Here is a 144179-nt window from a genome sequence, read left to right on the forward strand (position 1 = left end):
CACTTCTAAAATAATTAATGGAGCTGTGGAGAAATGGGGAAAAAAGTATTAAATTTCCAAGAAGTGTCAGGTCAGGGAACCAATCTCTGTGTTCAGTAACAACAACTGGTATTACTGTAAGTGTACCAGGCTTTTAATGGTTAACAAACCTAGAATGAACTCCACAGCCACCTCATATAGCTTTGAAAAGTGCAATTTGCTTGACAAAAACATGGATTTATCATTTTTGAATGTTAAATCAGTTTTCACTTGTGGATGTTGTTTGTCCCATAATAGGAAAATCTTTGAATCCTCCTTCCTACCCCAGGGGCAAGGATTTCAACTGCTTCTACACAATTGTCTGCAAAATTCCTTTTATAACTTGACTAGTTAGCAATAATTGTTGCAAAGCCACTTCAGTTATGGAAATAGTGTTAGGCATAATTCTTCCCCAGGCTACTTTATTAGGTATGAATTTTAAAGAAATGATTCCTGTGCCTGCTTCTGTCTTGAAAGGTAGGGTTCTGACTTGTGTTCAAAAAGCTGTTTTTCCTAAAGAAATCCTGAAACCATTGGAGTTCAAAGTGTTTCTACTGGGGGGGGGGGGGGTGTGTAATTGTAAAGTAGGTATACTTCCATTTCAATGTTGTTATTTCATAATGTGATACAGGTGGTCCTTGCTTAGCTAACACATTTGGGACTGGCAGCTCCATTGCTAAGCGCCACAGATGGAAAATCACATGACCACAATGGGTTTACATCATTTCCCATTCAGTCATTAAGCAAGACAGCATGTAACTGCGACTTACGATTTTACTTCCATGTTCTCCATTAACTCTGCCTGTCACAAGCCAGTTGGGAAGCATGTGAACAATGATCACATGACTGCGGGATGCTGTGACAGTTGTAAATGCGTACTGATTCCAAAGCACCTGAATGGCAATCACATGACTATGGGACACTGCAATGGTCATAAATGTGAGGGTTGGTTGCAAAGCTGTTTTTTTTTTTTTACCCCATCGTAACTTCAAACGGTCACTAAACTAAGCAGTCAAGTAGTGAGGATTACCTGCATGCATATTGGAAAGCTGATAAACTCTGAATGCTAAAAGCCTCTTTAAGCATGCTTATCATGGATAAACATTATGTAAATAAATGTAAAGAGAATAAGTCTTGGCCTATCTGCCAACTGGATAGGAATAATGTAACATATAGCACAAAACATCTGGAGGGAAACTAATTTTCTATTCAAGCCTATGGCTTCTATGTGATATTGATGGACCTGCAAGGTCTCTCTCTCTATCTCTCTCTATCTCTCTCTTTCTCTCTGTCTCTGTGACAGTGACACTGTAATCTGTATAGTGGCAGTGACATCATAAAGATTCTACAAAGGAATGATATTTCTTAGAACTCCCCAAGGGAACAAAAAGGAAGTGGAAAAATGAGCAGGAAGCCAGTAGTCATAAGTGCTGCTCAGTTCATAGACAACTGGTCTGAAGAGTACGGAGGCCACTGTACTGATTATGTCCAGCTGGCCTTTATCACTTCTTGCCTGTCTATTTTTGTGGGAGGTATCATTATCATCTTGATGGTCAGGGTAATCAAATACATATCAGGTTGCTGCTTCCTTAGATATTCCATTCGATTTCAGGTAAGGGTACTCTGTAAGTCATGGAAAAGGGAAGACTATGTGGCTGAAAACTCTACTATGATTATATGTCTGAGTATTGCACAGTTTATACATGAAGTTAAAAATCTGATAGACAGTTACATGTAATAGAAATGAAATATCTTGGGTGCAGGGGATCTTCTGAGAATTCTGATGGAGGATCAGTACTTTGATTACATATTGTTGGTGTATCCATTTGGTATTCATTGCTTATTTACAATATTCCCTAGTTACCTGTGGACCCCCACTCTCTCTCCCCTGAAGAGAACAAACCCTACAATATCACCATTTGAACTTCACCAAACTTGGAAAGAGAAGTAGGATATATACAGTAACTATAAAATGACGGATCAGGATACCCTTCCATTTCCTGATACCTTTTAATTTTCTTTTTGGCAAATAGGTTTCTGATTCTGTTTTCTACTATAACAGTGTGATGGGGTACTGGCATTTTGTTGTGGGTGTTTCTTTAGGGGCATTTCTCTCCATCCCTTTCCAGATGCCCATACTCCATGGTTCATAATCATAAAAAACTCACGAGAAGGGAGTAACTTTGGGATTGAATTGTGGGGTGCAATAGCTAAATCATTAAATAAATCTGTTTGAATGAGAATAGCTTTCAAAAAATTGCAGTTCAGTTTGGCACTGAACCAAAGTCAATTAAATAATACCCTTATATTAACATAGACAAGCAGCATAAAGTCTAACATTTATTTTTATCTTGATAGCTGTTTACCAGTAAAATGCCCTTGCTGAGGTTCTGGAAAGGACGGTTTCAAGACGTGGTGTTAACAATGATCTCAGCCCAGACTTCTGTAGGCCGTATTCTGGTGAGTTATTTTAAAGGTGGCCAAAATATTATAGGTAAACATTCATTATAAGAAGTCATGCTGCTGAATGTTTTAATGATTGTTTCAGTATTTGACGATCAGGCACAAGAGCCAATGCTTAGGTTGCTAAAACAGAGTTTTCCATGCACGAGAGGAAGTCTAAGATGTCCCAAGATTTGTAAAAATGCAGAAAGAAAAGTGATAATAAACCCCTACAAGAGAGGATTCGGAATGATCCACTAAAGATTAAATGGAGTGTCATGGAAAAATATTTGACTGATAAGAAAACAAATGGATCATCCAGAGTTCTCATTGGAGGAACAAATGACCAGGCACAAATTATCATATTTTGGACACATTATGCAACTGATGTCTTGAGAAGTCCATAATGCTGGTGTCAGAACCTGCATCAACCAACAATTGTTAATTTACAAAGCATAGCAGTCAATGGGAGTTTGATTGATTTACTTCTGCCAATTGTGACTAGGGAGGGGGGCTAGTAGTTAATGGTTGTAATTGGAGTAGTACTGGGAGATGGTGAGGAGCTTAACCTTATATGGGCAATGAGGCTGGACCTGATTGCAGGCAAGGCCAGTGGGGGCCTGATGGCCAGGAAGGAGCTATGTATCCCTGGGTGGAAGGAAAGAGGTCACCACCAGGTGAAAAGGAACTGAGGTGCCAGGGCAACAAGGGGAGGGGGGATAAATAGAGGGAAGTTTACCCAAGCTTTAGTTTTAGCAATGTTTTGTTTCAAGCTGCATGTACCACACAATAAAGGAGCGTTTATCTGAACCAGGCCTGGTTTCATGAGAATTATTCTGAATTGGGGTTTGGACTTTGTGGACTTGACAGCTGGGAAAGGTGGAAGAAAAGAGAAGAAGAGGATAACTAGCAGCAAGGTGGATAAACTCAATTAATGGGTGCACCATTAGAAGACCCAAAGGACTAGGTTGTGATCAGACCATCCTTGATGAGGTCTATCTGTCATATCTAAGAGCTGATACGGACTTGATGGTGCATCATCAATTAATCACTTGTAATGGGATTGAATAAGTGAAGTTCATGGAAAGGGATGGAAACACAGAAAGAAATTGAGACCCAGGCTACATCTGATTGTGAAGCCCATGATGAGAAACTTCTGTTGACCTAGGAGTGAATGGGAAACCAGTGAGAAAGATCATCATAAGGTAGAGTTATGAAGGAAAAAAGAAGTCCAGCAAAATATAAACAAATAGAATAAGATGAGACAAGAGAAGGGAAGAAATCATCAAGGAGGAAGCTGAGTTTTGTATGAGCCAGGATTTTGTACAGAAAGGAAGGTAGTATTCTTGTAAGAGAAATAGCAAAATGGCTTTCCAACAGACCAATAGAAATCAACATATTGATTAAGTTGGTGAATGGTGATACTGTTAGTAGATAAAAAAAGGATTTGTCAGGGTCATCAATTCAGGAACTCAATTGCTGCCACCTTCTGAAAGAATCTCATGAAATATCTGAAAGACTAACTTTTAAAGCCAGCCAATTTAGACAATTGATCCACTGTAATTAATAGTGAAGGACATTTGTTATATAAACACCTTCGAACAGTTCTATCTCATTTCCTGTATGTTTTCCTCTGGCTATTCCAAATGTAGCTTTCCTACCTTCAAATCAGTTTTTTTTTTTTTTTTTTTTAACTCCTGGACAAGTCCCTGCAGTTTTCTTGGCAAGGTTTTCCAGAAGTGGTTTGCCATTACCTTCTTCCTAGGGCTGAGAGAGAGGGACTGGCCCAAGGTCACCCAGCTGGCCATGCCTAAGGTGGAACTAGAACTCACGGTCTCCCGCTTTCTAGCCTGGTGCCTTAACCACTACACCACACTGGCTCTCTCTCAAACTCCCTCCTTGCAGGCTGTAACATGTCTGCATTCTTTATGCTCTTTTCCTCAAATGTTGACAAAGCACGTCTTCAACTCCAGTGATCAACTTTCCTAATTCTCAGGCAAGTTTAGCAATTCATAGATTTCCATAAGTTGCCAAATAAGAATGAATATGTGTGTGCTTGTGTGCTTGAAAACAGCAATCTGCACTCACTGCTAGAAATGCAAAGCCATTTTCATATGAAAAAACAAAATGCAGATCTCCACTCACATATTTCAGTGAAATGCCCACACACTGAGGCCTCAGAATACCATGCACCCCTCAAAACCTCGGGCGTAGCCCCTTAAAATTCCACACATTGTTACTTAATTGAAAAGTTTAAGGGTGACCAAAAAGAGAAATTGTTATAAACAACTGGAGATAATCAATGGATTATATTTCATGTTAATTATATTGAAGTGGTAATGGAGGACATCAGCTAGAGTTCTGATACTTATCCCACCCAATAGTTCTTGAATGTGAGATCCAGCATGACATTCAAATGCCAGATGTGGCCCTGAGTTTAGAAAAACTAGAAACCCTAGAAACCTCTGGTTTTGAATTAAGTTGACAAATAAAGGGCAAACTAATTATATGTAGGTTTCTGTTTTAGGTACTACTGGTGTTCCTGTTTAGTATTGGGTCGCTCATAATTTACTTCATCAACTGTTACAGGTAATTAGAACACAGTAATTTATCCTATGTACATCTTTTTTTAAAAAAGAAAATGTATTTCACATTTCTGTATTCATTTTTAGCAAAACATAGGGGTTTTTCCCCCCTCTCTCCCCCTCTCTCCCTCCTTCTTTCCTTTGGTAAAAAAAGTCATTTACTCAGTGGAAGTAATATATAAACATGGTTAGTAAAAAAAAAAAAAAAGTCTCCCTTAAATTGAGTTCAACCCTAGTTACTTCATGTGCATGTTTTCTTGCAAGAATGCAGAAGTGATTTACTGTTGCCTCCTTTTAAGGGATGTGTGTTTGTGTGTGTGTGTGTGTATGTGTGTGTTTATTTTCCAATCTATCCCACAGCCCTGGAATTTTCTGGTGGTTTCCCATTCAGGCATGAACTAGATCTCATGCTACTTACCTTGGCCAGGTGCTGCCATCTGCTGTAGACAACAATAAATTGATAAAGTAATTTATGAAACCATTTGAAAATCTCCATACAAAAATTATGCTGGATAAATGTATAAATAGGTCTGGCACACTTCTGTTAGAAGAAAAGGTAACCTCCTTAAGATTACTAAAAAGAGTTTATTTCTGGTATTTTCTTGCTCAGTTTTGGCATGAAAAAAATCTCTGGTTTTATATCTGATATCATCAGAGAAGATTGGAAAAATATCCTGCCTGAAACTCAAGAGCTACTGACAGTATAGACAAAAAGGATCTAGATAAACTAATAGCCTAACCGTATGTCGATTCATACATTTATTGGATAAACCATTAAACAGAATCATAGATTACACTAAGCATAAACCAAGTCTTACAAACTGACTTCTCATATCATATTAAACCAAATCAAGTAAACCTCATAATACTCAATAGGTGAACTCAAATCATTATAAGATAATTATGTTGTGTATTTCTGATAGGAAAACTGGGAGACTTAAAATGGATTCGGAGACAGATCAAAATACTAGAGGGACATAGGACATAGTGATAGCTAACAGTAGGAATCTCCTCAACCCATTACCCGTTAACTTTGCACATAATGCTAAGTCATGTTTTTAACCATGCTTTGGGATAAGCCACACTTGTCTGAATTCATATGACATGCTAAGCTTCAAGAAACCTACTAATTCTATCTCTGCCTGCCATGGATGGCAACACTTTACTGATGGACTTCTTCCTTATACCTGGAGACATTTCTTATACAGTACCTGGAGATGTCAGGTTTTAAACTTTGGCTATTCTGCATATAAAACTTCTGCTCGTGCATTAAGTTTTTGTGAGAGCTGGTTCTCTGAACCCTTTGCAAACCAATCAACCAGTTCATTCTGTTCTGCCTTCACAAAAGAGACAAGACTCCCTACTTTACATAGAAAGTGTACAAAAAGAATCAGAACTTACTAAACCTACATAGCCTACATAGTGGTTTTGCATTTGAGTTGCAATTGGGTTGTCACACTGATCTTCTTCCTAATCAAAACTGGATTAATTGCTTCCAGTCCAGGCTGATATCTTACTTAGGCAAGTTTGTCTGGTGATAGAGAAGAGTTTTAAAAATGTTAAATTAAAATTTTTGTGTTTTTAATTTCTGGGATCCCAGAAATTAAAAAAAAACAAAAACAAAATGAATGTAGATGAAGTAAAATTGTTGTTGCATATTCTACCATACAGGGTCCCTTGATTATTATAAAATGCATAGATCCATCCAAATTTGGTCTATTTTACCTTCAACTTTATGGGGCAGATTTTGATTCTGCCAGATTTATATCTGGATTTTAATTTTTGTGTTTGTTTTGGGGTTTTTTGTGCCTTCCAAGTCAGTGGACTCCTGGCGACTGCCTGGACTAGTCCCTGCATTTTTCTTGGCAAAGTTTTTCAGAAGTGGTTTGCCATTGCCTTCTTCCTAGGGTTGAGAGATAGTGACTGGCCCAAGGTCACCCAGCTGGCTTTTTGCCTAATATGGGACTAGTTTCTAGCCTGATGCCTCAACCACTATGCCAAACTGGTGTATCCAGAGATCTGGACCTAAAAGCTGTTGTTTGTTTAGGGGCAGGGGAGATTGGAGGCTCATTTCTTTCCTGTTATGCCAGAAGTGCCCTCCACACTCGGAGCAGGAAGGTCTCTGCAGAGGCTATGCAACTCCTTTGCAGCCCTTCCTGGTATAATCATTTGATACAGTGTTGTGTAGTCATGCCATCATTCCAGAAAGCACTGCAAAAGGAATCCAGCATCCAAGGAGAGCCCCACATTGTTATGAGCATCTAGACCTTTTTGTTCTAAAACAAAGAAAAAGTTCAGTTACCTTCCAAGATTTTAAAGATGACAGATGCTAGGTAGATTTTATTCCTGCTTGTATTTATCCCATTATGGTTCAACTGGGAAGAAAGAACTCAGATTCATCCCCAGGAGAATCCATGGTATCATTCTGTTGCATCCCTACTGAAAGCTCTATGGTCTACCTATATCTATCTATCTATCTATCTATCTATCTATCTATCTATCTATCTATCTATCATCTATATCATCTACCTATAATCTATCTCTGTCATCTATCATCTCTATCTGTCTCTATCATCACTATCTAAATAGCAGTGCAATTCATTCTTTTTAGTCTAGTACTTTTGCATTAAACTACAGTATCCATACTCCCCTATGGTACTTTGAAAATTCAAGCACTTAAGTGGTCAGTATCCTAAATTCAGGCTGCACATACACATAAGCTTCTGGAGTACACCTATGCTGTGAAAACAACTACCATATCTGTTAGATACTTACAGCTGGAACATATGCCACTGTTGAAAGCTACAAGCTACATTAAAAAAAAGAAAAGAAAATAGATTTTCCCCCACTTGGTTGGAAGAAGCAGCACCATCATTTTGCAAAGCACAAATCAAACTGGCTTTGGCAATTTCATTCTGTCATTCCTCACTTGTCAACAGCATAAAATGTGGAAACTGTCAAAAATGTCAAATGAAATTTGAAATTCAACTTGTTGATATTATGCAGCGTACAGTGTGAATATGGCTTGGCTCAAAAGCTGCCAGCTTTTGAATCATCCAATTAAATCTACCTTTCATGTTAATGTCACATGCTTTACATTGGGGAAGGAGTCAAGCACTCAGTGTTCTGCTGTGTAGGAGCTAACATGTTTCTCTTTGAAGTGTGTGCGTGTATGAAGGATAATCTGTATTTTTTGTGGCGTTCACAGAGAGGCAAGAAGAGGCAAATGATTACATGCATTTTGTGACATCATCATACAAACAATACCCTTTATGTACTTCCATCAAACTTTGTAATGCCATTACATTGTTGTGTCATTTGCACCATGACATCATGACGCAGGTCTCATTTTACCAGAGTTTTGTTTTGTTAATGACACCTTATAGTATTTCTCATGTCCCTGATTAATAGATAAACCCACAATTCTTCTTTGTAAAATGAAATGGTCTATTTGCATATGCATGAATAACGTTTTGGGGTTGAAATGGTGCCTCTTCCCATTTCTACCCTCCAGGGGCTTCAGAGTCATCAACACATTTCTACGATAGCATCCTTCTGCCTCAGTACCCTATTGTGTCCCTTTAATTCAGTGTTGTCCAAACTTGGCCACTTTAAGATGAGTGGACTTCAACTCCCAGAATTCTGGGAGTTGAAGTCCACTCATCTTAAAGTGGCCAAGTTTGGACAACACTGCTTTAATTCATCTACTTTTTTAAAAAAAAATGCTACTTAGAGAAGATTTTCCCAACCTGGGCAAACTTTGGCTGAGCAGGCAGATGGATTGTGGCAGAGTCCTTTGTAGACAAAGAGATGTGGAGCTGGCTAGCAAGAAACAGAAAGCAAACCCTGGACTCTCCAAGATGTTGAGAACCTGCTGAAGTGTCTTCTCCCCAGTCCCTTGAGCATTCAGGGACAGGGTTGAAAACAAAAACAGACTCTTGGAGCCTCAGCAGTCCAAGCCAGGAACTCAAAGTAACATTCCAAGTAAAAGGTCTAACCAAGGTAGTTAGAGATCTGGCAGCAACAGTTTGAGCCTTGTTCTCCTGCTGTTGCACCAACAGATTCAATAAGCTTTCCAGACTCAGCTGTAGGCATATAAGCAACTCCTTCCTTTCCTGTGAGAAAGGCTTTCCAGCTCTCTTCTCTGCCTGGTCAATGAGCTGAGTTCTGGCCAGGCACCACAGAAGAGCTGTGTGTGTTTTATATAGGCCTGGGTAATGCAACAGGTGCTATCTCTGCAGTCTTCTCTTTGTCACCCTCTGGCATCTACCATGTCCCTCAACTTTCTTCTCCAACTCCCCACCACCTGTTCCTTCATCAGAGTAGGGCTGAACAGGCACTAAGTCTGCAGATACTCATATTCTGCTGCTGGGGTTACTGAAAATGGATTTTTCCTTTGCTCTGAGGAAGGCTTTCCAGCTTGAGGAACCAGGTCTCTTCTCTGCCTGGTCAATGAGCTAAATCCCTGCCAGGCAGCATAGAAGGGTGGAGGAGCTTATATGGAGTCCACACATCTGGGGATGCCCAGGTGGGAAAGGTTAATTTTGAGTCAATCACTCACATATTCATCTCCCAGAAATGAATTTCATGCTGCATGAAGACAATGTATATGACTTACCAATGAACTCAGAGACACGACCCGAAATTCTAATCTCCAATTCCTTTCCTGCTCTGATTTTTAATTATTGTTAAAATGATTTTGAGGAATGCTGTTCTGACCAAAATATGCAACCTGGTTTTTTTAACAAATTGCCACATGCTGATTTCAAAAAAATCATGGAAGTCCTGTCTTAATATGAACAATGATTACTCTTCTCCCCCTTTCTACAGTGTTCAACAGTTTTGCCTCTCCTTTGAAGACCAAACAATTGTGATCGATCTGTTCTTTAATTTATTTTTCCTCTTTTACTTTGGATTGCGGGTAAGAAATATTTGTAATTAAAACATTTTAAAAGTGTCTATTGGGAGAAAGAGAATATGGGCGAGATCTAGGAATGGTTCAGAAATTTGTTTAAATTTGCATTGTAATGTAGACTGTAATACAAACATGCCTACTTCTCATTTCCCTAAACCAACTGAATATCAATGCAATTATTCTGTAATATTCACCCTCTTCCAAATTTTGCCAATTTTCTGAGTATCTTTTAAAATCCATTTGCACAAAAGTGCATACCATGATGTATGTATGTATGTGTATGTATGTATGTGTATATATATATATATATATATATATATATATATATATATCAGTGAAAATGGGCACACAAAATCACATTGCTTTGACAAAAAGGTACCCATAAGTTATAATGAGTACAAAATTGTGTCAGTTAAGAGAAATATACAGAAAAAATGCTTTGAAAGAAATCTTGCAAGCTGGTGAAGATATGGAATAGAATGAGCAGAATGTTGGAAAAATGGGAATATGCACAAAATAATTTTTAATAATTAAAGTATTAAATTATAATAATGAAATAATATCAATTTCCCACATTAAATTTAAGGTAGACCTGGGGAAAAATGACCATATCACTCAGGCTGTGGGACCTCATTTAACATTACCTCTTCTTTTCTGAAGTCCGATCAGATCATGAAGCAAAAGGACCAGACAGGCAGATAAGAGATCTCTGACTTTGTGCAGTGCTGTGGGTTTTTTGTGTGTGTGTGTGTGTTTCTTTCTTAGTTTTTGGCAGCAAGTGACAAGCTAATGTTCTGGGTGGAACTTAATTCCATTGTGGATTTCTTCACCATAACTCCAGTCTGTATGGCCTTCTATTTAGGAAGAAATTGGCTTGGTAAGTACATAGCAAACTCGTACAGGTCTATGAATTGTCATAAACCAGAGAGAGGCAAAGCAGAAATTTGGGACGTGGCTGCCAAGACCCCTTCTGTGGGCCTTGAACTTTCTTTGACAAAGATGGCTGAAAACACATAGAATCTGGAGCCCTTCTGAGATGGGAAATATATGCAAAGGGTAATATAAGCTCTCCAATAAGAATCACACCATTAAAAAACTAAGAGCTTCCTAAACCATCTCCCCAAAAGTATGTGATGTGTAGAACTGCTGTATCTGAGCTTCAATAGCCTAAAAGGTTAGATGGTGCCCCCCCCCCGAAGATTTGGTAGCCTTGGTGATGTGGCCCCACCCACAAAATTAAATGAAGCCTTGATCACCCAAAAATGGCCATTCCTGTTTTGGATCAAAACACGTAATGCCAAATTTAGGTAAGTTTGTAAGCTTAACAAAGCTGTGGTGTGATGGTTAAAGCATTGGACTAGGACCAAGGAAACCTATCTCATGTATGGATGCTGTTGGGGTGACTTTCAGCCAGTGATTCTTTCTCAGCAGGTTTGTTTTTGGGGGGAAAAAATGGAGGAGGGATTGCTACGTATGCTGCTTCCTGAAGGAAAGGTGGAATACGTGTAAAATGTATGCATTTGTAAATGTAAAAAAATGGTAAAAAATGTAAATGTAAAAAATGTATACATTAAAATGTAAAAGTTGTTTAGCATGTTTTTAAAAATACAGTATTGGATTACAGAGCGAATTTTTCTGACCAAAAAAATGAAAGCGTTGTATGCAAGTCAAATGACACAATTTACACAAATAAATAAAGCCGTTACTTCATGGCCTCACTTCTGAGCCAGGTTGTAGTTAGGAGCTGAACTCTTTCTCTATAATGGCTAGCCAGCAGCCAACCAAGTTAGGGAGATCTCAGTCCAAGGACTTAGATGCTACTTGAGTAATAGCACAACGTCGTACCATAAGAATTTCCTTTGAAGCCCTTCTCCAAGGGCTATTATTAGAGATTTAGCTGCTAAAAATTGGAGAGAAAACCATTTTTTCCCACTGATCCTCTAGTAGTGTTGCCTTCTGTATCAATATACAACTAGCACTTATTTAGTTTTTGTCAATGGTAATGTTGGAATTGTGCTAAAAGAGAAAGAGTAGCAAAAAAGTCTGACACCTTGCAGAGGCTGAACTTGCCAACCATCAATGTTGTTGCTCCAGTGGTTGTCAGGAAGGGTTTTAATCAGTGCCATGAAGAAAACACTTCCTGGATTTTTTTCTTATTGCTTCGTAGGTAATTCGATGAAAACATAATTTCCTTTTGAGATTTCTTTCAAAAGAAAATGTTAATGACATCCTCATAGGTGAACTGTGGCATTCTTGAATTACTTTTACTGCAATCAGGTGGACAAAGACAGTGTGCTGGTGTCCTGTTCATTAAATTCCAAGGAAATGGGACCTCCTTCCACTGAACGTTTTCAGGCTGGGTAGTAGTGACAACCAAAGTAAGGGAGAGATAAAATGGAAATATTACCAGAAGCAGAATTCTCTGCCAATGCCAGCAATAAAGCATGCATAGAAACTCCATCAAGAGAAATTTGAAGGAAATTCTAAAACATCGTGAGAATTAGAAAGAAGATCAAAAGTTTATGGGGTTTTTTTTCTAAAACTTCTGAGAAATTAGAAGGAAGATTTTGTTAAGGACAAGTGAATCCCCAGTGAATAAAGGATCCCCTCTTTTAAACTGTCAAAAAATGGGTTGGTCAAGTGGGGGCCATTTTGATTCAACTCAGCAAGTATTTGTGGAATACATTAATTTCAAATTTTCTGTAATACGCCATATTTAATATGGCATTAAATGTGACCAAATATATATTTATGGCAACCATCAAATATCAAATGCACTTGGGTTTTATTTCTTTGTAAAATAATAATAATAATAATAATAATAATAATAATAATAATAATGCCACCTACTGCCCAAGAAATTAGTTAAATAGGTATGCATTATTTCAGCCTAAATGTTGTGGCCATACTGCAATCACCTAAACAGAAACAAAAAACAGAATTTCACCTATTTCTTCCTCTTCATAGGCTTACGCTTCTTAAAAGCACTGAGATTGATGGAACTTCCCAAAATATTACAGTTCCTCCAAATCACCACTAGTGGGTAAGCCAAACTTTCTTTGAGTCATCAGTCCCATCTCTGTCTCTGTCTCTGTCTGTCTGTCTCTTTCTGTTTCCAGCCAGCTCTTGTGCACCGCCTAGCTGGAGCAAAATCAGAGTCTTTCTCTAGCTCAGAGTATGTTGATGTCCTTTGTCCTAATTTCAAGAGAGGGCTGCTGGTCCTTCACAGGTTAGCTGAATTGCATGACCCTGATCATCTAAATAAAATAGTCTTTAAGGCTTCCTATGCAGAAATCTCTTGAAGGTTAATTAATCCCTCCTGCATTTTCCCGTTTAAAAAAAAAATGAATTCAATTTTCTGCTGGGTTGCCTGGTTGTCCAAGCCTTTTGAGCCTCATTCTGCACTCTCCTGCATGTAGTTCCCACTTAGACCACTCAGTTATTAGTCTGAAGTCTGCTCAGAGTTACCTCTTTAACAACTCCCAGCTGTTTTCATGTTTGCCCAACAGTTCAGCATGCAAGTCTGTTTTACTGCTTGCTCATGGCTCTCCATTGATTCTGGCTTGTGGTTAGGCCTCTACCATGCCTTTGTTGATCCCAGCTACTTCTTGGTCAACACAAACTCAGCAAGAGGACTTGGTTTGGCCAGAACAGGCTTATATGGTTTGTAACTCCACCCACAGTGTGTTGTGATAATGCAATGTTATCTGTCCTTACATTATCAAAGAGTAGATCCAATGGCTGATGTGGGTCTTCCGGGCTGTGTGGCCATGTTCTGGAAGTTTTGATTCCTAACATTTCTCCAGCGTCTGTGACCGGCATCTTCAGAGGACAATCCACAGCCCAGAAGACCTACATCAGCCATCATATTCCGGCCATGAAAGCCTTCGATGAAGTAGATACAGCGCTGCATTTTTTTCTGGGTTTAGATGTGGTAGTTGTAAAAGATGTGGGAAGTCTGTAAAAGTTGGGCTATTTAAGGTACTTCACCCTTGGGCTCTGATGGCTTCAGTTAGATTTCAGATTTCCCTTGTGGAATTTTCTCTTGATCCTTGTCAGCAATCCTACTGGGAAAAACACACAAATCTATATACACAATTATACCCTCAAGATTGCTTTGTAGTAGTGTTTCATTAAAAGAGAATGCTTGTGGTAATAGAGGTTGAAAGAATTGAGCTACAAAGAACTGAGTCCTATAACAAACTGCATACTCTACATGAAATGTAGCAATTCAAACACTACCGTAATGGGCTGATAAAAGACCTCTAATGCATTGATTCCATTTTCAGTAGCAGGAAGGGAAGTGAAAACTGTGCGTTTATGATATGATTATTAGTTGTCTCCCTCCATGGGCCATTGTGGGATCTACAGGGCCAGAAACAGGATGGGAAATGTAATGAATGAATGAATCAATGTCCACTTGAGTTAAGAACATTCATTATACAGCACCTCACTTAGAAGACCCTCAAAGGGATACATGGAGGTGAAAGTTGCACCTGTTACTTGGAAACTCATTCATATCATCCTTTTCCTTGCATGTTCAGTACTGCAATCAAACTGTCCAAACTACTAGCTGTATTTCTCAGTACCTGGCTCACCGCTGCAGGATTTCTTCACTGGGTACGTATCATGATCCCTTATGCCAGTGTTTCTCAACCATAACAACTTTAAGAGGTATGGACTTCAACTCCCAGAATTCCCCAGCCAGCAAGCTGGCTGGGGAGTTCTGGGAGTTGAAGTCCACATATCTTAAAGTTGCCAAGAAACACTGCCTTATGCAAATACCAGTGAAAGCAAATGTCTGGTCATTTAGCAGTTAAGGTAGATTTCACACTAAATGTCCTGACTGAATGTTGCTTGACTCAAATAAAACCACAGACTTTGACTCTGAACCTGCTTGCATTCTATCGTTTCAACATGAGATGCTACTCAAACTATCTTTAACTTAAGTTTACATTAACTTAAGCTTACACTGGATCCAAGATTTTTTGCTCTACAGATGCCACAGAGGTCGTGATCAGTGGTTTTTTCTTTCTAACGATAGCATGTGAAGCATCATTGAAAGCTTTTATTGGGTGTTTTTGAGTATCGCATGCCAGATATTTGCATATTCAGGAGAAGCTCTTTTTGACTACACAGCCCTTACTTCAGACTTCTTGCCATTTTGGGCATGGCTGTATTCTCCTGGCATCCATTTGTGGTGATGCCCGCAATATGTTTTCAAAATCCCAAATGTTCTCATGTTCAGCAACCTTGAACTTCTACTGAAATTCATCTGTTGAGGCTCCTCCTGAATTAAAACAATCCTGCTCCTCCTCAAAGTTTTCTATATTACAGCCACTGACTGCATGGTGCATTCTAAACTCTAAATCTGGGTTAATAAAACACAGTTACTCTATTCACATAACATATTATGCTCAAGCAGGTAAACTATATTGTAGTTTAAGGAGATGGTGTAGTTCACACAACATGTTAAATACAATTCCTAGAGTTGTTACATTGCCCAGGTCATTCTGATGAAGTCTGTGTTAACTTTCTTTTATTAGACAAAAAAACTTTATTATATCTAAAGTTGCAAAAGTTTGTACATCAGCAGTTAATATGCATAAACAATTGACCTGGGAGTCATATGCTCAATCTTTATATGGATATTCTTAGATAATTATTATTTTATTGGCATCTAAATGTCATTTATTTTATTTTTAGCTTGTCTATAAGCTATAGTTGTAATAAAATTGGGTCTATCTACAGCATATTGAATCACACACTGCCCCAACCTCATTTTAGCCTAGTCTTGTGAGGTGTGCAAACCCAACTAATGTAAATTAAAAATAATCCACACACGGAAAAAAAATGTCAGTCACAAACACACTAGGATGGTGTCAGTCAGTGAAGATGTCCTGATGTATCTGCCACAGTTCTTATGTTGTATTATTTATTATGTAGATGGAGAATTCTGGAGATCCCTGGGTACATCCAAGAAATTATCAAAGCTTGACTTACTTTGAATGCTTATATCTGATCATGGTAACTATGTCTACAGTTGGATATGGAGATGTAGTGGTCAAAACCACCTTAGGACGTGTGTTCATACTTTTCTTCATTGTTGGCGGTCTGGTAAGGAACTGTATTAGGATTTGGATGAACACAGAACTCTTAAATCAACTTCACTTCATATATTTTTGTTGTCATATAAGGTTCCTGAGAGGTGGAACCTGATAGGATAGAGTGAAAACAGTGAAATTTGTGCAAATATAAAGAACATCAAGGTTCTCACTTGTCAAGAATAATGTACCCAAAGCCATAATAGTGTAATATTTCACTAGGGACAATCAGGAATAACACAGGGCAGGAATAATAGTCTTGTCCTGTGATCAACAGAGTTGATCAGGAATAACAGAAGTCTTCTCCTAGGATGAATAGAGTTAAGTTGATCTTAAATATGTATGGTCACACACAATTTCTACCCTCCCTTTTTTTTAAAGGTACTGAAGAAAAAAAAAATAGAGCAACTGTAAATCAAAACCAATATGATATATTTAAAGGTTCTGAGTTACGCCAGTCTGGATATTCTAGGGATGGCCTAAATATTGTTAAGAAGTCGACAAATGCGTGTACTGTGCCCACTCTCCACCACCTTATGATTTGGGAAAAATTAATATGGTGGGGATTTTTAATGCAAATTTACTGATTTTTTTCCATTTTCAAACCAATATCCAAACCCTGAAACCCAGTAATCTTTCAAAGTTAATATTTCTACAAATGTTGCAGTGCAAATTTCCATTTTAAAAAATGCATCCATGCTATATGCATGAGAGGGAAACTGTGCAGAAAATGTATATTGATGCAAACTTCCTACAAACATTGTAATATGTTAAGGAAACCTGCTGGCAGAAAGAAAGAAAGAAAGAAAGAAAGAAAGAAAGAAAGAAAGAAAGAAAGAAAGAAAGAAAGAGAGAGAGAGAGAGAGAGAGAGAGAGAGAGAGAGAGAGAGAGAGAGAGAATAATATGTATAAAGAAAAGAAATGAGATTAACATGCTTATATTCTCAACCAATGCAAGATTGGAAAAATGAGAAACTGACATTGACAGGTTATCTGTCTGCTAGACTAGTCACTCTTAGGGGTAGAGGGTGGATTTGTTTTCATCTATAGGTATTTGTGCAGTCCTTGGGGTTCTCTGAGCTTGGTTCTTTTCTTGCAAACATTTCATTACCCGGCTAGGTAACATCTTCAGTGCTAGAATGGGATGGGGTTTGCTCTCTGTTTATATACTGTGGCATCCCTGCCAGTGTTGGTAGGGGTGGGGGTTTTGTTTTGTTTTATTTTTTCCCCTCTGGTTGTTCCTTGATTAAGGTATTGTTCACTGCTTGATTGTGTGCCCTGTGGTAACCTCTGCTTATCTGGGTGATGATAACTGGTGAAGCGATGTTCTAGTCTTTTGTTTTCTTTTCTATTGTCTCTTTTGAATAGAGTGTAGATGCTGTTTATCTCTATGTGTCTATTGATTCCTGCCTTGACTGAATACCAAACTTCCAAGAATTCCCTTGCATTTTTGGATTTAGCTTGGTCTAAGGAACTACCAGAGGAACAAAACAAAACCCCCACCCCCCACCAACACTAGCACTGAAGATGTTACCTAGCCTGGTAATGAAACATTTGCAAGAAAAGAACCAAGCTCAAAGAACCCCAAGGACTCCACAGTTCAACCCAGAGCTAGACATATTTGCCTCTGTTGATAGATATTTGTTGTTCCTCCTCTTTCCTATGAATGAATAACAACTGCAATGTAGCAGCAAGAAGAGAGGAGCATATAGTAACAGACTGAGGTCAACACATCCTGTGTTTTGTTACCATAAGAATGAGTTGGTGCAAACCTCAGACTTACATGTTGCTCTTTTCTTCTTGTAAAGGGGAGGGAGATTCAAATCTTCTGTATAATTTGACAGTGAAATGACCTCAAGTTTGTGCATTTTTGCTGTACTTGACCTGGTCTCTTCTGCTCCAATCTGGTGTCCACCAGATTTATTGGGTTACAATTCCAAAAATTCATAGCTATCATGGACAACAGTCAAACTAGAGTCCACTGGATGTGGGTAGCCATTAAATTTAAATAAACAGTCATTCTACATCAGAATTCTGGGAACTTTAGTCTACTCCTCTGGAGAATAGGTTGGGAAAGGCTACTTATATACTGAATTGTTCATTAATTTTTTTAAAAAATGAAGGCATACTTTTCCTGAAATGCAGTTTGAGTTGCTATGGAAAAAATGTATCTTTTGTATGAATTTTGGAAAACTACTGAAACTGGGTTCCCATTACCTAGATCCTTTTTGCAAATTTGGTGCCTGAAATAGCAGATATTGTTGGAAGTAGAAGGCTCTACACGGGTTCCTATGTATTTGTGAAAGGCAGAAAGTAAGTAATTTTTATGTCATCCTCATTGCATTTTTATAGTTCTAAATATGGACATTTACTGCAAATGGCATTACTGGATTATATCTCTGTTGCTAGGATAGATTGAGTTTGTTCACACAATATACTTAATCAAATCAATTTAAGACCTATCATGTTTAGCTTGGTTATTGTTAGATATGGTTGGTGCTTTTGTGTTAACATTGTTGTTTGGGTAGTTTAATGTATTGTACAAACTGAGAAAATAGTTTAATACAGTAATCAGGTTACATAAATTAACTAATTTATTAGATATATATCCCACTTTTTATTTTGGAGCTCAAACTAATAAGCATCATATACCCTCCTCCTATTTTTTCCCCATAACAATAGCCCTGTGAGGTAGGTTGTGTTGAGACAAAGATAGATAGTCATTCAGTGAGTGGAGGGTGGACTTGAACATGGGTTTCAACACTTTAACAATTGTACCACACTGGCTCAAAGTGTACCGTATAAAGACAGCAGAATGTGTCAGTCCAGTGTCAAAATCAAACTTAGTGAGGCCAAAGTGGGAAAGCTGTTTTATAAATAAATGCATGAATATCTATTACATATGACTTCCAAACTGGAAAAAAAATGACTTTATAGAGACAATTATTTTGCAGTAAAGCAGTATAAAAATGTAAAGGTTTGAGTAAGTCAAGCTTGATTCCTGGAAATTACATTGAGGAGAAATGTGTTCCTTCTGGACAAAGATGGTGATAGATAGACAGACAGACACACACACACACACACACAAACGCACACACACACACGGATCTATCTATCTATCTATCTATCTATCTATCTATCTATCTATCTATCTATCTATCTATCTATCAATCAAACATCCCTGTTAGAAAAGAAGGAAAATAAATGATTTAAGAAAGGTGTACACTGAAATGATTGCACATTTTAAGGACTTTTTGATTTCATTTTGTTTTTGAAGATTGCAAAGCTAAGGAAGAAAGCATAACCAGGCTTGACACGTTCATCTATCCCTGAAATGGGGATTATCCAGTTTGGGCTGGAATTCCAGTGTTAATCATTGCATTGTTATGCATTGAAAAAAGGAGGATCTTTATCTTCTTCTTCTTCCCTAGCACATACTTTACAAGTATCAACCCTTCTTGAGAACAGATCTTTTTCTTCCCAACATATATTGCCTGCATCATAAGCACGGGATGTTCAAGAATCACATCCCAACCCTAGACTGTAGGAATAAATGTCAGATACCATTCTCACACCTCTGTCATTGATGATAGGCATGTTATGCCACACTTCATGGGCAGGATTAGCATATCACCATTCTACTGAACGTTTTCTTCTGAATATTGCCATCATGGGAAACCATCTCACCTAATTGGTCCTGTTTCTTAGTTTTTCTTAAAGGCCCACCTGCTGAAAATGTAAACCACTTTTAAAAACTTTTTTGTTAAATGTGGCTTTACCTGCCTGAAAAAGTACAACCACTTTAAAAAGAAATGCCAGAAGACCATAGCCAAAGAAAAATGAAGAGTCGGTATCAGATATTCATATGTACCTTTATATGAGGGCACTTTCTCTGATTCACTGAGTGCACTTTAATGCACTTCTCATTGTCACCTTGCTATTTTGTTGCTTATTTTTATTTCTATACCATGTTTCCTCCCAGAGTAGTTTAGAAAACAAGAAAAAAAAAACATTGTTAAATAAAATCCACTGTCTTCTAAGTGAGATGCCAATCATCATCTTGGTTCTTGAAAACAAGACAGTGAGCTGTGAATGTGTCTTCTTTCTGTAGGTTTATTGTTGTTTGTGGCAATATCACTCTGACTAGTGTAACTGCTTTCTTAAGTGACTTCCTAGCTCAGGACAGAGGAGAAATTGCAACTGAGATTATCTTTCTAGGAGAGTAAGTATTACAGTACTATTACTCTAAGCCCTATAGCCCATTCCTTCTCCAAACCAGGAAAATCTGACAAAAATGCAGTGGATAATTCTACTGTGCAGAATTTTTTTTTAAAAAAATCTGCATTTCTGCATGTCTTCCTACTGTTCTCATTCTATTTGACAAAAGATACTTTGGTTTAAAAATGAAGGAGATACTTTTGGCAAAAGCCTCATGTGCAGAGGGCCACCTAGTTCTAAGGTGGCCAATGGGTGTCTGTGAAGGTCTTGTCTTTCCCTCTACAGCCTTCTTTCCAGTAATCTGTATTACCCTCCCTGGCTTCCTATACTTCAGTTAAATCCAAAGGGAAGACATCAGGAGGGAACCCATCCTATTTGGGCTCTTCCAGACTGGGATGTTTGAACTGAAATAAATGCAGGAATATTTTCCCCCTGAATGGCATAGTTTAAATGCTTTGTCCTTCCTAGGATGTCTTCAAGTATGTGTGAGAGGGTTGGGAAATCATAACAGGTAGTTCTCCCTCCATGATGATTTGCCCCTTCCCAAGGTAAGCCTCTGAGCTGATTAGGTCTCACCTTCATAGGAAGGAGCCTTACACATTTGTGTCAGTACACACAAACAGACAGTTGTCAAACATGCAGCCAACCAAGCCATAGAACATTCTATTGTTATGTTGTTTCTATGTTCACTGCCGTTTAATAGGATTTACTCCTAGGTCAGCGTGCTTTTGGATAGCAGCATTGAATAGGGTTAGACCACGACTGCTGCAGTGCATCTTTAGGCTGCATGACTCAAGTAGTACTTCTTTCAACAAGTTTGCAAAGTCTGTAACACCCATATGTAGGTATATGGAAGGGTAATTGTTTTCTCAAGAATTGATAGTTGCCTTTATTCTCTCTCCAAATATTTTTCTTATCTAGAAATCCCCCTTCCCTGGAACTGGAAACTGTATTCAAATGTTACGCTGCGTATACCACTTTCTTCCAAGGTTCTATCATGAATAGTAAGGATCTTCTGAGAGTTAATGTAAGGACAGCATTTGATGGAACATTACACCCTTGTGTAGACAGAATGGGATAGATGGTGGTATGTCAGGCATAGATGTCGAAGGAGGATATGGTGTGTCATAAGGCCTGTCCTGTGACCCCCTAAACTGGACTCTGCAATGAAATGCTGGAGAAGATCATTCTTCCACTACCAGCATTAAAGAAACATTGTTCTTATTGCTGCATTAAGCACTTGCACATGGAATGTCCGTACCTGTCATTTTATTCTTCACTAAACATATTTGACTGGTGCAAATCAGGCACAATAGTTGTCAATGGAGACTAAATTGCAAAGTCAATGATAACGTTCTGTTGGCTGTTTCTTAACACAGTAACCAAAAGCGGCTTACTATGTAACGATGACTTATAAACTGTAATTTATGGTGTGCAGCTTTGGGGTGGGGGGAGGGCGGGTGCAGATCACATTTAGCCTTTGAGGGTGTGCTCCAAATTGTAGTGTGAAGAATGGGTAGGGACACAACAGACTAAATTTGATGTAATTTAAATGAAATTAAAATTAAACTGGTTAAATGAATATGATTACTTTCCCTGCATTTAAGAATTTGCCCCTGCTGTGAAATTACAAATGAAAATTCAGTTTTGGCAATTTCTTAGTCCACTGTGGCCTCTTCAACCAATAACTGTTAAGCAGATCATGCTTTAGAGTTCTGTATGAACCATGTCAATGTGTTAGATGAGGGATTATCAAGTATATTTTTGCAATATTTAGGATAGAGTTACAGCTGGGCTAAATAATCTTTTGAAATTCTCCACCAAATTTGTAGGAGAGAAAAAGAGTGGCTGGACAGGGAGAATTCCCTCCTAATATCTTCCCTTTGGATTTAATGGAAGTATCAGAAGCCAGGGAATTTGCAAGTTGACATGACATGGTTGCACAAAGAAGAGCAGGACATTCACACACACACTTCTGGCCACCTTGCAATTAAAATAAGTTGAAGAATACCATAAAAATTCATAATTGGAAAGAATTATTTTTCAGAAAATTAAATGAAAACTACCCTCCCCCCCCCAAAAAAAGATAAAGGAGAATATATCTGCCTGGCATTAGATGCAATCCTATTCTGTTTTCTTGGAAAATACAATCTATGTAGTTTAATTAATATTGCTGTTTATTGTATAGGCATCATATTCCAATATTTTCTCCTCTCTCCTTGGAATATAGATGGGTAGTGCTGAAGCGTGCCTCATTTTAGCTGATATATGTTCTGTCCATCCTTATATGGAGGATACCTCCAACATCATGAGGTAAGGCAGGATCTAAAGAGGACCTGTTCTCATTGCTGCTTTTCGTTATTGAATCGGAGATGACCCTCAATGCCCTTTTACCAATTTTTTAAACATTGGAACTGGCAAGGAAGTTTGTCTGGTTCTAGATGATTTCATAACTCTTGTCATGTTATTAATGGCCCTGCAAATGTTGCTCAGCTCTAACTTCCAGTGGTCCTGATTATTAGCCAATACTGGCTGTTGCTACTGGGAGTTGTAGTTAGCAATACCTGGAACTTCACAAGTTCTCCACTTGTACAACCTCCAGATACCTAGATGAATATATATGGAGGTCAACTGTTTGGAGCCCCTCGTTAGGAGAAATAGGAAATTTCTGCAAAGATAGCAATGCAGGGTTAGCATTTTAGAAATAATTTAAAGAACTTCATTGCATTTGTATAAATAAGAGTATGTGTGTGACAGAGAATGTGAGTGAGAGTGCATACAAACCATGAAGAGATATGTCTGAGTAACTGAAAAAGGAAGTAAAAAAAAGTTGTGATAATTTTATATTGTTAGAAATGATTTTTTTTCTTCTGGGATCCAGAACAAACTGTGTTGCATGATGCTTTCACTCATGAACATGCTGGTTTTCTAGTTGTTTCCCTCCTCCCCTAATCAATAAATATGGGGAGGCATTCCATGATATAAGGTCTACTTGCAATCTTAAGTGGCACAATTTAAAGATAGGCTCAACACTTCCATGGAAACTAGGGCTCAATTGTCTGTGAAAGATGGATGCCTCTCCATAGCTAATCCAATCTGAAGTTTCTGATGTTGCTCTTCATCACTTAGGCTGGTGGCAAATTTATTCTCATGGTTCACTTAGTGTAGCTAATATTATTGACTCTTAATACTCTGACAACCCCCCTCCCCACAATGTACACTGACAACAGCTTTATTTTTCATGCAGGGTGCTGTCTATCAAGAATCATTTTCCAAATACCAGAGTTATAATACAAATCATCCAGTCTTCTAATAAGGTTGGGTTTTTCCCCTCCTTCCCTCCCTCCCTCCCTCCCTCCCTCCCTCCCTTCCTTCCTTCCTTCCTTCCTTCCTTCTTGTATCTTCTAGATAGCCCTGGTTTTATATAGCAGCTCATTATGCGTTGGAGAGCTGATACTATCACCCCAAGGTTTTCCAAGCAGAATCTTTTTTCTGTCTTGTAGAATTCATTTTAGCCATACCTACTGCCAAGCCTTCCACCAGCAGGGACTCTAAAGGAAAATTTCCCATCTCCCTCTATGTCAAGTCTTAAGTTAAAGAAACCTAAACTAACTCATTAAAAGGGTCTACACAAAGCCTGGGAGAACAACTAGAATCTCATAAGACTGTGAGCTGCATGAATCTCTGGGGCAGGTGTTATTCTAGGGGGCAGGCACTGTGACCAAGCAGGCGCACCTCCTGGGTCCTGCAAGATGACATTGTTGGATAGGACCTGGAGGACACCCACCCTGGAGGGCAGCCACCCTGCAGAAACAAGTGAAGATAAGTGGTACTTCAGCTTATGCAATCAAGAGGTTTAAATGTGATAACTTCCATCACTGCTTGTGCCTTTGAATTCTGGACCAGCTGTAGCTTCTGGATGGTCTTCAAAGGTACTCCACATACAGTACATTGCAGTAATCCAAACATGAGATAACCAGGGTGTGAGTGACTCTCCAAATAAGAAAAATATAACCTTTAGTTATGTATAGACAAAAATGGCTTTTACTCTCCTACTTGCATTCAGAAACAAAACCCATACAGATCTACAGACAGCATTATACCAGTTCAATGGCAGTAGTTATTAAACTCAATGGGAAGGAATCTCCCAGTTCTGAGAGGCTGGCTCAGAGACAGCAGTCCTTCAGGAAAAGCTCCTTAAAAGGGCACTACAGTTCAAAACCATAGTATCGTTCAACTATTCCCCTCTTACAAACCACCATGGCCTTGGTAAAGTCTCATGGAGCTGTTTCTCCCTCTTTTGCTGGTTATTTATCCTTACTGAACCTTCTCCTTGGTAGTCTAATTGAATCCCATCTGGTTTTCCTCCTCTTTGGCTCAGCCAGACATGAGCCACTGCCAGCCAACTCATACTATAGAAGGACAAACACTTCCCTGATCATGATCTCAGATGACGAGCACTGACCAAAACCAAGACAAGAAAAACCACACAGTTATCCTGGAATAGAAAAATAAATGTTTTTGGAAAAGGGAGAAGCAGCACTTTAGTTACAAAAAAGGCTCATAAGAATGTACACGCTCAGGACTCATGGAATGTTAGTTATCTGTTAGAATAGAAAAATGAAAGTCAGGGATAGAGTTGAGCATTTTGGAGGAAAACAGCTGGCTGGAAGTTGTAAGGAAGACTTCCAGTAGGACAAAAGTGATCAGCCTATGGCACGTGTACTGATGCCACCATTTAAAAGCAATTCCACAACCTTTATTCCTAGTGCTACTACCCTCATCTGCTGCGGACACAGATGGTGTTTATGAATGAGGTCATTATGAAACATTGTATTCCATGTTTTCCAAGTCTTCATCAAACTTTATACTACTTGCATTGCTTTTAGTGTGACTGCCAGATCAAATAATTACAGGTTCATGAGGCTGAGTGATTTAGAAATCTGACCTAATTTTTATAACAAATGTTTTCTTATTAAAAGAACATTTATTTCAGAACCTTGGCACACTCTCTTTCATAATATAATATAATATAATATAATATAATATAATATAATATAATATAATATACAATTATATTATATTAATGGTATAGCATAATATAATTTTAAACTATATATAATCATAATGCCCCAGTCATCCCAAGAACAACACTCTTGACTGTGGACTAGATTTTTTTTCCTCCTCTTATAATGAAAAACTTATGATTTTGCTGTTTCTTATTTTTTTTATATTGCTCTCTGTTTCCTCCTGAATTAGGTTTACTTGCCAAAGCTCCCTGGATGGGACTGGAGAAAAGGAGATAGTATCATCTGCTTTGCTGAGCTCAAACTTGGGTTAATAGCCCAGAGTTGTGTGGTTCCAGGTTTGACCACATTGTTGACCAGTCTATTCATTAGAGAAGATATCCAGGTACATCTCTTCATCCTCTTTAATCCACCTTGACCTAATTGCCATACAGTAGCATTGGGTAAATGCCTGAATAAAATGATTAGCAAATTTTCAAGTAGATTTCATCAAAGCAGCAATCTCTTTTTCTAGGGAATTGGGAAAAGAAACATCTCAGATATTTCCAGCTGAACTCCAAGGTGGATTTTTTTCCCCCCTGATGTTCACCTTGGATGTTAATATTAATCTGGAGCTGTTTTACCATTCTGTTTTACTATTTTGCTTAACAGCTTCAAGGATACTACAATGGTGCTCTATAAAAATGAAATATATGTATGTTTACATATACGTATACAAACACATACACACAGTTTTTCTGGGGAGGTACTACTAGAATTCAGCTATGATTTATCTTTTTCATATTTATGAATTTATGTAAAAGTTGATTCTCCTCCAATAAGACTACAGGTCAGAGGACATTTTGCCACCCACTTTTACCCTTACCAGAACCATGTAATATCTTTCACAATCTTTCTGCCTGATAGTCATGTGTATGAACTGGGATCACTTCCCATCCTCTTCTTTAACCCTTGCACACTGCTCTTCCTTTCACCATCCATGTCTAAGGGGGATAACAACTTGTTTCTCTTATGTCTTCAATTCTCTGTGTAAAGCAAACACCTTTTACTATCAACAAATCACATCCACCTCAAAGGGAATTATATGAAATCTTTTTTCTGATACTCATATTCCAAACCACTGCATTCTTCAAGGATTTCCCTTTGATATTGGTTAAGTTGTACTTTTTAGAACAGATTTCTAAATTTGTCGTGAGAAAGGTCAATACTATTTTAGATTTTAGAGGGTCACAGCGCCACAGATTTCGATAACCTCTTTTATTGGGACTGTCGTGACTTAATGTGCATCTTTTTGTATAATCTTCATTGGAATGATACAGCTTTGTTGGTACATCCTGATTATCAAGTACTTGATATTTCTCATTTGAAGACCTAACAGGATAAATTATTATTAGAACTGATTGTTGCCCAATTTAGATAACAACCCTGCCACAGGGGATCCAATTAATAATTGTTTTTGTTACAGAATATGGATTTTTTGATTAAGTACCAGCATGAAATAGAAGGCCAAAACTATAAAGTGATGACTCAGCTTCTTTCCAATGATTTTGTTGGCATGTCCTTCAAAGAAGTTTGCCGGTAAGTTCTTCACTATCTTGACTCCCTTATCCCAATTCCTTAATTTTCCACTTTAAATTCCACTTTCTTTGCCACTTAAACTTTTCCAGATTTTCACCCCCTGGACAAGTTACTATTCAGACATGTTAATTCTGGACCAAAAGTCCCTCCACCATCCCAATCATCAGAATAAAGTTATTGCTGCACATAGGGACTTGTTTAGTATATTTAGATCCCACAATTTATTCACTGTGAGATTTTGGATTGCATATTTTGGATTCCCAGAACTAAACCAATTCTAGCCCTGCTAAGCTTGATAATTATACCAAGTTTCTGAGATCTGAACATTCATTGGCATGTTAAAGTCATATTTCTTCAAGCCTTATGAGTGTCAATCTTTGGACTTTACGATGTGCGCCATAAGACATAGAAACAAGTCCTCAAAGGAAGATCAGTTGGTTCTACTTTCAGGAACTTTCTAGCCAGAAGACACACCTCTCCATTGCACCCAGATATTCTGCTTCAGGCTCATCCTATATCTTGCCAACCATGGAGACAAAACAATGCAATAGGAGCTCTTTAAAGTTCCTCCGGATAGGATGGAGTTGATCACCATACAGATTCTAGCCTTCTATATATGGTTTCAGAGTATGACAGAGATAACGTACTGATTCTAATAGAGGAGAAACTTAGCCAATAGGACACACATGGAACTATCCAAGGTCCTGTTTTTACAATTCTATGCCTTGCCGGAAACGTGGTCACTGAGGATCCTGGTTGGATGGTTCCCACCATGCTTGAAGAAGCCAGAAAACAAGACCACATCAAAGTTAAAGACTGCTTATTTTTTAATAATGGGGAAATATTCCCAACCTTACCTCTTTGTTTTTTGTTTTTTTCTTGTGTGTGTTTGTGTGCCCCCCCCCTTTTTTTAACCTGAACGTATCTCCTTGTGTTTAAGATTGTGCTTTCTGAAGCTGGATCTCATACTTCTTGCTATTGAGTTTCGATCTGGCAATCAAGGAAACAGGTGATGCTTGAACCTCTCTGTGTATCAGGTTAATAACTCCACCCATTCTTTTGTCTGAATGTGTTTGTGGCCACACTATGTTGCCTAGAATCTGTTGATAATAGTCCAAGCTTGCTTAACTCATTTTTGTTTGCTGCCTGTAGGGACTTTGGAATATATAGCTGAATGGAAAGTATTTCATAGAGCAAAGGTGGTGGCCCTAAAATCTTAGTTCTGGGGTCAAATTTGTGAAAACCTAATCCATCATATCTCTTGGGACTCTGCGATATGCCAGGTTATGGGCTTGGTATATGGTATATGCTACAGACAGTCCTCTACTTACGAATTTTCAAGTTACAAACTTTTGCCAGTATGAACAAACCTGTCCACAACTCCAGCCTATAAGGTCCTGGAAGGCGGGGGAATGTGGGAAAGGGTTAGTTTATGGCATGCCACATGCATATGCTTGACAGCACCATTGCACATTGGGAGGTATGCTTTTTACTTGGTTGGACTTATGAACAAAATGGACTTATGAACAGCCTCTTGGAACGTAACCCGTTTGTAAGTAGAGGACTGTCTGTATATGGTATATGGTAGCAGAAGGAAAAAAATAAGTACTGCTGAAATAGGCTTTATTCCAGGGCTATAAAGCTATTTCAGAGACTCTGGAGATTATCTGGGACCCAAATGGTTTTCAGAAACCAATGAGACCTATGCTGGTGTTTTCTCTACCTCCCCACTGGAATATTATAAAGGGCTGTTAAGGACAGCCTTATTGGGACATATAATGAACAGGGAAAGCAAGTAAATATTCACATTCACTATAAAAATGCAAACCACTATTTAAGGGGGAAAACGCTTCAATATGATAAATGTTTTCTGAATTTTAATATTTTGAATATAGCAAATTAATTGTACTGTTTAAAAATAAATAAGATTGTGTCCAAATAAATTCATGCCTAGGATAGATGTGATGAAATCAATGGATTTAGGACATGTTGACTAGCCCATCCTATTGACTTCAGTTGATAGATCACATCTGATTCTTGCACTAATCTACCCACATGCCCTATACATATTTTTGATTAAGAACTAAATTACCAAGTTTGGAATGTTAAGGATATGTGAATCATGCCAAATCAAAATTGATTTGAAAGCAATCTGACTCATTTAGATCCTTCAACTATAATTTCTCAGTAATTTAAATCTGGAAAGTTAATTTAAGAAAAAGTCTTTCTGTGTATGCACACAAGGCCCTTGAATTGGACTGATTTGAAGGCAACTGATGCCATCCAAATCAAGATTCAGAGAACGGATTTAATCAAATTTTATTGAAAATGAATTTCAAATTGAATTTTCATACAGCTCTAGTAATTTAGTTTGAAAAGACAGAGGCCATGAAGTCAACTGATTGTAATTGGCACTCTGAATACATTTTTATTCTTTTAGACCCAATGGAATGTTGAAAAGAAATTATGTAAAGTAGGTTGGGACTTCGCTGTTCCATCAGCATCATGATTCCCCCAAATCTGAACATAAACCAAATTTATTGGTGGTTGAGAAAAATGGGCAGGATCAATCCAGGAGCTATGGAGAGAATAAAATCTCACAAAGAGTCAGTTGAACAACAGCACACAATGCTGCCAACACCATCTTTTTTTATTGTAAGTTATCCAGAGTCACATTCTGTGAGATGAGTGGCTATATAAATATAAATATATTAATTGATTGATTGATTGATTCCTCCTTCCTGTCCTGATCATGTGTCCCAGAGGAGAGCTATGCTTAAGGGGTTGGAAAGAATGGCAGAAATCATGCTCTGCATATTTTCCCTTCCATGTTAATTCAGCTTTACTTTCTTTTGCATGAATTAGAAGTATGATATTCTGTAGGTAGTAAATTAAGAGAAAAGTGGCAATACTGACCCATATCATTAATATACTATTTAACAATAGCATCCTGATCAACCCATCTTCCATAATTAAAATGCATCACAACACAATGGGCTTTTTCATTGCTGCATCTGTCCAGGAACTCAGAAGGTAATCTCCTTTAATTATTTCCATTCAACTGGGGGCATATCGAAAAGTGGTTTATTACCACTGAACATGAAGAAATGAAATAAAGCTATCTTGTCTGTTTTCTCAGCTGCTCTGCCTAATCTATTTTTTTGTTCCACTTTTATTCTCCAGAGCTTATTATTATTGTACACAATGCCACAGTGGGATTACCAATCCAGAGCTCATTGTGAAGTGTCATTGCAAAGGGAAAAGTGTGAAAAAACCAGTCCTAGATTCTGGTAATTTAATTTTCATTTCAGTAGCTTTAATGTATTGACAGATAATTGCTAGTTCCATGATGCATAAGTCTTCTGCATTTCTTGTTACTATTCCCATGCTATGTTATGAAAAATAAATCATTTCTGATCTTTTTTAAGAAGAAGAAAATGTGGGTGAAATTCTCATGGATGGGTCACTTACTTAGTTACAAAATAGCTGATAAATATATGTGAATGTCATCTCACCCTTTGTGCATTCATATCTCCGGTTGCCTGCATGCTCCCTGATTTTGATGACTCAACTGCACCCCAAGAGAACATCATGAGGAAACTGCTCCCATAGGATTTGTTTTGGATCAGAAGCTATAGTCAGCCAGGATGCTGTTAAGAGAGATGGAGAGATGTGTGTAATTCTAAACAAAGAATATTAACATCATCTGTCTCATCACAACAATAAAGAACACTCAAGAAGTCTAGCGAAATATTCCAAAGCATCCTGAGAATGAGAGGAGGAGGAGGTGGTTGTCTTTGTGGAGGAAAAAATAAATATTTGTTCATTTAGACAGGTTTGTACAGTTCTTGCCTTCATGATGAGCTGAGTTCTAGTCCCACCTTAGGCACAAAGCCAGCTGGGTGATCTTGGGCCAGTCCCTCTCTCTCAGCCCTAGGAAGGAGGTAAGGGCAAGTCACTTCCAAAACCTTGCCGAGAAAACTGCAGGGACTTGTCCAGGCGGTTGCCAAGAGTCAACACTAACTCGAAAGCACCAAAAAAAAGAAAAAGAAAGAAAGAAAGAAAGAAAGAAAGAAAGAAAGAAAGAAAGAAAGAAAGAAAGAAAGAAAGAAAGAAAGAAAGAAAGAAAGCCTTCATGATAAATGGGTCAGATTATTTAGATAACTTTCTTACCATCATCTTTCAAGACAACATTCATTACTGAGGGGACAAATTCTGGAAATGACTCTAACCAAGCATGGCAAAAATAATTCACCACTGTCATGCAGAGACATTCTTGTATTTCAAAGTTTTGCAAGATAGATTGCATTTACAGAGGCACAGACAACACTCTTGCTAAGTAATAAGGTATCAGTTAATAATGGTTTGTTGCATTTTGAAGGGGGTTCTAACTCATTTGAGACTATACCACAGGTATGTAAAGACTTCTATCTACACTGCCCAGTAATTGTTGGAAAATAGTCCTGAAGGCAGAGTGTGCTTCCGTCAGTGTTAGTCAAGCATGCAGTTGCTGACTGGCTAATTCTCTGGAACAGGCTGCAAAGGTCAGAAAGAGTAGCTAGCCAGTCAGCAATCATACACCTATAGGGAATTGATGGAAGTCTCCTGATATTTCATGATAATTTCTTTCTTGGTGATTCTTGGGGGAAAAAAAGAAAGAATTATCTTCTCCCTGTCACTCAGCCCTAAATGGAAGTGACATTACTGAAGCACTTCAGTTGGCCAGTTGTGTCTTACCATTCTCAGACACACAAGCTCAGGTTGAGCTGTTCTACCAGGAATAGCCATCTTCCATATGGTTTGAAGCTCTAAGCAAAGCCAACTTCCCCTGCAATTCAGTACTAGTTAAGCTCTTTTCTAAGAGTTTTTCCAGTAGTAATGTATGGCTGTGAGAGCTGGACCATAAAGATGGCTGAGCGCTGAAGAATTGATGCCTTTGAACTGTGGTGCTGGAGAAGACTCTTAAGAGTCCCCTGGACTGCTAGTCAATCTTAAAGGAAATCAACCCTGACTGCTCATAGGAAGGATTGATAATGAAGCTCAAGCTCAGATACTTTGGTCACCTAATGCAAAGAGAGGACTCTCTGGAAAAGACCCTGATGCTGGGAAAGATTGAAGGCAATAGGAGAAGAGGAAGGCAGAGGATGAGATGGTTAGATAGCATCACGGAAGCAATGAGCATGAAACTGAGCAAACTCAGGGAGGCAGAGAAGGACAGGAAGGCCTGGCACGATAGGGTTCATGGGGTCACGAAGAGTTGGACATGACTTAACGACTGAACAACAACAAGCTCTTTTAGCCATGCTTTTCTTCAAGTGTTTTTTTATAAATAACAATTTATCTCTTAACTGAACAGCAGATGGCAGGCAAGTCTCACTGGTAACTTAGCTATTTCATTTCCTTTGCAAATTGCACAGAATTGCAATAAGAGAAGCTGAGGTTTTGGAACATGTATACCTGTAGGCTTTTTTAAACATCCATTCATGATAAATACTACAGCAATACTTTTCGGAAGTATAGGGCAATTTCTCGAGAATTCACAAGAGAAGTTTGTAATCAACGGCACTGTATGACAGAAACTTCCTACAACTCAGTGTGTTTTCTTATTTATACATGGAACTCAGCAGAAGAATCTGATACTATAGGATACATCAGACATTATATGACAGATTATATTAAAGGTAAAAGGTAAAATTTCTGTGAGTGGATCTTAACTCCTGGTGCCTTCATAAACAAACTCAGGTAATTTCTTGGCAACACTGCAGACGTAGTTTGCTACTGCTTTTTTTCTTGGACAGATTTGGACTTTCCAGACTAGTCAGCAGCCTTGATATGTTCCTTATGGTCTCCCATCCAAGTAGTAACCAGGCCTGAAACCTCTTAGCTTCTGAGCCTAGAGAAGGCCAGTCAGATCCTGCCAGTTCATGACATGTGTTACATTTTTAATTTTAAAATTAAAATTGTACAGGCTTCCCCCCTCCCCATACCCTACCCTAATGGCTTATTTCAGGTGTGGGCAACCTATTATCCACCTGGTATTTCAGATATCAATCTCATCAGTCCTCGATAGCACGTCTAGCACCAAAGGCTCATTAGAGTTGTACTCCAACATCCATTTGCGATGTAGAGTTGCAAATTCGCTGTGGCCATTTGGAAAGTAAGTGGCATGGTTGATTTGTAACAACTCTATGTAACAGTCTTCACTTTTTTACCTGCTCTATCAGATCTAAACAGATATGATTATATACAGTAATCAGCTGTGATATTATTATTGTATTGAACGAAATATTGGGATTATAACCTCAGCCATAGAAATGAAAGGAATTGCTTTATACTAAATCTAGTATAGGAGCCACCTAGCTTGGTGCTATCTATGCAGATAGGCATTGGCTCTTCAAGAGCTGGAGTCTTCTCCATCTCCAGGTGGTGAACTAAAAGCTGAACTAGTGGCTTTTTCTATGCAAAATATGTACTGTACCACTTAGCTAAGGATGCAGTTTTCTTTCACTCAGTTTATCTCTTCCTCATCATTATTATAAACAGTTGCTGCTTCTCTATCACTTACTTTTTATTTCTTTCTGCCATGAAGAAGGCAACAGAGGAATGAGACAGTGACAGCTATCGCTCACTAGCAGCAATATCCATTTACTTTATCAATTTGCAAAGCAAAGATTATTGCTTATTTTTCTTGGTCATCTTCCATTCTCCACTTCTCCACCTGGTATTCTTAATCCTATTTATACAAGGGATTCCCTCATGATGTAGCTATCCTAATCCTTCTTCAGTTGGTTTCTCATCATCAGCCACTTCAAACAGCAGCTTCAGTTGTCTTTCCTCACAATCCCTTCTTGGCAAAGAAGGAGAACTTAACTCTTTAGGACAATTAGCCATTACACAGGTAGATAATCAGGGAGGAGTGGTGATTATGAGAAGGAAAAGCCTTTCAATGGCTTCTTGTCATTGGCTGTATTGATAAATATTCCAGACTTGGGTGGACTAATAGATTGAACAACAGCATTTGATTTGATAATTTACCAAATTAGCATTACTTGAGGAACTTCTCCATGTTCTTGCTATGAGGAGGTAGCCAAAATAGCTTGAGCAGAATAGAGGCTGTTGACCTGATACAAGGAAAAGAAGGAATTCCCTCTTGATAATTTTCATTTCAGGGAAGAAAACAATCATACATAGTGATATGAGCAGTTCAGATGAACAGATAGCACATTCACGGTCCCTTGGGATCCTCTCCTTCCTGGATTTTTACTCAAGCAGTAGCAGGTAAGAGAGTTAGACTGAGTCCTCTTTATGTTACAAATCCATTTCCTGATCTCGATTCCCATATAATTTGGGAATAAAACAGGAGAAATATGATTTTGCTTCTCTTCATGTCTTAAAAGTTGTTTGGGTACTTGCTTTTGATGGTAAAAGAGGGCTAGAGTTGGCTGGTAGTACTAGTAATGGAAATTAATTTGAAAATAGCAGAGTGCTATGCCATGTTTCAAGGAGCATTCCAAATCAAACTGCATTCAAGCCTAACTGATAAGAAGCTTCTTACCCCCTTCCTCCCAGCTCCTCCTCCCTCAGTGGTTTATTTTGTGGGAGTAACTGTCTTAAAACAGAAATTTCCATGCATAGAAACAATGAGGGTACAGATTGAGTTTTGGAACAACCAAATTCATCTTCTGCCATAACTGTACCTTTGTCTACTAATTGGATGTGTGATATATAGCACACACAGCCATGAGAAAGAAAGGATTAGAAGCATGGTATTAGGGGAAATGCAATATTTGTGCAGTTTGGAGCCATGATGAACATTTTTAAGCTGTTGTGGGCTTCAAAGGATAAAGCAATGATTTAAAATGGGTAAAGTTGGCCTCCTCCTCCTCCTCTTTCTTCCCTCCTCCCCCTTCTCCTTCTGTTACCTATTCTTAAAAAGAGAACTCTGTTATAAGCCTCTTTCAGGATTTATACTGCAGTTTCCATATGTTCCTAACTCAAAATTGTGGGAAACTGCACCAATTTTCAACAATTGTATTGCTGACATTCAGCCATAATAACCAGAGAGTGCTATGGGAGCCACACAAACGGGCTGGGGACTACAGTTTGCTCACTCCTGTTTTAGCATCATTTGAAATCCCGCCCCCCTCCAAGCTGCCATTTGACCAAAGGGGAGAAATATGCAGGTTCTCTATAGCTATTTGTTGACAATCAGTTTTGTCTGTGGGACACATTCAGTTAGAAACTTACCCTAATGTATATGGATAAACTTATCCATGCTATTGCATTGTGCCGATTTGACCAAAAGGGGAATCATTAAGTTTATAATGCCCCCTCCCTCTTCTGCCCATAACATAATGTGAAGCAAAAAAGAAGGGAAAAAAACCCTTTCTCAACCTGCTGAAATATCATTATTAAAATGTGCATGAAAAGTCAATTATGCCAGAGGGAGGTATTTAAGAGAAGCGAGTTTCCATACTGTGGGATTACACCTTGGGGATTACAAAGACTGCTGAATTCTTTGCAGCTGTTTAACTTAAAAGTGGAGCAGACTTGCACAAGTCAGATGTTCTATAGCCCTCACAAGATGAGAACAAATATGGTGGGAAATCATTGCTCCTTTGGCCATTGGAAGCTAACCCTTGCCATCAAATGAGGCAGCTCTACAGCAAAGGAGATATCTCCAGGGTTGGGGAACTGTCCCACCAGTATTTACTAGAGATGCCATTAATGATCTGGAACCTTACAGGATTTTAAACTCTGCACAAATGTTGGTTCTATGCTAATTTGTAGAAGATGAGAGAGAGAGAGAGAGAGAGAGAGAGAGAGTGAGAGAGATACCAGGTTTCTAGTCTTTATGAGGCCAAAAACATTGATAAATATATGAGCAACACTGGAATAAGAGAAATAAGTGTAAGAAGTCCAAGTGTAATCAGATGGGATTCATATTACACTTGGACTTCTTACACTGAGGTTGCAGTCTTATAGGTATTTACCTGGAAATGCCACTGAATGGAATGGAACTTCTCAGTAAACACCCATAAGATTCATCATCTCCTCCTCTCTCTTCCTTCTCTTATTCTCCTTGTTTTCTCTTTTTTCCCTAAAGTTCACTGTATTCTAAATCAGCCATTCCTGAGGTTTTCTTTTATGTGGGCTTCTGCACCATCACTGAAAGCTTTTGAAGAGCACCATTTAAGTCAGCATTTGCCTGCATTGTGCCTGAAGGTACTATGGTGTACTTGTCCCTGTTTGTCTTGCAGATGCCAACATTATTATTTTTAATTAAAATGTTCAAAATCTCACAAATTTTATAAGATTTTTGTGCCCCTGCCAAAAATCTTGCAAAACTGTGAAAAGGATGTAGAATGTTCTCGTTTTCTCTCGCTCGCTCGCTTTCTCTCTCTCTCTCTCACACACACACACTTCCTCTTTCTCTTCCTCCTCATACAACAGGGTGATAAAGAAGGATTTGACAAGAGTTTTTGAAATTAGACTAGATCTACCATTGTACCATACTTAGCCTTTGTTTTCCAGAATCACCATGAGAAAACCCAAGAACTGTCTGGGAGACAGAAACGCTACCTGCACAATGATAACATGAGCTTCACATATTTCACTAGAATGTGGCTTGTTTTCAACCATAGTTTGTTCAACAAGCCATAGTGGCCTGGTTCTTACATAACCAAGAGCTGTAATTCTTGTTTTGTTTTATAAGGGTGGGTATTTTCCCCCTAAATTTAGTTAATCTCCTTTTGGTGAAGCCATTAAGCTTTGAGGTTTATTTTGGTCACATTTTCACCTTAAACATTGGAATTGTCATTTCATACACAAAAAAATAAAATGGGTGCAGAAATACATGCTGTTTTTCTCTTTCTAGAGTTCTAAAATCTCCTCATCCAACTTTCACCAATATCAAATTAAATTAAAATGAGTTAGATGAAAGAGAAAAGCTATTTTTTCCTTGGTTTTTTTTTTTTTGGTTTGGTTTTAAAGAACACCACCCAAACTTGTGTTCCTTCTTAATTGAAACTTATCTAACATCTGGATAATTGCTTCTAAGTACCTGTTGATTGCCAAACTGTAGCCAAGGTGTGTCAGACTTTCATAAATCTCCAGCTCTTAAGATCTTGTTCTTTGATGCTATTCATCACATCCAGGTCCAAAGGCAAGTGGGGTGGGGTGTGTGGGTGGGAGTAGAACTGAGCGCTCTGCCTTCACTTAATCCAGCAGAATGCATTGCGCTCTTTATGAACGGGAAGGGAGGCTGTGCAGGAGTCTACAAAAAGGTCACTGATATTTTTGGAGTGATAAATCACAAAAGAGAAGGAAGATTTGCATTTTGGCTGTATAACATTCAGGGATGGATTAGAGAGAGAAGGGGAAGAATTCTTTGAAGTAATATTTCTCTGCTGACTTGTTTTATTAGCTCACTTTTAACATGTTACATTATTGCTTATAGAATTTCATTTACTTGGATTGGCAGTTTGATAAATATGTCTATTGGCAATGATTTGGATTGCTCTGGGCATTAATATTATTAAAACCTGTCACAGGGAAATGTCTGAAAGATGACTTACTGTAAAGATTACAGCACAAAATAAATCACACAGTGGTATTTGTTACCGTTTATGGCCTCTTGGAGCCGAGTCAATCCCTTTTTATGTTGCATTATTTTTCAAGTTTTTATAGCTTTACATTATATATCGCTGTCAGAAATGAACAGATGGGGTGTCAAACATGAGCTTTCTGAATAATTCCCACCCTTGGGTTATTTGTGTGAAGGACAAGTGTAAAACTCTGTTCTCCAGAAAAGGAAGACAGGCAGGGTTAGTTAATGTGTTGTGACATTAAAGAAAGCCCCCCCCCACACACACACACACGTACAGACACTTTTTTTTGTCAGTTTACACAAGGTGGCTTTAACTTCTGACCTCACCTGGTTTTTATCTCACAATGGGGCTTGGGGAAATTCTAGTGCCTGTATTCCTGTGGTGGAAAACCCATGCAAGATGAATAGACTAGAAGGAAGGTAGCCTTTGGAATGTCAGAAATATTCTTTGTGGACTGTTTCTCCCCAGATGAGTCAGGAAAATGTGTCTCCCACATCATGAAGGCCTTTCACAGGACAATTCCATAAGAGTGAAGACATGATTGTTTCCTTTCATGAATGCCTGTAGGAATGTGATTACGTGTGCCTTTTCTTCAACCATTTGTGGGTTTGGGGCTACTTTACCGAGAAATGGATCTGTGAGGGAAAGGAAATTACTTTGATTTTATAAGCAAAAAAGCAAATTAGTAGTGGTCACAAATCTTATTATTTGTGCTGTACCTTGAACCTTGTGAAATTGACATGTGAAGTATGAAGTCAATCCTTCTCTCAGTGCTGCATGATGTTTACAGCATGTGGTAATATAGAATTGATTCAGTGCCTGCCCAAAATGGGACTATAGAATCCACTTCCACTTTGATTCTCTTTAGACCACTGAATCATTTTCCCATCTTTTAAAATGTAGCAACATGAAAAGCCTTCACATTTCTTTCTGGGCTATATCCTGAAACAGGATAGGCAAACCAGAAGCCACATATGGTCTCCAAATTGCTGTTTTGGAACCTCAAGAGCTCCCACTAAGGATGCCTTTGAAATTCAGGCCTATAATTTATCCCTTCTCACCCCTATGGGTAGTATGTGTTTTCCTCAGTCTTGGGTCCTCTACCAGAGGCCTGGGAGTTTGAGGGTTCTGCACAGTATCTGAGCCGTTTCCAGCACTGCACTCTTCTGGACAGAGATCTCTGATGTTGTTCCTGGGATCTGTTGGAGCCATTCCCATCTCCCAGCTTAGGAGTCACAGCCCCGAGTGCTCCTACCGCCACTGGGACCACTTTGGTCTTTACTTTCAACATCCTGTCTAGTTCCTCCTTCAGGCCCTGGTACTTCTCCAGCTTCTTACACTCCTTCTTCCTGATGTTGCTGTCACTTGGCACTGCTACCTCTATCACCACTGCTGCCTTCTGGTCCTTGTCTACTACCACAGTGTCTGGTTGATTGGCCAGTACCTGCTTGTCTGTTTGGATCTGGAAGTCCCACAGGATCTTAGCCCTGTTATTCTCCATGACCTTCTGTGGAATCTCCCATCTGAACTTGGGGGGGTCTAGCCCATACATTGTGCAGATATTCCTGTACACAATGCTGGCTACTTGGTTGTGCCGTTCAGTGTATGCTGCTCCTGCCTGCGTCTTACACCCTGCCGCTATGAGTTGGACTGTCTCAGGCCTCTCTGCACAGTCTGCCCCTTGGGTCTTTTCTAGTGTGGTAGACCCCTCCTTCTATGAATCTGGTTCTTAGTGCCTGTTCTTGTGCTCCTATGACAATGCCTCAGTGCTGCCTTTTAGTCCAGCCTTTTCCAGCCACTGGTAGGATTTCACAGTGTCAGCCACCTCAGCTATCTCTCGATGGTACATCCCATGAAGGACCTTGTCTTGCCATGGCACTTTCTCTGCTTGAACGTCCTCCCAGGTTTGCTGCTGCCTCAGGCATTCTCTCAGCAGCTCTTCTTTGGGTGCCATCTTACTGGTGTACTCCTGGATGCTCTGGGCTTCATCCAGGACAGTGGCTTTGACACTCATTAAGTCCAACACCCAGAGACTGTCCTATATATATATATATAGGCAAAACATGGCTGAAGAGCAGAAATACAATGTATATCCATAAATATAACATATAGAACATTGTTTTGTTTTATTTTCTTCCTGTTTTTCCATCAGAGGATTTTCTTGCACCGTATCCCCATGTACTATGATTTTCTGCAGAGAAAAAAATGAATCCTCCCCTTGGCCACAAAAGAAAAAAGAAAGTCACTCATCTTTGTCTTAGCATACAATGATTTTAGGAAATATAACAGGAGAGAGGAAAAATAGATATCTGTGTCGTGATACATGTGAGGTTCACATGACTTATCTATCAACCACTCTTCCCTAAATCTGTGGCACAGCAAAACCCATATATCCAAGTAGAATTTCCTTGTACACCACTCTGGGGAAAAGCTGATTATCTGAATTTACTCAGTCTAATCCAGATGCATATAGATGTTAGCTAATTATTAGTTCTGCCCAGTTAGCTTGTGCAAACCTGCCTATTTATAATATGGTCAGTTCCTGATTCTGTGTTGAGGATGTGGAAAATGACAGAACCCTCTGGCAATGCTCACTTTATATTTTAATAACCCAGAGTAATTCTAACAATTACACACATATCATAAATCACATCATAATGGCCCTTATTGAATTACTGATTGGGGACTCAAGTTTAAACAGATTGAAAGAGGATTAAGAAGGAAATTGAGGCTCTAAGGAACACAGGCTGGGGCTTAGGTGGAAAAAACAAGATTTCTGTCCCTTTGTAGAAAAATTCTTGAATGTTTTAGCAAGCATAGGTTCTGTTCCATGCATTAACTTTGTGGTAGGCCAGCTGATCATAGCCGCCTTTGTTTTATTTCTCAGTCAGTCAGTTTATTACAGTCTTAGACCAGTACAAGCCATGTGTCCATGAGTGTTCTGTGACTACTTATAAATCTATCTTAAAAGACAGTAAATATAATTTAAGATAAATTAAAATACATCTATAAAACAACCTGACTAGAATCGGTGAGTGCAAAAGGAGCAATCTATGTCTAGATAATAAGGTAGTATCTAAAATTATATAAAATGGGATAACATCTAAAATTACAGAAATGTGATGGTATATCACATTTATGTAAAGTGTGATAATATGTAAAATTATGAAAAAATTGTATTATTTAAAATTATATAAAATAACATCTGTATAGCAGGAACCTGGTCCACCAAGGTCTGGCGGATCTTACACATGCCTTCTTTATTCCCTTATTATGGAAATTCCCTTTATGTTTAGTACCCAAATGACGAAAGTGCTACCTCCCCCATAAAAGACACTTTGGAGTAATGCTATACAGAATTGAGGTCCTGCACACTTATAAACTTATGCGCACGTTCTTGTAAAGTTTTGTATAAAATCAGCAAGTATTAGGGAAAGAGGCATTCCAAAATAGATAGTAGTATCATTTCTTCTTAAAAAGGAACTCAAGGCAATTATGCAAATTGGCTTATTGTAAAAAGATGCATCAACCTTAATATGACAACTCATTTTTCCTGGTCAAGCTTTTTCTGCACCAACCTTTTAATGACTTTCTATGATATTGGGTGGAAGTTATAATATCCGAATTTTTATGGCACTAATATACATTAGATATTCATTGATCCACAACTTCTATAGGTAACCCACCCTATCATCCATTTTCCTCTGACCTTTGCAGTGTGTTTTGTGTAAGGCAATATGCTGGGGTATTATTCATTTATAGGATGGGGTATCAAGCAAAGTAGAATTCTGTTTCTAATCCCAGATGATGCATCCTCTGCTTCCCCAACCCCAGCCATCACTATTAAGCATAATTAAAATCAGTTAAATACATATGCATGAGCAGCTGCTCATATATAAGGAATCCATACAATGAGGATCTATGCAAACTTTATTTTAGCATATGAAAGTCATACATGCAAGTAAACATGTGGATCAGGTGTATATGTGTGTATTGAAAAAAGTATTAATTACCTAAGTTCCAGTATATCTGTTGGTGTATGGATCCCTGGTTCTTCTGGTATACTTTGCATCAGTTATTAAAGCTAAGTTCAGGTATTTATTTACACTGTGGAGGGGTTGAAAGTGGCTAGATGATAAGGCCCTGTCTGCTGGCTGTATCTCTTATACCTGACACCTCCTATATGGAACAAAGAGAATTAAAGGAGAGCTGGGGAGTTTCTTGATGGTCTGGACCAGTATTTCTCAACCTCAGTGACTTTTAACTTCAACTCCCAGAATTGAATTCTGGGAGCTGAAGTTTACACATCTTAAAATTGCCAAGGTTGAGAAACACTGGTCTAGACACATGCTTGAATTGCCAAGAGCTACAGTGGACAGAGTGATGATGTAAGTAATCTCAGCCATGATTATCTGAGTTATTTTCCCCTTGGGATTTGGGGAAAGATTTCAGTTTTTTCCTCCCCTTTGTTTTATAAATTAGGTCCAATGTATTTTAATGTTTAAACTTTATATTGTGTATGTTTCCACCTCAAAATGTCAGAAAACCGTTTAACAATTTTTAGCCGAAAGGGGTCAGAGGTGATTTCACAAGCATTCAAAGTGTCACTTGTAGTCCTGTGGCCTTAGCTTGCCCACCCCTAATCTAAAGAAAAGTGAGCTTTGATGTATATGAAAAATAGCTTTTGGAATGATCCATGACCACACAATTATATAAGTTGAAGTGTGTATGAATACATGTCCCTTTCAAATTTCCCAGATGGGGAAAGCAAAGGATGGGGAGAATGGGTTAGAATATGAGGAATCAGAGAATGGGGACTAACATGCACAATCTCATCCTCTCCCCAGTTTCATGTCCTCTCATTTTCATTGAAATGCTTGAATGAGGCTTTTGAAACTCGTATATTGTTAAAAGTAGGCATGTGTAGAATTGGAGGGTGGAAAGACCTGATTCCAGCCAGCCACAACTCTTGTCCCCAACAAATTATCAGAAAAGAACCATGTGATAGTTAATAAAAATGAGACACCGATCAGTCTCAGAACTTTCCCATGTGGGCATTCATAGGATTTCTTAATCAAGAAAAAATAGAAAGCTTTCTTGCCCTATCCAGATTCCCACCAAACTATAGACAAGCAGTACCCATAATTAAATTAACTTACTAATTAACCGTGTCTATTCAAGCTGATTAGCAGTGGCCAAATACAATGAAGAGTTGTCAGGAATGTCTCATAGCTGACAATGTTGTCAGTGGTGATTACCAGTTGTCACAATCTCCCTTTCTGCTTTGTAAAGGGCATTGAATTTTGTTGTTGTTGATGGTGATATTGTTTTCCTCCTCTGGAGCCTTCAGTTGAAGCTCTCAATGCACCTACTTTATCATACATTTTCAGGGGAGAATCCTACACACTTGACTTCAGTTGGGCAATAAATAGTAGTACATAAAAAAGCAGATGCCAAGTTAGACGGTAAGTGTGCTTTGAGTTTTCATCCCAGGAAATGGGTTAGAATCCACTTGATTGGCTTTTGCCTGCTACAAAGGCTGATCTAAAATGTTTAGAAACAGCAGTGCTTCCAGACCATATAAGCTATGGAAGGCTGGAGATTTTTTTGGGGGGGGGGAGGGGAGAGAAAGAGAGATGGTTGCACTACTAGTTTTCTCATGTCATTTATTTTTGTCCCTCCCTCTAAATGAGGACAAATGTGAGGTCTAGCCCAAAGGCTGGGGAAAATCTGAAATCACCATAGTAAATTTGGGTTAGAATTTGACATGTATCTGTGTACCCACAGTTACAAAGAATAATTATTTTTGTTGGGAATGCATGTTGGAGTCACTGTGTTGGGTGGTGACACCAGAAGTAGAGAAGCTGTGGCATTTCATTTCTTGTTGGATTTTAGTTCCAATCAGCCCTGATCAGCAAGTCCGGGATGATGAGAGCTGTGGCTTCACAATGTCCAGGGACTACAGGGATGTTGTTAAACATCCTAAACATCCTCTTTTCTCTGAGCAATAAATGTTAGAATAATGTTACAGTACTTTATTTGTGGATCATCCTTCTTTTTAGAATAAGAGATTACTACAGATTTATGGTCTGCCCTCTAGAAGATGTTCTGATCAGTAATATTCTGGTTTCACGTTTCATGTTATTGTACCACGTCTTTTCCAGTTCCTTAAACCTGCCTTCTCTTTTAAAAGTCTGTTTGTTTTCCTCATTCTTGAAGTGCTATAAAATATCTTGAGTTAGAATTTGTTTTAGGCTAGGTTTTTGGGGCTTAGTCTATCGCTAATCTGCAACTGAAAGTTGTATGAGGAGGATGTCATCTTATTTCTGCTATTATGTATCTCTGCATCCCTCAGAAAGATGTCCTAATTCTACTGTTTGAAGAAGTCCAAGGAAAGGAGTTTTAGTTGAAATGAGGGTAACCCAGGGGATTGCATTGTTAAAGAGAGGACACTTACAGGAAGCTCTTGATACTTAAGTTCATTCGATAGATTAATTATTGCTGAAATATTGCTCCTTATTTGATTATTGGATTTACCTGTGTGCAAGGGCTTTTTGCTGATTAGCAGTTGAAATGCTATAAATCTTTTTTTTTTTTTTTAAGAAAATCACAAACCGAAGCTCTGCATGTGTCTTAATTTATAAAATTTCAGTTGACAGCAAGCAAAACCCTTCATTATTATAAATCGAGTGGTATTAATTCAGGGTAATGAAGAGTGGGGATGGAGGAAGAGGTGACAGTTTCCCATAAACATAGCATTAAAGTGACATGGGAATACTTTACAGCCTTTGTTAAAGAAGTATTTATGCATTTCATGCCAAGGCTTGCTAGTATGGTGAAATGAAAACCAATATGACATAGCAGTTAAATGAGTTAGGGAGACCCAAATTCAAAGCTCTCTTCAGCTGTGAAGGTCCTTAGTACTGTCATTTTTCTCATTTTAACCTTCCTGGTGGATTCTTTGCACAGATAAATTACAAAGGGCCTCAAAGTGGGGAGGGAATCACATTAAAAGCCAGTATTGTGCATACAATGGGTTTTCTATAGGATAGATGCAAACAGTTCACAGCTTGCTTACAACAAGCAACTTTAGGTCACTCTCTATAGTCTGGATAGGCCTGAAAAAATCTGACCTCTTTTGCCAGCTTCACCTGGAGGGTGGGACAAAGATCCAGCATTACTGCTGATTACTACTCTTGATCACATTCTCTCTTCAACAATCCTGTTGTACAGGAGAGTTTTAACTTACCCCACAGAAATCCCACCTCAAAGTACTTCAGGTTCCTCCCAGCTATTGAAGAGACCTTCAGTAGGCTGAAAAGAGTCAGGCTGGGATCTCTTCTTGCTGGAATGAAGTAGGTTGTACCATTTTCTACCTCAATAGTGAGAATCTGCTTGAAAGTGGGGCAAATAGCAGTTCTCAGTGGCAAAAGGGTTGGTCATTCCTGCTATAAAAATTCGAATAGACCTAATTAAAGTAGGATGGGGAGACAGAGCAATATTTGATCTTTTTTTTTTTTTAAGCTATCTACTAATTTTTGTAGAAGAATTTAACCCTGCATTCTTCCCTCTTGAGCTCTTGAGATGGGATCCAACTTTCATTCTAAATAAGTATATCAAATAGGTTCATCCACTGGGTTTGAAGAGCTGGTCATCCATTCTCAGCTTAGACCCTAGAAAACAGACAATATCAGCCTAGCAAAATAAATTGTCTGATCTGTAATGTGCTTAGTATCCAAGGTACATTAACCCTAACAAAGCAGCCCTGTGACATCTCCTAGAACATCTTAGCTATTGCTACTTATCTGTAAATAATAATAAAAAGGGAACAGAATCCTCTACTTATCTTGCCTTTGTCCTTTAGGCAATCATGGAGACTGCGTTGGGAAAAAGAGAGGGGAAAATGTTGATAGTAGTCAAGAAAAGGTGGGACCTTTCAAAGATGGCATATTTTAGAAAGACACCATTGCTGATTGATAGAAGGCCCTTTTCCAAATTTCAAGTCTGAAAGCTAGATTTTACAGTGGATCTCAACCTTTAGCTTGCTCAGCAGGTTTGAGCAAAATTGTGGCCAGAGTTGTGAAACTTCCTTGGAAGACTGGATCCTTGTCTTGATATGTCTGTTTTGCTCTCCTTCCCATTTCATATTCCCCAAAATCTCCCATCACAGAAGCAATTCTATTCATTAGAATTGTTCATTGACCTTCCTAGGGCAGTAGGTTCTTGACAAGCTCATATTGCTTGTGGAAAATATGGCAGATGGGAAGAGTAGTTAAGGCACCTAGAGATAGATGAGCACCCCCCCCCCAGTTCACTTTCACAATGATATCTGAAGAAAGATGCCTTTATGATGAAGTGTGTTTCAAGCAGCCTTGCCTTTTTATTTCTTAACCCAGGGCTCTGACAGGTGTTCCCTCCAGGGCATAGATGCTTCCTATAACATTTGAGTGAAGGGAGATATCATCTGTGACAGCTTGTGTACATAGATCATGGTTTTATGATGATGGAAAAGAGTGCACTGATTGATTTGCTGAGCTGGGCTGAGTTAAAAAGAGCTTGTAACAAGATAGCTTCCCTCTTGCCAAAACACAATTTAATCAACAGCTGACCAATCCATCATCTGGGCAGAAAGGAGGAGGTTGCAAATGCTGGGGAGGTGCCATATGACTAATGGACAAAAATGTCTATTCTTGGCATAAGTGTACTGAGATACACAGACTAATTTCTTCCCCCACATTATCTACTAATACCAGCTATTCCCTTTAAAGAAGCCTGCACTGAATGGCAAAGAATATGGCCCTAGACTATTTTCCTTCCTGCTGCTTAGACTTGAATCCTGACACTCTTTTTGACACTTATTTACTAGAGGCTGGGATATTATTTGGTGAGAAGGGAGCTGTCACTCATTTCTGGCTTACTAAAATATCAGCCATCTGTGGCAGGTGTAACTTGTGCTGATTTTGTGATGCACGTGTATTTATAAATCCTGGAAATCATCTTTGGCAATAAGGTATTCTGTAGATGTTCATGCACTGCCCTAGAAATGAAATTTGATGGAAGTAAGAAGGGATGTAAAAGAATTCTGCCAAGGATCTTGTTGGGTGGGAATTACGGATTTGCTTTGTTTTCCCCCCTTTTAGCCGACCTATCGCAAGACTGAAGCTAGCAATTAGAAAGTCTGAAGAGATTTATAGTTCCTCAAAAAAAAACCTGATTCACTTTTTGAAAGTGTACAGGATGGCAAGGGAAATGTGCTTTTTTCTTTCTTTTAATTGGAAAAGTCCCAACAATCTCATAGCAGCACAGAGCTTTTCCGGACACGGCTTCCTGGAAAATGTATAGGACCATATCATAATCAGTCGTATCGCAACCTAGCCATTTACTTAGAGATGATCATTTAATTTGGCAAGGATTCTTCTCATTGATCAACTAAGTTGCCTGACATGAATCTTTCATTTTCCTTCAAAGAAAAACCCATTGTGGAGAGATGGTTTTCGGTCTGTACTTGCTTGATAGCTTTTGATTACATACCCTCATTGCCAATGATGTCCTCAGTCTTACCTAAGACAGTCACCTTCTCAAGTCATATGCACAATATGAGAAATGAATGCTATGTACTCTGACACCATGTGTTATTGTCTTTATTGCCCAGAAATAATAAAGAAAGGCTACAAATGACACCACGTCAAAAAGAAAGAAATGTTTTATAATGAATCTAAAGATTGTTGTGATTTTCTATTGGTTTGGGGTTTTGTCCTGTTTTCCAAAGAACATAATATAAATGTTAAATAACATCATTTCCAGCTGGGTAAAATGTATTAATCCATGCATTATATTTGATCCTTTTTAAAATGTAATCTTGGCACTGTCCATTCAACAGTAAACTAAGACATATTGTTATATTAAGGTATACTGGAGAAGCACAGAAATTGTCTTGACTAGACAATCTCATTCAACAAGTTGATTCATAAATGATACCTAAGAATCTCACTCTCCTTTTTCTATCTTCTGACTATGTTCTGTTTTCTTCTGTCTGTATGCCGTCCTTCCTCTGTGGTTTTCTTCATGTCCAGTTCTACACTGTAAGCCTGCTTTGGTAAAGAAAGTTTGAACTTCTGTTATTTTTAACAGCAAAGGACCTAGATGGCCCCATGCTAGTCATCACATGACAATCTATCATTTTGTCCACCTAGACATGCAGAAGAAGAAGAAGAAGAAGGAGCCAGTCATATCTCACTGGATGCTACAGGGATGTTTCACTGGTGTGAAGCTGTGACTTTTGAAAAGGCCCTCTTGGTAGGTGCAATAAATAGATGAAAAGCTAGATTTATTGAGGGCATTAGTTTACTTTTTTTTTTTTTTTTTTAAAACAGCAGGGTAACGTTAACCAACCTATTTCTACATTATGCCATTTTTGCTTGTATTTGCTTATTAGTTTCTTCTGTGCCATTTCCATATTATTTTTAACTACATTTTAAAAAATGAGCTATTTATTGTAAACCTCCCCAGTTTCATTTGTTCTGCCTCCTTCAAGAAGAAAATGAAGAGTTCTGAAGTTGTGTTAGTACTTGTAGCAGGTAGATGAACACAGCTGCTTACAAATCCTATCTTCTACATTCAATGTATTTTGCATAAATATCAGAACTTAGAAGCAATGTGGTGCCATCTCTATCATTAGACAGAAGCCTGCAGCTTGTAAGATAGTCTGCTGTCTACAGGTGCAGTTACACATTCACCAGTGTTGAAGTAAGATCATTCTAGATAGTTTATGCCAGAGTGGGCACCAACTTTTCTTTTGCAACAGATAGCAAAAAGCTTTGGGCCACTGAGTAATGGTACACAAAACGTATGTGTTAATTTGTTGGCCCTTAAGACAGTACATAACTTCTAGCATTGGTGTTGGCAAAAGTATTGATCACCATACTCATTTGGCTGATTGCAAACCTTAACAATGAACACAATAATATAGAAAAATTCAGTTACAGTATTATTTACATTATTCATTGGAGTGCCAAACTCTGAGAAGAAATTTGAAGCATGTTTAGTTTGGGATAAGATATTTATGTTCAAACCTCTCCTATCACACTTAATATGCACATTATTCTTTGCCTTCAATATAGTAAATTCATCTTTTTGTCTTGTGTCCCAATCAGGCTAGCCTCCTTCTGTACCCCCAGCATCTATTAAAAGGTTATAGAATGAATCATTTCCATTGTTTAGCATCACTTGACAGACTAATAATTGGATTTAAGGCACGTTCCACTAAATACAGCTTGAAATTTCATTATTCCATTTAAACTAATCCAATTAGTTAGAGATGATCATTTAATTTGGCAAGGATTCTAATCACTCATCAGCAAAGTTCCCTGACATGAATCTTTTATTTTCCTTCAAAGAAAAACCCATTGTGGAGAAACGGTTTGCTTGACAGCTCTTGATGGGGAATGTGGACACCAACCATGTTCCAATCATGTAAAGATTTCTTCAGTCACACCTAAGAACAGTCACCTTGTCATGTCATATACCCAGTATGACAAATCACCACTGTGTTCTCTGACACAACATGGCATTATTAGGTTCCCAGAAATCTATAACAAAAGACTGTAACAGACAGAACAGATATAAATCTTCTTATAGTGGACCAAAGGATAGTTGTGATTTTTCTAATAGGTTGTGCTGTATTCTTTTGCTTTGCAAAGAGTATGCTATAAATGATAAATCTGTTGGCTGGTAAGAACTAATCCATAGCCTATACTGGATTGTGTGTTTTTTTGTTTTTAATTGGAATGGTGATCTCAGGTTCAATAAATTCCTCATGTTAAGTATTTGGCTAAGTTCTCATTCAACAAGATGAGTCACAAGTGACATATCACTTGATGGGTAAACTGCCAATCTGTTAGGCTTGTAAGAGGTGGGAGATTCTACTTCATACATAAAACCTCCATCAATTAAAGACCTTCCCAATTTCAGATGTCTACTCTCAATACCAGGAAGACTATGAGAATAGGAACAGAACAATGGTAGATATAGCATTCTTAAGCTACATCTCATAAATACAATTCAGAATGTCTGAGCACATTCAAAAGGAACTGAGCACAGGACCTAGATTTCCTGCTTCAGCTATTTAGGGTGTTTAGATTTGTTAGGATTGAAACATTTTCCTTTCTTTACCATTGTTTGTCTTAAACCTGGCTGGTATCAGGTCTGTATCTCCAGCTATGCAGGTTTCTACTGCTCTCTGAAGTTCATGCTTTAGCTTTTCCTTGATGTCATTGCTTTTCCAAGTGAGCAGCAGAGAAACCAGTAGAAACTCTGTAAACCTCTGTAAACCACCCAGGGTCACTTTGCAACCGAGATGGGTGGTGACAAATTGGATGGATGGATGGATGGATGGATCATAATCTTAGCCTTGCTTTGCTTGCTTGCTTGCTTCCTCTTTTCTTTCTTTCTTTCTTTCTTTCTTTCTTTCTTTCTTTCTTTCTTTCTTTCTTTCTTTCTTTCTTTCTTTCTTTCTTTCTTTCTTTCTGATGCCCATTGGGCCTCAGAGGGAAAAGTAAATGGGAAGAAACAGCAATTATGTTGAATGGAAGATAGCTTGCTGACAGATCCCTCCAAATCTGGAACTGCACTAGTGATGAATATATCACCTTGTTGAAAGTTTAACAAAAATCTGAGGCTTGTGAAAGGGCTGTGAGTTACACTCTATGCATTCTCTGTAAAAGACTGTAAATAATCTAAATTTTCCAATATTTTCTGTTCTATTGAAACTTTGCCTAATTCAGTTCTATGGACACTTGCTTTATCTTCTTTAGAAATCCAAAAGGAAGTTATTTGGTGAATTGCGTGATCATATTGTAGTCTGTGTTTTTGGAGATGCCACCTCAACCATGATTGGACTACGCAACTTTGTGATGCCGCTGCGAGCTAGCAACTTTGCATTCAGTGAGCTGAAGGACATTGTCTTCGTTGGGAATCTTGAATACCTCCAGCGGGAATGGGAATTCATCCAGAATTTTCCAAAACTTCACTTACTGAAGGTATAATTGTGTTTTTAGTGGCTAGAAGAGACACTTAATTTTTTGGTGTCAGAGGGAGCATCAATGGATGGGGCAATAATGCAAAATTTTCTTGGCTGTATTACCAGTGTAGATGAAACAAGAATGTTGTGTTCCTCTCCCTCCCTTGCTTTGGTTGGGGTGTGTTTTATGAGCACACTCGCTCTCTCTCTCTCTCTCTCTCTCACTCACACACTCTTTTAAGCCTATTTCAGTCCATATCTATATGTTTGTTTATTTGCATTTGGTTATTTTTATGATCTGGTCTTGGATTGTGATATAATGTTGGTTTGTTCATACTTCCCACCTCACAATATTAGGAAACCGGGCTGGTGATTATTGACAAAGATGGTCAGAGAAGGCTATGGGTGTGCCAAAGGAAAGCATAGGCTATCTTGTTGCCTATCCCATGTAGCATACCTCTTAAAACTCTGCACATTTTCAAAGGAAAAATCTGCCTTTATGAAGCTTCAATTTCAATACAATCCTCAGCGGGGCACCCTGAATTGAAGCTTCCCCACAGGAAGTTCATTTTCCTGAATCCCACTTTCATTTACTGGTGGGATAATAGAGCTGAAGAAAGTATCCTCTTAGCTCTTTTCTGTCTACTTCTTGGGTTTCTGCTTCAAATCAGACGGTCCTTTCGAGGAACATCTGCCATTCTGAAATCTAGGAACCTGTTTTTTTGTTCTGAAGTGCCATTGTTTTTATTTTCTCATTAGATGTTGGATACCTTTATTGTTTGGGGACTATTCTGTACGTTTTGGTCTCAGGAATCCACAGAGGTTGCTTCAAAGTATTGTTAGGAATGTTTACATTAAATGAAAGCTGAGGTTTCAATGCTGTTAGTCCTGCGGTTCTCATATTTCCCACTTTTCTTACCAGGGCAGTGCATTATCTTGTGCAGATCTGAAGGCAGCTGGCATCAAGTATTGCAGCATGTGTGCTGTTCTGTCAGCCAATGCCACAGATGCTGGTAATCAAACACTAGTGGATACCAAATCTATCTTGGCTACTCTGAATATACGTTTCTTGCAGTTCAAGCAAACTCCATCAACAGGTAAAGTGTGGCGATCCCCTGAAGGGTGGAGGTTCAAATGGTGAAGTATGGACAATGCCATTGTCTCCCTTCTAGAGTTGCATCCGATGTTTCAGTCACACAGGGCAGCATTCATGGGATAATGTCACCACCTGTGTGTTGTCATGCTGGCATCATCATGATTTGCTGTAGATGCTACTGGGTGTGACAGAGAAGCAGGCAAAATCACCCCACTGAAATAAATAGAACAAACCTAACTTCTAATATAGAGGGATGATTGATTGATTGATTGATTGATTATGTGCCAACAAATTGTTTCCGACTCCTAGCAACCACACAGATACATTTTCTTCATGATGATCTGTCCCTAACCTGGTCTTTCAGGTCTTCCAACATTGCACCCATTGCCATTGTAACTGGGTCCATTCACCTTGCTGCTGGTTGTCCTCTTCTTCTCTTTCCTTCCACCTTTACCAGCATTACAGACTTTTCCAGAGAGCTGGGTCTTTGCATAATGTGTCTGAAGTAGGATCATTTCAGCCTGGTCATTTGTGCCTCGAGCGAGAACTCTGGGTTGATTTCTTTGATGAGACATCGGTTTGTTTTCTTGGCTGTCCATGGTATTCTGAGAAGTCTTCTCCAATGCCAGAATTCAAAGGTTTCAATACTTTTCCTATCCTGCTTCTTCAAAGTTCAACTTTCACTTCCATAGAGTGTCACAGGGAATATCATGGTTTGCATGATTCTGATCTGTGTAGGTAGAGACACATCACAGCATTTTAATATCTTTTCCAAGGCCTTCATGGCTGCTCTAGTGAGTGCTAGTCTGCAAGCATATTTCTTGACTGCTTGTTCCTTTACTGTTGATGGTTGATCCTAAAAGGCAAAAGCTATCCATTACTTCAATATCTTCATAGCCCATTCTAAGGCTGGTTGTTCTACCTGTTATCATTAGTTTGGTCTTCTTTATATTTAATTTTAGTCCCATTTTTTCACCTTGCTCCTTAACTTTTATTACTAGAGATTGCAGTTCCCTTTGCATTTTCAGCATCAGGGTAGTGTCATCAGCATAGTACAGGTTATTAATGTTTCTTCTTCCAGTTTTAAAACCATACTCAACTTCTTCCAATCCAGTTGTCCTTAATATATATATTTAGCATGCAGGTTGAATAAATAAGGGGAGAGTATGCAGCCTTGTCGCACTCCTTTGCCAACCTGGAGCCAGTCTGTTTCATCATGTTCTGTCCGTACTGTGGCTTCCTGACCTGTATATAAGTTTCTCATGAGGACAATGAGATATTCTGGGATTCCCATTTTTCTGAGCACATTTCACTGCTTGACATAATTGTCACAATCAAAGGCCTTTCTATAATCAATGAAACATATACTGACTTCTTTTTGGTATTCTTTGGCATTCTCAATGATCCAGCATACATCAGCAATAATGTCTCATATTCCTTGGCCTTTTCTAAAGCTAGCTTGAACACCTGGCATCTCTTTTTCTTTTTTCTTCATTTTCAGAACACGATAGAAGGAGAAGGTATGTTATTTATTGATCCTGCCCTCACTCTGATTTGACTTTAACATGACATCTTCATGAGGAAGGTGGGAAGGAACAGCCAGACTCCTTGCCTTTGATGCAACCTTTTCATAGAGGAGGAGGAGGAGAAGCAGCAGCAGCTTATCCATTTTAAATTGTTGCTTTATTCTAGGAAAGAAGGAAGGAAGGAAGGAAGGAAGGAAGGAAGGAAGGAAGGAAGGAAGGAAGGAAGGAAGGAAGGAAGGAAGGAAGGAAGGAAGGAAGGAAAATATTTCAGGACACTTTCCCCTAATTGGTCTCCACTTACTCACCATTTCTTTTTAACATTTGTCACAACTCTAAATTGAATTTGATGAAGGATCTTAATGTGCTTATGAACAAAATCTATGGGCATTTCCACAAAGGATACTATGAATGGTTTTTAATTTCCATCACAGCTGGCCCTTCATTAGAACAAACAATTTTAGCTGTTTTAGGCAGCAAAATACAGGAGTTAGGGGTTCTTCTGTGTCTCCCATCCATTCTCGTCTCTGTAGTTCCCAATCCTGCACCTCCTCTCCAAAGATTCTTAGTTCTTGCAGCAGAAAAAGCGACTCAAGGTTGGATTTCTATCAGTGGGCCAGACACATAATCTAAAAAATTACCTCACTTCCCACAGCATTTTTTTATCATTAGAGCCTCTCTTCTTCTGCCTTTCATTTGCAGAAGAGTGAAGATTTCTCCCCCTCTTGGGAAAGACAATATTAATTAACTGAAAATGAATCGGGGATGGATAGTACACCTAAGTGGTCTGCCCATTTCTTCATTATCCTTCAGGAGGTTTTACAGCACACTGGGCATGCCAAGACAGAGATTAAGAGAGAGAGAGCGCAACACAGAAAATAATTCCATTCAAAGCTAGGAGAGTTGGACAAAAAGAAAAAAAAAAGCCAAAAGAGAAAGCTGGCTTCTCAGGGCAATTATATGCAGGAATGGATTCCATATTCCAGCAGAAATGCCATTTTTCCAAGGATCCTGGCAGCGGCCGAGGTCCACATTGGGGATCTCTGCTGTGTCATTTCTAGCTTCATCCCGTTCTACCTTCATTGTATCATCTGAAGCAAAGACCTCTATTCTGCTACTTGGCAGAGCCAGACCGATTCTTTTTCCTGACAACCTAAAAAAAAAAAAAAAGAACAACTAAGACATAAAAAATGCCTGAGATAAGCACTGTGCAAAAATTCCATTTTATCTGATGGTGGAGGAATGTTACCTAATAGCTACAGCAAGAACTTAGAAGAAGCAGTTTCTGTTCTTAGTAAAGTAAAGGAATTTGTCTCTGAAGGTGCCATCAAATGGTTCTGTGGATAATTTACTAGATTTTTGAAGTACTATTTATATTGTGATTTTTATCTATGCCTATAGATGGATATGGATATGGATACGGATATGGATGGAGGAAAGGGTGGAGGGTGGGAAAACCCTAAAAATACCTTTAATCATGCACAGGCATCAGAGAAAACATGAATTTTTATTTTTATTTTTTTGGGTAAAAAATATTCCATAATGTCTCCCATACAGAAAGTTAAACTATGATAAGAAGGGTAACAAAAGCAGAGAATTCCAATTCTCAGTGTTAAATTCAGCATGCTAGTTTTGGAAGGTAATAGCAAATACAGGCTATGCATACTTTCCAGACAGTAAGTTCCATAAAATACATTAGGACTTTCATATAAATAAACACACACTATTAATATGCTTTTTAAGTTAGAAGGTTCTTCTCTCTTTCTCTCTTTTTTTTAAATATAAAGACAATTAAAAATGTGCCTTTTAAACGCAATGCTTCTCAGTTGCTGACAGACCAGTTTTTGAGTTGTTTTGACGTACTGCCACCCCGCTGTTCCCATTCAGTTGTTATTTTAAACTTTGCAATGGTAGATAAAGTCTCTTTGTTTCATATCAAAAACTTTGCCAAAACTGTGTGTTTTTCTGTCATGAATGTGATGTAGGATTCAGAATTCAACTCCCTTGAATAATTCTAGAGGGAAAAAAAATATATATAGCGGGAAATGTTGGGTTTACATTGAAGATGATAATAATGAAATGGGAATACTTTCCATCTCATAAGTTTAGATTATGTTATACCTGAACTTAGGTAAACTTCTGCATATCTACGGTTTAACCCAGGGGATAGGGAGGGGAGGGGGAATTGCACAATTTTTCACCAGATTTGTATCTAAAGGAGATAGTGGAAAGTAAGTTTAAAATATTAAGGCTACAGGCTGGAAGTTTTGAAACTTTATCCTTCCTCCCTTTTTGACAGTCTTATGCTATACTACAAGAACTGAGTTATTTGGAAAAATAGTACTCACAGGAAGCACTAGAGAGGGAAAGTTAAGGGTAGGACAAAAGGTTTAAGCTAAGATCCCTCTGTCCCAGCATTCCCTGGCCAGATACTGCTGTTTAGTTTACAAGAACAAGATTCAGATAACTACCTCCTGGAACCGATGATCAAACACAAACTGCATCTGAAAATGGAGGGCCCATTTCTAGCTCTTATAAAAACTAAGGGCCACTGATATTGCCAAACTTCTAAAAAAATACTGTACTGAAATCTCATCTCAATTTCCCAAGTTTCTGAAAAGGGACTTTGTTTTTTTCTACCTCATTCTTAGTATGCTTTAGAACAGCACTGGATCTTCTTCTCCTTCCTCTTCTTCTTCTTCTGAGATGGTTGCTTCTGCTGGTACTCATTTCTGATAAGACTTCCATACCTTGCAAGTCACCTTGGCTCTCCTGATTTCTTGATGGAGGAAGGATTGAACTGAAGTATGGGAAGGCAAGGAAGTTTCAGATTCTGCAGAGATGATTGTATGATAAAATACAGGTAGTCCTCAACTTATGGCCACAATTGGGACCGGAACTCCTGTTGCTAAGTGATGTGGTTGTCAAGTGAGTCACACCTGATTTTACTAGCTTTTTTGCCACAATCATTAAGCAAATCACATGGTCATTAAGCAAATCTGGGTTCCCCCATTGACTTTGTTTGTCAGATGCCCCCTAGGAAGGTTGCAAATGGTGATCACATGACCCTGGGATACTGCCTGTCGCAAATACATGCTGGTTGCCAAGTGCTCGAATTTTGATCATGCGACTGCGGGAACGCTGCAACAATTGTAAGTGTGAGAACCGGTCATAAGTCACTTTTTTCAGGGCCATCTTAACTTCAAATGGTCATTAAACAAATGGTTGTAAGTCAAGGACTACCTGTATAAGACACCCTCAAGCACCCTTCAGCCCCCTTGTAATGAAGTTATTACAAGAACTGAATACTCCATCTATTTAAAAGAATGCTTTGATGTTTTTCTCTTTTGAAAAATTAAAACCCCAAGGACTGCAAGAATGGCAATAAATAGAAATAATTTTTCAGCATCGCAATACTATAAACTCTACGCTGTGGGAGTTCAATGAGTGTCTGAAGCCTACCCTTCTCACTTCTTTGCTACCTATTTAAAAGTACAGGAGATTCATGAATGTAAACAAAAATGTGAATAAGGGAACAGTGATACTAATCCCTATCTATGTGTGTCTAAATACATATACAGATAGCATGGGTCACTGTAGCTACCTGACACTGCTGCTTCCTAGAAAAAAGAAAAAAAAAAGATTTTCTCAGTTTTACTCTAATTAGTACCCTGTCATGTTTCATCAAATTCAGATTGGCAAATTTAGGTACTGAACTAAATAATCTTTGGCATAAACTAAACATACAATAGTAATTTAGCTTGACAATTTAATATGATACTGCAATTCAAATGTACAGTAGAAACATGCAATTAACTAATGTTTTGTAATAGCACCCTGCCAAGATGAGAGATTTCAGGTAAAGGGGTTGTATATTGTTTGAGAGCAAAAATATTGACATAAGACAAATGTAACCAGCTATGAGTGGCTGCTTATAAAAACCTCATACATCTTCTTGCTGAGATTCTCATCTACTTCCTCCCTGATTTTAGAATTACTTCCCTATACTTTCCTATTCAGGTGAATTTATTTGCCTACTTGGCCCTATATTATCCAATCTGACCAACAGGAGCTCTCAGAGGTCAACAAGGGGACTTTCCCACTACTCTTACTTGAGGTTTTTCAGTGAAAGGGGCAGGGAACTGAAACTGAAGCCTTCTGTATCCAAAGAAGATGTGTCCTCTTTTCAATATGATATATCTGAACAAACATGCATAACTCTTATGCCAATCCTAGCATTATCCATTTGGAATGCTCTCTTGATTATCAGGTAGAAAAATTCTTTTACATCACATGGTACTTGATCATTTCAATTCATAGGTGCATAACCTGAAGCCGCAAATCTCTATATTGTCTCCTAATCCTGTAGTTGAGATTCCTGGAGCCTCTCTATCCACAATTGCTTCAAATTGACTTTTGGGGTAAGAAATTGTTCCGTCTGGTCAATGGGGAAATAACCAAAAGCCTTTGAAATGGCTTTGATGACATATCAGCAAGGAAAGGTTGAGTCCCCTGCTTCCTCATCTTCCAAACATTATTTTTAATAAACTTTAGAACAACCTTAATCCATGAAATAAACCTTGCAAGAGATGATAGATTTTTCTTTTCTGATGCCAATCCAAACTATGTTGCTCCCTGAGGCAAATTCCATTCCATATACTCAAGCTCTTGGCAGTTGATTCTTACTTCAGCACTGGCAAAGAGATAAGGTCTTCTGCTATATCTGCTAGTTTTTTGAGGAGGGCAGAATTAGTGCCATGGCACATACCGATCTCTCCTGTATGAAAGTCAGCAGGTCAGAAGACTTGGAAATAACACCTGAATCAAGGCACTTGATCTATCTAATGTTAGGGCTGGTACAGTTCTCTTTGGCAAATTTGATCTGTTCTCGTGCCTGAACCATTTTATCATTCAATGGCTAAAAGCCATTTCCGAAAACGTCCCTTCAGAAATGGTAACCTTTCTGGTTGGTGTTTCAAGGAAGATCTTGTGCTGTGGATTCTTGCTTCAGTCTGCTTCCCAGCTTTTGGGCTCCTGTTGTAGCAATTGGAATTGCTAGGGAGAGGGCCTCCTTGAAGAACTTCTGGTAGCTCATTGTTACAGGTTGGTGAGGTTTGAATGGCACTGGAGATTTGCTGCTATGATGGTGATTTTTATTTTTTTTTGTATTTTTTAACAATTAACTCACAAATTATCTTTTGATTTTTTTAAAAAATATAGAAAACTAGAGAAATGTTCACAAATCTATATAAAGAGAGAGAGAGAGAGAGAGAGAGATTAGGAGATGGAGAATACCAGCAGTTTGTTTTATGCTCTTTTTTCTTTAGAGGAGAAAGAATGCTTTCTGAGACATGAACCAAGCAGGCAGGATTAGGCGGCTGTTGACCAGTTTGAAATGATAACAAGTCCTGAGTTTCTGACAGTGCTTTGTACTCATTGGTTAAAATATTCCTCTTGATGTTTAGGAATATGTACAAAATGGATTGCCATAATTGCAAGGCCTTCTTAGATTGTTAAGATATACCTGATGGATATACACATTCTTGCCAATGTGAAGGCATTGACCAGAAAGGGCAATACTGATTGGCTTAGGATTCTCTGTAAGCTGTAGGCCGGTGTTTCTCAACCTTAGCAACTTTAGGTTATGTGGACTTCCACTCCCAGAATTCCCCAGCTAGCATGGCTGGCTGGGGAATTCTGGGAGTTGAAGTCCGTATAACTTAAAGTTGCTAAGGTTGAGAAACACTGCTCTAGGCTGTCACATATATAGATATGACCGTAATCACAGCATCTTAATGTCTCAATAGATCAAAAAAGTAAAAACAGTCTGGTTCAGTCTCAAGTATGTTTTAAAGATTCAGAAGGGCTGGACATCTACAGAACCTCAAAAATCAAACATACAAAACAAAAATTACAAATTGGAGTGACTTAAAAAAAAACAACTATTAAGTTCTATTGCCTAAAAGTCCTCCTCTACATATGTACCAGGTTTTATCTCTGTAATTTGCTTTAAAACAGCCAAAGCAACCTGAAGGATTCTTAATTAGGTTGTCCCAATCAGAGACATTTCAACTTTTTCTGCAAGAGAAGGACACTTTTAATTTACAAAAATTAAATAAAACTAGTGAATAAAACTAATGAAGGTGAATTCCAGTTGCTGAATTCCATGAATTCAGTTTGGAAAACTCATATTTAATTACATACTTGAAATCAATCCTTTCCTGTTTTCAAAACAGTTCCCAATTCAAAAATGTGCACACAAAAATTCTGGAAGAACCACACACCAAAAATATTCCAGTAAGTACAAAAATGTATAATGAATGCACATGAATGTCAAGTAGCCCCTCCCTTCTCCATAATGTGGGGAAAAAAGCCTAAACCAATATTTGCTCACCCCTGAATACTACCCTCAACATTTCTGTTTTGGCCTATCCCACTTCAATGAGACTGTGGTTGATTAGCTGATATTTTGACAAAACTAAAGCAAAATCAGTAAAAAGGTTAAGAGGAGCTAGTGATCACAGTTAACAGACAATGTAGATCTCAGCATGTAACAGCAGGTGGTCAACTGTATCTGGAGTTGGGTCCTGGTTAGTTTTTGGATAGAAGATTATTCCTGGCTCAGGCTAAGCCAGGAAGTTGGATGTAGATAGATAGATAGATAGATAGATAGATAGATAGATAGACAGACAGACAGACAGACAGACAGACAGACATGTCTCCCAAAAGGCAATAACAAACGACTTGCTTTTGTTACCAAGAAAGCTGCATAGACGTGTCTACCTAAGTCAACAGGGGTCAAGTCTTACTTGAAAGAGACTTGACTTAAGCAACGTAGATCCTCTTTCTGAGATGCTGATAATTTCCCTGTCTTTAGGAGCCTCTTATAGCATGTGTGAAATCCTTTTATCTCTTCAAGCTGTTTTTACAATTTGCTGAGTGGCTGCTATAGGGTTCATTGACATATAAACTGGATTAACTACTGCATAAAAGTTCCCCCTGGATTGCATTGTCTATGTGGATGCTCCAGTATCTATTTTTAATTCCTTTAGCTTTTGACAAAACAATCCCACCAACATGTTTAATACTGCCCAAATTCCTGCTTATACAGCCAATTCTACTTTTAATCCAATTTATTACAACCTTGGCAGTATGACCTTGCTTTTGTCATTAACATATTGGAGAGAGAACTAAATGCTGCAAATATTTTTCAGGATTTAAGAAGTAGGGAATTCTTCCCCCCCCCCCCCCAATTTTCAAGGCTTATGAGCAGGGCAGGGTTTGCTTTGTATCAAAACCAACAATTAAAAAAGATGATTAAGCCAGTCAAATGTGTACCTTTTTCCTCCTTTTTTTCATGAATTTAGTCTGTTCCCTTGTGTTGAAACAATTGCAATTGTCCTTTTCCCAATGGAGAAAAACTAACCAAATTTGCCAATGGTGTATATTTTACAGGAAACTTTGAGGCAAATCTGAAGATTCCTATTTGCAGCATCAGGCCAAAAGATGCGAATATAAGGAGAGTGGGGATTTCTGCAAAAGGACATTAAGGCTGTAACATTTAGGACGTGATCTTAGTGTGTTTGGGAATGTGTCCTAGAGGACTTCAGGGTGCTTTGGTCTCTGTTTCAGGAAGAAGACAGAGATTCAGTCTTAACAAGGCTTCTCCAAACTGCCCTAGAAATGTCTACAACCTTTCCCTTTCTGATAACTTTGCTCTGATATTAGTAAAAGCAAAAGGGATATTCTTAAGGTAGATTAGCAAAGATAATGGATTTTCCACATTGATATCTTTCCAATTCATATGATACACCATCAGAATGCAGAATTACAGAATGGAAATATACTGTAATTGTTTCCCACTCCAGCCATTGGAAGGAGAGAATTTTCATGGGATCCTCATGGGAGAAGTGCCTAATTTTTTTGCATTTAATTCAGTTATGTTATGGCTATGAGGTATGTTTCAAGTTTCAGTAAACAATAAGATATTAAAAAAAAATCAAAAAGAAAAAAGAAAAATAGCAGAAAAAATACAGAAAAGAGAAAGCAGCTTCCAACTTTCTTTGGTATAGATATAGATATAAAATACATTCACCTCTTCCTCTACTATTTAAAATAATTACATATTAGATCTATCTCTTACCCTAATATTTAAGAAAAATTACAAATTATACGAGTCTATATCAACAAAAAGTATTAAAAAATCAATACAAAGTATTTCTATAGTTATAGAATAAATCAGTCATCAAATCCCAAGATCAAGATATGTTTGATTATCATGGCTTTCACTTTATTATTGTTTTATTATATAGAAACCTCCCAAAGGTTTCTAAAGATTAAAGGGAACTTCTTTCACTGAGATTCTCAAAATAGGAATTGAGGGTAGACGAGAAAGCTTCAAAATGATGGACAAGCATGTAACAGAAAAGCACCAATAGTAGTCCCTCCACTACCTCCAGAAAAAAAGCTAGCTCCAAAGTAGCCCTGGAAGAAATCTGAAAGAAATTCTCAAGCAGATAGAAGTACAGAAGCAGCTTTTCACCAAAGTTCCTTTTTCTGTTCTTTTGTTTTCCAAGATTTCTGGGCAGATTTAAATATGCAGGTTTGTTGCTACTGTCTACCATGCTGCAGCCAACTTAAGGCATGCTAGCAAAAATAAAAGAAAGCTGTGGCAATTTTTTCCTTCATCTTCCTTTTACGGGGCCAATGAGCAATGCTATTGATTGGGTAAGGCAAGTGTTTGAAACCCCTGTTGAATGATTCCCTATAAGCAAACAGTAAATCAAAGAAATAAATCAAAATAAACTTAAAACGGAAACAAGGTAAAGCAGCAATGAGCAAACTAAGGAGCCAAATTGGTATTGAACATAAAGCATTTGCACCATCTCTGAAAAAGCAGTGAAGAAGCCCCCACACAACTGATCAGAGGTTGTGAAATCTATGCTTACCCAATCCATGTCAGTTTTACGTGTATTTAATTATCAGTCCCTTTCCTTCCTTCCTGTTTTGTTTTTTGTTTATAGATACTTTTATCCCGCCTTTATTCTTTTTATAAATAAATCAAGGCAGAAAATGTACCTAATATTCCTTCCTCCTCCTATTTTCTCCATAATAAAAACCCTGTGAGGGGAGTTGGGCTGAGAGAGAGCGGCTGGCCCAAGGTCACCCAGCCGGCTTTCATGCCTAAAGTGGGACTAGAACTCACCGTCTGCTGCTTTCTAGCCTGGTGCCTTTCCAGCCTGGGGCCTGGTATTTGCACACTTGGGGGCAACGGGGAGAGGTAAAGATAAGAAGCCTTGCACTGAACTGGGTGAGTTTATTTACATTCCCATATGCATCTTACCACCAAAATATGCCTTTCAGTAAGCCCTTTTAAAGCCAAGAACTGTAGCACAACATCTAGAGAACACCTAATCCAAAGGATAGCTGCCTTCCGAACTGCACGTTAATTAAGAAGTGAATTAAATTGGGTTATTCAGGGAAAAAAAGAAAAGCAGCCTGGGCAAAATGAGTTCCATTTGTAATTCTGCAAACCTTCCAAGATAATGAAGTTCTGGAACTGAACTGAGGGCCAGAGATGTCTCTTTGTTTGCATTAAATAACATTTAAGACGTGTTTGTTGGCAGACTGGGAACTTCTTATGTTTATGCCTGACTTTCTTTGTTTCTTTTCTCTCCCCCCCCACCCCCCCCACCCCCATCCACTTACCCTGATATCAAAAGTTTATCCAAAGGGATTCAGTGAAGATTCAATTGGAGTTCAATCACGCATTTTTTCCAAACGGATCCCTGTCATCACTGAGCTTAGTAAGTTCTTCTTTAGGAACAAATTTCACCGAAGCAATATGCCTGCTGCATTATTTATTTACTGCCAGCTCTCTTTAGAATTCACAGATAGAAAGTGACAGCGTGCCGTGTCCAAAGAACAATAAAAGGGTTGACTTAAATGTTAATTCAGCAACTTTAAAGACGTCTTGATGGCTTATCGGGAGAATAAATATAATGAAGTGTTACAAAGACTCAGCTTGAAGCTAAACAAAAGTTTTCCATCTGGAGGGGTTTTCTCCCACTCCTGCCCAAGGGTGGGTACCCCCAAAATGATGATTTTTAAGTGATTTTTATGATGATTTGGTCTTCTATCCCCACCCACTTTTTTTTTTTTTTTTGGGGTGCCTTCAAATCATTGTTGACTCCTGGATTAGTCCCTGCAGTTTTCTTGGTAGATTTTTCAAAAGTGGCTTGCCCTTGCCTTCTTCTTCCTAGGGCTGAGAATGAGGGACTGGCCCAAGGTCATCCAGCTGGCTTTGTGCTAAGACAGGACTACAGCTCACGGTCTCCCAGTTTCTAGCCTGATGCCTTAGCCACTACACCACACTGGCTGTCTATCCCAGTTGGTAGCATTTACCCTAGGAGCTTTTAGGGAAACTGCCATGGTTTAATAGCAGAATAGATCCTTGCTATACGTAAGATTGAAAATCCAACCCCTTGTAATTTCAGAAAGGGCTGAGGAAAACTCTAGTATGAAACCTTGCCAATCAGTGGAAATAATATTGAGATACACCAACCAACATTATGACACTGCATGCATATATTCCCAAATACTATTTTCCTTTGAAAGAATTCTAAAGTAAATTCTTTCATCAAACTGTTCTGGGAGGAGAATTTCTGTAACTGGCACCATATGCATTTTCATGCTGTTGTAGCAACGGGCCTTGTTGAGTTTTTCCCACTGAAAGTTTCCATGTATGATAGGCTGATACCTGCAAGCAGTTGACTTTCTGTTGCTTGTTTGTTTGGGGGGTTTCTCCTCCTACAGAGGTAGCTGCCAATGCACAATTCTTTCAACAGAGTGGAATGGAAAAATCTGACTACTCAGACCGCCTATCCAAAGGGACACTATTTTCTGACAGCTTTTTGGATTCTCTCTTGTGCACAGTAAGTTCCTGAAAGACCACCTAGTTCAGGTTTCTTATTAAACTGTCCTTCTCTGTAGGATGGGTCAATTAACTCCTTGAACTTCTCCAACTTAGTCAGAAATGCAAACTGTTTCTACTAATCGTACTTGTTCAGTTTCATTCATTTTCCTTATTTAAACATATAGGTCTCTAATGTAACCAAGAGAGCCCAAGTCAGAGTACCATGTTATCAGAACACAATACATTAATTTACCATAAAGATAGGTGTATTTATCTGGAAATTCATGACCTATGTCACTGTAGTTCCTGAAGGTACATAATGATTTTTACAGTGGACATGTTCTAGCATCACAAGCAGTGCTCAATTGGCTTAAGGTTGTAGACGTATTCCAGAGTTGTAAATTTAGATCAAGTTTTATATACAGACAAACAACTTCACAGTGAAGAAAGCATCCAGAGGAACAAACCCAAGAAAAATAGAGTTCAAAGATAATGTCAAATGCTGAAGGTCTTTGCAGATAGAAATCCTAGGACAGAAATCAATCTAGGTCTTCACAGATAGGCAACAACCAGGAAGCCCAGGTTATTTCCTAAATACCAGCACTCTCTTACCCTACTAAGCACAGGTAATCCTAACCAGCTCTTCCTTCCTTCAGCAAGTTACTTCTAACTCACCCAGCCAGGTTCAGTTGTTTCTCAGCATAGCTAAATATTGGGTGGATATGAGGTGGATAGATGAGGCTTATGGTCTAGATCAGGAATTGTTAGGTCCAGAGCCAAAATTGTAGGCCTGATTACTGGCTCAGCATCATAGCTGGGGCCTGGCACCACAACATCTACTTTATGGTGTGCCTCCCATGGCCTTCTTTCTCATCTAAAGAGCATTGTCAAGATCAAGCTGTGCCAGGATAGAAGATCCAGTGCATTCCTTGGCTTCTGAGTCTATTCTGAATTATGTAACTTAAGTGTTGACCTTTCCTTCTAAGCTGGAGACCATTTGGGTCATGAGTTGTCACTGAGTTAAGAACTGCCAATTGCTTTGGGGCCCAGGTCAAAAACACACTATAGTGCAGAAAATGTTACACAGTCTGGGACCAAGTACCTGCCTAAGGGAGTAAGCAGGGCTGGCAATCCCCATATTGTTCTCCTTCCATTTTTAGATCACAAATGGTCATTAACAGGGGGTGCTCTGCTGATTCCATAACTGGTGCAATTTAATGTCAACAGTTCTAGTTTTTCACTGGTGAAGCCTACATTATGGAATAAACTGCCACTGGATTTGAGATAGGTCCCTTTCTTACTACAAATTAGAAAGGCTCTCAGAACATATTTCTTCACTTGCGCCATTCAGAGTTTATATACATTATGGATTTTATCACTGCATTATCAGCTACCCAGAACCACTAGAATTGGGTAATGTATAATTTTGCTAGGCCTTCATTAGAAATGTAAATGAAATCTGCCAAATTTCAGGAAAAAGGACATAAGCTGCCAAAATTCTGTCATGGAATAGACAGAAATGAAATCACAGAATCACTAGCATTTTTCTCTCAATATGTCTCGGCTCAAAACATTCAAACAAAAAGGGATCTATTTAGGGGAGTTGCATGCAAAAACTTCTAACTAGGTCCTTACAAAGCAAAACAATATTAAAGATAGTTGTATGTAAAATATATGCAGTAGGGAAAGTTACATATGGCAACAATTGGAATTTTTAAAAAACTCTCAGTATGATGGGTGTCTATTGCTAAAACACTACCTAGCAGTAATTTAGATAAGTTATGTTGAATTTTACACAGGTTTCCTAAGCATTGCTAAAACACGACTCAAAGAGAATGTTGATGTAATTATGATGCAGTGATATAATGGCCAATTTTTGTAGTGTTTAATTAGTGAGTACATGCCCATCAAATGTCTTTTCCTCTTCCCTAACACAACATTATTTTAAGAATGCTATTCCTCATTTTATAATATAGAGACTCTTTTCAATATATCAAAGCAATGATGCCCAACTTTTTGGTCAGGAGCTACAATTATCTTTGAGTGATATGCCACTTTCCAAAAAATGTATACAGGCAGGACAAAAAAATGAATTGGATTTAATTTTAATTTTAATCCAATTAATTTGAACGATATGATTAATCCCCATATGCTTAATAATGTTCCTCTTTGCTCACCAAAATAACAATCGCAATAACAATCAGCAACAACTTTGAAAAAGCCTGATAGTGCTGCAAGTTATGAATTCTGTGTTGAACTTTGAATAAATAAATTGGAGGGATATTCTGATACAAAGCAATCTCTTTCTACTTGTCTTCCTTTTTATTCTGAAAACTCCAGTGGTGTATTTAACTCAGCAAATAAAATACAGAGGGAAACAGGTGACACACAAATCCTTCTATTTTCTCCAAGTCAGAGAATGCAACAATCCTTTTGATGTTAAAAAAAGAAGTGTAACTGAGAAATGTTAAAGAGCTCAGCCCTATCAAGCTAAGTATGTAAAATGCCAATTCCTTTCGAGCAAGATAAACCTGACCTAGTGCTCAGGATAATACTGGATAATTCCATCTTTAAAAATGCTGATATAGCTGTAAAAATAATGGAACACAACTCACCAAAATGGCCTATGTCTTCATAGACAAAGGCAGACAAGTTGTCTGCTCTATTTCTGCCTTGCTTATTCTCCTTATGCTTTCTGTTGATTAGAATAGTAATCACAACCTCATTATAGTATTCTGGATACCTGAAGTTATTGTGTAATGAAACAAATATTTTGCCCAACATGTTAAATTTTGGTGGCTGATCAACCTGAAATCCAATGGCCCAGAGTTGCTCTGCAATGAAATGGGCGGTGACAAATCTGAAATATAAATAAATACAATAAATAAATATACATCTCATCATACCCCAATCTCATTTGCTCTTAGTTGTGGCTAAATATGACATCCAAACCCATATCAGTCATACTTTTTGGCTAGCGCTAACTAAAATTTGAAACCCCAGTTTTTGGTTTGTATTAAATAGAAATGGCAGTCAATTAACCATAGAAAACCCATCAACCATGGCTAAGAAGTTGCATAGTTGAGGGTAAAGAGGCATTGCATGGTTTCACATTTAGTAGGTGAATATGTATGCAAACACTTTCATTGTGTTATGGCCTCATTTTCAATAAATACATTCTGGTATTTCAATTCAAGAACTGTACCTAGAATCACAAAACATGCTTACTGAAAAGTTGGGGAAGACAGTCTGTCAGAGCCAAAATTTCTGAAACAGCTTGCTTTGAGTAACTTTATTATAACATGCATATCTCAGGTCAAGCAGCTTTCCAGCGTTCACACTCATAATTACAAAATATAAAAACAGGGTGTGGGAAAGTAAAGTTGACATGAATTTTCTAGAGTAATTGTAGTTACTCATTCATCCAAATTAAACTGTGTTGTATTCTCAAAACTGCTCACCAGCTTGCTTCCATTTTCTTATTAATAATCTCAAAATTGGTCTGGGATTTCCAGGTTCAGATCAGTCAGGCTTACTGTGTGTACTAAATTGTTGAAAAACGTTCTATATCCTGCACAGAAAACATTATAACGGGAATATTTTCTAGCAGGGCGGGAAGCAGTCCAAATGAATTATTTAATTCTCCAAATTCAGCAAAGGCTTCTCCTTCTAAATAGTGGCTTATTTAAAATAGTATAGTGGTTGAATAGTTGGATAGGAACTGAAGAAACCCTGTGTTAAGTCCTTGACCATTTCATTGGGTAATTTTAGGGCAGGAAATATTTCTCAGACCATCCTACTTTACAAGATTATTATTAAAAGAATAACAAGCAGGAGTAGCTACTTGCATGGTGCTCTGAGCTCCCTAGAGGCACAGAAAGACAGATAAAGAAGAAAAAAAAAATGAAAAATTTGACTCTTCCGCTCTTCGGCATACATAATAACATCCTACAGTGTTCTCAATGTGTTGAGTGGCAACTAGTCCCAAGAAGCCCACCCTGATTATGCTAATGCACATCATTTTTCTTTAAAAGCACATATCTGCACATTTCTTTGTAGGCAAATCAGTATAAAAAGGATTGCCCAATCACATAAAGTTTCCACCCTGGTCATTTAATTTGGAGTGAATTGAGTTTGCTATCCTTTCTCGTATCTGATTGACACAAATGTCAATCCTCAGTCTTCTATTACTTTTCATTGCAGACCTACCATAATTACCATGTACTGGCTTTGCTTCAGACACTGGTGACGGGTGGGACCAGCCCAGATCTTGAAGAATATTTGGCAGAGGAGACTTCATTGATTGGCAGTGACAGCAGTATGATGCACTATGGACCTAGAAACAGATGTAAACTGGCTCTTTTAATGCTAATAGACAATCCACTGTCAGTGGAAGGACTACTGGTAAGTTTCATTAGATGCCAGCTGATTTAATTCAAGCTATTCCATTTTGCTGTCATGGATAACTCTCTAATGAGTCAACATGTTAGGAAGCTAAGCATCCTTATTTGATGGTCCTGAGTTAAGTATCATTATGTGGTTCTGGATCACATGCTTGAACATTGCCAAGTCAATCCTAAACATAGTATTGAAATCAAGATTCACATTTAGAACATTGTCCTAGAGCCAACAGGCAAAGCTTCCATCAAGGTTAATGGTTAGGAGCAGTTGGACGTATAAACATGTGTAGTTGTAATATGAACTGCATGTATTTGAAAAACAGAAAGATAACTTCTGCCTGTATTGGCTCCAGCTTTTGAAATGCTCTTAGGCAAGATGTCTTCAGTGGGTCTCCACACTACTTATCTACCTGAATACAATAATTGTCAATACATGAGAAAAAGAGCTGATTTTACTGCTGATCAATAGCAGTGGTATAGGCAAAATGTCACAGTTATTCTGCTCAGAAGGAACAGGTGATACCTTTCTAATATTTTTAAAAACTCCAGTGTTTGGAAAATGATGTGAACTGATAGTCTTTAGCAACTCTGAGACAGTGCAGGCAACTCTAACATACATTGTAAAATTTCCATTCTGCTGGAATCTTCACTGGATCAAATAATTTTGTAAATGTGAAGCATGGACTAATCAGATACAACCCATTTACTATAAAGATGTATACATTATCCTCTCTTCTTTGACATGTCTATGGATTCATTCTGCTCAACATTCCACATCTGAATTCCTTGCATAAAAGATTTGCTAGGAACTACCAATTCTATTAATTCTGCCTTTTCCATTTTTTTTATATGCCAGCTGTAAGTTCTATTCAGCCCCAGTATGGATGAATCCAGCAAAAAAAAAAAAGTCCAGTACTTTGGAAAGAACTACAGAAATTTGGAAGGAGTTCAGGAAAAAAAAAGATCTTTAACTTCCTGTTTTCCCAAGAAGGAGACGTGGGAAACCTGCCTTTTTTGAACTATGATCTTCTACCTCTAGTTTATGGGTCTTCAGTCAATGAAGGATGACTGATATAGAATCAAAAGCGTTCTTTTTTTTCTTTGCAGATCTTCTTTGGGGATGTGTTCACTAAAGCCCTTGACATGTATGGAATTGTTTGTTTTGGTATCTACCGCCTGAAAGCCAACCCCAATCCACATGAATTCAGGAAAGTATAGTAAAATTGAAATTTTCTCATACATGCTCAGCCATCTTCCTGGATGCCCATAAACAACTGAACAGGAAAATATTGACATGATCAATATTATTTCAAAAACTACACGGAGTTTGTATTTTAAAAAGTAGATTTGGGGAAGCATAGTACAATGAAACATCATTAGTAAAGGACAGAATTTGGGAGTAGTAATGGAATAATGAGCTTTGCTTTGTCCTGTGAGATTTGTTCTTGTTTAATCTTCTTTTAAATCCATTTCATCCAGCACAACTTCTAATAGTGAATTATGCAATTATAATTAATGTATGGCGTTTACTCTCATGAGATGCAATGGAGGCTGCTGGCTCCATTGGTTTTAAAAGGCAGTGAGATAAATTCACAGACAGTGAGTCTTAGTAACTTTTAGCTGTGATCATGATATGAAAGTCTCCAAATGAATATCCCTTGCTTGGGAGGAACAGAAGGAGAAAACTGTTGCCTTTATGGCCTGATTGTGATCTTCCTAGAGACACTCTAGTTGGCTACTAGGGGAAATAAGATGCTGGACTACATAACAGTGTAGATATCTACTACAAAATGGATCAGACCTCTCACCTATATAGCTCAGACTCTCCTTGAGGTAGTGTCTCCCAGATCTGCTGGGACTTCAGCATCCATCATTCTTGGAGTTGATGACCCAATACACCTGAAGATTGCCAGGTAGAAGACTTACCAACACTCACCAGCAATAGTTTTCTTAGCTGTATAAGTCAGAGGTTGAATCTGTAACGTTATGCATCAAGCATATTCTCTTCTACTCTACCACCTTCCTTTTCACCCAGAGCAGGAACTCTTATACTGTTCCTTTAACCAAAGGCTTCTTCCAATTCAGAAATAACTCAGAGTCCTCGGATATTGACACAAGATGCCTTGTAGCCCTGCCAAATATTACTACATTTTTCTCCTAAAATTCCTTCAGGTTTTCCCACATGTTAAGCAAAGATATCCATGAACGATTAGTGCTCTTCCGTCATTGGCTGACTTTCTAATCAAATATTGTTGCTGTTGAAAACCATGGTATTATTATTCAATAAAAAAGATTTTCATCTTCAATATATTATAAGAAAAACAATTCTGTTACTCTCCAACAAGCCATTTAACTTGTCAATGAGAGCAACCACCATAAGATGCTATTTAAAAAAAAAGGTCTAAGAAAATCAATGAGTATTGTTTATGAATTAAATTACTGTTTGTTAACCTCTTTCCTTCTCTTCCCTGTCATGTAAGTATTCTGGTCTTTGAATACAGTGATTTTGTACATTAGTTGCTCTAATAAAAGTATTGTCTTATGAATTTGGGATTTTATTTATTTATTTTTTTTTTGTCATGACCAATACAGCTATTTTTTTTTTATTGATTTCCATATTATTGGTGACTTTCCCCCAAAACAGGTTTGTGATTGCTCGGCCACCCACCAATGTTGAGCTCCTCGCTTCTGATCAACTCTTTTGCCTTGTACCATACAACATTTTATCCAAAGACCTGACAAATGTAGTGAAGTCTATTCCACGAAAAACACGAAAGAAGGATGTTGGTGAAACTCCCCTTACAATTAAAGACTTCTTTCTTTAAGAAGTGTCTGCAACAATTTGTTTTTAGTCTTTTTCCAACCCCAAAGATCTGATGTAAGGATGCATAAGCATTCTGCTACTTACTTGAAAAGACTCCAAGCTTTTATAAGAATTTCAGGATGGGATTCTCCTATCACATCCCATCTTCCTGGTGCTGTATTTTAAACATTCCATCTTTTTCCAGAATTGAATATCACAGGGTATTGTCCTTAGGTTTAAATTAAAAGTTCTTAATTTACTCATTTAGCATGTAAAAGAGGAAGAATAGGAAAGAAAATCCTGTGATCATTTGCTTTGGCTCATTCTTCTGGTGGGTAGCCATGTTGAATTGAGGCAGTTCCATTCATGCATAGTGACCAGGGAAAAAAGATGATCACCTGAACAAAGAATTATATCAATTCAGAGCATCTTTCCTTAAAGGCAAAAGCAGAGGCAAAATAAGGACAGAAATTTATCTTGGTCAGATAGCAGAAAACAGAAAGTATCTGCTTGGGGCAAATGCTGCACCATGCTTACATTCAAGTGATTGTATCTCAGCTTATTAAACTAAGATACATACAAACCTATTATCCATGTAAGACAAGTTAGAAAGCCCCTTTATAGTAAGTTAAAGGATTACATTGTTTAGCTCAGTGCTGTTGTGATGGAGTATATAGATCAGGTCCATTTCAATTCTCATGTTTGAATTAACTTGGAAAACTGGTCTGATTCAGTTTAAGTGTTCAGAGTGAATACCCAAATCAGATTTGATTTAAATCAGCTTGGACTGATTTAAACCATTAAAATGCATGTGTGGATTTTGAATCAATCCAGCGCTCCAAATCAATCCAATTAAGTCCAAATTGATTTGGCGCTTCACATGTCTCTACGGACAAACTGCTCATAATAGTTGACTATGGTTCACCAGAGTTTCAGGCATGAACCTGACTTCCCTTATTTGAGTTGCCAAGGATTGTACCTCTGTCTCTTGCACACAAGGCGCACGCTCTACCCCTAAGCCAGGGTAATCTCAAACATTGCAATACTGTGACTGCCTAAAATTATAAATAGTACAACTTCATTTATAGAATGACAGGCAGACATGAGTAAAAGCAATGATTCCATCAGAGGTGGGGTTGGGCAAGAAAGAAAGAAAGAAAGAAAGAAATCACTTCTAATGACTAAAGTTTAATCTCTGTTTCACCAGGAATTCTCAAACTTTGTGATACTGCCACTTTATTTATTTATTATTTAAATTTGTTATGCCCTCCCAACTATGACGGACTCTAAACTGAGCCAGCAAAATGAGGCACAAAACCCAAAACAAGTTTTGACAGCACTTTTACTTTGCCTGTGCAAGCCTGATCAGTTTTTTTTTTCTTTTTCTTTTTAATGAACACCTCCACCGAGTTGCTCATACCTCCCCACGGGTTCCAACCTACAGTGGAGAAATCCTGCACTGATCTATGGATTTTGCCAAAGGTACACCTGCAGTTAAATCAGAAAACTTTGTGCACTGTCTAAAATTACTCTCTGGCTTTGCCAATATAGAGACTATAAAGTTTCAAATTTTGATGCTGGGTCAGGTCAGAAAACTGGATGCATCGTCCATAGTAGGCAACACAGTGGAAGTACCTTATTTTCTGCTTTTAGAACTTGAAATTGACCACCCCTAATAATTCATTCAATCTGCAGCTTCCACATGTAGAACTCATGTCCAAAACACCTAATCTTAGAACACTCTTGCTTCTCCCCCACCCCCTTAATTTTTGTCAATATTTCACCTCAACAACTCAACTCTTTTGTTTAATTGTCTTCGTGCCTAGTAAATAGATTGCCCTGTAATAGGTCAGGTTATTTTTCTTTAAATGAGGAACATCATGGTTTTAATGTGAATGGAAACCCACACTTTTCCATTTCATCCCAGATGAGAAATTACCATTCTGAACTTTTGAACAAGTTGGTATTTTAACAGCTTCTTTCTCTCTTTTCTTCTAAAAACTGCATACTCTAACTGATCTGTTCAGATGAAGCAGGAAATGGTGGTTCAGTAAAGGGAGCCCAGTCTAATCCCTCATTCTTGGGAAGAGCATAGAGATGATATAGTACTCATGAGTAAAATATCCGTACATAGCTCAACTGTGAAGAAGCTAAGATAGGGTCACCCAACCCAAAGTTGTCTGTATTCTGGCACTATAGTATACACTGCTATTCAAAGACTCTGAGTCAAAGGTCTTTATGCACAACATTCCCTACAAATGTTATTTTGCCTTGAATAATCCCTGACTTTGTTTTACAGGGCAAAACAAAAATGAGGATTAGTTTTGGTTCCCCCCCCCCTCCCCTAACACTAATTAGATTTGAAAGACTGTAGCCTGAGTCCAGCCACCGCATACTGAGAAGAAAGGAGCCCAAGCAGCTGACACAGAGTTCAGACTAAACTAACTGCAAACTCCCTGGAGATGTCCCAAGGTAAATCTGATAGTCTCTGTCATGTATAATCATTATCAGGCAACTGAGTTCACTGCTTTTTTAAAAACAAAAACCAAAAAGAAAAAAACTGGGGAGCCAATTAAGTGATCCCTGAGGTAGGAGACAAAGGCCTGCATTTCCTCCTGGTTTTAAAAGGAAAGTCATGCAGTTGTTTCAAATAAATAATATGCAATTCTTCACTGGGGTGCTTTACCGAGAAGTTGGATGTGCCATGGGATCAGTTGGGAAATGGCATATGAAACTGCCTTATGCTTTGGTAAGCCAATCCCTCAGACATCTAAAAGAAAGGTAACTAATAGGTCACAACCGTTGTCAGGTCAAAAGCAGGTGCCTTTCTCCAGCCTGTTATGCATATGGCTTAAACACACATACACACCAAAAAATACAAGGAATAATCTCAAAAGTAGTGATCCAACTTTCTGTAATCTTTTTCCTCCACTGTATTGATATTTATCTTGTCATTCCTCCATGATGGTTAGGCCATCATCCATGTTCCTTCTCATACAAAATGCACCAACTACATTTGCAATGAACATGTTATTCAGAACATACAAAAGTACAAAGTAATGTTATCACTGACCTTGAATGTTTTGTTTCTGATCATGATGGACGGTGGTTACCTCACAGCCCATAGGCCACTTTTCACCCTCAAAGAACAATTGCACTGTTGAAATCTACTGGCATAACCTTCAGTTATGTGAAGAGAGTGCAAACTGTTTGCACCTTAATCCCACACAGAATCATAAAACAAAGACCTAATAAAATGTGGAAAATGCTCAGCTGCATATTTTGATCATGCCAGTACATAATTGGACATGATTCTTCAGATAGTCAATGGATGAACTGATTTGGTCCATGTTTGGCCTAGGCGTACATCAGAGAACATTCTATACTAGCCTTCCTCAAACTGGACATTATTCATGTATGTGGCCCATTTCCCAGAATTCTTAGCAATGAGCCTAATAACTGAGGAAATTCTGAGAATCAGTATCCACGTATGTTCAGGATGCCCAGCTTGGGGAAAAAATATTTAAACACCCAAATACTCCCCCACCCCACCTCCTCAGATTCCTATCCAGGGTCATTTAATGGTTTGAGAGACTGTATCCATGCTTGCTTTTTTTTTTTTATTACAGTGATTTAGGATAAAACCATTGAGGATAAATGTTTTAATCCTTGTTTTAATTAAAAAGAGTGAGTATGAACTAGAATGAGCATGGAAAACTAAATGAAGGAGTGGATTCCATTTTATTCACAAGCCGTTAAACAGTTTTATCTGTTCATCCAATGGAGTTAGCATCATCTCTCTAGTGAGTCCTTTGTTACAGAAGATCATCTCTCTGGTTGCTTTTTGTGTGTGTATTTACAGACATATTGTTGCAATAAAGGGTAGGCAGTTGATATCTTCCATATGTTTTAGACTACAACTCCCTAAGGTATAGCCAAAATCAGAGATTGTGGGATCTGTAGTCCAAAGCATTTTTTAACAGAAGTCTTATTAGAACTATGAGGAATGGAGATTGAGGTCTTGTGCATAGTGAGGGTTTCTTCAAGTAAACATGCATAGGATTGCATTGTGAGAACCATCAAGCTGACATGAATATAAAACTAATTAAACAAAAATTCACACTGTCAATATTTCCAGCTTGAAGAATATTGCTTTTAGCTGCCTGCTACCAACTGCAGATTATAGTCTAGATTATCTGTGGCTGAAAACACTTTCTAGCACCTTGGAAGGTTTTCTCGTCACAGAAGTGCTGGTTTTTCCAGATAAGAGAGACTTCATCAAATATAGCCTCTCCCCAGTTGTATAATAGATGTGCACAATTCAGGCTGCCAGGTGGAGCCTCACTTGAGACAGGTGAGAAGAGAGTGATGACAGAAATGAGATGTAAAAGTATTTTTTTGAAGAGGTGCCCAAGTGTAACAGATTTAATCTTGTAGTGAGGGGAAAGGAACCTGGGATCATCTGTCACTCAGGGATTAGAACTTGTTTTGAGGAAATTCCAGTCCTTCATTGTGACAAGGTGGGTGGCTTGATAGCCTGTTTGCTGAAGTACTTTTCTTTTCTCTTCCTGGTTTGCTTTTGGCTTGATTTCTCTGGTGAATCTAAGGCCAGGGGTGAAATCTTTAAGGCTTGCCATTTCTGATCACTCTTCAGTGGCATGCTCCTGATCCATGCAGGCAGTTACAGAATGAGACACGTTGTTAATAAATGGTGTTCTTATGCACAAGTCAGATAATAATCAGTGAGACCTAATGCTTAAAAAGTTAAACAAACAGAAGTATTTAAAGATCATTGGAGGAGGAAATAACCAAAAATCACTGATAGCAGGTTTGGGTTTCAGTAAAACTTAAAGCATTTGGGAATTCTCTTGGAAATTCCAGTAATAGGGGTTCAGGGAAGAGGCAAAAGGAGTGAATGATCATGGAAATGTGTTTGGCTTTGAGCAGTCTTTCCCAACTGGATGATCTTGTGATGTTTTCAACTGCCCAAATTCTCAGCAATGGCCATGTGGGCTATGAAATCTGGAATTGCCCTACATATCTGGAAGAAACCCAGGCTAGGGAAAGTTGTCCAAAACTAAGGGGGAAAGCAAAGTTTAAGATACCTTCTGTCTCATGTAAGCAGAAAATATGTTTACAGGTAGTCCCCAGGTTAAGAACGCCTGGTTTACAGATGACCTATAGTTAAGAACGGAGCCTATTGTAGTAAAATTCAAGTTAAATAAACAATGATTCAAGTTAAATACACAATGGTTCAAGTTCATTACACAATACTACTTATACAGTATCATGCAATAATACTGTTCTGGCTTACATACAAATTCAACTTAAGGACAGACCTTGGGAACAGAACTCATTCTTAAACTGGGGACTACCTGTAGTTATTTCCTGAAATCACTAAAGGAATAGTTTGCTAACTGGTGCCCTGTTAATATTTTGGACTGAATTTTCCTAATTTATGGACCATCATCATGCTGGCTAAGGCTTACAAGAATTGCACCAAGAAGAAGAAAAGTAGGAAAAAGGAAAAAGTTAATTGGAATAGTGGGTGTTTTTGGGACACGCTTAAAAGTGAATACATTTTCCAGGGCTTCTCTCAGTTTACTTTGAAGTATTAGGTGCCAGTGAGCTACAATTTAGGATCAAAAATCTCCAGCAAAGGGGATTTTTAAATTTTTTTTTTTTTTTGCAGAACTGATACATTAGAGACCATTAACATTCTTTCCAATTCTGTGAAACTATATAGTGAAGCCAAAAGTTCACACATTGCAAACTAATAATTGTAGAAGCTACCATTCTACTCCAGATGGTGCTGCCTATCAAGGTAGGATTTTTCCCCATCTACACTTATATTAACATAGGCCTGGTTTGTTTTTTAATCCTCTTGAATGACCTGTCTCTAAGTACTTTCTTCCCATTCTCCTTTGCACTATCTTCCTGTCACATGTAAAAGATGTAAAATATTCAAGTTCCATTTATTCCATCTTCCTGCTTTTCAGGAAATGGAAATTGGAGCAATATTCCTTAAGAAAGGTAAGAACATTCTTAAATCAAGGTATTTCTTTTGAAAGGTGGTATAATATTATTACTTGGAACATTCAGAAATAACTGGGGTATGTGTGTGCAGCAGAACATCAAAAGAAATTGTCCTATTTTACTGCTGGATGTAGAAGGATGTTAAGTTCTTCAGGAAGCTGTAACTTGTTTATTCATGCCAAATTTAAAAGGCAAGATTAAGAAAAACTCTAAATAGATCTGTGCCTCCAGGAAAGAGTTCTGAGTTGTCTGTAGTCAATTCGCAATGGCTGGGTGACTTCAAGGATCCTGGGCAACCATAGAAGAATGGCTGTATGTCTTTGGTAGGCTCCATAACTTTCTGTGTTGTGGTTCTTCAGTCCTTGTGGGTGTGCACACATCATGAAAAGGAGCTGCAACATATAATGCCAGCCTAATCCATCAATCATAATCCCCTGAGCTGCCAGCAGTCATGTAACTGCTTAAAGAACTCAGCAGCCCTCTGGTATTTATAGGGGGAGATTCCCCCTCCTCATCTAATTAATCACGGGAGAAACTGCTTGGCCATCTTCCAAAAACCTTGGAAGATCTGCCAAGCTTTGATGCTAATTTTCTTTCTAAATAACCCCCTAAAGAAATTTACGATTAAGTAATTAAAGTGATGAATAAAGAGATGCTTAGTAAATGGGGAAAGGATGGAAGGGAAGGGAAGAAAAAGAATCTCAATCCATCTTCTCCTCTCAAGTAGAAGCACATTCTTCTTCTTAGTGTATATATTACCTATGGAAAATAGTTACCAACACAAGGTTTAGTTGTTTCTTTGATCAGTAGGCTGGGGGATCCACTTAAACAAGTGACCAAAAGAATGAAGTATGTGGTGACCAAAACAACGTACTGGGTGAAGCCAGACCAGAATTAAACTTGTCTTTCAAGGTGAGCTTGACTCCCAGTGACTTCTTGTCCCTGACCCTGCATTTTTCTTGGTGATAGAGAAGTGATGTGCCATTGCCTTTTTTTCTGGAATATATTTTCATCATCCAAGTGTATTCTATAGGCCAGTGAATTCTTGTGGTCTTCCACCTGGATATTCATTGAGTATGATCTTGTTTACTTTTTTCAAGCTGAACCAAGGTTGGCTAGATGTTGCCACCTAGACCTATCAAAAGCTGTTTTTATAAATCAAGGATTTCTTTTAAAAATCTTCACCTGGTAAATCCCTTGTATGTTTGCCTTTGAAGAACTTTGAAATAAAGAGAAAATACAATGGAAAAAGAAACAGACTGAAAATATATAGATGGTTCCCATGCAGAAGGTTAAGGCTTAAAACTTAGCATTTGATCTTGGTTAGCAGAAAGGTGTGACATGGGAGACTATGTTCAGTTTCTGGTTTGATAACCTTGGTAAGAATGTGCTAAAGTCATACTTCTTAACTCAAGGATCAGGGTAGTTATATTTTAGATATGCCCAAAACTGCAAAGAAAGTTGTGACAAATTATTGTTTCATTCAAAAACAGAACTGAACTGAGAGCTGGAAACATATGAAATTGAAATGAACAGTTTTATCTGTTCCTCCAATGGAGTTAGCATCATCTCTCTAATGAGTCCTCTGTTACAGAAAACCATGAAGTAAGGGATCTTGTTACCTTCCTCTCTGTATGCTGATAGACATATTGTTGCAATGAAGAGTAGGCAGTTGATATTGTCCATATTTTTACTCCCTAAAGTATAGCCCAAATCAGAGATTTAGTATTAGTAAGTATTAGAAAGAGGAAAAGCAGTTATGAGAATTCATTACAATCCTATGCATCTTTACATACATATAACAGAAAGAGCTGATAGAGAAAACTTACCAATCACAAACTAATTTTTAAAATGGGGTTAAGCTTACTTTTCAGAGAAGAATTGGAACCTAAATCAAGGTTCATCCCACGGTTGTTGGAAAAATGGTCCTATAAATCAACCAGGATTATCTGATAATATTAATTTAAAGCCCATAGTTTGCAGATTACATGTGTCCTTTGGAGACCATCTAGGCTGATTGTGGTAGTGCTCACTTTGCCCTAAAAGGACTCTCAAAGATAAAAAGAATAAAATCAGGGGCAATAAACATTCTTGTTTTATTTACACATATGTAGCTTTTATTCCATGGTAATCTATGCCTATTACTCAAGGATTGTGGATTGTTGTGAAACTAAGTGGACTATAAAGCCAGCTATTTTACAGATAAGTAAGTGCAAAAGTATTTTTTTATGTCAATTGTTCAGTTTATGGATTCTTGAAAAGCAGATGATTCAGCAAAGCAGCATTATATAGGCTAAGAGTCCTTTATTCTTGGAAGGGAGGGGGGTGTCAAGCAGTTTCTTTAATTGTTCCTTGCAAGCCTTCTATCCCCTACCTAAAACAAAATACACCTTTTCTTTCAAGGGACCTTGGTGTGCCTTTGTATCCAAAGAATGGAACAGCAGTTAAATTTCTGTGTATCGCTTCTGCCATATCTTGTTCTATAGAGTAATTGTGAAATAAGTGAACTCAACCTCTCTGGAAACAACCAGCCTAGAATAGATGCTGCACCATTATGAGACAGGAGAAAAGTTTTAGAAAACGCAGCTTTTCCCATTTCCCTGAAAAACCAAGAAAGTTCAAGAATACTGGCTTGAAGCCAGATCAACTCACAGGTCTTTCAGAATTGTTCTTTAAACAAGCAGCTTATTGGTTTGACTTCTGTACTTCACATCTACTCAGTTATGTCCCCAACTGGCGCCTTCCAGATGTTCTGGAATTGCAATTGCCAGAATTTCCTATTCCTATGTTAGCCTCAAGATAGTCCAAGCAAGAAGTACAACCAGGAGTAATAGCTCTATCTTTATCGTAAGGTTACATGAACAGAATCTTGCAAGACTGAAACTATTCCTCCCCTCCTTCCCTTTTACTCTCTGGAAAACTAGGAAGGGTCCCTTCTGAAACATTTCTCATGCCCACCCTCTTTCTGTGGGCTGGGAAATATTTTACACACCAGTTGTCCAGTCTGTAGCTCTCCCTCCTATCTCCCAAGGTCATTCCCACAGACTATTGTATTCTATGACCAAAAACTTCTGGGAATTGTAACCCTGCATTTCTACAGGCTACTATGCTGGGATGACTACGGTAATCATATGGCTGAAGCCAGCATTGCGCTATTATATCTTTCATTTTTCCATTTAGGGGTCCCCCCCGCCATTGGAAGCTCCTTTGTTCCCTCCATCTAAAAACTCAGGGTTGCATCCATTCCATTCAGCACAAATTATCCCAGTCCCTCTCCACTGCCTCCCTCTAGTTCTCTAGAGATGTTACCATCAAATAGATCACCCGTTATTAAAAACATAATGCAATTGGTTAGCTGAAAAGCATTACATTCAAAAAAGCTAAGTTTAAGCAGTTTGCCAAACAGCCTTTTTGCTTAAGTTTGCTATCACTGTTGCTGATATGCATGAAATAATGTAAAATAAACTCTTCTTTAAGTTCAGCCGGGCTTCTAGACTTCACAGACATAATATGGAAGAAATTTACCCTTGTCTTCTGGGAATTTTTTTTCCAATTTCCCAGCCTAGCCTTCAGATCTGGGATTTCTTGGTGCCTCCCATAGAAGTTCTAATCAGATTTAAATCTGTTTAGTTTTTTGGGATTAGATATATTGAACTTGGATGCAGAAATCTGATGGATCCAAATTTACATACATACATACATGCATGCATACATACATATGTATTTTTGACATTTGCAAGAAACTGACTGAATATCCTAAACTAACTTGTGTCATCTTGGCCATTGTTCTTGCTGATGGAGACTAAAGGGAGTTGTAGTCCAAAGTATTACATGGCCCACTCCTACTCTCTGACCATGGCTTATTGTATGATGTTTTCTGTATCAAGATTATTGAAAACCTTTGTTTTCCAAATTCCATTTGTGTTATAACAATCACCTGGCCATACTTTGAACATCCTATATATACATAAGCAGCAACATAAAATGGTCAAAATAGTGTTGTTCAGATTTACTGGACTGTTTGCTCCTGGCTGTGATTTTTCTCACCATATTAAGGTGGATTTTTTTGGTGGGAGCGAGAGATCTGAAAACAGTGATAGAACTGTTATAAGAGCAAAGGGTTATTTTACAATTTCTCTTGATTTTTAATGGCCGTATACTTTATAGTTTTAATAACAGCAATTATAATCAGAATTGGTCACTTCTGGGGTCTTAACTGTAGCACAAGATGAAGAACAGTATAAGGCACTCTTTTTCCTGCTAATGAAACTGTACCCCCTGCCTGTGAAACACAGCAAGCTACAAGATCCTTGAACAGGGTCAATTAGCTCTTGGACCGATCTTATCACCTTGGGGAAGGATTGAGAAAATGCAGGGATTTAAATTTTCTTCCTGCACAAACACTTTTCTGCCTTTGCCCAGTTCTCCCTCTCCCCCCCTCCCCTTTTAATGATTCCTTTCAGATGAATTTGACCCTTTATGGGCCACACTCATCAAGGAGAAAAGAACAGCTGATACGTATGAGTCCTTTTGATGCACACCATGGTTTCCTGTCAAAACCAGGGTGAACAAGATTACGAGAAACCCAGCAAAGGGGAATTATGCACATACTATAAGCTTGTTCAAAGTTTTAGGTCTGTTGTTACACTTAATAGAAAGAAATGGTATTCCTGCCCTGTATCCGGCTGGGATGAAATGTGGAAGTTTTGCTACCATGGATCTCTGTTGAAAGGTATCCTAGCCAGAACAAAATCTATACCAGTTTGTGTTTTTATCCTCAGAAAAATTCCATAACGGGGCAGATGGGGATTGTACTTTTTCCCTAAAATTTACAAGATTTCTGAGAGTCTCATCTATTTTTGTTGTTGTTTACTTTTTAAAAGCCAAGTATGTTCACACCATGTCATCAGTTTGATCCTTATTAGGAGTCATCAGATGTGGGTAGCCAGATGTTTTGTATATGACAACTGCAGCAAGATTATTATATGCTCAAAAATGGAAAGGTTTGACACTACCCACAATGGAGAAATGGTTGGTGAAGATGATGGAACTTGTGGAGATGGCTAAATTAACTTCTTTGATCAGAGAAAAAACGATATCTACATTTATGGCTGACTGGAAACCCCTTAGAGATGTTTTGCATGAAATGGAAAGAAATGCACTTATGATTTGTGGCTTTGATAATTAGAAAAAAATGGATAATAGAAAAAAGCAAACTTTTTTTTTTTTTGTAATCATAGAGTAAGACATAATTTTGTAATTGTACTTATATTTGCTGCAAAGGGAATTGGAAGCTTCTTTTTATTCTCTTTTTCTGCACTTTTCCCTTTTTCTTTCTTCTTTTTCTTTCTTTGTTCTTTTTACTTTCTATTAGTCTGTGTTAGTTTTTATGTTCTTTATAAAACTTTTAATAAAATTCATATCAAAAAATGTGGGTAGCCAGATGTTATAGGATTCAAAACCTATACCAGGAATTATTTTATGAACCCTATAGAATTACATCTAGCTATCCATGTCTGATGATTCCCAATAAGGATGAAACTGGTCACACGGTTCCCCCTGGTGGCCGACGTAATTCAGTGTTGTCCAAACTTGGCCACTTTAAGACGAATGGACTTCAACTCCCAGAATTCCCCAGCCAGCCATGCTGGCTGGGGAATTCTGGGAATTGAAGTCCACTCATCTTAAAGTGGCCAAGTTTGGACAACACTGATGTAATTGAAAATACCACACAGGATATACACTGTGTAAAAATGAGAAATGTCCTCCCCTTCCAAGGGAGTATGTGTGGAAGTCATGTAAAAACCTACCTATGGGGCATGACATAATATAACTTCTTTACCTCTGTGCTTTGATTGCTGAAAGAAAAGTAGATTGTATGTACCATTCTGATAACAGTAGCAGATAACTTTCACATCCTGTGCTACTTGAAAACCTGCGCAAACAAAGGGGACCTTTTGTGGGCAAATAATACATTCCATCTCTTGTGTTGTGGTTCGTTCCCCATCTGGACCCAGTCTTCTCATTCTCCATCAAAGACCCATTCTACAATGCATTATATAAACATGCATAATTAGATCAGGGTTCTATTCTGATAAGATCACTGGCCAAGGGTGCAGGCTGCAGAATACAGAAATATAAGTGAAAATCCCTGGATGGAATTAAATGGTAAAGCTGAGAGAGAGAAAAAAATAACTACTCATGATGTTTGCTTTAAAAAAAAAAAAGCAAGATTAAAAATGCACCAATAACTCTTGACGATTCACAAGAATACAAATTATTTTAGCAGAAATTAAACAGCAGAATGTTGTATGTTATAATGGTAACCACTGCAGATGTACTGATTTGGTTAGGCCCATGAAAGATAAATAAGCTGTCGGTGTTTACTAGTCGTGATGGTGGTTTATTCTCTTTTATAATATAGGCAGTGTTTCACCTGAAGATTATTTGCAAGGGTGGAAAAAGAGGAGACAGATATTTATATAATCTCTTCATGCTTGCAGAACTCTCAGCGACATCTGTTTGGTCACTGCAAAAAATAGAAAAGCATTGGCAAGATCTAGAAGGGCTGTCCTTAAATGGTAGCAGAATTACCCTTTTCTAATACCTTATTCAACAGTCCCAGTTTTTAGTGTTTGAAGACTTCATCTCATGAAGCAACTGCATTTCTTATGAAAGTCAGAGGGATATGGAAAATAAAAGGGGAACTCCACATTCCAGACCCATCATTCAGAAAGCTACGGTGCAAATTCAGGCCTTTCCTTGGGGGCTGCTCCAAGAAAATTCCAAACCTCTTTTGATGTGCAGCTTTCGTGATGACAGATGTTCCCTGAGCATTTGCAAACAACAATTCCATATATTGTTTGCCTAATCATCTCACCATTGGGAGGTGAGGTCAGAAAGCAACAAATGGTTTCATATGTTCCTGCCAATCAGGAAGTATCTGGTTCACATTGGTTATCCAGGGGAAGCTGGCACTTTCTTTGCAAACTCAGAGGGGGGAAACTAAGAGACTTAGCCCTGAGTTGAGAATGGATGCTTTTCTGCTGGAGATGAGTTGATCTGGGTTGCTGGTGTTATTGGTATCATTTTCAATGCTGCTGTTCAATATATCGGTTTTCCCAGGGTGGATACAAATACTTTAAAGCCATTATCTAGGAAAGAAAAATAACACACACACCCCATGCAGATAATAAACACGTTACATAGACAAACACAATAAGTAAACTTATCCAAACAAATAGACAGCAGAAATGAAACAATCACTCTTCAGTATGAATACTTTTTAAAATTACTTTTTAAAATCCTAATTAAAAAGTCTTGCTGAAAAGACAATACTGTAATCTGGATGTCAGGCAAGCATCTCTGGGGAGGGTATTTCAGAGTTCGGAAACATCAAGCTTGCTAGACACCTGCTACACAACCATTGGTGGAGATCTGGAACAGTTGTCCTTAAAGGGTGGCATTTGAAATATGGTGACTTGCATTCAGGTCTAGGAATAGCTGCCGGGTTATTGTTGCACACGAGTAGACTGTCTGAGAAAATCAAAGCAAGGTTACATCAGAGAACAGTTTTCGAGAAGAGAGAAATGTCTTTTTTGAAGAGCAACTTATCTGTATGTTTCGCTCCCAAAGCTCAGGATCATAAAAAGAGATTAAGGATACCCAATACTTCTGTGGGTATATGTATGGATATAGATGACAGAGATAGAGATATAAATAGAGATACCTTTGTCCTAAATGAACCACATGATCCAGTACCATTGGCACCATTCCTTGTTCCTTCCAGTTATCTAGGGCATCTATTGTAAATGAAGAGTGTTGCTTTCAACATGGAGCTCCTTCAATTCCTAAAGCACGTTGCTGTGACATTTCAAGGGTGTCCAAGAGCAGAAGCAATGGATTAAAATTCCAGGCAGAAGTACTCTTTTGGAGAAGAAGTTACCATTGGGCTGGATGTCGTATCTGTTTCCTTACGTGCCATATTCAGGCGAAGTAAATCAAGAGCAGAGAACAATAAACGTGAATGCAGGCATGAATATCATGCATTATTTTAATCTCCATTCAAAATCAGGTTTGGTTAAAACCATGTATAATTCCAGCAGTGGACTATGTTTTACCTACTGAAATGTATATTAATTGGAAACCATGTGTATTTACAGTATCTTATAGGATCAATTCTCAGAAAATGGAATGCAAACCATAGACCAGGCCTACCGTCCACCTGGGCTGATAATCTCCTAGCTTTTTCTTCATTCTGAGATGCTCATAGATTGTTCCTGGGATCTTTTCCATTCGAAGTAGAGAGTCCACTCAAGACCTCCGATGCCTTTTCTACCTGAGGTCTGCTTTTCTACTTACTTGATACATTTCATCAACTGGAACATACATGCATTATTATTTGGGTTTTACAGTGATATTCCAAGCATTCTGCAGCAAAGAAGAAAATAAACGTCAAGTTATAGCTGTGCCAGATTTAAGGTGGCTGTTAAGATACTCAGAGGAAGGACGGCAGTTGTTTTTCTCAGTGTTTGTCCTGTTTAGTTGCAGGGTCTGCTTGCTTTATGCTGTACTTGCCTAGTCCTCACAGCTAAACTTATCAGTGCATGATGCAAAGAAAGGTTTTGTTTTTCAGCCAGCTTGTCACAGAGCCTGATGCTGATTAGGAGAGGGGGAGAGAGAGAGAGAGAGAGGCCCAGCTGTCTTCCATGCCAAAGGGAGGAGTAGAACTCCCTGCCCCTGAGTCCAACACCTTAACCACTACATGGTACCAGCTCTCTTCTAAGAAAATAAGATAGTGAACATTAGAAAGGAGGACATGAGGAAAGAAAGGAGGCTATTTATGTATTTATTTATTAAACATATTTCTATGCCGCCACGATCCAAAGTGATTCTCGGTGGCTTGCACAGGACTGATACAGACAAAAACATCCACAGTAGGAATAAAACAACTCTAAACACAAGAAAAATAAAAGCCACCCAACATCAACTGCAAATGAATTAAATAGAAATAAACATGGCAGCACCCACATTGGGGAAAACTCTCTGAAACCATCCCATTTTTAAAAACTTCCAAAAAGATTAACAAAGAGGGAGCCGTCCTGATCTCCATGGGGAGGCTGTTCTACAATGTTGGCTCTGCTACAGAGAAGCAGCACTGCCTTGCCTCAGCCCCTGAACCTCCTGAAAATGTGGGATTTGCAGCAGTTTCTCCCTGGTCAATTTAATTGGCCAGGCCAATTAGTTGGGAGACAGCAGGCCTGGAGATACCCAGGCACCATGTATAAAGGGCTTTATAAGATAGTGATAAAGAGTATTTTATTTTAAGAACGAAATGCGGCTTCACCTGGGAAACAAGTACAGCATAAAGAGTCACGTTCGATGAATAGTCACCAACTCTGTGCCGAGCGATGCTGATTTTTATGTCTTTTCCTGGCACTGTGTAGCAGCTCTGTTGATTAGCAAAAGTGAAGGGTGCCCTTTTCCTGCTAATGTCCCCATTACAAGGACACTAGGTGCAGAAGGAGCGTCCTTTCAACCATTCTGAATTAGTCTTTCATTTTGGTGTTTTGAATAAGCTAGCTAACCGGTGCCATTTGCGAAAATTGCCCTTGGGTGCCAGGGCAAAATGTTATAATAGAGTTTCCTTTTTATAGTCAGTCTAAGAAAGCAGAACACTTTCCTCTGATGCGCACCTACGACTTTCTCTGATTCTTTTGTTTTCTCTCTCACGCCCACTCACACATTTCTCTCTCACACATATTTACAACTTTCACTCTCCTCCTCCCCTTCCCCTTTAACACATATGTGTGGAGTTTGGGGCTTTTTTTTCTTCTTTTTAGCAGATCATGGCAGCATCAGCATCATAGGCAGTCACAAAAGGAAGGAGAAAGGCTTGGAAGCTCATCCCAGTTGCCATCCCATTGCCTTCCCCATTTCTTTCCCACCCAGACGAACCTGCCTCCCCACATGCAGATTTCTTGGAAGCCCCCCAAGTCAGTAATACACCTATATGTATTCTTACTGTCTCTGAAAACCTGTCTACCATCTTCGGCTCCCATATCTGGGATAGAGAAATCTGAACCACCGCTCTACGGCAGCAAAGTGAGAGAGGTTTCTGTATCTTCTGCTACTCTCTAGTGGTCATCCATGCAGATGTAGGAGTCATGTCCCCCAGGACTCTTGGAGGAAAGTTTGAAGCTCAGCAGGCAGCCAAGATGGCAAGCTGGATGTGGACAGAGGGCCAACGGAAACCCTGGACCATCCAGCATAATGGTCCGGCCATCCTAACTCAATTACAACCATCTCCAAATGGCGTGTTCCATCCTTTTCTTGCAAGCTCAGTCGGAAATTAGTGAGGCCTTTGCTGCACATTGCTAGTACAGATCTCTTACACATTTCATTACTGCTACAAATATCTTACACGTTTCAGCTTCCCAGTTTCATGGATGATGCAGCTGCATCTCTGTCTGGTCAGCAACAAGCTTCCAGTGGATTTATGGCCCTGGTGTTCCAGTTTGCAATAAAGTTCTCAGCAGCTGCATCCGGCACCCTCTGGCACCCAGCAAATCCACTCATCTTCCCTTTTGCTTTGTTCTGCTTACGCATAATGTCAACTCATAAACCTTTCATCAAGTCAACCAGGTGGAAAAAACCCATTACCGAAAGAAGTGTTCTTTCAGGTTTGGGGGCAGAGAAGGATGGGGCCAAAGGAGGCCGAGAAAGCTCCCTGGTGGTTTTAAAAAATAGCTGTGTGTGCTCTTAGCTGAAAAGCTGGCTTTGCTCTGCCCCCTCAGGTGCTGCTGAGCTTCTGAGAAGCTTGACACATCAGTCATGCTAGTGACAGGACCTGGAATGTGCTATGTACATAACCAAAGAGGCAGCATTTTCAGCTTAATATGTGGTGATGAAAGGAAGGTTTCAGCACAAGAAGGCATGCCAGTATGAGCACAAACACTTGTACCTTTATGGAGCAGCATCACAATTTGGGGAGGGTTAGCCCCACTCTGCAAAAAAGAAAGAAAAAAAGAAAGAAAAAATGTGTTCCAATGTTTCTGGCTCCAGCAAAGCTGTTGACAGATACCCAAACTAGTCTATTTAAGCAAGTTCTGATAAATGGGCAAGGTGGGACTGCAAAATATGGAGAGCAGGAAGACTCAGGGTAAGGGGTACTTATCCAAACTTTCCAACTGTTCCTATTTACTAGGGAGAATCTCTTTTTACATTGCCCAATCAATCCTTGTTCTCATTTGCCTTAAGATGAATGCTTTTAAGTACTAGCCCAAACTTTCCAACGGATTACCATGATGGCCGCTGTTTATTAGATACTGTATATAGAGTGAGGGTTAGGGTTAAGGTCCAGATCATGGATCCATCTAGCCAAGTGTTGGTGTGGTATTTCTCTCTTACACATCTCTCCAACATTATGGAGCTCCCCACTATAAAAGGAAGCAATTAAAACCTATAGGTCCATCCTTATGTCTGCCCCTAAGATTTAAGTGAAGTGTGGGAAACTACATTTCAGGAGGTTGCAGACCATGGGAAAGATGATTGTACAATATGAAGTAGATCATTTACACAAACATTGCTTAGTCATCTCTGGTTTAGAAGTGTCAGAAATCAGCAATGCACTGAAGAGAATTTGATTATTTCTACTCTGATAAAAATATATACATGCCCACTGAGGACATGTATACAAGACCATTTGTTTTCTATCATACTGAAAAAAGAATATGAAAAAATATAGAACTTTTTTTTGACATAGCATTAATAAAAAACAGGAAAGCCACATAGCCCACTTTAGACATTTAGCATTACAAAGAACCATCTCTCACAGAATAGAAGGTATAAAAAGAGGAAAGTGATCTGTCTGTTCAGATACATATTGAAATCAAGTCAGTTCCTGCTGAATGGTGGCATCCTGGGTTCAGATCTAACAGGAAGACAGTGATTTTCCCATAAATTAACTCAAGGATTTCATTTTTAAAAACTCATATGGGATAAGAACGAAGCCATCTGGCTCTTGCTTTAAGTGTCAGAATCACTCATCAAACCAAGCTCTAACCCTGAATGATGTAATCTGACTGACTGTATTAATGTAGCATTTTCTGTCTGCCTCCCAGAAACCAAATTCATGTGTTGCCATTCCATTACAGACCAGACAGTTACAATATTGTCTGTACTAGAAAGCAGAAAGATGTGATTTGGCCAGAATTGCCCACCGCCCTGAAAAATTGTCAGAAATGATAAAAAGAAAGATATCTGACTAACTCCCTTCCTGGGTGTGATTAATTTGATGAAGTTCAGTTTGAAATACAATTGTATTTCAACATTCTGGAAACAGACATATACATATTTGTATGTGTGTGTGTGTGTGTGTGTGTATACACACATACACACACACACACATATGTATATAAATATATGTATATAAAGACAGTCTTCACATTATGAATTGGCCTGATGAGGAGGAAGGAAAAAAAACAAAAAACTTTCTATCTACACAAAAAGTTGGTAATTTAAAAGAAAAAAAACACCTAAAATCATTCTGGCCTTCTAGGGCCAATTATCTGGGTTAAATTGGGTTATTTAAAAGACACACACACATACAAACCCAAAATTTTGCCATCAGATTTTGGTGGTACATCCTTAGTGGGCTCCAATAGGAAGGCTGAAAATACACAGCGGAGTCAAGAGTACCCCACAAGATCTCGATCCTGGTCCAGCAGATTTTTTACTGATTTATTTCTGAAAAGTAACATATGGAGCCGATCCTATTCATCTGTCTGTCTATGATGATTTCCAATTGCAATTAAATCTGGGCTTAGCCTTTCACATTGTTCCTCACCTATATGGTATTTAGAACCTTCTGAAGAAAATATCTACCATTTTCCTTCATATTTTGGACAAATGGTATACAAGTAGCTTTCATCCCATCAAACTAGTTCCATTAAACAAGGCAATTGCATCAGCAAATTCCATATCATTCCATATAAATAAACATATAGTGATTTCTCAGGGGATTCGATATTATCCAAGTCACTTTGGGCAGCCTTCAGAATGATCCAAGGCAAACAGAGCTTTTTCTAAATCAAATATGGCTCTGAAATGAACCTTTTGGTTGGTTCACCTCCTCCTTAATAATTAAGGTTAGTCTCTTTTTAGATTCAAGCTTTTACCCTGGAGAGCTGGCAAAGGCACCAGCCCTCAATTTACTGAATAGACAGGAATTTGAATAAATATCCTGTAATTAGTGCTGGTCTTTAGGCCACTCCTAAAAGACCTGAGTGTTATTGCTGCCTCTACAGCTGCAGACAAAATGGTAGTTTGGTTTGATTTGATTAGAATATTGTGTGAATCCCAGCTAGTATAGGGCTATCAGATCTGGGCTACAAAGAGCCGGTGTAAGTATGGCCACAAGCTTCAATACATTTCTTTTAGATCTCTCTTAAAAGCGCTGTGACTGGAGTTTAAAAACAAAACAAAAGTCTTGACCAACAGATTCACTTGATGGATTATTCGTTTGTTTGTTTGTTTACAAACATCTGTATGCCCTCTATTTTACAGTTCAAAGGGACTTCCAATAAATCTTCTATTAAATACTCATGAAACCAAACCTATTAACACCAATGAATACCAGTAATAAAAACTATTAATACACCAAGTAATTAACATCATTATGTTGTCCCAAACACCATCCTGTGCTGCTTTCATTCCCTCACTTTTTGATTGACTAGGTGCCATCAAGTTGCTTTTGACTCCTAGCAACTACACTTTCTCCATGACAATCTGTCCCTAACCTGGCCTTTCAGGTCTTCCAAAGGTGTGCTCATCACCACTGTAAGTGAGTCCATCCACGTTGCTGCTGGTCATCCTCTTCTTTTCTTCCCCCTTTCCCAGCATTAGAGCCTTTTCCAGAGAGCTGGGTCTTTGAATAATTGTGTCTGAATTAGGATAATCTGAGCCTGGCCATCTGTGCCTTGAGTGAGAACTCTGGGTTGATTTGTTTGATGATCCACTGATTTGTTTTCTTGGCTGTCCATGGCATTCTCAGGAGTATTCTCCATCACCAAAGTTCAAAAGCATCAATACTCTTCCTATCCTTCTTCAAAGTCCAACTTTCACTTCCATAGAGTGTCACAGGGTATACCATGACTTCCACAATTTTGATCTTTGTAGTATAGACACATCATGGCATTTGAATATCTTTTCCAAGGCCTTCATGGCTGCTCTAGCAAATGTTAGTCACTTTTATGAAAACCTTGAGGAAAACGTCATCTAAATTTTTGCAGACATTCTGTTTATGCTTCTCCAAGTTTTTTATTTATTGAAAACATTTAGATCCTGCCTGTTTTCCACAGAGTCCTAAGAGACTCACAATAAACAACAACAAAATTGCTCTAAAAATTGAAATACTAACTGCAAATACAACAGCTGAGAAAATGCAATAACAGCAATTTTAAAAATACATTATTAAAAACAGCCATTGATAAAATAGCTTCCAAAGCTTGAAGAGAATCTAGATTTGGAAGAACCTTGATTTGCCTTGGAGAACTTCTGAATCTGCCCAATTTGGCTTAGAAGTTCAGATGCATATCTCTTTGAGTTGCCACCCAATTTATAGCTCAGTCTCTAAATCAGTTATTTTAAATATGGGGCCCAATAAAGACCTGGAACTAGTTAGTTTACCAGTGGTTAAACAAAGCATTCAAAAGTGCCTAAATGAAATGTTTTGACATTTAAAATCATGTTCATTCATGCAGTCACAAAACATGTGCTTCAGGTTTGACATTTTCAAAATATTTTGCTTCAGCAAATATAAAAAAAAATCCGTTTTGTCACAAAACAATGAAAGTTGTGTCACAATTCTGTCTGAATAGGATTTTGAAATATTGTTATTTTGAATAATTAAATAATCTGCCTCCCTGTCTTCCTCCCATAGTCATGTTCAATGGGATATATTCAGGCTCACACAAAAGCTATGCACTGATGTATCAGACTGTTTTTGTACACATTTACCATGATTATCTTAACCACGATTTAATCAAGAGGAGCCACTCAAATGCAAGAGGTGTCTTGAAGGTGCTAATGCGAGGAGGGATTAAAAAAACAACAACTCATCATTCTCAGTCAGTGACAGGAACAGAAATTATCTTGAAATGTGATGAAAGATAAGCTTGTATTAGGTGATTGTGGTTGTTTTCAAAAAGGAGAAGAAAATTTAAGAGAAAATTTCATAGGTGAAACGCAACTTCTTGCTCTTATTTAGGGATAATATCTTCAAGAGACTATACATGGGGCCAGGTTATTTGAGAGACCGCCTCTCCCCAGTTCCCATCAGGTTCAGCAGGAAGGGCATGTTGCAGGTCCTATCTGTGAAGGAAGGTCTTCTGACAGGACCCAGGAGAAGAGCTTTGTCTGCTGCAGTGTCTACCCTTGGAACATCACTCCCCCTGAGGTCAGACTGGCCCTGAGTTTGCTGCCCTTCCAGAAGAGCCTGAAAACATGGCTTTGCCATCTGGTCTGGGGATCCACTAATGTGGGTATTGGAGCTTGCAAAGTGGCTGTTGTATTGTTTTGTGCTTTTTAACATTGGACGCCACATACGTGAGATGGGCAGCTACATAAATTTACCAAATAAATAAATAAATACGTATATGTCCTGATTTTCACTATACAATCCTCCACCAAGAGCTTAGCACTTCATTGGCTTGGCTTCCTATCTTTCATTCATTCCTAAAGGCAGACTTCATGCAGAGGTTCCTCCATCAAGAAGTAAGTGAGTAACCAAAGATGCTTCAAACTGATGGAGCCCTAAGTTAGGATTTGGGGGATATCAGTAAATGATTAGTCTCACATTGAAAATATTTTATCAAGCAGCCTGCAGCCTCCCTGGTTTCTCACACTTTCATTAAATGAGGAAACTCCACCTAAGTGTACCTTTTTTTCAGTAGTAGCACAATAATAACCCCTAAGGAGGATTCCTACTCTTGATAATTGGTTGCCAAACTGATCCCACTTGCCAAAAATTGGTGGCATGGTTTCTTGTCATGTTGAGGTAACAGAGAAAATTCAGCATGAGCTCTAGAATAGGGTTAACAGAGTATAAAACAAACAATCCCTGAAACTCCCCACCAAAATTCAGTGGCAGGAAAAGAAATCTGAAAATCTTGACTTCACCTACATAGCATCACCCAACATACCCCAGACCACATCCACCCACAAATTCTTAAGTACATCCCTTCACCGCCAAAAGATTTCCTACTCCTGGCTTAAAATGAGCAAGAGATGGGCATTTCTTTTGCCTAAGATACAAGGGAGTCACTGCCAATCAGTACTGATCAGTAATGGGCAACCTGTGGCCTTCCAGATGTTGTTCAATTGCATCATCCTTCCCATATTAGCTACAGTTGATAGGAGACAGGATTCAGCAGCCTCTGGAGGGCCACACTTATCCATATTGTAGTTAACAGAAAGCCAAATGAATAAATTCTGGCTCAGATTCCTCAACATTTTGAATGCACCTCTGAACCCAATGCATTTTGAATAGACCATGTGCTCAAATGTGCTGCAAATCTTTGATCAACATGAAAAAGCAGAATTCAAACCTCTGCCCTCCTCCCAATTTTTCAGTTTATTAAAACTTGGCAACAATCACAGCTATTGGAAGCAAAAATCCTTCTCATCCAGGATCCTGTCTCAGCAATCATTCCAAAGGATCTGCAGCAATCAAAGAGCTTAAATAAGCCACATGCCAAGAACAAATTAAGCATAACTCCAGGGAATTGTGATACTATGGGAGGCCCAATGTAACTTCTTTAATGCAACACAATGCATTCAATCTGTTGACTAATCCTACTCCCACTCATCGCTGTTGATGGAACAATCGTGGACCTCTGGTGGCATTAGCATGGAACAGCTGGAAGTTTTGCCTCACACATACCCTTCAGCCTCATGCACTGGAATTGCCATAGTTGCTCTGGGGTTTTGCAGCTGTCATGACAATGTACTATAACACCCTGCAAAAAGCAGCTTGGGAGACCACCTGGGAATGAAGGATGAAACACATTTTAATTAAAGCAAACCCAAAATTGTTGTCCATTAGGGTCAGGTGAAGCAGATGTTTGCAAAAAAAAAAAAAACCCAAGGCTGATGTTCATCGAAGACATGAAAGTTTATTTGTAATAAGGGTAATAACAGTATGTATAGCTTTCCTTTCATGATGCCTGTGTCAGCACCCTGGAGAGGCTGTGACCAAAATATTTCTTGCTTGGGATGTTATTCAAAAAAGCATGTACACATCACAGATCCCATTGGTCCCTCTGTTATACAGCAGAAACAAAATTATGTCCCAATCTTCCCATCATATATCTCCCTCAGCATTTGTGGACTTGTTCTCTGAATATCCAGATGTTTCCAGCTTGTCTTTTTTAGGAAAACCTGTGATCCTCATGTTTGTGTAATCCACCAACCAACCACTAATACCTGGCTTGACCTACACCTGATCTCTAGGCATTCAAACACTCTGTTTGTACAAAATTCATACTTCTACACTCCACTGAAGTAATTCAGAAGCCCTTTGTGTGCATTTGTCTCTACATGTATAAGTCTCGCTGATATGCCTGAGTGTGCCATTTTAGTGTGTTTCCTAGAGATCCTCCTCATTTGAGTACAAAGATCCAAAACTGGGCAGAAAGAACAGACTCCCCAACGTGGACAACCAAGTGCTCTTACAAACTTATTTCTTTGCATTCATGACTCAAATCTTTGCACTAAATGTGCAAAGATCTCAGCAAGCAGCTGGGATGTTGAGAGCACAGCTTGTATGCACAGCCACACTTCCCTCCCCATTTTGATTCTCTGCTATACATCACACATACAAAACCTATGAAATTTCTCATCTACATGATTTGTATCTACATTAAATAACCCAATTCATTTAATTGCTGCAAATGTTTGAAACATCCTGAGCTCCTTTAGAGAATAATGAATGCCAGCACTCCTCCCTAAAGAAGTCCGAAATGAGTTTAAACGCTTATAGTGAAGGCGCAACTTTCTGTTGTCGAAAAGCTGATCATCAGGGCCTTTTCAAGCTCAGTGCTCATGAGTTCCCCAACTCCCACTTCCTGACCCCCTCCTCTCAGCAAAATTTAAACTGCAGCATTTTTTCACTCATGATGACCCACCCTTTCTTACCCTTCAACTCGAGAGTCTTCCTAGTCCTTGGCTCTTCCAAATTAAACTTCACCTTTTTTATGTTTTTGCAAATCTCGAGCAGAGTGACAAGTTGGGGCCCAAGCTGTCTTTTAATACAAACCAGCATAAATAATACTATTCATCACAACATACACTCTGCAAGATAGATTGCTCATTGTTCAGGCAGGGGAGTGACATTCACATGGAAGTTAGAAAATACCTTTTCCTTTCTCTCTCTCTTTGCCTTATATCTACTCCCTCCTCCTTCTCCTCCTTTCTTTCTTTCTTAAGTTGCTAGGCTGCTTGATTCAGATTAATGGGGCTGTCAGGATGGGATTCCACTTGCCCGGGTAATGAGTTAGGAATGTATTCCCTGTCACAAACACACCAGATGTCAGGAGCAGAAGGGCCCAGGAATGCCAGAAACAATATATAGTTTCTTCCCAGTCCCCTGACAGGCCAATATGCTACACAGGGTCTAATTTATGTAGACAAAATGCAGGCAAGGGGCTGCAGTGGCAGAGATTTCTGCCAGAAAATCTGCACTGTAACACATAATGGGGTGGGTGGGAGATGGAAAGGGAGGCCAAATGCAAACTGGGACACTAAAAGGCATTGCTCACATTGAACACCCATAATGAGAATGGCCCAAGACTGCTTGGACTTCATTAACCTGGGCTTTACATCATTAAGGGAAAAAAAAATCAAAGCTGGCACATGCCTTCTCTAGCATTCAGTTTCTTGTATTGGGTCACAACTATTGGGTCACAAGCACTCCCAACATGCCAAAATGTTTCACTCTGTCTTTTTCCACTTCCATTGCTCAACAGACTCTCCAGTTAGTAATAATCAGGTCCTTAGTTGCTACATATGTTGAATCCAGTATTGAAATGTACTTTCAGGTCACATAGAGCAATTCCTTTTAATCCTTTATTGAGATGTACTATAAGCCTTACTATAGTTCTTCCACCAAAAGGATACTACATTAGAATGAGTCAGGCCATTAATCAATCAAGCTCAGTAGTGTCTACATTATCAAGATTCACACATACCACTAAACCAGGAGTACCCAGTTTTCTGGCTGAGGGACATCCTAGATCTTTGAATGGCTTGGGGGGGGGGGGCACTTTAAAAAGTAGCTCATGTCAAGTCGCTTTACACTTGCATGTAATTAAAATTAAATATATTTAATATGGGTACTCTCCAATCATGTATTTAATAATTTTCCCCTTCTATCAGTTAAGAATTAAGATTTAACAATAATTTTGGGAAGATTCTGGAGTGTCACACCCTGACTTTCAGAGTCTTTCACAGGACTTCAGGTTGATTACCACTATACTAAACCATATCATACCTGTTTCATTTTGATACTGCAGGTTATGTGAATTCAGCTTCTGTTGTATTTAAAACATAGTTTATTGTAGTGTTACAGTTTATGTCCTTTTTCCAGCCAGAAAGCACACTTTTTATTTTTGTTCTCCAAAGGGTACAGGGAGGTTTAGCAGGTACTGTATATAGTAACATTACCAAAGGGGCAGAACCAAAATAGCAAGAAATAAACTTTTTCTGTACTTTGGGGAGAGGATAGTTTAGGAAAATGGATATGTTAAATTAAATCTCTCCTAATACATCTATTTCACTTGTGGAGGCCATGTGTGGTCTGGAGCCCTTAGTTCTCACCCCTCCTTAGTTCAATATGTGACCCTATACCTATCTAATAATAGGTCTTCAATGTTTCAGGTAGAGATCTCTTACAGTTATTCCACCCTAAATGCTGGGAATTAAACATAGGGTCCTTTAGATCAGTGTTTCTCAACCTCGGCAGCTTTAAGATGCATGGACTTCAACTCCCAGAATTCTGGGACTTGAGGTCCATGTATCTTAAAGTTGCTGAGGTTGAGAAACACTGCTTTAGATCAAAGCTTTCCTTCATCAATATGGAATCCTCTAAGCCATTCCTCCATTAAGGTGGCCCTTAACAGCATATATGGATTAGATTTCAATTTTAAGTTTTCTCTGAATCAAAGAAAACAGTAACACCCAAAGCTAAGAAGTGGCAATGCCAATCATATTCCAGTCAGTCCTAAAAAATACTAAAGGGAAGAAGGGCTGAAGAATGCCAGGTAAACACAATATAGCACTTTCCAGAAATTTCCAGCTGCTGGCAGGCTTGTATCAACAATGCTTTTTCTTCTAAATCATTAGCTCTCTTTTTTTCCCTCCCCAACACAGAATGTTCTCATTTAAAACTGGTTCATTCCTTCTCTGGAACCTGCTAATCAGAACCAGAGCTTAAGAGAGAGAAAGGAAAGCACTGAAGGAAGGATATATTATTGTGGCTTTCATTGTATAAGCCCAAAGCTAGGCAGGTTAATGTGGGAAGAGGCCTTTGTTTTGGTAAAATTAGTTTTGCTTGTGTTCCACTGATCAAAGGAGCACATTACTAAGTATGCTTTCTCTCCGTCTCTCTTCTCCTATACCACAACATTCTGGTAATTTACCTAAGGGACGGTCCAGTCTGCCAATTTTCTCTTTCCCCCTTTTATGTTGGGTTCATGGTCCTCCCTATCCAATCAATTGATGTATTTTGGGGGGAGGAGGGCTCAGCACAAATGTTTGTACCCATTTTCACCTACACTTCTCCCAGTGTACATATTTTTGTATGCATGTTTCTGGTATGTACCCTTTCACAAGCTATTCTTTCCATAATACGGAAGTTATTTGCGTTCTCCCCTCTCAATACCTGGGTTGCTGGCATATCCTGCCGTTTGGTGGTTGCAAACCGCATTCCAAAGTTCTGAAAAGTCTGCATCTTGGGAAGAATGTTCATGTCAAGTTCTGTTATATTTTGGGAGGTCAAAATGAGTATAAAATGTCTGGTAAAATTACGTTTCTCATACATCCTTAGTTTAGTCACAGTCAAGGCCTAAATAAATTTTCTTTGTGTCCTATATGGATTCCAAGTTCATATCACATAGGCCCCTCATTATCATGGATAAAGTCCATATACTCCATATTTTTCTGCAATAATCTTCTGGTGAAATACTATCCACATTGTAACCTTTCTTTCTTCTTTAGAGAGAGATTTGTTCTATGGATGCTAAATGTGTGAATTTGATAAGGAATGCTGCATACTTTGACTTCCATGCATAAATCTGTAATTGCACCAATAAACCAGAAAGACTGAAGTGGAGTGTTCTGTTATCGCAGACTATTATCGTCACCTCTTCAGTTAGGCAAGTCCTGCTGAATGTCTTTTGCTTTTATTCTACAATAAATGAAGCCAAATCATCTGTGAACTTAACATTCTTATTCTTTGGAGAGAGTCTTAAATAAATTGTTGCATGTAACAGGTAGCGAGGCACTTTCCTCTGTAAGTCAAAGGGTGGGGTGGGGATGGTGAATGTATTTGTCCAGACACTAGAAATGGATAGAACAAATGCCCAACCCAGTCTATATATTGCTGGTTTAAAAAAAAAAAAAAAAGCAAGGCTATGATATTAGGTGTCCTCCCCGGGACAACCTGATCTCCACAGCATGTTCTCATGCTTCGCTATTCAGGCAGACTTCCCCAATTTCATAGCCCCATTTAAGAATAATTAAAAAGGGGAGATTCTATTTTGGTCCACTCAGAGCAGACCTTTAGGCAAAGGAAACTAAACAGAGCTCTCCTGAAGCTCTGTTTGGCTGATGGTCCCATCTCTCCCTCCTCAGTAAATGCCCCATTGGAAAAAAGATTCTACAGAAAGGAGAAAGGGGTGCTGAAGGGGTGTTATTAATTATGCTAGATGAACTAGCAGGTTTCTGAGTCTTAATTTTACTGAAGCAAAACAGCACTCCTATTGTTTCATGTTGTGCCAGTACTATTACAAATAACAGCCTGATGCTATTACTTGTGGGTGATAAAACAAATTAGTATTAGTATTAGTATTAGTATTAGTATTAGTATTAGTATTAGTATTAGTATTAGTAGCATTATTTTGTCTGGCCTCTGAATGTTTCTAAAAATGTCTACGTTTTTTTTCTGGAAGACAGATTTCAGGAAAGAAGGAGAATATTGTCAGCCCAGCATAAATATGTATAAAAGATGTATGTGCAATCTGTTTCCTATACAACACAACATATGTACAATACATTCACTGCAAAATGCAATATATGGTCAATGCGGATCCTGTAAAAGCAGTAGATGTGCAATGTTGATTTGTTGAGTGCAGCTCCTACAATACATAGTTCTGATGACTGGGTGAACTTTAGAGTAGAGGAACTAGAGTAAGTGCAACCTCATTTTCTTTTTTTTTCTTTTTCTTTTGGTGCCTTCAAGTCAGTCTTGACTCCTGGTGACTGGCTGGACAAGTCCCTACAGTTTTCTGGGTGACCTTGGGCTGAGAGAAAGTAACTGGCCCAAGGTCACCCAGCTGGCTTTGTGCCCAAGGTGGGACTAGAACTTAGGGTCTCCTGGTTTCTATCCTGATGCCTTCACCACTCCACTCCACTAGCTCACTTCATTTTCATTTTCCATTTATCTGTTGATTATTTCCAGGTGCCTACCTGGAGCCATTTCTGCATTCCAGTAGGTGAATCAGATATCATTGTGAAGTAAAAGAGAATCAGATAACTCCAGGCAAGTTCAGGTGATGGTTAAATTGTTGTGACTTTCATGGGAAGTGATTATGTAAACACTAACAAGACTGTTTCAGTTGGATAGAGAAACAGAATGAATGTCTGTAAAGTTAATTGAGAGAAAGGGTGTGTCTGCAAAACCATTACAGATTAACAGTCTTCTGATTCTTGATTGTGAGAACATGCTCTTTTCCTGCTGTGGACATCCACAACTGTAAGTAGTGGATACAAGTGACCTTCAAATGTAACCCATATCTGTCCCTAAGTCCCACATCCTGACAAGTCTTAGAGATCGCAAACCATTATAAAGGTGCCTCAAGGTATTCACCCAATATCTGATCAATTTCCTATATATCCTATTCTGATAAATGGATAAGTGAAAATTGAAAGATTCCTTTTCAATTGCAAAGGAATGAGTTCAACCTAAAGCAAATCCAAAGGAGGATGATATAAGTATTGGAAAATAAGAGGTGGTATGGAACAAATGTAAATAGCTGAATAGGCTTCAGTATGGCTGTGGTGTGCATCTGTACACTTACGTCAAATAAATCTTGCTGCTCCCCCTAATCCTAGATGCAGTTCCTTATCTACCATTGGGATCATGCAGAGGAATGAATATTCTGAAGAACGGCAACAAATTTAGAAATTTGTACTAAAAACTGTTAAGAAAGCTGGCAAAAGAAAGATAGAAGTGGGGAGTGATTTACCAGGGACAGGTGCCAGAGAATAGAACAGTTGGAAATTGTGCTGAACATGATGACCTTCTTTCTCTGCTTAAAACTAACATCTGAACATGTTGAATGATTTAACCTACAACCTTCTGAACTTTCATAATGCCTTGGTATGGAAGATTTATGCTTATCACAGCAAGCCCTTGGCTGTTCTAACTGGTTTGCTTGTCAAATGAGGTCAAACCTTGGTCAGCATTCAATCATACCTTCACCTTTGCCAGTCCTGCTGCTGGGGAACTCTTGCAGTTCAAATGATCTTTACAAATATTTTGATGAAAGCATTCACAAATGGTACCCACAAATGGAGAACTGACCTCCTAAAGAGAGTACAGCATCACTACTCAAAAGCCTTCTTAGCTGCTTTATTTGAAAGACATCCTTCAGGAACAAAGCTGGGAAGACCAATTTTCACAGAGCTTCAAAACATCTGGGAAAAGGAAACAAACATCTTAGAAGCCTGCAACAGGTGGCAGCAGTTAGCTGACAATGGTTAATCTCAAAAAAGAAAAAAGAAAAAGCTAAACAGGATCAATTTGACTAGAGCTTGGATAGGAGATCATCAAGAAATACCACGTTTATAGGCCAAATGGGGAAGGAAGGAGACAATGGCAAACCACTTCCATAATGTTGTCAATCAGGATCAAACCATCTATGGGGAATTGAACTCATGGGCCATTGTACTTTAAGTGGCTATACTGTATATCATCCATTAGCTTTAAGAGCTATCCAGGCTCTGGGGCTGAGAGGTGTTGAGGAAGGAATAAATAGAATCTATTTTTAGAATAGTATCTACTGTCCACTTTCCTTTCTTAAGCTCTCAAACCAGAAAAATACAGATGTTCTATTAGATCATGCCCTCCTGTATGAGATTTTACAAGACTTCCATCCCCCTTCTTGGGGGAGGAAAATGGATTTAGGATAGTTCTTAAAGCGAATGCATTCTATAGTAACCTAAAGTGCAAAGGTCCAGGAATTCAGTTCCTTGTAGAGGGGTTGAACCCCATAAAAAGATCTGTCACTATGCATGTCTGATGAGTCACATACAGGAAAGAACCCATTGTGTGCTGCCTCCTGGTGGTCAGGTTAATTAAAACACCACCCAGGAAATATTTATTTATTTATTTATCACATTTATATAACTGCCCATCTTACATATGTGACTCTGGGTGGTGTACAATATTGTGCATTTGACAATACTGGAGAGACATTACAGTGGCTAAGTACAATTCTCAATATACATATATTATATATATATATGTATATATATATATTTGTGTGTGTGTGTGTGTGTGTATGTATGTGTATATATATATATATATATAAATTATTAAATATATTATAAAAATAAAAATATAAATAAGATATATACTGTAGAAAGAAAGAAAGAAAGAAAGAAAGAAAGAAAGAAAGAAAGAAAGAAAGAAAGAAAGTCTTTCTTTCTTTCTTTCTTATTTTCTTTCTTATTTTCTTTCTTTCTTTCTTTCTTTCTTTCTTTCTTTCTTTCTTTCTTTCTTTTTTTCTTTCTTTCTTTCTTTCTTTCTTTCTTTCTTTCTTTCTTTCTTTCTTTCATCTCCTCCCGACAAGTCAGAGAGCTTAAGAAAAAGATGGACAGTATATATCATTCTAAAGATGGATAATGTTGTTAAGAAAACCATATGGCCATTTTTATGTAGTCCCCAGAAGACAAGCTCAACTCAGAGGAGTCTTTACTTGTCACTATGTTGGAAATATGACATATTTTTAAGCAAGTTACGAATATATCAAAGGTATTATCCCAAGCTTCAGCAAGACTCCTGGAGAACCAAACATGATAGAGAAGACTAAGTTTCAAGGAAGGCTGAGGGAACAACCTCAAATCAAATAAAATGGGAGACTCATTCCAAGTTCACTTGTCATTTCCACAATTAATTTTCTACAAGCTTACTATACTCAGTTAATAGATACTGGGGAAGTCAAATCAATTGTTTTCCATTACATGTCACTTTCTTGAAGGTTCACACATAAGTCCTTTGCATCTCATTTCTTCATTAATTTGGGAACAACATTTAAAAATATTTCCCTGGAAATTCACATAACAGTAGTAGTATGAATTAATTAATAACGAGTTTTTAATTAAACATAATAGAAAGTTACATTGTACAGTTGAACTTCTAAACCAATTTAAGTAGGTAAAGTCCCACTGAACTCAACAGAATGTAGTAGTAAGACATGCACACAATCTTTTTTTATAATTTCCCCCTTGCTCTACATTCTAAGTGTATTTTTTTTTTCAAAATACACATGTATATATGTATTTTGGTAAATGCTTTGAGCTAAAAACTGAGCCAGAATATCTGGGGGGGGGGGTACAATTTAATGAGCAATATTGTTCCAATCCACATGTTAGTGCAGTAGGTCCAGATTAGACAATTTCAGATCATCATTTACCAAATTCAAATTCCTCAATCTCCAATAAAGAAGATTTGGGAAACTATGGCATAGAGCAGACCATTTATTATCTATTGGGTCTTTATCCTGGGGGGTGAATTGCAACTCAGTGACTTGATTCAGTCATCACACATTAATGATTTGTTTAGTTTTAGCTTAATGCATTGTGTGAATCCAACCACTGTGGATCATGAATTGTGTTGTGTGAACCCAATCACTTACAGTGGATGAAAGAAAGCATAGTTAAACAAGCCATTGTTAGTGTGATGAATGATTCTAGTTGTAACATGGGGACCAATATGTTTCAATGCCGAGAGTGTTGAACTGGGACCCAAGAAGGCCCAGGCTGAAAATTTGACTGAGGATTTGAGAAATGAGTCCCTGGAGGGCAAGAGATGGAGGAAGTCTGCCCTAGCAAGTTTATTTATAAAATTGAGGGAATGGTTGTGGATGCAAATCTTAGCTCTCCCAAAATTTGCAGCTTCCAAATATAGGTTTCCAATGTACCTTTAGCTTTGCAGCTCTGCAAAAGCATCCTCTGCCTTACACGATTGCTCCAACCAAAGGTGTTTCTTTGCTCCCAAAAGCCTAGTCTATGCTTGTTTGTTTGCATTTGTGAGCGTGTGTAGAGCAAGGCCAAACAAATGGCTACTGTGAACCTGCATGTGGATGGCGGAGCATATTGAAAAGATCAACCCCATTCCAGCTTGTGTTCAATTTGGAAATGCCAAAGATTGTTTCATAGTCTTCTGCAATGTTCATTATAAAAGTCCCCATATGACAGATGGCTATTAGCTCACCGTGACCTATATAAATGTCAAATGCTGAGCTATTGCCCCAGTGAAAATCTCAAAATAAATAACAACAGGAGGAATGCTGTGCTGCTGTCACTGGGATTTAAGGCTTATGAATTTATGCTAATTTATCCCAAAGTCAGCGATGGAATGCATCTCATCCTTTCGGTGCGTTATACTGAACACCTGTTTGCAGATGAAATCCAATCCTGTGTGATTTATGATCTCTCCTCTTGCTCGCTCACTTTCTCTCCCTCCTGCACGTACTGGACAGCCACCTCAGGAGAACCAGCAGCACCTGTGACATTGTCGGCTATATGCTAGTTGCTATCGATTCACACCAAACAATACCCCTGTCAGTTCATACTGATGGAACAGACCAGCCTTTGTGTGGTAGCATTATGTAGCCCTCACATTAACAATGATCTCAAATTGCCTGTGGTTACCATTATTGATCACTGCTCCTCCCTGAATTCTCAGAAAGGTCCCGGTTCATTAAAGGCCATTGAAGAGTGATGTGCCCAGATGAATCTGTTTCATCTACATTCATCTATGGTGACTTGGTGATTTTAGCTTTCCTTGGCTGATATGATGTGTAACTGATCCACAACATAGCAAGTTTGCCATGATTGTAGGAAAGGAATCACCTGTCTTAATTCATGTTATGTAGCTTTTGCATTTATATCCCCTAAGGAGCTTGGGGGAGCATACCTCTTAATTTTCTACCCTGTCCATTTTACCCTTGGGTAACGTCTGCCTTGAGTCAAATTCAACTGTAGTTGATGACATAGACACATTCCTGTTAGGGGATATAAGCAACAATCCATAAGTAATCTGTCACTGTCCCCTCCTGGGATATTGGTTTGTTCTGTTTCTTACACGGAAATCAGAACCCCACCATCACCAATAGAGCTGCTAAGTTTCTTGTTGTTGTTTAGTTGTTAAGTCGTGTCCGACTCTTCGTGACCCCATGAACCATATTGCGCCAGGCCTTCCTGTCCTTCACTGCCTCCCTGAGTTTGCTCAGTTTCATGCTCATTGCTTCAGTGATGCTATCTAACCATCTCATCCTCTGCCGTCCTCTTCTCCTTTTGCCTTCAATCTTTCCCAGCATCAGGGTCTTCTCCAAAGAGATCTCTCTTCGCATTAGGTGGCCAAAATATCTGAGCTTGAGCTTCATTATCGATCCTTCCAATGAGCAATCAGGGTTGATTTCCTTTAAGATTGACTGTTTGACCTCCTAGCAGTCCAGGGGACTCTCAAGAGTCTTCTCCAGCACCACAGTTCAAAGGCATCAATTCTTCGGCGCTCGGCCTTTTTTATGGTCCAGCTCTCACAGCCATACATTACTACTGGAAAAACCATAGCTTCGACTATGCGGATCTTTGTCGGCAAGGTGACGTCTCTGCTTTTTAATATGCTATCTAGGCTTGCCATAGCTTTCCTCCCAAGGAGCAAGCGTCTTTTAATTTCATGGCTGCAGTCTCCGTCTGCGGTGATCTTGGAGCCCAAATAAATGAAGTCTGTTACTGCTTCCATTTCTACCCCTTCTATTTGCCAGGAATTGATGGGTCCAGATGCCATGATCTTAGTTTTTTTAATGTTGAGTTTCAAGCCAGCTTTTGCACTCTCCTCTTTCACCCTCATCAAGAGGCTCTTTAGTTCTTCTTCCCTTTCTGCCATTAGGGTGGTATCATCTGCATATCTGAGGTTATTGATGTTTCTCCCTGCAATCTTAATTCCGGCTTGTGATTCTTCCAGCCTGGCATTTCTCATGATGTACTCTGCATATAGGTTAAATAAGCAGGGTGACAGTATACAGCCTTGTCGTACACCTTTCCCTATTTTGAACCAATCGGTTGTTCCATGACTGGTTCTAACTGTTGCTTCTTGGCCCACATACAGATTTCTCAGGAGACAGGTAAGGTGGTCTGGTACTCCCATCTCTTTAAGAATTTGCCACAGTTTGTTGTGATCCACACAATCAAAGGCTTTTGCATAGTCAATGAGCTAAGTTTCTATCTGCAGCAATTTCCATAACCTAATCTTGGAGTGATGATATTATAAAAAATTGTTTATTTTATTGAGTTTTTTATTTTATCCTATTTCTATTTTACCCTATGTTTGATATTGTTTTACCGTATTTTCATTCAATTTCTCCCTTACTTTGGTTCATATAACTCTTACACTCTCTTTGCTGTATTTGATCAAATATTAGCCAAAAAAAAAAAAAAAAATTAAAAAAAAGCTTTTTCAAAAATGGATAAGTTTGATATCCTGGGTTATAGTACTTTTTCAGACTCAATTATTATAGGAAATTATTGTAGGAAAGGAATTATAATTATCTTGGCTATTCCCATGCTTGATGTAACCAATATTCTTCAAAATATTGACAGATTCCACAATTTTGGAATATAATTCAAAATAACATTGATATCTTTAATGTTAACTCTGCTTATATACGTTATAATATGCTTACAAAAAAACCCCGTAGAACTGAACATCACCACTCTTTGTATGGTTGGTTTAATCAACAGGTATACATCCTGAAGCCTCAGAGCTTCATATGGACCAAAGCTCTGATATGGCTGCCACTGTTCTTAACATGGCCACCAAGATATAATTTTTAAAGCAATGGAAAGGTGAAAACTTGTTGAATATAAAGGGAACTGTCATATCTTATGCATTTGATTAATTTTAATCCATTTAACTTACCTTTAAATAAACATGAAACCATTTAAAGGTAAATGGAAACCCATCAAATGTAGCTTCTGCCATAACTTCATCTACTCTTTGGAATGTAGCAACTACACCATAGGTAAGAATGGCTCTTGGCCATTGTCCCTCCCCACTTCCCCCACCAAAAATTTGAATATATTTGCTTTGAGAGCCTTGGAAATTGTACACCAATGAATTTAAAATGCGTTGTATAAATAAAGACATGAAGAAGTGTTTGATCTTCAGCGAGTAGGCAACAGATGATGAAAGAACACTCAAGTCCATTCTGTTCCCATCCTCCTTACATTGCTTTAAATCAACTGGCTCTTGAAATCAGACTTGAAAATTAATTTCCAGAAAACCCTTTACTGACAGCTGACAGATGGTTGTAATGCTCTGTATATTTCACTTGTGCCCTCTTGTGAGCAAAGGTCTTTGAACAAAGCTTCCCCCTCCTTTTCTTTTCTTAATGTGTGCCACTTGGCAGCCCTATCAAAACAACAGTAGCCCCATCTCTAAGAGTGGAACTGTTTAGATTCTCACTGGTTGAGTTCCCCCTTCCTTTTGCAGTACCCCTGTTAATAATTTCTGCTGGACTGCCAAGGGAGCAGCCGATCTCCTGGGCAACATGAACACAGTCTCCCAGAACGCCACTGGTCCATCGTGATTCCTCTTGATCTCTTGGTAATGGTTCTTTAAGAAATCTAATATGATGCCTTCTTGCATGCTGTTTCCTAACTGTTTGGCCACAGCAGCCAGTAAAGGAATGAGAGATGTAAAAGCACATTTCTGTCAGGGGAGACAAGGGGGGGACAGCCATCTCTACAGCTGATGTGTAACTTAGGCTGTGTTTTACAAGCCTGTTTTAGTGAGCACTGTCAATGGCTAGCCAGAGAAGTTTATATAGTTTCCCCCTCTCAATGTTACCCTTGCAACAATCCTTTAAGGCAGCTTAATCTCTGCATGCATATGTGCATTTGGCCCAAAGTTACCCAGTCAGCTGGCTAGATGTGAATGTGATACTCAAACTTCTCTCAACTTCTCTACTAATTACACTAACAGCATTTTATACCAGAAAAAGAAAGACTCAATATACAGAGTTAAAAAAACACAGTGAACCCATGGAAACACTTTTCAAATTGTCTTGGATTGAGATCTGCATGAGCATCGATCCCCCAACATTATTTGATTTTTACTTTCACTTGGATTTACTTAATTTACAGTATTTATATATTGTCTTTCAGCCTCCAAAAAAAAAAAAAAAGCTTGGGGTATCTATATTTCATCTTTAAATGAAAGTCACAGACTGACTTGTTTATTTTATTCAGAGACACACATGCTGAAGCTTTCATACAGCTCACAAAACTCATCTGAAAGTTGTCACCAAATTGTACTTTTTTAAGGTGAAAGAAAGGGAGAATGATTAACTACACATAACTAATTACATTTAAATTTGATTTAAGTAAATCAAATATAGTTTGTTGTAGTTCTGTTCCTTTTGTTGTCACCCTCATCTGCTTTTGGGAATGAGGTTCCTGACATATTACTGAAAGGTCAAGTTTTGCCCTTGGCTTGAAAAAAAAAAAGTGTATTTGGTATTGCTGGTTTTCTCTTCCTTTTCAGTCAAACTGGGCCTTTAAGAGAAGCTTTGTAGAAGGCTAAACAAGTAATTTTAGAAGCATGTTTGCTACAAATAATGAGACAGCAAAGTTCCTACAAACAAAGAGCTCTGATTCATAGGTTGGTTGGTCACAAGTTTCCTGATTCATGTTTTATGGCTCTATAATAAGGTTCTAAAGCATTTATAGATGTAGATTCTAGTACTACATTGAATCAAGTTATTCAATCTGACTAAAGAAAATGTCTTTCGAAAGGGTTGATTATTTTTGTGAATGTACTTGTTAAGTTATGAGGTGGCTACAGGGCATTACCATCTCTCCAGCAGTCAAAAGTCTCCCTAGCTTCCACTTCTTCAGCTAAATCCTTAATCCTCCAATGATGCTTTTTAAGGAGAAATACTCCTGTCACTGCTAAAAGGGAATCCTGTCCTTCAGAAATTCTTAGAGAATTTCTCCTTCCCCTGAAGAAATTCAGAGAAATGGTCCACCAATAACCACCACTTCATTTCTCTGCCCATAAATGTAGTGAAAGATTTTTAAAGGTGATTTGGGCTGAACTCTATTGGGAGCATAAACTACATCTGTGCAACAAAGCGTAGACTGCTGAATCACTTTTGTATGAACGACCTTCACGTGTATATACATTGGTGTATTCATGACCCCTTCATAAGTTCACTGAATATGTAACTAGAATAACTCATAACCAATGTGTTCTTGGGTGATAGCTTCTTGGGTGGTGGCTCTAAGACCTCTTCAAGTGCTCTTCCAAAGTAGTAACAGGAGTATACCTTCCTTCTATCACTCTAAAGCAGAACAAGTAGCGTCAGTGCTAGAAAGGAAAATAGTTTAGGCAAGTATGAAGCCAAAGATGGTATTAATACTTAGGAAGGGAAATGCCATTTGTTAATAAGTTATAATCATCTCCAAATTTATTTTTAAGAAAACTGAAAGTCATCTGGCAATCTGCTGCTTAGTGCATAATTTGGAATGACAAACCTATTATTATTATTATTATTATTATTATTATTATTATTATTATTATTTAATTTAGATGTCTTTAGTAAGATACCATTTTTAAAAAGTTATATACTTAGAAGGGTTTCCATGTTTAATCATACAGTTGTAAGTATGTTTATGTAGAGAATGAGGGAAATGACCTTGAGGGAAATAGGCAAGAACTGTTACCTAAGCGAGAATCAAGATAATATTTGGAAGAGAATCAGGTAGATTCCTCTCTGATTTACTTGGGGGGAGGGTCATAGAGAGAGGGGAAGTAAAGCACAATCAGGCACTCTGGCTACCGTGATGCAATGCCTGCTCTTCATACTATGGTTGCTATGATGATATGGCCAGTTAGAAAACAACATCAACAAAAATCTGGTGGAGCATAGAGTCTGCAGAACAACATGGTAGGGAGTTAATGGTCACTGTAGTGCCATAGGTACCAGGTTGGCAGCCTCAAATTTAGAGGGTATATGTGTATGTGTGAATGTTGGTAGAAGTTTATACTTAAGTTGTATCTTTTAAAATTAGTCAACCGATTAATTTCTGATTGATTGATTAATTAATTAACTCTTCGGTTGGGGAGGATGGAACAGGGAGCAATCATGTGATTAGACAGGAGTATCCCTAACAATGTCACAAGACTCCCTTCCATCACAAAAGTGAAACTGCTTCCATAGTCTGGCAGAAAAAGAGTTAACTTATCTTTGGTGCTGAAATGAAGCAGGCTTTTCCACTTGCCTCCCTTAGCTTGCTGATTACTTTATTTGCAAGGCCGTAAATTTGGAACTCTGGAGGATACAGGCAGCCAAAGGCTGCATGTGTAAGATACCATAATGTAAATGGCATATGTCATCTAAAGTTGTTAAAGGAAGCAAGCAGAAGATAATATGCCCAGAGTTGCTGTTAATATCTGTTGATTTCCTCCTATCATCTGAAAAAAGCAAGGACTCCTTAATCCATTCTAGCTTTTCTTAAGGCCCTACAAATGCCTTTCTCTCCCCATCCCCTGAAAAGAAATTTCTTGGCTATCATATCCTAGTAAGAACAGCTCTGGCTTTCAAAGCAAGGCCAAATTTCATAATATGCCTGGAACACACATGGACAGTGTCTGTGCATTTCCATTTTTGCTTATTGCTTAGTAGGCAATGACATATGTTGGGCTAATGCCTGATAAAATCCAGTACATCTGTCATTTTTCCAAGTTCTCCATTCTAGCCCCTCTCTCTGTGACATGTTTCTTATAATGTATTTCTTGCAAATCAGAAATGTACTGTTGAATGTACTACAGTCCACAATATCTGGGGATTCAGAATGGGAATCTGCCTTATTTGCAATATGGAGTTGTATTCTGAGATGAGCTCACTATGAATTCTGAGGCCATCACCTTTGTTTCTACCTGTACTTGTCATTGAAATGCCCTGGAGAAAATAATGTCAAGACATTCTTTAGAAAAGTGAATGAAATCTATTGGGAAGTAAACAACAACAAACTCTAAATCTTGGGGACAAATAAGCCAATCAATCTGCTATCTTTCCAAACCTGATCAACCATCTCTTCTATACATATGCATGTGCACAGACAAGGATACCTGTTAGCCTGACTTTATTAGTGATTCTGCACAATTATTTACCTAGATCAGATTCTGGCTATAACACAGGAAAGGCTAAATAGTGCCTATTATAATGAGTTTGGTTTTATTCTGGTCTACTTCACCTTCTCTGAAACTTCCTAACCAACTGAATGGTCCAGGCAAGATTATACTCTGGGTGTAATGATCTTATGAGGGCAGGGGAGTTTCTTCTTCTTCTTCTTTTTTTTAAATCTGCGCTCAGTTGTTACCGACTCTGCAGTGACTGCTTGGACGAGTCCTTTGCAGTTTTCAAGGCAAGGTGTTTCGGAAGTGGTTTGCCAGAACCTCCTTCCTAGGGCAGAGCCCAGCTGGCGAGCGCAGGAGGCGGGGTTTCCGTTGCTTTGCGCCCTTTTCGGGTGAGTGCGGTTTCGCACTTACCGGCAACTGCTCCCGACTCCTTTTTGCAAGGTGCCACCAGCATTTTTCCTCCCACCGGAGTGAGAGTCCCCATTTATCTACTCACGTGAGTTTTCGAACTGTTGGGTTGACAGGAACTGGGGAGGAAACAGGAGCTTACCCTGTTAATGCGAACTATATTTGCAATTATTTTGTTGCCAAAGGAATAGAATCTAAAGTCATAAAATCATCCATAGCTATGTTCCTGCCCAACTGGCCAGCCCCTGTCTCTAAAATGCTTTAAAAGTGGAGGGTAGGAGATATAGGATGTTTTGATGAACACAGTTCCTCTACGTCAAAACTCTATGCCTGTTTGCTCATCTTCCCATCCCTTGTCATACTCTCCTTGTTTGTTTGGACTCCCACTTGACTGTTGGGCCCTAGACCTTGGCCTCAAGATCTTTCCATAGCTGAACTATGAACCAAGTATCCAAAACCATGATCTTGATAAGGTAAAGGAAAAATACTTTAGGTGCAAAAGATCTGAATGCACACTTTGTATTTTTGCAAGATAGCTCACATTTTCTGCAGTCCAGGTATCCCAGTTTTCTTGTTATGCTTTGATAATTGGTCAGTTACAGCTTAAATGTAATGCAAGCCCAACATCTTTTGACAACAATCATGACTAAGCAACATTTAGCAACTTTTGTGGACATTTCAGTAGACCAATCCATTTGTGGAAAGCTAACAACCTTTACCTCAGGCCAACCCATACATTTGGTAAGGATGGGGAATATCAGTTCAGAGTACCAAAGGACAGCACTGAAAGATGTCCAAGGTGGCATCATCTAAGTAAAGACAGAAGCACTCCCAATATGGAATGTTACTGAACCTTCCTTTCAACCCCTTTTAGGTTAAGTCTTCTCTTGCTAATGTAGGCAACCTTCTATGGGAGACAGAGAATAAAACAGGGATGTTGAAGTGTCTACTCCAGAAGCCTCCATAACTATAGTCTGAAGCTCGGATCCGCCTTGGTCTGATTCAAGAATTCTTGTTTGAATTCTAACATAACTTTCTGTGGCCCAAGCATTATGGAATGATCAGTTATTCTTATCCATGTTGGTCATTACTCCAGTCTATCCCATTTCTGCATTAATCTGCATGCAACTCCTCCCAACACACACACACAATAATATTTTTCATGTTGTTTTTATATCTGTTTTTTATCTGATTGTTATACACTGCCCAGTCATTCTTGAGAGATGGGCAGCTATGTAAATTTGCTAAATAAATAATCTGTGTTTCTGAATACCTTATCCCTCCTACTAAGCTTTTTTCCATCTTACACCCATTTTAATATGCTCTTTGACTGAGGACTACATTGCAAGATTATTTTTTAAAAATCTAAAATACAAAAGATAGCTCAGCTTTTTAAATTAATCCAAGATCTCAGCAGTATACATGTATGTATGTGCTGTTTGTTTATTTTTCAATTAAAATAGCAGAACATTATCAGAAGATCAACACCCTACTGACCCACAGGGATGAAAACCTTCAGAAGCCAGATAAGCTATATTAGATATAGGTAATATACCAAAACAGGAAGAATAGGTATAAAATATTTGTTGCTCTCCTATTTCCATATTATGGTATTTTCAGTACCATGTTTGTCTGTCTGTTTTTTCCCTTCTCTAGGTTCATTTCAACATTTTCAAGAATGCTTTGATAAAAGGAAAAATAACCTCATTTGCCTTAATAATTTGCTATTGTTGGTTTTACTGTGTTAGTTAGTTTGGAGCCCATTGATCAAACTTAACTTTTAGAAACCCTGTTAGTTGTTTTTCTATGGCTTTCATGTTGATTGCTGCAACTTGGTTAATTGAATGTATACAAATAATGCCAATAAATAAGAAAGTAACTAGGGGTTGATACCATAACTTTTTGTAGTGGGTGATTTTTCTAGTTCTTCTTCCATGGAAAGCATGTCTCTCTCTTCTTGCCGTCCCCCATCCCTTTAAGAAAGGATCTGCCACAGAAGAATACGATGACTGTCATTCCGTTTATCCCTTCTGAAGTGGCTTCTTCTTATCCTGTACTGCCAGTCCCTAAGATTGAAATTTGAAAGCATGGGACTGTTCATCTGAGAGTGATTAAAGAGCCTAATTTTTTGGAAGAGTCAGTACTCATCATCTGCCATGATGAATGAGCATCTAACATCCCCTGATCCCATTATATCTTGATTAATTGTGCCAGTTTAAGTCAATAATTCATTTGTTAAAAATAGGTTTGTGAAGTATCATTTGTCTCTGGGGAGCCATCAGAATATTAAAAAAAATCATTTGCTACTTCTCATTAAATTAGTATTGGGAGTCCTACCAAAGGGTTCTGTTCATCAAACATTTATTGCATACTTATTTGATAAGAAGTTGTATTTGTCTAAAATTATGTCTGCTAACAGACATAATTGCTTGCATTTTCCCAACATTAATGTAAGGGTTATTAAAAAAGGGGGGGTGGAGGAGGAGGAGGAGGAGGAGGAGGAGGAGGAGGAGGAGGAGGAAAAATAAGTGTATGACTGAGGTGGGAAGCTAGGATGGGCAATGATAAAAGTGATTTCTGAATGCTGTTTCAGGAAATTGAAAGGCATAATGTCCTCATCTTTCAAAATGGACTAGAGGTGTCTTCTCTTCCCTTGGCTGACAGGCCATTAATGGCAGGCTGTGCATCTGTGGGGGGAAATGTATGTACTCCTCAGTCTCATATTTATAAAAGGCTGCAAATGTTGCATTCATATTCATTGGGCCATTAGAAAAATGTTCCGCTGTAACTGTTTTTAAACAGGAATGTATCAGGAATCTCACCTGCTATGCTGCTAGTAATTGTGGCCGTAACCAAGAAGATAGTTGCTTAATGCTATCCATCTCTCTATTTATTTATGCCATTTATCTACCTGCCTAAATCCACATTTCTAATCTGTGGTTCTGTGCTTTGCTAATATTCCTGGGGATGTGTTGATGCACACAGAAGAGGTGGTCCTGTTCAAAATCTGTAAGGAGAAGTTCCAGCCTTGCGAGCCGAGCACTGCAACAATTACCCCATGAGAAGGCACCCCACAGGAATGCAAACATACCCCATATCACGCAAAGTCTGTTGTAGCTCTTGAGTTGACAGAGGTTATGAACTAGTAACACCAACAACAACAAAAAGGTGGTGCTAACCAACCATCAAAGAGATCTGCAGCTCAGAAGTGGAAAGGGTTGACACTACCACAAGGGAGGAATGGTTGGGGAGATGATGAAGCTTGTGGACGTGACTAAATTCACTTCCTTGATCAGAGAGAAGACCATATCTACATTTATGGATGACTGGCAACCCTTGATAGACTTTTTGCATGAAAGGGAAAAAAATGTACCTATGACTTGTGGTTTGATGATTAGGAGAAAAATTGATAACAGAAAAAAAGTGAGCTTTTTTGGTAATCATAGAGTAAGAGATAATTTTGTAATCATCCTTGTATCTGCTGCAGAGAAAATCGGAAGCTTCTTCTTTCTATTTCTTTTTATTCTTTCCGGGCCCTTTTGTTTTTCTTCTTCTTTCTTTCTTTGTTCTCTCTATTTTGTATTAGCTTGTGTTAGTTGTTATGTTCTCTTTAAAACTTTTAAGAAAATCTATTGAAGAAAATCAAAGATAACTGAAGCAAAATAATGAGTACAAAATTTTTCCCAGTAGAGGGTTATGGGTGGCCTTGGAGCAATGTGCCAGGAAGGTTACCCCCCCCCCCAAAAAAGTGTGGTTCATCATATAGCTGTGCTTTACTATCATTAATTGTAATTTCCAGAACCAGCCATGGGATAGGAACTGTTCAGAACAGAAGCTGACCTGTAAGTTCTATAAACTCTAACTTCAATGGTACAGATATTCTGCCTATTTCCCACATGTTCTGCTCTCAGATGACTGAGATGATCAAACTAGTAACCTTCTCACTTAACCAGACATTGCACAGGGACAGAGAAATAAACCTGCCAGCTAATGATAGAAATCACTTTGGCACCGAGGGGGACATTGGAGACTCAGCACTCGGTTCTTTGATTTTATTTTTTTTTTACTTATCCCCTAAAGGCAATTTTGTGGAAATACCTACCAGTAGAGAATGCTTCCGTGAATGAGCTACTTGAAAAATGAAGGTCTTATTCAGGGGAAAAAAGTAAGTAGAGTCTTCTTGAAAGGAAGAGAAAAACAGTAGAGGACCTAGAAAAAATAGGAGCTGGAGATGTGTGCTTTGACTTTCAGCTTTTTGGTCTGGAAGTTTTTTGTTTGTTTCTGTGTTTGCTTGTTTTAATCACAGTAGCCCTTGAGAGCAAGATGTTCTGAGTAAATTTTAATAGCACCGCAGAGAAAATCTGGTAGGTAGGTAGGTAAGTAGGTAGATAACCCTAATGTTATAATATCCAAATACATTTTTAGTGTAAAAGAGATGTATCCATTTCTCTCTTTCAGATGCTGGAGGACATTTATATACTGCTGATCTTAAAAAAAAAAAAAAAAAGTCAATACGTTTTCACTTTGAAAGTTAGAGTCTTGAACTATAGATTTAGTACTTTTTTCCCCCTTGCTTATGTCAATACTTCAGGGGCCTGATAATAGAAGCATCACTGCTAATAGATGGGTATTTCTTCTTGATCTCTTAATTACTAGATCTAGGACTGGACAATATTACTTGTCTCCCCAATTCAATTGCAAATATAATCACATAACCTGATTTCATAGGCTGTAATGAATTTCCATGAAGCCAATTCAGACTGAGGACAGAAGGCACTACGCTCACTCTGAACTGGCTTTATGAGCATGCATTGTAGCCAATTAAACTGGAGAGACAACATTGCAATAATTAGATAGGATGCTTTGCCTTACTGAAATCAACCTACATGCTCACACAAAAAAAGTAAGTTTAACATCTGAAGGTTTGCAACATAGCAAATAGGAGTTTAGGGAGATGTCCCTTTTTGAATTGTGACTGCTACCTACAAAAGGTGAAAAACAATGGAAACCCATTTATATTTATTTATACACACACACACACACACACACACACACACAGACACAGACACCCCTGATTGTTTCTAATGTACATAGTCTTTTAAATATCCATTCAAAAATAATTCCATTCAATGAAATGGGTCTTATTCTGAAGAAACTGGGGGCAGGATTGCAGTGTTATTCAGTATATTCCCCCCAAATTCAAGAAAACAGAATGCATCTGTTTCTAAGAACAGTTAAGGTTTTTTTTAATGCCTTTTTATGGGAGGGTAGTGGTTGTAGGATATTGGGTAAGTCTGCTCTATTGAACAGTGTTCATGATTTGCCTCTGAGCAAATAATGGAAGGATAAAATAAAATGTCAAAGGAAAAGGATGCCCTTGAGTACAAAAATGGAATTATCACATCCTTTAAGGAAATGTGTATGTTAAGGCTTGGAAATGGAAGGCAGTCCCAGATCAGAGAGTGAAACTTAAACAAAATTGCTAACTACAAGATTTGCCTCTATCATTTTGCTAGTGCCTTCTTGATAGCATGAAGTCACCAGGATGCTGAGGTTGAGTTGAGGGAAACCTTGTCTTTCACCTTGATACCTTATATGTCTTGCATCAGATTTCTTGGGAATCTGCCCATCAGCAATGCTGAGCTCCAGACAATCCCTTTATTATTGCAGTGACTGAGGTTTGACAGCAAATTCTATTAGTGTGACATGCTTGACCAAAAAGTGTGTCATTGGTACAGCAAAGCTTGGGGCCCAGGGAGTCTCACAACTTTGATGTTTGAGTGACCGGTTTCATATGACTGTGTCAAGCAGAGGAATGTGATCTTGAGCAACAGCCTAAGGAGAAGGAAACAAGAGATGGTGTTGATAATCTCTAATAGAATTGGGAGTGTGTGCGTGTCTGTGTGTGTGTGCGTGTCTGTGACCACCATGGCTGTTTGCTTTGGGTTCTCGTTTGAGAAAATAAATTGTTGCAACACGCTGTCTTTTGCACAAGATCTAGTTGTAAGAAATACCTGACTCCCAAATAATACCAAGGCATAATGTTTGGGGGTGTGGGGGGAAAGGGTCATAGTGTGTCACGTGAACCCCACTAGTTGTGGTTTATTTAAGAAATCAGAACTAAATAAACATGGACTTAATACAAGGTGTGAACCAGGGCATCGACGCTCAAAATCTCAGTATGCACTTCCAATTAGAAAATAAAAATTCAGAGAAATAATGCTTACTTCTGACTGCCACTAGATTTTATACATTAGTTCAATTTCCATCCCAAAGTGGGTAATGGAAATCTGCTACGTAAAAAACACGCTGGTTCAAAGTTTGAACAGTAAGCAGAGAGAATTTCTGTTTTAGTTTGCATTTACCAGTTTTCCATTTCTGAGCTGGAACAGAGTTGCACACTAAAATCTACATTTCAGATTTTACAGTGCAGTTCCCAATTCAGTAAATAGGGCTACAAATACACCTGTATTTTAAGAAATTCTCAGAAAGGACATGCATGCCAAGAAGTGTGTACACCAAAATCTGTAATTTGGGGGATACATAACATATGTATGCGTGCTATTTTTTTCCTGAACAGAACATGAAAGCATCTGCATAGCAGGAACCTAAGCAAATCCAAACTTGACAAATTCATTTTTGAGGAGGTTATCTGGTAAGCTATTCCTCCCATCACTCACTACAGTGGTTTATGTGGCAGTAATGGAAACTCTAGAGATCTTCATAAGACGGACGCAAGACTTGCTGCTGTTTGGGATGAAGGTGTTGTTCTTTCCCATTCTTTGCACAGAAGCTGGCCAGGTCATCAATGAAATTTTCTTCAGTGGAAGTGACCTGAAGGCAGTTAAGTACCTTAGGGGACAAAAACACAGGCCTCGTTATTCAAGTCTCCTTTCTCCAGCAACTTGCTGCTTCTGCCTCCTAGCATATGTCACCTGAGGCAACTATCTAATTCTGCCTAATGTTAGGATCAATCCTGTCAAGCTGCCATTTTTTTCCCCCTGTGCTATACAGTAGAAGTTCCACCGAATTTTTTGTCCTGAGGCTGACACTGTGCTAGGTGTTTCCTGACTTTGTAGCAAAGAGAATTGACAGTCATCTTCCCAAATTCATCCAGTGCTGCGAAAAGAAGTCAGAGCAATGGAAACCTGGAGGTTGCACCCTCACTCAGCAGTACATGAGGTCCATCAGCTGTCTGACAATGGTGGCCCTTATCTTGATAAGCAAAGTAAATTATGCCAGCTAAGGAAAAGAGGAATGAAAAGCAGCAAGATATGCACTAGTTATGCAGCTCACCAAATGCCACTTTTCATGGCATGTGAATTTTGATTTAAAAAAAAAAAAACTCCCCAAGTATGCAGAGCCTTGTCTTGAACAAATCATTTGAATCAGTTCCCTTTCACACTTGGCATAGAATAGTTGAATTAATCAATGTTTATGAGCTCAATAATTCACATGCAGGTGCTGGTGAAGACATGCTGTAGGCTGCAGAGAAACACACTTTGGTGTGATTTATTGCACAATAACTTATGTGCTGTCAGGTCTCATTGTTTAACCCCATAAAAATGCCATTAGTACAACGTTTCACATTTGATCCTCTTATTTGTTCCTTGACAGAGGCCCCATTCAACCACATCAAAGAATAGATTCATTGAAGGAGAAAGGGGGAAAAGACTAACAACAACAAAAGAATCAACTGCTGGTTAGCCTAAACATCTTAGGCCATACCAAATCCTGGGATTTTCATGCAGCTAACTAACCAGGCCGCAATTCTTAGCCCAATGTTTTACATCATATTCCAAAATATCAACTCTTCTTCTCCCCACGTAATTCTTCACTTAAAATCTCCTGTGTCATATTCCTTGTTATAAGACCATATGCGCTCCATTCTTTATATATAAGAAAATGTGGTTTGTCTCAACATGCAGATTGGGATTCTAGGTCAAGTGGAAAGAACTTTGTGAACTCACGTAGGAGTATTTGCCTAATAAACCCAATGATGATCCTCAGTTTGTACTGGTTTTATACTATAGTCTACCTAAAGTAACATTATATGAGCTTTTAGGAGAAAGCAATGCTCAGTAGGTGTTTTCATTCAAGAGCCATCTTGCCCAAGTCTCTGATCATGCAGCTGGAATTTGGTGGAAGTACTATATGAGAGGTATGTATTGTGATAAGGACTCCAAAAGCAATTTTAATATAACCATGTGTATGTTTCCATATTTTTGCCCAGTGGCAGCAGTGCTTCCCACATTAGCTGCATATAAGTTTTGGAGTGCTCTGTGGTGGTGGTGGGGTAGTGGCTACTCTAAAAAACAGTACCTACTAGTGAAGACATATTTCAAAAATGTCCAGAACAGAGCAGTTTCTGGGACTGTGAAATATAAAAAACCCACAGTTTTGGCATGGCACATAAAGTATCTGGAAATCCTGAGAGGCTTGCATAAGGCAAAATTCTTCCTTTCTTTCTCCTAAGGCGTCTCATATATTCCTTTTTATATAATGACATAGTTGATGAAAACTAGTTAAATGCCTTATCATTTAACCACATAATTGTTATCAACCACCAAATCATTTTATAATTTCCCAGGTAGATTCTGTGACATCAGCGATAAAAACTTTTGCTTGATTAGACAAAGCAAGTTTCCCCAAAGAGGCTGGCTTTCAAGTTTCCTCCCCATTCTATGAAACTGAGATTGAAGAGGAAGGAAGCAAGAAGGAAGCAAGCAGGCCTGCCTGACAACATCCATTCAGGAGAACCAGATTATCTCTCTCCGACTATTCTCTCTGCAACTCTGAACAAGATCTTATTAAAAGAGACAAAAGTTTAGATAGGCTAACTATGCTATATTGATTTCATCTGGATTCTGGGCATGTGATTTTTGTGTTCCCTTGTTTTTCTTGTGTTTCCCTTTTCTCAACATAATAGTGTATCTTACGGTTGGCATCAGATTTGTCAAGTTCTGTACTGGTGAACTGGGCACAAAAATTTGAGATGCCTTCCTTTCCATACTTCCTAAAACTGGGCCAAAAGGAGAAATGATTAAATTAAATGATTAAAGGCTTAGAATTCCTCAGCTAGGAGGCTCACCCTGACTAATGACGGCCTATCATAATTATCTTTTATTGAAGAATCCTTGAAAGATTTTAAATTATCCCCCTTCTCACTTATAACAGAGCAGCACCTGAGAAAACAAAATGTTGATCATCAAGATATGACTTCAGAGAGATGTTTTGCTGTCAAGATTTGAGAACAGAAAGTGTCCACACCAAAAGCAATAAGAAAAATGTTTGAAATGAATGCAGACCAAACTGAATGGATGTGAAATGATGAGAAAAGTACTTTTTTTTAAAAAAATGGTGACAATGCATGTAATTACAAAACAATAAGAATACTCAGGCATTCTCCTCTACTTCATTATTCTAAAATCAACAGCAGCTGCTAAGGTAACATGCTAGCATCTGGTTTGAGGGATTGGAACTCGAAAGAAAGGGAAATAAATTATGTGAAAAATATGGGACTACATCACTGATTTCATACAGAATTACCCACAGTGCAAAAAAAGGTATAAGGAGATTCACTTTCTAGCCCAAACAAGGAACCTCACCTATTGGATATCTTCTGTTTGCCAGAGTAAACAATACTAGGCTAAATGGATTGGTGTCCTTGGAGGAGGGGAAAATGCCAGCCATTGGCACTGTATTGTAAATTAGAGGAATTAAAATATTCTGCAAGACGAATGAAAGCCCAGTTTAGTTACCCCTGTGCTAGAGTGAACATGGAAGTCAAGCTTCATGCCAGCCCCTACGAAGCCTCATTATGCTCATAGGTAGATGGAGGATTGTGTTGATCTGCCATGTTCACACTGTCACACCTGAATTAATTTTTGGAAAGCCTTCTGCAATGTCTTACTCACTGAATAGCTTTCCAAAGAATTAATGTATCAGAAAGACTTCAGCTATTCAGCTTTCACACAACTTACCTTGTCCTTCAAAAGCATGTGGTAGGCAGGTCACAACACTCTCCCTAGGACAGGTGTTCAAAATCAGCATTGTTGGGCCCTTCCAAATCCCATGTCTTTACAGAAGTCCCATCCCTTCTTGCCATTGCCCCCTCTTTCCTTGCTGCCCATTAATCTGCCCTCTCTGAACATGCAAACAGAAACAAGAATAAAGAGATGGAGCAAACGTCCCCACCCTACCCTCACCTGCCTTTTATTCCTCCTCTGGGCAGTTAGACAGACTCGGTCAAGAAAAAATGGGCAGGGATGATGGTGGAAAACGGGAGTGAGTGTATTCAGAGCAAACGTTTCTTATTCATTACATTTCTTATTATTACCCATGGGATGAAGTCTGACTGGCACCCATGATGCAGTTCCTCCTGGCACGCAGTTTTGCCTGCCTTGCGAAACTGTCAACAGACATCTGATCAAAGGAAAGTTAAGATGGGGCTGGGAAGTCTATGGGCCCACAGATGTTGCTGATTTAGGCTTGCCAGGAGCACCAGCAGATCCAGCCACGTGGCCCATGGCGGGAGATGCCGGAAGTTGTAGCGCAGCAACATCTGGAGGGCTGTAAGGTCCCCATTTCTGAAGCAAAACTGCAAGGGAACCAGCAGTTGAAAAGGCGGGGGTTCTCTACCCTGTTAGAGAAGATGACTTTTTTTTCCTCCCCATTTATGCAGTTTTTACTAAGCATTAAACTGTTGCCAAAGGGGAAAAAGGGGGAGGGGGAGAGGAAAAACAACACTTCCCAAGTTTAACTTCTCCCCCCCCCCACCCTTTTAAGAAAGAAAAGATTTTGTTCAGTTACTAATTCCTCACAGACTCTCCACTGAGGAGAGACCCAACTGTATCCCTATTAAATTATATAGAGCGAGTCCAGTCCTTGCCTGTCAGCAGGATCCATCAGTCCTAATTTATCGCCCCAGGAAACACAGTACAATTATGGTAATAAATAATAATAGGATTCAGTACATGACAACATGACTGATGGAGCCTCTCCGAGCTCATTTACATTGCTTTGTGTTGCAATCACCCTGCCTCTAATGTAATGCCAGGCAAATGAGCCTTTTTGGATATTGTGCAATCTATTGCGAGTCAACTGGCACAAAACTCACTCAATAAATCTTGTTCAAACACATGCCTTTAATGACAGGTAAATCAACAATGAAGTAATTGCATTTAATGGAGTGAAAGACTGGACAAAAACAGTGACCTCAAAGTGACTTTTTGTAAAAGGTATGATCTAGTTGCGATGTGCGTGGGATGTATTTTGTGCTCGCTTACCAAAAAAAAAAAAACAACCTAGGAACTTTTTGCTCAGATACACACCATAGAACTAATTATGGTGTTCCCTCTGTAGTCTTTGATTTACTGCTTGACCTTTCCAGCAACTGGTGACCCCAAATGAACCAGTTTAAACCACAGGGCTTTTAAATCAGAGTAGATTCATGGATTGCACTTGAATTTCCTCAAATGAAATGGATTTGGAAATGGACAGTGCCCATTTCTTTTTCTTATTCTTCTTTTTTTCCCTTTTCTCCTGCCCCCTCACCAGTAAATCAAAGCATAATAATTTGCTTAGAGAAGAGAATCTCTCTTAATGGTTACATATAGCTCCCTGAGCTTGGGCTGGGCTGTCTCCCCAAAGGCCCTCCCAAACAGGGGGCCCTATAAGATTTAACTTGATAGAATGGGAAGATTGCATGGGAATTCTATATAATAACTGAATTTAATTTAATTTAAATTTAAATTTAATTTAATTTAAATTCAGTGGATTTAATTTAAAAATTAAACTAAAATTTAATTAATTTAAATTAATTTAATTTAAAGTCAGTTTATTTTAATTTAATTTTCAAATTAAATCCACTTTCCTGGTCCTAGCCACATTTTGGAGTGTGGCCCTGAGCATACCACTAAATATCCAGTTTCTTTTCTCCCTTGCATTACTGAATAAGGGCATTTGAGGAAGGGTCTGATTTGGATAAGGACAATAACATCAGAGGAGGTAGGATGCATCCTTCCAGCACATACCCTTTTTAAATTACAGAGTTACCTAACCTTGAAGTGGTTTCTGTACCACATAGCAGAAAACTGAAAAAGAAAGGGAACATATTTCATCTAGTACTGTCTGTCCTTCAGAGAAAGTGGAACAAGAAGAAGACAATTTAAACTGAAGGAATGTTTAGCCAACTGAGAATGGTCCCCCACCAAAAGATACCACACACACATACACACACAATGTCTGAGAACGTTAGTCTCAAGTGATAATGCAGCTAATACCAAAAGCAAATGCTGCATTTAGGAGGGACAATCCAAGGTTGCAACATTCCAGCAAGAGAAGGTTAATGAAATCTGCATTGTTGAAAAATCAAGAGACAGTTTCCATGGCTGCAGATGGAAGGAGGCCTGAATATCCTCATGAGAAGAGGGAGGAAAAAGTTTGAGGGAACAATACAAAAATCACATCCAGATGTTGATAGCTTCATATGATGCCATTAATTTCACTTGGCACAATGATCACTATGCTTCTGGGAAGAAAAATAAAGGGGTAAGTTGTAGCAGTCAGAAAAGTGCAGCTTGGTATAATTTCACCCTTCTTTTAGAGAGTTCATTTGTTGCATTTTGGTAAATCTTCACCTACATGGATCTGGTAAAGGATGAATAAGTTAGAAATGGATTGATGAGTTGAGTCTCAATATCACTGGGAAGAAATTAACAGGCAAATTGACCTACCGTTTGCCAGAGACACTTAACTTTCTGTTTTGTTGTTGCACCATCCTTGTATGTTCTTTCAGCCTATGCTTCAATGTCCTTCAGTGAATTACAAGACTTATCCTCATGTCCTTCTACATTTCTTTATGATATTGCTTTTGTTTCATCCCTGGTCCACAGCTGAGGCGGTTTAAAGGTTTCTCAGTTTTACATCAGTGTTTTCCTTCTTCCAACATAATTTTGGATGTGGGTACACTCTAACATGCTTTATTGTTGATGTGGCTACTGACTCATTAGGGGATGGGATCTGTCCAGCTCCTCTTGGCCCCTTAGCCCACTACTGTGAGCATGATCCATCCCACCTGGGAACTGACCTCCATGATCATTTTGGCTTGAGCTGCAGGACAGACTAGATGATTGGCCTCTGTCAAATTCCAAAATTCTTGTCAAATCCTACATGGGTGTATTATAAACCCCGTTATACTGTTCTTTCAAACTTGCTTAAAAACAGAAGTATTGAAAGAATGCTAGCTGTATGCTGCACAGAAAGACAATTTAAACAAGGAAAGAGGACCAGGTTCTGCCAGATGTGCTGCCAATATTGGGCACTGTGTAGGTTTTCTGATACTTCTGCCAACAAAGGTTTTCAAATGACCATGTTTTTAATTCCCTTGATGGGAAAGCACCATTTTGCCTACTCCATTCTGACTCCACCATGTTTCCAGGTGCTGATGCCCCCAAGGACAGAACTGGATTCAGTGCCAGCGCTGCCATTCCCTGGTAGTACTGACTGAGAATGGAACTAATTCATTATCTATCTCTCCCTCCTGCTTTACTCTGTGACTCTTAGCCACACCTGTGACCTGTCAGTTAAGCTATTTTGGGACATGGGTTTAGTGCTCTTTCAGAAGAGTGCTAGACCCACATTCAGAAATAGCCCAACTGACAGGTCACAGGCACATCACAGCTCTTCTTCTGTGACTTCTTAGTTGAGCCCCTTGTCAGGCAACTAAACATTCCATTCTAAGCATCCACAAACATCCATAAGAGAGACTAGCTGGTGATGGTTTTCTAAAGGCGTGTGACGTTCGGTAGGAAGGGAAATGAAGCAAGGAGAATCTACCTATGAACTGATTAATTATGTGCTATCAGGTAAGTGTCGACTCTTAGCAACCACATAGATAGATTTTCCCCGTGATGATTGGTCCTTAACCTGGACTTAAAAAAAATAAAATTATATTGTTATAAGACCTTACATTATTTTGATTCGGTGGTGTTTATACAGTGCTGACTAGAGATTATTAACACTCTAATGTTTAGATAACTAACCATTAAAGATAGAAGAAAAAGGAATGGTATTATATCAGTATTAACTGTGATTTAAAATGTTATTGTTAATAAGCATAAGATTATTTAGCTTTTACATCCAAAGCCAAATATAACATTACATCAAAATATTTGTTGTACAATACAGGTTTCTGCCTTAAGCTGATTACTTAACCTGAACTTTCAGGTTTTCCAATGATCTCCACTCCCTAGCTGCTAGCCGTCCTCTTCTTCTCTTTTCTTCCACTTCTCCCAGCATTAGAGAGTGAGGTGTTCAGATAAGGTGTCTGAAAATCTACCTATTACTTTTGTTAGTTTATTTTACATTAAAACAATACTGTTTCCAAGTGCTGTTCCCATTACTGTGGCAGAACAGAACTTAACACTCTTGGCTTCAGCAATCCAAGCATCAAATTTTATGCCAGCATACTTTTCTGAACTAGTGGCTATCATTTTAATGTAGCTGTCTGGAAACACCCAAAGTTACAAAATCCAGATTACTGGAGGCTTTCTAAAATGTGTAGGAAGAATTTTTTTCCCTGTGAATGCTTCCTTCAGTTTGTTGTTTCTGAGTATAACCAGACTCTGCAATCTGTACAGTCAAGCTTTTGTTTTTAAAAGACAAGTGTGATGTAAAGCATATTGTTGGAAAGTTTGATGAAACGTTTCCAGACTCATCTAACAGATGAGGAGCTGAGACACAATGTCCTGCTGCATTTATTTAATTTCTTGTACTGCCTATTTGAGATGCCAGGGAGCATATTTGTTTGCTTATTATGTTTACTATGTTTGCATCCCCTTACAGTTGTAATGGGCATCCTTCTGAACATTTGGGGAAAAATAAAAGTGGTGGACACTATCTTGGGCAGGGTTAGCGATGATGGGTATCTCCCTTCACACAAAAAGCAACATAAGAAGACCTTTTCCAGTTAGTACAACTGGATTTGGGACTCAATTTGCAGGTTTCCAGCCTTACTCAGAAGTGACAAAGCATACATTAAAAAGAACTCAATTCCTTGTTTCTGTAGATCTCTTTAGATCAAACTCCTTAAGTTTCAGGTAGGAGCTAATATAATTGATTAGGTGGGAACAATCTGGATGAGCAGATTGCCCTCCCCACTGCTTATTGCCACCATATTGTTACTAGTGTGTATTGTGTGTGTGTGTTGGTTTGTCCCTATATTTGTAGTTGCCGTTTGGCTGTTTGGCATGTATTTGTGTGAAGGTATGAATGAAAAATAGAGTACATGAGACCCACTCAGAGTAGATAGATGTCACAGTACGGGTAATCCCCAGTTTAAGAACGAGAATGAGAAACTCTGAGAAAACTCAACAAGAGATGATTGCCAAAACAAGAGTCAGTTCCCAAGTGAACTGGTTAAGGCAAAGACATTCAAGTGGAAAAGTACTGAGAAGTATAAGAAAAGCACCAAACTGGACCTAGCCAAGCCTCATTGGAAGTTATAAAAATGTAAAGGAACTGCAGTACTTTGGAGCCATCACATACAAAAAGGTACTATACATGTTGAGTGTCCTCCTTAACTTTTTTGGGAACTCAGACCTAGCCAAGGTAGCTAAATGTTGATATCAGTTGTCTATGGATGTGGGTAACAGAGTGAGTAAAGAATTTCACTGAATAATAAAAATTGTAAATCCTCATATATTTCTATGTGAGTCTCTGGATAAATAAGAACAACAAGGAGCACTGGATGTATTATAAAAAACATCTTTATGACCTCTATGTGACATATTCAATGTGTCCAGTCTGTTATTCATTCATTTCTGCCTGCCTTTTGGTTTAGACTTTAAATATCTATCTATCTATCTATCTATCTATCTATCTATCTATCTATCTATCTATCATCTATCTGTCTGTCTATGGGTTGCAACAGTTGTCAGTTCTCTTCCCTCCCATTTTTGGGAATGGCTAAAAGGTTACTACTAGCATACTTGTAAATGGATCAAAGATCCTTCCTTCCTTCCTTCCTTCCTTCCTTCCTTCCTTCCTTCCTTCCTTCCTTCCTTCCTTCCATCCTTCCTTCCTCCCTCCCTCCCTCCCTCCCTCCCTCCTTTCCTCCCTTCCTTCCTTCCTTCCTTCCTTCCTTCCTTCCTTCCTTATGATTTTTAAATAATGTTCATATGTATTAACATGCACTGGCAAATAATGAAAGGGGAAAATGCACAGTTTTTCATGCATCATGAAAAACAAGTGATTGATGGGACATAAACTTATTGGTTAAAAGAAATAAAATAAATAATTAACTAAAAATATAACATAGAATGCTGCATTATTATCAGGAAGAATGTACGGAATTAAATCTGGAACTGTTTTTAACATTAATCTCCCTAGACATAAAGGTAAATGTCAGGGAGGCAACTCAGTTACAACCCTTCTATAGAAATGACTGGGTTTCTGGGTGGACATTCAGACATTGTGGTCCCTCTTCCTATGTGGTAATTTGAAGGCATCATATACATATTTTTCAGTGCATAAACTTGATTCACTCAATAATTTCAATGTCAAGTTAAGATCCATGTATGAAAAATGGACATCCCAGACAAATATCAGACAGAGCTGCCATACAGCTTTGTGGTATGCTTGAATTTACATTCAGATAAAAGACCCACCACCACCAAGGACATGTCCTGATGGCAAACAATAGAGAAGTGAAAGTTAAACAGTTTCTGGGCCTGGTCAACAGCTGGACAAAACTGCCTGGGAATCCAAGATACATTGCCTTAGATTCCATCAGGGGTATAGGGAAAGAAGAAATCCAGCAGTAAGTTGGCTCAAGCCAAATAGATATATGCAGATTTGAATTATCTTGCCCTAAATCAAGGAGCAAATAAATAAATAAAGCCCTTTGGTTCCCCAAACCAGGAGAGCTAAAAGCATAATCCAGGCCAAAGCCTGCTCCATTCTGTTACTTTCAGTTGATAGTGAACTGAACTTCCCCTCTTTAATAATTGAGACAAATCTTCTGTGTTTTTAACTCAGGGGGGAAAAAAAAACCCTCTGTGTTCTCTGTGGCTTACTCCAAAGTTGAATGGGCATATGATTGCAGCTGTAAATATGCTTAGCTTTGGCTCAAAATGATTACAGCACTACTAATGCTAATAATAATAATTAGTGGCACACTGAACTTTCTGCACTCTTTTAATTCACCTCATTCATAAAGACTGGGGGGCAATTAATGGTGAATGATCAGAAACAGGGAGGGGGGGCTCATGTTTATTTTGGAATTTGCAAGGGCAGGAGGGCAGCCACTCTATCTCGGTGGCTTTGTTCCATGTTGTATGCCTGTAGCAGTCCTGCTAATTACCATATATACTATTTCCCCTATTAGTGATTGAACCTTATTTCTTCCTGTTTGGGATTCAAAGGACTGTGTTCAATATACCACATGCGTAGAGGCACTGAAGTAATGCTGGGTCAAAATGCAGAAAATGCCTTGTCGTTTCTTAAAAGCTCTCTTCCTCTGCAACAGAGGCTTCTATTTTTCTACCACAGGATGCTTGTGAATTTCTTTCCAATTTCTTTTAGTGGTGTTTCTCGGTCGACTTTATTGTTGCAGATGGTGGAAATGCTGCCTGGGTTAAGGCTTTCAGTGGCATGTTTTTCCATCATTCTGCATGCTCCTTCTCTACTCACACTCTCCTGTCTTCAAAAGCCCCATAGGAGGACATCCAGCCCAAAGACTACTTTTGCAGGTCAGCTGAAACTTGGAAGCCAAGGAGGCTACACATTGCTAGGATAAGGATTTTATAACAAAAGTTCTGACATTTGCATGCACCTCTCAGCCACTTCATGACTAAATAAGTTCAAGGACACCATATCCCATCGTGAGAAATTTCTTTGGAATTCTCTTCTTCTTTGAAATTTGTTCTGAAGCACTTCCTTCTTCTTCAAATGGAACAAAGGATCATTGCAAAGAAAGGGAGGGGGATCTCTCTGCTTCGCTCTACCCTATCCCATTAGGATTCTCCAAATTTAGAAGAAAACAGCTCAGTTGGAGCTCTACCCCCCTCCCTCTATTCTGAGCCGCCTCTGGATCTATCAGCCCTAGCTTTTGCCTCCCACCTCACTGCATTTCCTTTCACAAGAAAGGCATTTGGAGAAATAGCTGAGGTCAATCTGAAACCATTAAAGTTTGCCCATCTCCAGGGCTCTCACTGTTGATAACTCCCATCTGACGTCAACTGATTAGTGGGATGGCTAGAGGCAGCACAGAAGAGTCATTAAATAAGGCAAAGCAAAAAACAAAGTTGCCTAATTTTAGAAAATTGTTACCAGTTGTTTGCACCAGCAAAACTTGCTCATCCAGGCTGAAAATGTCAAGCTAGGATCACACATCTTTCTCACTTTCCTAGGCACTAGACCTCTGGGATGCTGATTACAAATATATCTTCACTGTGGATTGTGGTTCTTTTTTCCTTGCCTTAGTTCTGTGTTGTATCTATATTTTTCTTCACAGCGTGACAGACATTTGGCACCAAGGCATTCCCCAGAAAGATCAACAGACAGCCGTCACCAGGTGTGAAATCTTATTATAGAGCACAGTGTTGCAACAGGATTGGGGCTGGCCAGAAGGGAGGAGGAGGTCATTTTGGCTGAGGTAGCCCAGTTCACTGGAGTTTGCCAAGGGTGGCTGAAAGACCTTGGATACAACTCTCCTGGTACATGCAGAGCTTGATGTAATGCTTCTTAGCCAAGCACAGCTTTTTGAAAGGTGTCACAATCCTCAGCCTCTGAAATCATGATGGACTGATCTGAAAACAAATCTTGAACAATGCTCAGCAGACAACTGTGAACATACATTCCTCCCCACTAGAGTCCCAAAGGCAATGAGAAGAATAGAGCTTCACAGAGCTGTTAGATGTCACTCTGCAATTCACCAATAATGATAGGGTCATAGGTGACATGTGGGGAGGTCACCAGGCTGCTAAGCAACAACTGAAAGCACTAATGCAGTGGAAAAGGGTGAGGGAAGAAAGTCCTACTGCAGGTTAAAGGTTGGAGGCAGCAGATGGTCAGCTGGTAGGTTTGCAACTGGATGAAGATGGTACTTACTTCTTTCTGGGTAGCATACTATAGTAGGAATTCTTGAAGGAGATTCGTGCAGTCTCACCATACTGGGAATAACCAATATGGACTCACTTGTTTACATACATTTAGTCACATTGTCAACATGTTAACACTGCATTTTAAATTGTAAATACCAGATCTGTTTTTGAGCCCAATATTAGCCTCTCTGAATGGTGGCAAGGTTGGGGCTTTCCCCACTAACTGCTGTACATCTCTCATTGAAATAAGCAAGAACTGATCAGAGAAGCACATAAAATGAATGATATGACCTACTGTGGAACGACCACCCCCTTGAATCCCTCAAATTTGATTTTGAAGGATGTAATGTCCACTTCCATGCAATGGCCAGGGCTCTGACACTAGAGCAAAAGGGGTCACCCCAATTCACAACTCCAGAGATTCTAGATTTTGGGTCTGGATCTGAATTTGATAGTGGGTCTATTAAAAGATTCTATTACAGGATTCATCTTGAATGCAATTCAACCAACCAGCCACTTCAAATTGAATGTTCAAACTGAATCCTTGAATGGTGTTAAATTAAACTTGTATGCTTCCAAACTGATGGAATAGTTTGAAGTACATATCTCCATGTCCTAAAGCACTTTTTTTCTTAATTAACTCACTAACTTGAATCAAACCAATTAAGTTTGAATCAACTCATCTAATTAAATTAACGATTTGAACCAACTCATCTGATCAAACTGGTGTTTGAATCAGAGCTTGCTTGATTTGTGCAACCCTATCTAATAGCCCTTTGATCCAGGGAGCCTGGAACTAAATCTCCTCAAAACAGTACTTTTCCATCCAGTTTCCTTCAAGGGAGTAACCCCTCCAAAATAAGACCCGTATATTCCCCATTGTCCTACTCTTATCAGGGAGCTGATGGAATGCTGGGCTTGATCTTTTAAAGTGGGCACCCCATTGCTCCAAATTGGATATAGCTCTGAGATACAATTTTGCCTTCTCATGATTGCTGATAATCAGTTACATCTTCCCTGCTGTTTAGAGACAGAAACTGCAGCTCTGAAGGTCTGTGTCTCCCCACTAGACTCAGACTGACTACTTCCATTGTACCAGGAGAAGCTGCTGATTATCCCCCCTTTTTAGGTTAGAAGGGCTGAAGTCCTGAAGCATTGTTTTTCCGTGATGGAACTGGCCCTCTGGAATGGCCTCTCCTTAGAGGCCTGCCTGTCTCCAACATTACTGGCCTTCCAGAAAAGTTGAAAACAGAGCTTTTCTGGAGGGCTTGGGGGCCAGATCTCATGTATTGCTTTGGGATGTTTTAACATATTTTTCTTTGATTATTGTGTTCTGATGATTATGATGACCCACCAAGAGTCTTCCATGATGCAGTGGAATATACGTTGATAAACAGATAAATAAACTATGATGTAAACTCCAGAACAGGACTGCTTCCAATCCATCCTCATCTCATATTTATGTTTCGAAGTACCAGTTAAAAAGTTGTTAATATGTTTGATGCTGTCAACCTTTCAGTTTCATCTCTTGTTGCTGATGCTTTTTCTTGATGTTGATTTTTTTTTTTTTGAGTTTTGACTGTGCTAGTTTTTATACCTGTGTGGTGGTTTTCATCGGGCTGTAAAATATCAGAAACTGAAACTGAAAAACAGGGCGGGTTTTTTAATAATTGGACACGTACAAACACACATGCAAACACACATGCATTTTTAAAGAGTACATTAGGAGAATTCATCTTGATTTTTTATAAGCAGATTCAAGACAGCACAAGTTCCATGAATATCCCTCTCTCAAATGAATGCCAGTTCTAAAAATAACCTAATCCAGTACAAAACCATTGCATGATTACTTTGTGATCTCACTAAAGGTGTTACATCATGAATGTGCTTATGCAAATATCAAAAAGATCCAGACTACCAATCAGGAAACAAATGTCTCCCAGCGTGCCTCCCCCCCCGACCTAATTGCTGAAAGTATGTTTGTATATGTAATCATACATACAGTACATACTGTAAAACTGTATATCTGTTTTTTGTTGCTGTTTTTTTTTTACTGTAAACCACCCAGAGTCACTCCCTAGTGAGATGGGCGGTGACCAAATTTTAAATAAATAAATAAATAAATAAATAAATAAATAAATAAATGCGACAAAATCAGCAAACAAAATTATACTGTTCATAGCAACAGCAGCTAAGAGTAAAATCGATCAGTTCTGCCCCCTGCATGGCTTTCCTTCTTATGACTTGCCCAAGTCCTTTGTGTCACCTATATATTTCAATTTATATAGCAACATTTGGCATCTATACCCATGTTCCATCGGTCTGTCGTTACTACTTTGTCTGTATTTTTTTTTTTACCAAAGAGTCCACTTTGGCTTTACACTAGCCATGGAAAGCTATTTGTGTGGGTTTGAATGGTGGACCAAGGGCCCACTCCAAAACTGCAGGGGAGACCAGGACCAAAATTAAATTTAATTGCATTCAAACATATTCAACATCATACCTTATAATCAAACAATCATTTTCTCCTTTTGTTACATTTTTTGTTTGTTTCTTGTGCCTTGGAATCAGTGTTGACTCCTGGCGACCGCCTGGACAAGTCCCTGCAGTTTTCTTAGAAAGATTTCAGAAGTGGCTTGCCATTGCCTGCTTACTAGGGCTGAGAGAGGATGACTGGCCCAAGGTCACCCAGCTGGCTTTGTGCCTAAGGCGGGACTAGAAGTCATGGTCTCCCAGTTTCTAGCCCAGTACCTTAACTACTATCCCAAACTGGCTCTTTTCTGTTAAATTAAACATTATAATTTCATGGGAGCTTCTGGATGCCTCTGGTGGCCACACCCATGTTTTTGGGAAGGGTCCATATTGCTCTGAGTTACACTAATCTCCTCCATGGAGTCTAAGCTTGGTTGGAATCTAGATGCTTATCTTTCAGTTTTCTGCCTGTCTGGGTAGACCGAAAAGTCCTTGGGGAATTGCACAGGTGTTGGATTAATGTTTGAAAGGTACAATAATTGTGGGGCAGGACCTTTATTAATTTATCTATTTAAGGATATCATGCTTTTTGGTAGAAAGGGAGAGAGATGAAATTGGGTGAAAGATTCAGCAAGAATACATACACACACACACACACACACACCCATACATGCATACTATTCTATTAGCCCCATCTGAGATTCTCAATGGTGAGAGCTGAGCTGATGACCCTGACGTTGGCCATACTCTTCCTTTACCTGATATTATTCTTTTTCGGTGCCTAATTTCCTTGTTCTGTAGCTTTAGCTAGCAGCTAGTCCTTGTTCCATTGAAATAAAAGCCACAACCACGTCTCCTATTTCCTGGCCTTTCCTTCTGAGAAGCCGCTTTCCAAAATAAGAACAAACCATAGCATATATGACTTAGCACTTCAAAGCAAATGCTGGGGTCATGATCCAGCCAGCTTCACATCAGAGGAAATGATGTTGCTAGGATCCCAGATTGTTTATTATGCTCTCAGCTTTAATTAGCTGTAAGTAACATCACATCAGAACTCTGTCAAAAACACTCAACCTGTCGGCGTGATTTTACTGACTATGACAGTTTAAATCAGAAACAAGAAAGTCAACATATCAATAATGGGACTGGACATGATGGTTATATTAAGGGGAAAACATGAAAAGTTCTCCACTTCATGTCTTGGAACTGATGTGAGAAAACTGTGTGTCTCCGAAAGAAGTGGGGAAAACAACTGCCTGGAGATAATACCTGCTTCCTTTTCTAATACTTACATTCAGCTCTAATCTTATGTATCTTGGACAGTTGGTTAATTCTGGGAATTGTAGTCCAACACCTTTCAAGGTCATCACATTGGAGAAGACTATTATGCAAGGTCAGTTTGAGTTTTAGGGGTGAGATTTATTTAATCTTGGCCACCATGCAAAATAGAGAGTACTGCATTGTGGGGAAAAACTTACTCATGTAATTCCCTAGAGCCCTGGGAGTGAAATCTGACATTTTCTTCATCATTTGTTCAGCCCCTCTATACATCTCTTGGCTTCCCTTACCCTTCCTAAAATAACACTAAAATTGTTCCAAGTATTAAAAAACATTCATATGGTTCATATGCAGGTTCAGGAATAGCAAATTAGGTAACTTTGCAATGGGAACTGATCAAATTTCTGCCCTTTCCTTATCTCTAGATAAAATGTCTGGAAGCCTTACACTGTTCCTTATCTTTCAACATACATTATCAGTCATCAATCTCGGCTGGCAAGCCCTTGATCTGCCAAATATCCATTTTTAAAGCTGCTTCCTGCCTTATAAACCTCCTGTGTATTCAGATCTGCATCTAAGGCTCGTCTGAAGTTGATCTTATCACTAGGCATCATATATGTGTTAGAGAGTGCAGTTAGGTAATTTTAAAATCTGGACTTAATATTAAGGCTGGACATAAATACCATTTTGGAATTTTCCACCACATTTGTGGACCATTTCCTCAAATTTATCCAGGGAAAGCTGAATTTTTCTAAGACTTCTTTAAGGGCTGAGCACTTTTCAGTACTGCTACTGGAAAAAACAAAAAAGCCTTGGAAGGAGATATCTTATGACTAAATTGAGCTTTGATGATTCAAGTGTGAGAAAGCAGGAGACTGCCAACTATTGGGAAACTGTACAATGATAGATATTTAATTCACATATGTATCACTTGTCCAGTGTTTCACCTATGAGATCTTTGAAATTCTCCTCATCTGAAAGCATTTGGAAAACAAACTCTCTTCCATCAAATAGAATGAGAAAAGCTAGGGGGAAAATGGAGGAGGATTTCTTCATCTAGACCAGTGTTTCTCAAACTTGACAACTTTAAGATGTGTGGACTTCAACTCCCAGAATTCCCCAGCCAGCATGCATTTCACTCCCAGGGCTCTAGGGAATTACATGAGTAAGTTTTTTCCCACAATGCAGTACTCTCTATTTTGCATGGTGGCCAAGATTAAATAAATCTCACCCCTAAAACTCAAACTGACCTTGCATAATAGTCTTCTCCAATGTGATGACCTTGAAAGGTGTTGGACTACAATTCCCAGAATTAACCAACTGTCCAAGATACATAAGATTAGAGCTGAATGTAAGTATTAGAAAAGGAAGCAGGTATTATCTCCAGGCAGTTGTTTTCCCCACTTCTTTCGGAGACACACAGTTTTCTTACATCAGTTCCAAGACATAAAGTCCCCATGCATTTTAAAGCATACTGGCTGGGGAATTCTGGGAGTTGAGGTCTACACATCTTAACACTGGTCTAGACCTATCTACCCTGGATTTGTGCAGAACTGCTTAGGTGGCAACGTGCTTTCTTTCACTTATTTCAAATGATCTCTGAAGAGGAGATAGTTAGACTGTAATAAAATTATTTCAGAATCTGATGAGCCAGGCCTGCTGTGCTTAGGGGACCCTCCAGTTCATCCTGCTGCAAGGAATTCTGGATTTCTGATGGCACTATTGTAACTAGAGACCAAGGTAAAGACCTTATAAGAGATGGCCCCCAGTATGAGGAATGCTATATAAGGAATGCTTATCTTAGTGTTAATCCAAGGTCAAGAGTTTGAACTGGCCCCTTGATGATTCTAAATTAATTCTTTTTTTCTTTTTTTGGCCTCATTTTTAGAAGTGGTTTGCCATTGCCTTCTTATATGGGCTGAAAGTCACCCATCTGGCTTCCATGTGCAAGACTCACAGTTTCCTGGTTTCTAGCCCAGCTTCTTTAATCAACAAACTGGCTCTCAAATGCTTTTTGCTCTCTCTTTATTTCTAACTTCTTAATCTAACTGTGCATTTCTATGTTTATTTTGTTTAGAAATCTCAGTTTCAAGGTGGAGGAAAAACATTACTATTGATGTTGTTGGTCCCATAGTCAGCCAGATGTTTAGACTGGATTTGGCATTTTTATCCACCTATCGAGTCCTTCCCAAGGACCTGGGATAGACAGATGTTGTTTGAGGGTGTTAAAGGTATTGTTGCAGGATGTAAGCTATTCCAAGTAAAGCTGCCTTTTGCAACTGACTGATGGTGATTTTGTCAATGCCGATGGTGTTCAAATGGTGCTCCAGATGTTTTGGGATTGCACCTAAGATCCCTATTAATACTGGTACTACCTTTGCTTTCTTTTACCATAGTCGTTCTACTTCTATTTGCAGGTCTTTATATTTTGTGATTTTTCTCCAGTTCTTTCTCTTCTCTTCTGCTCTCTCCAGGTATTACAATGTCCACTATCCAGACTTTTTTGTCTTTCTTATCAACAATTGTTAAGTCTGGGGTGTTGTGTGGCAGGTGCTTGTCTGTTTGAATTCTAAAGTCCCAGAGCATTTTAGCTTCTTTATTTTCTATTACTTTGTCTGTGGTCCCACCAGTTCTTGCTCGCAGGCAAATGGTAGTTCTTGCAGATATTCCAGTGCACCATTGTTGCTAGTTTGTCATGCCGTTGGAAAATCAATGCCATATACTCAAACTAAAACTGGGGGGGAGGGGGACAAATCCCATTTCTTTTGTCACATTCTCTTCAAGCATTTTTAGAGCGAAAGATAGAAAGAAGCTGAAAGACAATTTAAGCTGATATTAAACACACACATACACATGCTATCTACACATTTTGGGGCTCATGTAAAGCAAAACAATTTCGTTTGCCTTCCCTTCCTCATTTGTCACAGAGAATGCTTAACATCCTTGCACTGAAATGTATGATCATATGCAAATAAGCAAAGGGGTAGTAAAACTGCCTTTGGGTTTCAGTGTGTGTTGTAGCCCAGTTGTGCATAGAGCTACCGACACCCTACATGCATCCATATGCGTAAAAGTACACAGATGCACATCAAAGGATTTCTGCATCCATGCTGGTCCTTTCCACTCGCACTGCTACTTATGGCAGCCAACACTAGATGGGGAGAGAGACCTGGTCTTGGGCTGCTGAGGCGTCCCCTTCCTAGGGGAAGGTGGAACTAGGTTATGGCTAGAGAAAGGCAACTGTACATGTAGAGGCTGCTTTTAGAAGGTATGACTGCAGAACTGTTTCTACAGCCCCACCTGCTCCCCATATCAGGCTTTCCTGCGCTAGTCAACCAATGTACTTTCAGCAATGCTGGGAAGGAGTGTTTTGTTGGAGGGCCCTTCCAGCCCTCCTCCCTCCCCATCATGTTCGTTTATAGAGGAATAAGCACACTGCAATTAGCCATCTCTCTCGCCTCGTGGTCTCTCCCTCCCTCTGCTCAGAGTCCCCCTAAGCTAGCTGGTGGCGGTTGATTAGACCAAGTGGAGAATTGCTTGCTTCATCATAGGAAGCAGCTGGATGCAGAATGTTTTTCAAAGGCAGGCTGGTGACCTCCAGATCAGCTGCTGGATGCCAGAGAGTTGCAGATGCAGTGGGTTTACCCCTCATTTCCTTTCCTTAGGTTCCCGCCCCAACCACATATTTTCTGTCTGTCCCTTTCTCTCTGCAATGTCCTGACCTTGCTAGGCCTCAGTCTCCCCTATCCATCTCCGAGCTTTCATTCTCTCTTGTGAACTCACGCTGGGAGATTAATTGCCGCCATCACCCCTAATCCATCACACTTCCCCGAGATTGTTTTGACATCTAGTTAATTTTTGGCTGATGATTTATCAAATTCTTATTACTGTGTTCTGAAAGGGGTCATTTATTGTGTTGATTCATGGTAATGATAAAAGGGGAAGCTTTTTGAATTTTAACTACTAGCCTTTTGCACGGCTCAGTGAAAAGAAAAAGGAAGAAAAAGAAGACGGGGGGGTGGAAGCAGAGAAAATAGCATCAGTAATTCCTAAAAGATCTTCTTCTTCTTCTTCTTCTTCTTCTTCTTCTTCTTCTTCTTCTTCTTCTTCTTCTTCTTCTTCTTCTTCTTCTTCTTCTTCTTCTTCTTCTTCTTCTTCTTCTCTGTGTCTGAATGAGGTTAATATACAGCAAGATGCATTTTTGGAATCCTACTCTTTCCTATATTTCAATAGCATCCCCTAAGGCTCTTTAAACCTTTTATTGCCCTGTAATATTACCTAAATGTCTACTACCATTTTATTCAAATAGAACTTAATAGGGAATGATACCAGTCATGCATCTGTGGAAATATAAAACACAGCTCTTGGCCAAGACATGGGCAATTCCAGCATTTAAAAAGTACACAGAGGATTTTTCCCCATGTACCTTTATGTCATTCCTCCATCTCTGTTTCCTCCTATGTTAATTTGCTACTCAGGAATTTTTTTTTTTTTAAAGCCCAAATGACAAAAAAGAACAGGCTGTACAAAACACAATGATTTTTCCAAAGAATTTGAAATCTAATTTGCCAACCTAGAAGAAAAGCTGGGAGTGTATTCCCTAAATGAACCTGGTAATGAATAAGCCATTAGCTTTGATGTACCTGTTTCTGCCCTGTCCAAAGGACAGTAGACTATTCATTAGAAGATGATGGCAGTAAATATCAAAGAAAAAAATGTTACCATAATGCCCTGCTTGAAGATTCACCAGTGGTCTCTCATTTGCCATTGTGAGAAACAGGATGCTAGATTAACTGTTCAATCCTATTCAGATGTAAGTTCAATGGGACTTTTCTTCCAGACCTATATAGGGTTCCAAGCTCAGTTCATCTTACACAAGGTCTCTTCTTATGTGCTATTCATAAAATTATTTCTTAACCATTTTTTCATCTTGCCCCCATCCTTTGACTTACTTAGGAATTAAACCAACATTAAGAGGGACTGCATGTGGAAGCTTAACTTTGCTACCTGGTTTTTAATATTTATGGTTTTAATAGATCTACATATTCTGTTGCTTTATTATTGATGTTGTTTTAATTGTTGGTTGGGAGCTGCCCAGAGTCTGATATAAGATGGGTGGTTGTATAATTAAAGAAAAAAAAACTTGGGTGTTTGCAATTGCTCTTTACCCCAAAATCTGTATTAGTTGTGGTTCTACAACAGTTCATGAGATTTGGGACCAGTAGCTCCTTACAATGTTTCATGGCTAGGAAGGGACTGTGGCCCTCAAGTCAACATTTCTTTCCATACAAATGATCACAGCAACTCTGGAGAGCTTGTTAACCTTCTTGCAGCTCTTTAACCATGCATAACTCATGATTAAAGTTTCTCTGTTGTCTTTGTTCCTTCTTCTAAAAAGTCTTCTCAAGTGACTCTATTGTAGGGTCCTTCAAACTTTCATCATTCCCAATATTTCTTCCTTCTTTCTCTCCTTTTATTAGCTGAGTTCATGTATTTCCTGACAGTTTTGCAACTGCTCGCTTTCATTTCTAGTCTACCCTTCACCATTCTTGACATCAATGCACCTTCCCTTTTCCAGGAGATTATCTTACTTTCATCTCCTGCACATATCAAATAATCTCAAAGATTAGCTCTAAAACATCCGAGTTCCAAAGGCGAATTCATGCTTTCCTCCCACCTTCTTTTTTAGCTTCTTCTTTTTTTGTTCTGATCACAAAGCACTTAGGTTGTATTTACAGCAGAAAACCAGAAAGGCCAAGGAATCACTGGGTTGTATTTCCAAAAGACTTTCTTTGCAAAGAGCAGGAACGTATTCCTACCTTGTTCACACAGCAAAGATCGATCAGATTTGGACCAATCAATATCAGAGCTTTGCTGGTATCTGCCTTCAGGTCCAGCCAAGGATAAGCAAGACGTAGTTTGGGATGGCAGTGACATTTGCTTTTTCATATGGTACAGACAAGGTTGGGGAGTGCTTGCAGATGTTCGTGTGGAAAGAATCAAACTTGTTCTAAATAATTCTCACCTTCTGGGATTTCTTGTCTTGGGAAGCCCATCTGACCCCTTTTCTGATGGGGTCTTTGGCCTTAGTACGGCTATTAAAAATACTGTGGTTTAGTCAACAAGCAACCCACTTTTTTTTACTTAGTAATGGAATGAATGCAGAACTGGAGTCGTTGATGTACCATCCTCAAGATTCCACCCTCCATTACAAAATAGGCAGATTTAATTCTCCTCAATGAATAACCATATGCTGTGGATGCAGAACGATTCTCTTCAGGGAAGCAGTGATATTTGTTTCAGTAACATAGATTGCATGAGGTTTTCTCTCTCATCTAGCATTTGTGAAAGCCATATGAGACTCCTGTATGGCGGTTTCACTCTTAGAGCAGACAAATCCATCTTGCTTTGCGAAAAAGCTTTGAAGGGTGCCATGCTTGAGCTTCAGTAGAAGTGAAGTACAGCCATGATATTAGGACTGCCGTATTCAGGCCAAAAAAAAAAAAAAAAATCTTGATAACCTAGATGATAACAGAAGACATAAAGAAATATCTAACCCATTGTTTGCCATCTAGTAGCCATCTGGATTGTTGAAGCCCAGCTATGTTTTTATTGTTCAGTCACTTCTTACCTTTTCTGATCCAGATACACATAGGGCAGCTCCAATGTGGTTCCAACAGGCCATGTTTGCTGTTTGGTTAAGAAAAGCTTCAGAGACCATTCCTTTTGCTTTGTCAGATGTTTCTGAATTTGCTTAAGCACCTCATATCCTGCTAGTATGATTGAAAAGAATATAAGAATCAAATATTTGAATGTGAAACATCAGAAAAGAAGAGGCAGCAGTGAATCCCACCAAATAACTTATTGAATGCTTCTCTCTTTAAAATCTGAATTCGAATCAGATTTATTCAACTGTGATCAACATCGAGAGTTAGGGTTGCCATTTCTTTCTTTCTGATAGACTTGACTTGTAACAACAAAATAATAAGCAAGTACAACATGCTTTCTTTATACTGGGAGTACCTGTATACTCTAGTTTAGGAATAACTGAGTGACTGGTGCAGACAAATAAGAGCTTACTAAATTTACATTTTCCCCTAAACTGGATTGAAAGAACTTGAGACCGGAGGAGGAGGAGGAGGAGGAGGAGGAGGAGGAGGAGGAGGAGGAGGAGGAGTGAATTTGTCTATCCCTACCCTCTTTCTTTGTTCCCTGTTCCCAGTTTCACCCTCCAAAGATAACTTTGTTCTGAAGAGAAAATATGACAGCATATCTGGGGAGAGATGTTCTTCCTATGTTAATTCTTCCAAACTTCCTTAGAATATTGTAGGGTTCTTTGAGGAAACACCTTATCTTCGCTTGTTCACTAAATGATGGAAAGTGATTGAGTAACAACAGCAAAGGAAAGAGGCAGCTCTCAGTATTGATGATGGCCCCCATACTGGGATCTCAACAGGTGTTCTGCAGTGTTGTTCCCTGCTGATAAAGCTAAGTTATTTTGCAGAAAATTGATCAAACGTGTTATTTTATATGTGAGCTCCATTCTGAATGCTGAAATTATTGCGTAGGATAATAAAGAGCTGTAATTGGCCATTAGGCATTGGTTACCTGCTTCCAATGAAATTATGTTGCTACACACCCATGATTATACTGCAATCACAAACAGCTCCTTCATGTCAGACTTATTTGCACCGGTGACATAATGAAAGGTTGGATAATCTATAATTTGCAAGATTAAAAGGTTGCAGCGCAACGTTAATGGATGGACTGATATCCAGATTTGGAGATCTTTTCATGTTTTAAATATTCTCCAGCCATCATTGGAAATGATGTTTTTAATAGTATCAAGGGAAAATCTCAAGTTTGTTCCTTAATACGAGCCTTAAGGAAGCATCATATTAGAAGCAAAAGTTGGACTTTCGAGAAGCAAGACAAAAATAATATTGACACTTTTGAACTTTGGTGTTGAAGAAGACTGATAAGAATAGAGTGGACAGCCAAGAAAAAAAATGGATCATAGAACAAATCAATCCAGAGTTCTCACTTGAGGCAAAAAATGACCAGACTCAAATTATCATATTTTGGACACATTATGCAAATACCTACCTCTCTTGAGGAGCCTATAATGATGGGAAAGGTGGAAGGAAAGAAAAAAAGGATGACCAGCAACATTTTGAAATATCATTAAAAAACATTGCAGGGCAAACATCATGTACTGGAATTATCAGGATATACACAGTCTTTATCAGTTTTACATGTATTGAGTCATATGCTACCCTGTCCAGTTCCTGTAACTGCCTAAGGATTTTGCAAAACATGTATAGAGATATATGCACACATGGAAACTCACATTAATGTTTGCATGCATTTTTTCCTGAAAGTATTAGTTTTCTGGAATGCAACTTCCCCCAACAAATATATTTTTCAAATTAAAAACTACATCACAACTTTGGGAGAGGTGCTCAGTTAAAAAATCTCTGATCTGCCTATTAGTAAGGAAAGTATAAATTCTATCGGTTCTTTTAACATGTTATTTGAAGCCTTGGTTAATCTTTAGCAATTAGCATAAACCAAGGGTGAGAGACTTCAGATTTATGGGATTTGTTTTGTTCAATAGATTCCTATGACCACCAACTAGAAGTAACTCCAGTCCTTTTGCACGTGTTTCTACTCCTGCTTTTCTCCCAATATACTTTTATTTTGCCATCTAATTCATGAGGATAGCGTTTTGCAGTTGCCCTTATTAAATGATTGCAGCTCAGAAACCTTTGCTAATATGCTTAAATCACCCAGATTTAATGAGTTCTGATCTACATATTGCTTACTCATAGTATGCAAGATTACATGACCTGTGGTCCTCCAGATATTGTCAGACTACAACTCCCAAAATCCCTCAATGTTGTCCAGACTTCCTAGGGATGGTGGAATTTGTAGTTCAGCAGGAGGATCACACTTTTCTTCCTGGGGATGCTGGAATTTGTAGTGCAGCAGGAGGATCACAGATTATTTCTTCTCCTTCTCCTTCTCCTTCTCCTTCTCCTTCTCCTTCTCCTTCTCCTTCTCCTTCTCCTTCTCCTTCTCCTTCTCCTTCTCCTTCTCCTTAGTTTTGACTCCTGGTGAATGCCTGGACAAGTCCCTGCAGTTTTCTTGGCAAGGTTTTTTCTTTCTTTCTTTCTTTCTTTCTTTCTTTCTTTCTTTCTTTCTTTCTTTCTTTCTTTCTTCCTTCCTTCCTTCCTTCCTTCCTTCCTTCCTTCCTTCCTTCCTTCCTTCCTTCCTTCCTTCCTTCCTTCTTTCCTTCCTGAAGTGGTTTGCCATTGCCTCCTTCCTAGAGTTGAGAGAGGATGACTAGCCCAAGGTCACCCAACTGGCTTTGGCAGGACTAGAACTCACAGTCTTCCAGTTTCTAGCCTGGTGCCTTAACCACTACACCAAACTGGCTCTCTCACAGATTGCTTCCTCTTGCAATAAAGAACAAGATGGACCATGATGTAACTCAGTATGAAAGAGTTTCCTCTGCTCCCACTGGCAAAAGGAGTGACAAGAAATATTAGTATGGCTTTTAGCATCCCCAAATTGACATGATTGAAGAAGCTCCAGATGTTTTCAAAAAGAAGGAGCCCATGTTGGGATAACTACTTGGAATGTCCCTCAAAATCTTTTTTGTTCCTTTATCACTCGCTTTTGGCACTTTGGTTCTTGGAAGCTGTGCTGGCAAAGGTTATACTAATTAACTATTGAGCACAGGAGACACTTTAGAACACCACCAGTCAAACTAGATGTCTCTGACTAAAAATGCAGAGAGCAAACTCTACCTCCTCCTCCAAGTAGTCTGGGAGAACATTTTTTTTCCTCCAATTTGATGAAATGGACCATAACACTTCAGTCTCCTCTAGTGAAATGTTCAAAATAAATATCTATGGG

The 144179-nt window shown here is 38.7% G+C and overlaps 1 protein-coding gene across 1 annotated transcript; it reads left to right on the forward strand.

The window, feature by feature from the left end:
- Window positions 1-1420: 1420 nt before the first annotated feature.
- Window positions 1421-69667, forward strand: KCNU1 (potassium calcium-activated channel subfamily U member 1). Its single transcript, XM_088138795.1, has 25 exons — window positions 1421-1630; window positions 2377-2478; window positions 4988-5049; window positions 9876-9966; window positions 10726-10837; window positions 12928-13003; window positions 14505-14580; window positions 15907-16077; window positions 18286-18377; window positions 20176-20286; window positions 21204-21309; window positions 22513-22595; window positions 23530-23599; window positions 25542-25694; window positions 26775-26887; window positions 27828-27896; window positions 29834-29920; window positions 30071-30177; window positions 34057-34165; window positions 47691-47793; window positions 50310-50534; window positions 51438-51612; window positions 63950-64068; window positions 68253-68453; window positions 69557-69667. The coding sequence occupies exons 1-25, from the start codon at window positions 1421-1423 to the stop codon at window positions 69665-69667; spliced, it is 2934 nt and encodes a 977-aa protein (XP_087994921.1).
- The last annotated feature ends 74512 nt before the right edge of the window (window positions 69668-144179 follow it).

The sequence above is a fragment of the Python bivittatus genome, unplaced genomic scaffold (assembly GCF_059951505.1).
Source record: "Python bivittatus isolate LINGU-HERP-01145 unplaced genomic scaffold, Pbiv_v1 ctg000320_np1212, whole genome shotgun sequence".
Lineage (NCBI taxonomy): Eukaryota > Metazoa > Chordata > Lepidosauria > Squamata > Pythonidae > Python > Python bivittatus.

Excerpts from the sequence above, each read along its gene's own strand:
- KCNU1 (XM_088138795.1), top strand. The coding sequence starts at position 1,421 with ATGAGCAGGAAGCCAGTAGTCATAAGTGCTGCTCAGTTCATAGACAAC. Across the intron at positions 2,479-4,987 it reads CTTCTGTAGGCCGTATTCTG|GTACTACTGGTGTTCCTGTT; the intron begins GTGAGTTATTTT and ends TTTCTGTTTTAG. Across the intron at positions 64,069-68,252 it reads TGGATTCTCTCTTGTGCACA|ACCTACCATAATTACCATGT; the intron begins GTAAGTTCCTGA and ends TTTTCATTGCAG.